Source organism: Pagrus pagrus, assembly GCF_965226575.1.
Source record: "Pagrus pagrus genome assembly, chromosome: 24".
Taxonomy (NCBI): Eukaryota; Metazoa; Chordata; class Actinopteri; order Spariformes; family Sparidae; genus Pagrus; species Pagrus pagrus.
In genome coordinates this window covers 19,766,640-19,910,818 of record NC_140206.1, presented here as the reverse complement: position 1 = coordinate 19,910,818, position 144,179 = coordinate 19,766,640, and the positions used below count along the sequence as shown (strand labels likewise).

At 40.8% G+C, this 144,179-nt stretch overlaps 4 protein-coding genes across 8 annotated transcripts; 3 read left to right on the top strand and 1 right to left on the bottom strand.

The window, feature by feature from the left end:
• Window positions 1–37,568: 37,568 nt before the first annotated feature.
• On the top strand, window positions 37,569–42,073 carry LOC311252987 (sodium/myo-inositol cotransporter-like; the record flags this gene model as incomplete). The annotated part of the gene is made up of 5 exons (XM_084346649.1): window positions 37,569–38,082; window positions 38,205–38,400; window positions 40,612–40,739; window positions 40,830–41,812; window positions 41,915–42,073. The coding sequence occupies exons 1-5, from the start codon at window positions 37,584–37,586 to the stop codon at window positions 42,071–42,073; spliced, it is 1,965 nt and encodes a 654-aa protein (XP_084202775.1). The 5' UTR covers window positions 37,569–37,583.
• A 21,331-nt stretch (window positions 42,074–63,404) lies between these two features.
• Window positions 63,405–91,526, top strand: LOC311253447 (putative ATP-dependent RNA helicase an3). Of its 5 annotated transcripts, none has more exons than XM_084347424.1 (20): window positions 63,405–63,868; window positions 65,434–65,485; window positions 65,812–65,859; window positions 66,300–66,359; window positions 68,030–68,233; window positions 69,864–69,966; window positions 70,185–70,301; window positions 70,766–70,865; window positions 70,966–71,101; window positions 71,214–71,311; window positions 72,933–73,031; window positions 73,139–73,299; window positions 73,434–73,578; window positions 74,192–74,336; window positions 74,593–74,643; window positions 78,786–78,967; window positions 80,422–80,539; window positions 80,689–80,842; window positions 80,986–81,110; window positions 81,863–91,526. In XM_084347424.1, the coding sequence occupies exons 1-20, from the start codon at window positions 63,824–63,826 to the stop codon at window positions 81,940–81,942; spliced, it is 2,223 nt and encodes a 740-aa protein (XP_084203550.1). In that variant the 5' UTR covers window positions 63,405–63,823; the 3' UTR covers window positions 81,943–91,526. The 5 variants fall into 5 exon arrangements, with proteins under 5 accessions (XP_084203550.1, XP_084203551.1, XP_084203554.1 ...); XM_084347425.1 differs by having other exon boundaries at window positions 63,406–63,868; window positions 66,303–66,359; XM_084347428.1 differs by lacking the exon at window positions 65,812–65,859 and having other exon boundaries at window positions 63,505–63,868; window positions 66,303–66,359.
• An 824-nt stretch (window positions 91,527–92,350) lies between these two features.
• Window positions 92,351–113,987, bottom strand: tgds (TDP-glucose 4,6-dehydratase). Its single transcript, XM_084347697.1, has 13 exons — window positions 113,902–113,987; window positions 113,553–113,652; window positions 111,046–111,112; window positions 110,396–110,464; window positions 110,086–110,176; window positions 109,862–110,010; window positions 109,669–109,767; window positions 108,953–109,012; window positions 107,826–107,869; window positions 105,970–106,135; window positions 105,170–105,225; window positions 101,388–101,485; window positions 92,351–93,417 (listed from the first exon to the last, which is right to left on the bottom strand). The coding sequence occupies exons 2-13, from the start codon at window positions 113,597–113,599 to the stop codon at window positions 93,257–93,259; spliced, it is 1,107 nt and encodes a 368-aa protein (XP_084203823.1). The 5' UTR covers window positions 113,600–113,652; window positions 113,902–113,987; the 3' UTR covers window positions 92,351–93,256.
• Window positions 113,988–114,356: 369 nt separating this feature from the next.
• gpr180 (G protein-coupled receptor 180) lies at window positions 114,357–143,058 on the top strand. The gene is made up of 10 exons (XM_084347129.1): window positions 114,357–114,627; window positions 116,766–116,909; window positions 117,049–117,143; window positions 117,549–117,654; window positions 118,000–118,180; window positions 118,716–118,765; window positions 118,922–119,079; window positions 119,596–119,793; window positions 119,899–119,976; window positions 139,700–143,058. The coding sequence occupies exons 1-10, from the start codon at window positions 114,474–114,476 to the stop codon at window positions 139,853–139,855; spliced, it is 1,320 nt and encodes a 439-aa protein (XP_084203255.1). The 5' UTR covers window positions 114,357–114,473; the 3' UTR covers window positions 139,856–143,058.
• Window positions 143,059–144,179: the final 1,121 nt, after the last annotated feature.

The following is a 144,179-nucleotide window of genomic DNA, read 5'->3' as shown; positions in this document are numbered from 1 at the left end:
CCTTCATCTCTCTGTAATAATTAAAATCGATCATTATTCTGGCTTTGACCATCCTCCTGAACAACAGTGTCAGATCAATGTCTGCTGAGTGATCAATCTTCCTCTTCCTGCTCACATAAACAGCCATCTTTACTTGTCCCAACATGAAGTTTGGAAGTTGACATTTGTGTTTGGCTGACTTGCTGTACTTAAAAACAAAAATGAACATTTGTCTGGAGAAAATCCCTCCCACTTTTCTGTACAAGCTCTCCAACAACATGAACAATGGCAGCAGGCGCACACACTCTGAAAAACAGTGGAACACAGTGTCTTTATGAGGACAGAACGGACATGAATCACTTACACCTCTGTTAATAACAGACAGGAAAGCATTGACTGCTACTGCGCCATGTAAGAGCCTCCACTGTAGGTCGAATACCCTCTTTGCTAATGTGGGCTTGTATAAGCCTTTCCAGGCAGGTTTAACATCAGAGTACAACTGCTATCATCCAGAAAAGTACCAGTACAGTTACCAAACCTGGGATGAACACCTAAAGGAGGAAAAGGATTATCAGCATTTGGCACAGTCACACAATTACAGTAGTCTTCTAACAGGACACACTCGTGTGCAGTCAGACACTGTTTCCAGTGTCCAAGGAGCTGCTTGATGACCCTCACAGATCGTATTCCCAGGCTTGCTGCTAGTTCAGCTGCATTGTTCAAATCAGGTCCAGCAATGTCCACCACAGATCCAAGAGTTAAAATCCCTGCTCTGCAGAACAATTCTGTCACTGCTGATCCTGCCCAGCAGGGGGGCGTCCAACCATCCTCCGTGCACCACTGGCTCCCTCAACAACCAGTAAAGGGAGTCACTGTGCTCCGATCTCTCCTTCACCAGTGTTTTCCACACTGTGAAGACTCCACTGTAGAAAGGTGGTAGAGTCTGAAGTTTCAAAGTTTGTACTTTGGCCGCTTAGGGAGAAACAGAGCTCGCCTTTCCCCCAAACTCCCCTAAAAACTTGAATATAAGTTGTTGTTCTGATTGCACTTGGTTTTCAGACATTCTTGGGAGGTGGCATGAGTCAGAAAAGTCACTACTTTACTCGCAATCAGCCTCTTAATTCCAGAGGAAAGCCAGCGCCGGGCCCCAAGGTAACGCCGCAGCCTAAAATGGCGGAGACACCTGTTACATCTAAGAGTCCTCCTGAAGAGAGCGTGGCGGCTGAATTGACCAGCATACGATCTATCCTCGAGATCCTGGCTAAAGACATGAACAGGGTGAAAAACGGAGTCAAGTCTTTGAACGAAACTGTTAACAACCTCGGCGGTAGGATCACGGAAGCTGAAGAGAGAATCTCCCGGTTAAAGGACGAAGAAGCTAAGGCTAACCCAATCATGAAAAACTTGGTGAAACAGAACCAGCAGTTGCAGGAAAAAGTGACGGCACTGGAGGGATTTTCCCGACGCCAGAATATCAGAATCTCTGGTATTAGAGAAGGAATGGAGGGCCAGGATTTGGAAGGATGTTTTAAAACTCTGTTGAATTAGGACATTGAAGCTGATGCTTGGTATGAGATAGACAGAATCCAACGCGCCGGTCCTGCACCTGCTAACGACTTAAGACCGAGGCACATCATCGTGTGCCTCACATCATCGGGATAAAGCCAAGGCCGCGGTTCTCACAGCTGCGAGGAAAAAGAAACAGATCACCTGGAGGGACATGAGGGTCCGCTTTTTCCAAGACTACGCCCAAGAGATACAGGAAAAATGCAAGAAATATGATGAGGTACGGCGTATACTGCAACAACGCAAGATTGATTACTCATTGCGTTACCCTGCTGTTATGACTTTCACATTGGATAACCGGCGACACCGATTCTCAAGCCCTGCGGAGGTGAAGAGTTTTTTCAGCGGCGGGGAAGCAATGGATTGTCCCGCTGAGGATGGCGGGGGACAGGTGCCACTGAACATGGGCGAAAAAGGATTAATCTGTTTGCCGTGGATTAATCTAAATAAATAAACTGACTTATGATCACCGCTTACAATGTGGAGGACAACTGGACTCAGATGTAGGTCTGATTTTGGATGAGCACCCTTTTTTTCTGTCGGGATACACTCACGGCCCGCTGAGATGTTATTGAACATTTAAGACTTAAGTTAATTGTGGACAATGCGCTCGATTTTGTTTGAGGGTTTTTCCTTTTTCTTTGTTTGTTCTTTACTGAACGAGTAAGATATGATTTAATTTACTTTCTACACCCACGTAACTCCAACAATAGTATATTGTATGTGTGAAGGTGTCAACGTATGTTATAGGGGTGGATTGATTTCGGACATAGACCTATAGTTCTCCCGCAATTTGAGAGTGATCTAAGTAAACTCAACGACTTCATAATGGGAGAGTTAGGAGGGGAGCCATAAATGGGATCCTTGAGGACTGCTGACCTGCAGAAATCTTGTTTATTGGGTTATAGTTTAGCCCAACGGTTCATGCTGTTCTTTTCTTTTCTGTTCGTTTTATTGTGCCTACAATGTTGTACAATTATGCTTATTTTGACCAATGATTCTTACCAGGAAACTAGTTATAACTCTACGCGGGTTGGACAGACAGAGCTCTGTGGGCGTTGCTGCCTATTTAGACAAATATAATAAAACACTGCCAGATGACTATGTTCAAAATAGTGTCATGGAATATAGCAGGTTGCCACAATGTTGTGAAAAGGAAAAAGATCCTCACCTATTTGAAACAGAAGAAAACCGACTTCGCTTTTATTCAGGAGACGCATTTAAATGATGATGAATCTGTAAAATTAAAAAGGTATTTAATTAAATTCAATTTAATTTAATTGTACTCTTTTTAATCCCACAAGAGGAAATTATTTTTATTATATATTGGGTGGGTCAAGTTTATTTTAGCACTTATCCCAATGGGAAAAGAGGGGTGATCATATTGGTTAGGAAGAACATAGATTTTCGAGTACTGAAACATTACTCTCATCAGGAAGGTAGATGGGTAATTTTGATGCTGTGTTAGAGGGTCAGAAAATAACTTTTGTAAATGTTTATGCGCCTAACACATCACAATCAGAGTTTTTTCATTAAGTCTGCAATATAGTAAGGAGTATAGGGAATGATAACATCATAATTGGAGGAGACTTTAACCAGGTTAGGGACGTGTATTTGGATAAATCCTCCCAACCTAGGCCAGTTAATGACCCAGCAAGTGCTGCTGTAGATGTGATGATTGAAGACCTGGGATTGGTTGATGTCTGGAGATTACTCTATCCCCAAGAAAAAGATTATACGTTTTTCTCTCACCCACATTCTGCCTATTCTAGAATTGATTACTTCCTGATCTCCCGCTCGCTGGTGAGTCAGACTCTTAGTGCCACAATTGGCAACATAGTTTTAACTGACCATGCTCCAGTGGATATAGCCATATCTATTGCGGTCTACCATCTACCTGTGGTGTCTAAAGTAGCAGAGAAGTGGATAGCTGAACAGCTTATATCTCATTTAAATAACAGCCCATTTTCATTGCATCCAATGCAATTTGGGTTTAGAACTCACTAATCCATCTAATCCAATCTCGAAAAAATAATATCTATGATGGACAAGGGAGGTGCTGTTGGGGCTGTATTCCTCGACCTGAATCATAAGGTGCTCATTTCCAAACTATCTAAATTTAACTTTTCAGATGAAGCCCTTGAGTTAATAAAGTCATATTTGTATAATAGTGTAACCCCAGTCCCATGTAGCTAGTAAATATTGACTGACAAATAATTAGGGTGTTATAGTACAATGGGACGGGGCCTGAGTTCGTCTAAAAATGGCGCTACGTACCTGTAATAACAGTGATAGTGTTGTAAAAATAACTTGGCGGTGCCTCCAATAACTTTTAAGAAGTAAACACAAAATTTGGTACTTCCCCTTTAAAATTAAAAGTTCCTTTTAACCTGTTTATCACTTATTTATCCAAAAAGTATCACCTTTGCAATTACAACACAGGAATTAGTTGAACAACAGGACTTGTTTATTACAAAGTTACAAATTGGTCATTTGGAAATTAGTTAACTGGTTCACTGTTGACCTTTAAGTATGCACTGATAACAGTATTCAAAACTCATACCATGCTCTGGGAGGTTTGACCCACAAATGACTCCTGATGAACCCAAAGAGAAAAGGTAAACTCAAAATGACCAGGAAAAATCACGTGTCCACAGCCCACACTCACACACACATTCACACAGGGCTATTAAATGTAAGTAAAGAAAAACGTGGCAGGCCCTGTCGAGGCTTGTGAACGTGGAGGCCAGAAACAAATGGCCACTTCACTGGGTTTAACCAGCATAAACAAAAAGGCACGTGCAAAGTGTTATAGGTGTACTCACAAGTCCAACAACTGTCAGAGATGAAGATTGGGGGGGGGGGCAAAAGGCAAGGTGCAGTTCCAGTGGCAAGGGAATGGGGCGTGCAGCAACACGGGGCGGTGAACCAACGTTCAAGTACAGCAGCTACAGTCTCTCTCCAATGGTCCAGGGCTCTCCCGGTCCTCACTCCTCTTATGGCAAATGTCCGGTCCTGAATCACATAATTCCTCTTAATAACTAAGCTACAGGCTAATTCATGGCGAAAAACCCACAGTATGTCTTAAACAAATGAGCAATTGCTAGCTGCAATGCGTAATTAACAGTGTGAAAGTCTGTGAGCAGGCTAAGCTAAAGGCTAGCAGCGATTAGCAATTCAGCTCGTCTTTTACACATTACTATCAAACAACAGCACCGAGTACATCAAAACACATGTATTTACCTCTGGCAGCTTCTCAGAGTTCACACACATCGACCACAGGACGACTCTCCGTCAATCTTGGAAGTTAGGAGTGTTGTTACCTTACTTTTACAGTTTACAGCTATCCTGCTCAGACGCCGATCAAGCCACTTCTGCTGTCGCTAACCTTGCTGCTCACGTAGGTGACGCTAAGCACCTCCTCCCTGAACAAGGTGAGGACAAGGACTACAGACATACCAACAGAGATGAGAGAATAAAAGATGCTTCACGCCCCCACAAACAAACGTGGTCTCCTGGTATCTGTGCAGACAACCAACTATGAATGATATTTAGAACACCACTCTCTTTCTTCTCTGACTTTTAACTGTGTATAGAATGAATGTTTTAACATGTTATAATCCAACACATTTACATTACATTTACACTTCATGAACTGTTATTTCTTAACAAAATAAACATTTTAATTTCTGTATATAAATTAATGAAAATAAGGACCACAGGGCTACAATAGAATTCAACATGTGAAGGTCCACAACCACTTATCTGACACTCTAAATTGCCCTACTGGTGTTCCGCAAGGATCCATCTTAGGACCACTCTTGTTCAGTCTATATATCAATGATTTGCCCTCTGTATGCCCTGAAGTTGAGATCCAGCTTTATGCTGACGACACAGTGATATATGCTCATGGCAGCTCAAAACAACAGGCTGCAGAAAAGCTCACTAAGGCACTGAATGGTGTCACAGCATGGCTAAATAAGTCCTGTCTCAAATTAAATATGAGTAAAACAGTTGGACTGTTCTTTTCTAAAAAGTCAACCACAAGCCCAGATCCAGACATAACTTTGTTGGGTGAAAAACTTCAAATTGTAAATAAGCACAAATATCTTGGCATACTGATTGACCAACAGCTGTCCTTTAAATCTCACGTGAAGACAGTTTGTCGTAAGGTTAAACTTAGTTTATCCAACTTCAGATTTATTAGAAACTCCAGGAGCATGGATGCAGCAAAGCTTTACAATAAATGCAATGACTGTTTCACGTTTAACATACTGTTTGACGAGTGTTGCACAAGCAAACAAGACCACTCTTAAACCACTTGAAACATTATATAAACAAAGCCTTATGGTCCTGGATCGAAAACCCAACACCTATCATCACTGCCTTATTTTAAAAAAGCATAATCTTCTGAGTTGGGATAATTTAATTAAGTATGCAAATCTCTGCCTGGTCTTTAACATACTGCACAATACTTCCCCTCCTCTTCAACAAACATTCATAACCCAGAGATCAAACAATAACAGGGCAACCAGAGGATCAGCTCGAGGAAACTGTGTTGTCCCCATGAGAAAAAAGTGCTTTTGGCCAAGCTGCCTTCTCAGTTAAAGCAGCGCAGGACTGGAACTCAATACCAGGGCATATTAGAGAATCAAATACTCAGTATACCTTTAAAAGGCAGTTAGGCAGTGGTTAATCAATAATCAATCATGCACCCACTAATCATGTGAACCACATTATGTTTTGTCATGTCTGTCACTGTCTTATGTACATGTCAATGTCCTGTTTTCCAATGCTTGTTACTGTTTGTGCTGTTTCCCTATGTTTGCCATTGCATGTCGTGCTTTTTAATGTCTGTTACTGTTTGGGCTAATATCATAGCTCTGTGTGCTAGCTACATTTTTTTTCTTCCCTTGTCTGCATGTTATGTCTGCATGCCAGTGTTGCTATGTGTCACCTGCCTTCATGATCTGTTGTTATGTACATGTCTTATTTGTTATTATGAGCTTTTACTAGGTAAATTGATATGTAAGTTCAGTTGTATTTTAATGCATTGCTTAATTGTTACCCTTTTTTGGTTCTTGCCTGTAACATCTGGCCAGGGACAATGGATGAAAATTAGCCTTAATGGCTAACTCTGGCTCACTTGCAGTTTTTTTTTTCTGTTGATCAGTGTTGCACTGTCCCTGTCAAATAAACCAATAAATAAATAAAGAAAACACAAAATCTACGATGAGGTGGCGCTTGAATAATCTTTTACTAAATAGTGAGGAAAATTGTGAGTACATAAGAAATGTAATAAAGGAATTTTTGGAGTTTAATGAGGGTTCAATTGATGATATTGGCATAACTTGGGATGCTTTTAAAGCCTTTGTAAGGGGGCGTCTTATTCAATATAGCTCTCGAATTAAAAAAGCGGAGAGGGATAAATTACAGAAGCTAGAGTAAGACATCAAGGAACTTGAGAAACAACACATGCAGCACCCTGAGAGGGAAATATGGAACAAGTTAATTAAGTTAAAATATGAGCTGAACAATAATCTACGGAAAAAAGTTGAATATGCACTATTCTGTTCCAATCAAAAGTATTTTGAACAAGGTGAGAGAGCAGGTAAGGTATTAGCACATAGAGTAAAACAGATGCAAATCTCTAACTTAATTAGAGAAAAAAAATATATACATCGCAAGGAAACATTGAAGAACAGAAAATGACGGATTTCTTTTCATCCATTTAAATTCCAACTCTAACGGAGGAACAAAGAAACTTATTAGAAGGAGAAATTACATTAGCAGAAGTTATACAGGCATTCACAGTCTCCGGTTAGGCAAAGCTCCTGGCAATGATGGATTTCCGTCTGATTTTATAAGAAAATTGTGGAAGATCTTGCCCCAAGATTGTTAGCTTTCTACCAGGATGTATTGCAGAAGGGTAAACTCCCAGCTAGTATGAGATCAGCGGTTATCACTTTACTCCATAAAAAAGGGAAAGACCCACAATATTGTGGAAACTATCGCCCAATCTCGTTAATTAACGTTGATGAAAAAATAATCTCCAAGGTGCTTGCTGCCAGGCTAGAAAGGGTGCTTCCCAATCTGGTACATGCTGATCAGGTTGGGTTTGTTAAAAAATAGGTGCTCAGCTGACAATCTCCGCAGAATATTACACATAATGTGGAAAAGCAGGAATGATATAGACCCCATAGTTGCCTTCTCCCTAGATGCGGAGAGGTTGAATTTGCTTTCCTCTTTCATCCATTGGAGAAATTCAGGTTCGGTCCATCTGTTATGCAGTGGTTACAGTTAGTTTATACAGAGCCGATGGCTACAGTAATTACAAATGGTGTGATGTCACCTTCATTCAAACTTAGTCGTGGCACTAGACAGGGTTCGCCCCTGTCGCCGCTGATATTTGCCTTATTTCTGGAACCACTGGCAATTGCATTGCGGGAAAGTAAAGACATTAAAGGGGTTCAAATGGGCCATGAAGTACATAAGCTTTTTTTATACGCTGATGACATTCTTTTGATTACAAGTAACCCAAACACAGCAGTATCCATGATCTCTTCCATTATTGACATATTTTCAGAAATCTCTGGCTACACAATTAATTGGACTAAGGCAGAGGCCATGCCTAGCTCTAAAATATGTCCTCCGGCCATTAGGGAATCCTGGCAGTACAAGTGGATGCCAGCAGGCCTGACCTAACTAGGGATCAAGTTGACACCAGGATTGGACAAAATAATGCAATCCAACATTTCTCTGGTTATTCAAGCTATTCAGCCTCTCTTACAAAACTGGGCTTAATTGAATATATCTTTGTTAGGTAGGATTAACTTGGTCAAGGTGATCATCTCCCCTAAAATCCAATATATTCTGTACATGCTACCATTAAGTTTTCCTCCTAGCCTCTTGAAACTATACAATAGTGTCATAGAGAGTTATATATGGGCAGGCAAAAAAACAAGCTTTAACCAATCAAAATTATATGCGGCCAAAGAAAGTGGAGGCTTATCATTGTCTAAAATAGAGTGGTATCATTATGCCTTTTCACTCTCCCAGTTAGCTAAGATAAATAATTTGTGGTAGCAGGTGCCTTCCTGGGTTAAAATACAAGAGGAACTAATGGCTCCAAGAGTTAGGGTTAGTGACAGGGTTAGGGTTAGGGGGGTTAGGGGTTCCTCCTGACAGGGTTAGGGTTCCTGACAGTTCCTCCAGTGTTTTCTTATTTTTAGCACTGCTCTACTCTTAGTCAGCACTGCTTTTTCTTTTTTGAGATTTGGGTTGTTGAGCTTTCCCTTCACACAAGTTTCCAGCCATCAGTTCATTCATCTTGTTGCAGTGTCACAACCTGCTCACTGTCCTGTGTGTCTGCCTCTGACTCCTGCTCCTTCTCTGCAGACTGTTTAGCGCCAAGCTCAGGCTCCAACACAGGCCGCGGCGGTACCGCTGACCCGACCCAACCCGGGCTGCCCGGATTGAGGTCATTTGATGAAATTAAGCAAGAGTATAACCTTACACAAGAGGATTTTTGGAAATTCCTACAAATTGGGCACTGCATTAAAGCTACTCGGGGGAAGAACCCTGACCACGTGACCAGGATTCAGGAGTTAGTCCAGGTAACTAGACATAAAAAATGTGGAGCCTCTAAATTTCATGGGAGAAAGATGTGGGCGAACAGATTTCAGCTGATAGATGGATGAAGTTGGTTGCATCCTGGCATAACTGTTCTCGTGAAGCACAATCTCAGCTTATTCAGTACAAATTGTTTAACAGAAATCACTGGACCCCCAGTAAAATGGCCAAACTAAAGACTGGCACATAAAGAGGAGGACACTAGATTGTTGATGACTAGTGTGCGCCCTCTATAGGACATGCTTGGAAGAAGCCACTTCCATTTTTTAAGCCTGACTTCTATTTTCTCTAAAGCATTCTCCCAGTTGTTTTCTAACATGGATTCCTCACCCAAGAACACCCCCAAGTACCTCAGCCCCACTTTCTTCCATGTGAGACCTCCTGGTAGAGCCAAGGTGTTTAAAGTCTTTTTCCCAATGAGCACAGCTTCACTTTTTTTCCAGTTAAAGGTGGCAGAGGAGATTTTGTTGTTTTGATTTTGATTTTGTTTCTTCTACAATATGAATATCTCTCTGTTTATTGAGGATAATCACAACGTCATCTGCATATGCTGATAACTTTATCAGCATGACTCAATTATTGCATGTCGGCTGTTAAGTAACAGCTGACGTGCAACCTGGAAAACAGACACATGAGAGCTCTTTCCTCAGTTTGTTTAGCAGAGGTTCAATGGCAAGGGAATACAGCATCCCAGAAAGACATCATCCCTGCCGTACCACCCTCTGGACAACAAAAGGTGCAGCCAAGCCACCATTAACTTTGAGTATACTCGCAATATCACAATAAAATACCTGGATCTTAGCAATGAAACCTGGGCTGAACCCAAAAGCTATCTGCCGTAGATACTGATGTTCAACCCGGTCAAATGCCTTTTCCTGATCTATGGAAATAAGACCAGCATCTAAACCCAATGAGCCAGAGACATCCAAAATATGTCTAATGAAAGTGATATTATCACTTATTAACCTGCCAGGCACACAGTAGGTGTGGTCAACATGGATGACCTCACTCATCACCTCTCTGAGTCTTGAAGCCAGAGCTTTAGAGAGGATCTTATAGTCTCCACACAGCAGAGAGACTGGCCTCCAGTTCTTCAGATCCTGTAGATCTCCCTTTTTCGGCAACAAAGTGATGCCTGGCCTCCTACAGCTCAATGGTAGTTGTCCTTTGTACAGACTGTCCTGGAACACCTCCAGCAGATCTCCACCAACCACTGACCAAAATGATTTGTAAAACTCAACAGGCAGTCTGTTGATGCCAGGAGCTTTACCATTTCTGAGTCTCATTACAGCAGCGTAGAGTTCATCGGGAGACAGTTCTGTATCTAACACTGTGTTAGTGTCAGCTTCCACCCGAGGAAGTCCAACATAAAAGATTCAGCCAGCGCCAAATCTTCCACATACTCTTTTTTTAAAAAGCTCTCTTTAGAAGAAGGTGCCATATCTGCGAATCTCAGGCGTTCCTGTTACTGTAGATCTGTCTTCAGAGCGTAGAGAGTGGACGTTCTTTCTCTGACCATTCTTACGCTCTAACCCAAAGAAGAACTGTGAGGGAGCATCCATTTGAGATGCATTCATGAAACGAGAGCGGACCAGAGCCCCCTGTGCTGTAATGCCCAACAGGTTGGCTAGAGCAGCCTTTTTAGATGTAAGGGCTTTAATGTGTCCTTGATTTCTGGTAGAATGTACTAGACTGTAGTTCTACTACTTCTGTCTCTACTTCTTGAAGAGACCTGGTGATGTGCTTGGTGACATTGTGAGTATACTGCTGACAAAACTGTTTGATAAGACTTTTTCCAAAATCCCACCACCGCTGCACTGAAGAAAAGCCAGATTTATTTTTCTGATGTGAAAACCATAACAAATTTAAGCTTCTCTAAAAGATTTGTCGTTTAAAAGACCAGTGTTAAAATGCCAATAAGTGCTATGGAGCTGAACATTTTGAACGTGGAAAGAGCACTGAACAAGACAATGATCAGACGGACCAACAGGAATGATTTGTCATCTTTTAAAAATATTGAAATGATGCTTAAAACAATAAAAGCGATCAAGTCTGGCCAGTGATATCAGATTGTCTCTGGAGTGACTCCAGGTGTACTGCCTGTCAGTCCTGTTAAAACCTCTCCACATGTCCTTTAACTCACATGACTCAATGAGCTGTTTGAGTCTGACAGATGAGGCATGATGAGGCTCCAGGTGATTTCTGTCTAGCTTAGCATTTTCTGTGCAGTTAAAATCACCTCCCAGAAACAAAAAATCATCTGAACACTTTTCAATGGCATCACACAAAACATAAAAAAAAAACAATCTCTCAGTGCTCAAAACTGGATTTTAGACATTCACAAAAATCATTGTTGCATGTTCATATTGCACTTTGACCTTTAAAATATGACCATGCATTATTTCTTCCGCCTCAAAAGAAAAAGGAGTAAAGCTCTCTGAAAAAAGCACAGCCACCCCACTACTGTTCGAAGTTTTATGGCTGAGAATGACTCCTTCTTCCAGTAATGTTCATTCTCACTGTCGCTGTGAGTTTCTTGAGCCAAAATCACATCTAGGTGCTTTAGTTTGAGGGGAGAAGCTCTTTTCATAACAGTTCTTGCTCCATTGATATTTACAGAGCCTATATTTAAATCACTTATCATCATCGATTAACTGAGCTTTGTCACTATTTTCCTGAGACTGTAAATCTCTTAGTTTTAACAGCCCTCTGCCCTGTAGTTTGTGAGAGAAACCTTTTAATTTTCTCAAGAGGATAAAAAGTCATCTCATCCTCTTGTGAAGGTATCCACTCACACTCATCATCTGACAGTTCCTCCAGTGTTTTCTTATTTTAGCACTGCTCTACTCTTTGTCAGCACTGCTTTTCCTTTTTTGAGATTTGGGTTGTTGAGCTTTCCCTTCACACAAGTTTCCAGCCATCAGTTCATTCGTCTTGTTGCAGTGTCACAACCTGCTCACTGTCCTGTGTGTCTGCCTCTGACTCCTGCTCCTTCTCTGCAGACTGTTTAGCGCCAAGCTCAGGCTCCAACACAGGCCGCGGCGGTACCGCTGACCCGACCCGACCCGGGCTGCCCTCTGGCTTCAGGGCAGGAGCGAACCACATGTCAGTCGTCCCCACAGCCAAAACATTTCATGGTTTCAGATGTTACGAACACAATGTAGCTGAAGTTGTCAACTTTAAAATTGGAGGTCAGGTTTGGCGGTCAGGTCCGCCGTATTGTCTTTAGGGATCATAAATACCTGACACACCTCGTTTTAATTTTGGTGACTTGCACCCCAGAAGAACCATTTTAATCGAAGACACCAGCTGCCCATAGCGCGACAGCTCTTTAGCCAACTCCTCATTTTTGATAGACGAAGGTATGTTAGATATCATTATTTTCTTTGCGGGATTCACCAGCGGGAGAACAGGTGTGAATGAATCATTAACCATGACACCACTCTCAACAATCTTCTCAACTTTCAACTTTAATCAAGCGTGCATCCAGAAAGATGACAATCGCGCTGTTCATCCGAGAGGCAGATTTCATACTTTCAAACCTACAACCTCTCACAGTACAGCTCCTCCTCCACTGAACAGCCGACTTTTGGTGAAATCTTCACTGCATGTCAGTGTGTCAGCTCCACCTGACTGCTGACAACGGGCATGATTCCGACTGTCAACAGCTACCGAACCGAACCGAACAAACAAACTACAACAAACAATACAACACAGTCAACACAATCAAAAAAACACTTAACACATAGAATATAACAAAGTTAGAAACTCACTCGCTCCGTAGGTTACTCACTCACACTCATTCACGCATGCGCATAGAGAGAGAGAGACAGAGACACAGACACAGACACAGAGAGAGGTAGAGTTAGAGACAGACAGAGAGAGAGAGAGACACAGAGACAGAGATAGACAGAGAGAGAGAGGGGATGATGGGATTTATTCCCATCTCATTCATCTGTCAAGTTCTCTCTCTTAAAAAAGCTGAGCTAGTGTTTGGTGTCAGCATGTTTGCAAATGTGTGTGTGTGTGTGTGTGTGTGTGTGTGTGTGTGTGAGGATCAGATGTCCCCCAGACAATAAGAGGCCCTGATTTAAAACAACAAGGAGAGAGACGGAGAGAAGGAATAATGTAGGAATGATAGAAGTCAGTATTCCTTTTCTCTATCTGTAACTTTACATTGGACTGAATTCTGGACGAATCTAATCCCACAGAAGAGAAAGTGATTTGAGCATTGGAAAGTGCAAAAAATGAATGAATGAAAACATTTCAGAGTAGATGTAGGCTTATACTGCCATTTTATTCTCTTCTATCCTAACACCCTTCAGTCACACCAGAACATGTCAGGCTACATTCATCCATCCATACTTGCAGGGCTAGCTGGTGATCTACTAGCCAGCCGGGAGCATGCTTTAGTCAGTCAGTGACTCAGTTTGCCTCCCATCACATTTTGTTCTCAGGATTAAACCTTATTTTATGTAATTCAGAGTTTAATTGAGGTTAATTGAGTTTAAAAGAGGGATAATATAGCTCTCCAAGGGGGATGGCCTTCCATTCCGGAACCCCTCCATTCCGAAACACCGCTGTTCCGAACATAGACATATATACGTAGACGCCTCGTTGACTGACGTTGCCTATTGGAGCGGACGTATCAGCGCGGCCGCCATCTTGGCTGGGTCCCCAATGCGACCCCAGTGCATTTACTTCTACTGAGGAAGGTGTAAACCCCGACTGAATTAATCACAACTCCATGATTTTTTACCCAATTTTCACACGGTTTTGTTTGTTACAAACGGCAGAGGTTATGATACAGGACGCTGTCACACATTAAAAATACATGCTTTCGTGCTGAAAGACTTTGTATTATGCTCTTTAACAAAGACATATGGTATGGCATATTGAAAAAATGTATAAATTAATTCATTTTATATTTTAATAAAGAAACAAGTTTGATTGTTCATTTGAGTTTATTTTTCTCTCTGTCTCTCTCTCTCTCTCTCACACACACACACACTCTCTCTCTCTCTCTCTCTCTCTCTCACACACACACACGCACACACACACGTTGATTTCAGAGAGTGAAAAAGAAAGAAAGGTCCACTAGGTCCACTGGTAGAAAGGACAAGATAGGTCCACTGGTAGGCTCTCTTCAGCTTTCCTTGAAGTTTTTGTGCTCCTTGTCACTACAGGCTAAAATATAAGAAACGTAATACTTAAAAACAACTTCATCAAAAACACTTTAAAAGGTTGTAGTATCCCACAGTGTATTGTAATACACAATACATCACTAACTCCTAAACATGCAGAAAGAACTAACGGTAAAAAAAACAAAAAAAAACAAACAAACAACCATGTTTAGCAAAGTGTGATATTAACTTTTGTTTTACATATGATTCATAGACATCTCTGTTAGCATGTAGAGTAAAAATACACCTACTCTGAGAAGATGAGATGGGAAGTTGAAGACAGATGGGGTCGCACCATCTCTAAGCCTGACAATCTGACCCGTCCTGTCAAAATCATCAGGCTTGAAGTGCTCACTACAGAGTTTTGACGACTCGGCCGCAACAAAATCCTCCCAACTTCCCATTGCCTCCTCAAGCCTGTATCACTGGGAAACCTTCAAAATGTGAAGAAAAAACAAAACAAAGCAGCAAGAGACAATGAGAGAGAGTATCAGTTCCTAGTTACGATGACAAAATGTTATAAATGGTAAAATAACCAAAATTATTGTTCAATCTTACTTGTGAAGGTAATCCCACATGATCTGGTGTCAATACTACGCCGGTTATTGCAACCGTAAGCTGCACAAAATACTGGCATAGTTGCTTGCTCTCCGTTGACTCCGATTGACTCTGGTGCTAGCCGAGTGTGAGGAGACCCATCCAATATGGCGGCGACGCTGGGTTACGTTCCAGCATGTCATGCGACGTCTATGTATATATGTCTATGGTTCCGAATCAGACTTTCAAGTTCCAATTACTTCCCAATTGGGTTAGGGTTAGGGTTAGGGTCAGGCGTACCCCAATAGCCTTTTTGGAATAGCGGGGTCTTTAGAAAAAATGGGAAACCACACCATTACGAAGAATGGAAGTCTATTTTCGGAACAGTGGGGTTTCGGAAAGGCGGGGTGTAACCCTCTCCAAGCTAACGAGCTAGCTAAAAAGAAGTGGTTAGGATAATCTGAATGTGTTTCTTGACCCAGAGGAGCTCATTGTAGTAATCTCACTGTTTCCAGACCTCAGCAGTTACTTTGGTGAGCCTAATGTTATCACAGCTGATGCAAATAACAGACAAAAGTATAGAAATAGGAGCCAAGTTGTAATAAACTGGAGTCATCCTTTAAGTGTTCCCCCTTATCATCTTTATTCACAGCGGCTCTCAGATGAGCTTCAGCTGCACTCGGCTAAATATTTGTTCTGGATCAGGGTTGCTATGACCGTAAACATGTGATAATGTTTCTGTGTGAGGCCAGACAGCTGAAGATTACTGCTTTCCTTGTAAGAACCTTCATTTGAAGACTGTTTGCTCCACTTTGTTGGTAAGACCAAAACACTAACAGCTGGATTCACAGCATTCCAGGTATGTTCTGACAGGATTTGTTAGAGCAGGGATAATTTGGGGGCTTTGGGATGTAAACAGTAAGTTTATGTTACCACAGACTCAGTTAAGCTAACAGCTTCAATTTGGGCCCCGATCTTTAGCCCTTTTGTGATTCCATTTTGATAAATTAGTACCATTGAAAGTATGCCAAATTAGCCATTAGCGGTTCCTGATTGCTGCATTGACGCACGCACGCACACGCACACACGCACGCACACACACACACACACACACACACACACACACACACACACACACACACACACACACATCCTTAGACTATCTGGTTCATGCTGACAGAGGTGTGTTTACTGAGGTCACAAAGCCATATTCGATTCACAGTGTTGCTTAGTGGCTAATGTTGGACAATGCTAATGTTAAGAGATACAAGCACCCCAAAATAAATATATTTTCCATTTTTCACCTGTAGTGTTATTTATTTATCCATCTTTGAAATTGTTTGGCTGAAGATGGTTTGAGTTGCAGAGTTTTAGAAATATGGATGTAGAGATGTCTGACATCTCTCAAATATGATGGAACTAGATGGGACCAAAAAAATACATCTGAAAAACTCAACAGCAACGTCTGCTCAGTTAGCTTGCCTCTTGTCCACAAGTGGACCCTCACTTCCTTCTGCACGGTGATACAAAAGGAAAATAGTTCCTACATGTAATTGCTCACAACAAGGTATAGGTTATGGATCATCTTGAATAACTGGCACATGATTTCTGTAAAGAGACATTGCTGTTGAGTTTTTCAAATGTATTTTTTTGCCACTCTGAGCAGCACAACCGAGACTACAGCCTTCAGACTACATTTATTTAAAGTTGAAGATCATTGTTGGCAGGCCCTCATTTAATGATGTTGAGTATGTTTACATAACAGATACAAAATATTAGAAGATCCAATAATTACAACCATCAATTAAAACAAATATGTAAATACAGTTCATAAAAGATAAAAGATATAAAAACAATTAATTAAGTACTGTACAAACAGAAGCTGAATGGTTTATGGTCCTGCATGGATTTTATTATCAAAGGTTCTCTGTAGAGAGTTCCAGGAGGCGGGGCATTAAACATTACAGTAAATGATTTTTGTCAGGTAAATCAGTATTTTATATAGGATCTTTTGCACTTTAATGGTTCTAAATTATTGTATATGCTGTAATATATTGCACCAACACTGAATCAGGAATGCAGAGATTTATTCAAGAACATTTGGGCTTTTGCATAAGTACTTCAGGACCATACAAAAAATAAAGATTACGTAATGCAGAATCTCAGAATTCCAGGGATAGAATACAAATTACAGTAAGAGATAAAACTAAACTCCTTCCTCTCCTGGCTGCTCTTTGATCCATACTTGCACAGGAAAAAGCATCAGAAGCCACTCCTTTTGTATATGCTTTCTAATGAGGCCAAACGCAGATCACCTGAATCAGTTTTCAGCTGAAAACTACCATCAGCTGTTTGGAATTGCATCTTCGTTTTATTTATTTTTATTGTCAATATTTTGATATAATTTTCAATAGATTTCAATGTGGCTGCAGCAGAAATTCCCTGTGTTTTTTCCCCTATCATTCTGTTTTGAGTGTGTTTTTAACTGTTTTGAACAAAGTGTGTTAGCATTTGAAAAATGTGCTGTTAAAGCATAGTGTTTCGCAGGTGTGAACTAGTGAATGAGAAAAGACTTCATCCATTTCGGTGACTGTGGTCACTGAATGCACTTTGTCTGAAAGCAATGAAAAGTGAGACACAGTTTAGCCCACATGCACTTCTGTTTTGCAGACTGTGTTAAGAGTTTTGAACATGTCGCTTCAGTTTCGACCAATGCATCTTAGCAATCGAAAAAAAATGTAATTTTCAATAGGTTTCAATGTGGCTGCAGCAGAAATTCCCCATGTTTTTCCCCCTATCATTCTGTTTTGAGTGTGTTTTTAACTGTTTTGAACAAAGTCTGTTAGCATTTGAAAAATGTGCTGTTAAAGCATAGTGTTCTGCAGGTGTGAACTAGTGAATGAGAAAAGACTTCATCCATTTCGGTGACTGTGGTCACTGAATGCACTTCGTCTGAAAGCAATGAAAAGTGAGACACAGTTTAGCCCACATGCATTTCTGTTTTGCAGACTGTGTTAAGAGTTTTGAACATGTCGCTTCAGTTTCGACCAATGTGTCTTAGCAATTGAAAAAAACTGTAAATCATCTAAGTCAAGTCAATTTTAATGTAGGCGATATGAGCTAAATCAAAATCACATCAGTGGGCTTTACAATCCAACAACATCCTCTTTCATTAGACCCTTGATTTGAAAAAACTTTACAACATTTTATTTGCCACAATTCAATATTATGAAGAAAGACTAATTAAAACATAAAAAAAATACATTTAGTGAAGTGAAACAAAAAACAACAAACAAATGAATTCTTAGTCAAGGTCCACTTACTAGCTTTTAGCAAAGCGTACAACCCCATCTCATGAGCTTCATCAGAGGATGGGGTTAGCTTTTGGGATTTACTTGCAAGTTAGGATGAACCACTATTTCTAAATTCAAGAATGACAACAACATCCAGTTAACATTTTTGCAGACATGTGGAGCAGAATAATTTTCAGATATGCTTAATATGACATTTTCTCAATAGAGTGGTGCAGGGATGACATCTTTTTTGTTACCCAAAAGTTAACATGGCCCTAGTTCCCCCCACACAAAGCCTATGGATTATAGAAGAAAATAATATCTGTGACAAACACAAGTTTATGATACTAACACATTTTGTACAACAAGATAATCTTCACGATGAACACAACAAGATTTAAGGGTGCTTTGTGAATTCAATCCAGTTCAATTCAAAATACTTTATTTGTCCCTGGGGGCAATTAAAGGCATGTGTAGTTGTACACAGACACAAACAAGTCAGATAGAATAAAATAGCCTAAATAAACTAAAAAAGATATTTACAGTATTTACATACAAGAGTTCGAGGCAGTCAGGTCAAAGAACCTGAAAGCAAATCTTCCAAGTTCAGTACTCAGGACTCATCCCTGCAGCACTCTCTCCTCTAAAATGTATTTTGCAAAGGAAAGTTAATAACATAAATCCTACCTACTTCTATACAATATAGAAATACCAATATGTAGCACAGGATGTAGATGAATTGGCCACTGTATAAAAATACAAACATTTCATCGTTGTCCTGTGTTGTGATGTGGAGCAGCAGAACACACAGTCTTCTATCCAGGTAATCCAGGTAGAGATTTACTAAAACACACTACTTCACTACTAGACACACGCACGCACACGCACACGCACACACACACACACACACACACACAGTGCCCAGCGTCTTCCTCACATCAGCATGACTGTTAGTGCTAGTGTTTCTTCAAATTCAATCATATTTGAATATATTTTTTCATTAACCCTGGGGGAATCTTCCCCCCTCACAGACACTTGATGATGATAAACATGTTGGAAGTGATTTTTCCATCTGCCTTTCATTCCTTCCACCATCTGCCATCGCCAGCAACTCTGAAAGCTTCAGCTCTGTGTGTGTTAGAAGAATAGTCCCCTCCTCCTCCTCCTCTGTGCTGCAAATGAATCCTTTTCTCAGTTTCACACCAGGTCTGACACAGTGACACCAGGGCTCCTCACTGACCCCTGTTGACCCTTAATGAACTCACAGCTCTCCTGTTGATTGGACTGCACATTTATCCTGTATACATCATGCTAACAGCAACAATTCTTCCAGTTATTAAAACACAATACTGAGACAAAGACCCCAAGACAGAGCCTTAAAGGAACAGTTTGGCATTTTTGGAATACATTATCCTGGTAATTATAAAGCTTTACACATGTTGCCAAGTGGATTTATTTTTTTACTTTGGACAGAGCCAGGTTAGCTGTTTCCAATCTTTCTGCTAAGCTAACCATCTCTTGACTCCAGCTACATGTTTAGCATGCAGACATGAGAGTGGTATATGTCTTCTATCTCTATTCATTTACTTATGGAGGGGTACAAGGTGTTCAAAACGTTCAAATATTTCTGTTGTAATGTAACTCTTGGCATATATATGAGTAATACAAGACGAGATAAGTTAACCTTAAGTTACATAACTTCATCAGGGAGGAAACTAGCTGAGTCATCCCTGCAGAGTGACAAATAACAGTAGAGACAGATGAATCACAGCAGACAACATATAAAAGACTGTAAACTATACAGTCATTACAATGACAATGACACACAAACTATCTATGCAACTAGTCCAAAGGACATTGGTGCCACTTAGCAGCCCATTGAAGGGAAACACAACACAAACATAACAATACATATGAATTCAGATATTAAACAAACCACAAGCAGGTTATGAAGTTAATCGTTATTTCACTGTTAACAAACAATGAACTTCACAATTGTGTATTGTTGTGTTTTGTTCAAGAGGCCCAGACCAGGATATCCTTGGAGGAGGTCTCTGTTCATTCTGACAAAACAGGCAGGTAACTAAATCAATTATGATCACAAATCATGATCCTACACAAATGATTTAACACAGATATATTTTAATTTATACTATACAATTAGTTTAAGATAAGCAAACTCATAAGAGCAAGGCTAACACATGTCGATTACCTCTCCCAGGGAGTACGATAGCAAAAAAGAGGAGAGATGAAGGTCACAATGGTGTGTATGTGTGTGTGTGTGTGTGTGTGTGTGTGTGTGTGTGTGTGTGTGTGTGTACATAAATATATATATATATATACATATGTATATCGTATCATGTATATTGGGAATCATGAAAAGTGAATGTAGTGCTTCAGAAACTGAGTCTCATACAGGCCTAACATGTCAAGTTATAACTATTGACACTGTGTGTATTTATAATACTACACATTTCAAATGTATATTTGACTGTGTTACATATATTACTGCTGTAGAATAAGCTTGTTTTAAATGATGAATAAATACTTTGTGTTTATTATTTGGATGATCATTGAAATGTTGTAGCTGGTGTTTATAAACCTTTACCCATCTTAATAAATGGTTACTTTCCATTGTTTGCTAACAGTCAAATAACTATTAACTTCAGTTTAATGAACTATTAATTTATCAGTTATTAATGATGGTTATTAGAAAGTGCTGCAGAGTAACCAAATCTGTTGGCTGTAGGCAAAATAGATACATAACCTCATTACCATTTATCCTCCAAACAGATGTGTTTAAAAAAATAAAACTTATTTATAACATGTTGTGTCTTTCTTTCCACCTCCTTCCAAAGCAAATGCAGCCAAATCATGATCTTCACTACAGCAGGAGGTGGAAACACTGCCACTTTTGTCCACAGCAGCCACCAGAATCAATGAATAATGACAAATCCTTGCATGCTTTCAAGAAGATTCATACATAGAATTCATAGATTTCAGATGGTGGAGCATCTGTAACCAGGCCCCAACACACTTTTAAAACACAAAGGCTGACCTTCAAACGGAAACTTCCAGGTTATTTCCTCTAAAACCTTCTCTAATGAATCAGGCTTCAAACTGGTGTTTGGTGAGCCAGCCCTGGATGGCACACAGTGTAAAATGAAGTATATTTCTTTCAGAGATTTAGTGAGTTACTTTAAAAAAAGGAATAAATAAATATGTCATGATTTTGTTTCAGATTTATTCTTTCAGTTTCCTTTCATACCCTGGCAGGAGTATTTGATTTGAGATGGTGATATTATTCTTCACTTTGCCGCAAAATACTGTTTGAAAGCCAACAAGTCGTGTTCAGCTGTTTGTCTGCCGCTCAGGCAGGCAGGGATGATGGGATGAGATTAAATTTAGTGTGTAAAAACTTCTTTTATCTGATGTTTTAGGTTCCCTCAGTAGGGATACCCATCTGTGCGTATTTGATTGACAGTGTGGGAGCTTGAAATTTTAAGCCAGTATTTCACTATAAAAACGGTCTGTTAATATTTGATGAGTAAAGAAAAGAGGCTTGCCTCTCTTTCTTGGTCTTTGTGAAGAGATTTGAAGTTGAAAGAGAAGTGTTAGAGCAGGGATACAGGATTATAGGACTGTAGTAACAGTATTGAATGTGTTCAGTACATGGAGTCATTTGATAAACAAACATTTCAGAGGGTGAAGACGTTTGAGATAAATAAAACTGAATGCAGACTGAAGAGCAAGAGGCGCTGTTTGTTTAGTGGAAATGTGGCGCCATCTTCAGGCACATTGTTCCACAACTGAAGAGTTTCTCTCTGCTGTACAGCTGGGTGACACATTCAACTTAAAGGCAACTTAAAAGTCTCTTAGTGAGATCAGAACTTCAAGTCAAAGCTTAAATCCTCTCTGATGTGAAGTCTCTGGATCCTTTAGTGGAGGGAGGAACGCCTTTGTGTCAAAAAGATTTTCCATCATTTGGTGTTTTGTAGAAGGTGGAGAGCACTACTTAAGAGCCATCCACACCAAGAAGGATCACTATATCAATACTGTCCTGTATACAGTAGCACCAAGCACACACTGCATGATCCAGTTGTGTCAGCAGCTTTCTGATGACCTGTTACTGCTGTATGTTACACACAGACACTAAAAACAAAACAAAACAAACCAGAAGGAGATGGTTTTATGAACTTCTTCACAGATGAGGGGCGTTAGGAAAAAACAACACTCTTTTACAAGAGTTGTCATCTTTTGAAGACCATTTTTTTTCATACTTCTGTATGAGTCAACATCAATTATCCTGATGATGGTAAACCTTTTATTTTGGTGACGTTGACTTGGATTAGTTAATTGACTGAATTGATAAGGACGTTGTTAGAACTCGCAAATCTAAGTTGTTCAACTTTTATTTCAGTTAAGTTGACTTGGATTAGTTAATTGATTCAACTGCTTTGGATAGTTGTTTGAATTTGCAAATCTATTAGTTTAACTAAAAGTGTGTTCTTATGAATGAAAATTTAATAATTTATTGAACGTATCCAAGATTTCTTTTTTTCAAAATAAGTAATGTGGCCTGTTGTAATACCTGTCTTAGTACAAGAGATTAAAATAAAAAAAACTGATTTAACAAAATAACTATTACAGTAACCTTAATCAATGGCTTTAGCAAGTTTATTTCAATGGGAAATATGGCACCACCACTTACAATGCGACCAGTAATACATTTGACATATTTTGTCAGTCAAGACTTCAAACTGCTTGAAAAACAAAGACAGCACTTTGAAATCAAAAACAAATTCTCTTATTGGTAATGACTACAGAAAAAAGATGGACCAAAACTTTACATACAAACGGTCTGCACTTAGTCTGTATCAAAGCTTATTTCTTTAAGTATAAGAAAAAAATTATCCCCATAGTAAGACGTTATCAGCTTCTTAAAAAAAAGTGTCAATATTAGAATAGACATTTGAAATGATGTCATAACCTCAACTTTTTCTCTCATTTAACTTTTTTTAAATCAAATTTTGGACTTTTCCATCTCCTAATTTAGACTTTATCCCACAACTGAATTTCTATCTCATAATTTTGATTTGTTTTTTTTTTAACTCATAATTTCAATCTCATAATTAAGACTTTGCATGGGGAACTTGAAATGGGCTTCCATATCTCCACAAGTGCTTATTTAGTAATGTACAAAACACAAAAATGAGCATTTGAATAAATTGTGCAAAACTTGAACTTCAACAGCAAACTGTATAGATGAAACTTCAATATGTGAAGTTTTAAACACTCCAGGACAAGATGAGACATCTGAACACAACATTTTAAGGTTTTTTCCGCAGGAGTTTATTTCTTAAACCATGCGAAAGTGAGGAACACTGTCCTCCACCAATGTTCATCAGGACCTTCTGAATGACTTCAAATGTGTACTTTTGTTCCTTCGGATAGTCTATGTTGACTGCAAAAAGAAGACCCATCAGCAAGGCAATGGCATGCGGGATGTCCTTCAGATCAGGCAGGATCACTCTTTCTTCAAGGACCACTGACGTGTCAGTGATGTCTTCTCCATCTTTCACCATCACAACACCAACTTTCATCCCCCGAGTGAATGCGTTTTCATCATCTGTGGCCTACACAAGATATCAAAGAAAGCAAAAATATCTTACCATCTTTATTTGTTCTTGCAGTAATGTTTATATGATGGTATCTACAAGGGCCACAGAACAAAGTGAGTTCCATTTGCTGTTTAAACCAGCTGATAGATCAAACATGGTGTCAAATTTGGATCAATTTTATCAAAGATGGACAGAGCTTTTCGAAGTAGCTTTTTGTTATGGAATGGAATGCATATTTGTGTCTAACATCTACAGACAGCACATTTATTAGTTTATTAGGTATGTTTGCGCAGGCATCACTTTGCAGGACCTACAGACCATTTTAAATTAACTTACTTATTCTTGACCACTGTAACAACACACTAAACTATGCTTACCTCAACAATCTTTAAAAAACATGAGGAATCCTCCTTAAGGAAGTGAGGAAGGCCCAGCAGAAGAACTGTCCTCTTCCTTTCTGTGCAGCTCTGATTATAAAGGAAAAAAACATAAAACACCAGTTGTTTGTTGAGCATTATCAGCCTGTAGACAGTTAAAATATTACTAAACTGTGTTTCAGCATTCCATCAAAATATAATCAAAGGAATATCAAAAACCAGAACTAGGCCAGTCTTTTAATATGCTAAATATTACCATTTGGTCACGGGAATTAGAACCTGCAAACAGCAAATGGTATCCATTCTACAACAAATTCTAGAAATGATAAAATACTGTAATCCTTGAAAGCTTAGTGGTAGGCAACTGGACCTGCTTATTTTCTTGAAGAAATTTCAGAACTGACAAAGCTTCTTGGATGAGAGGTGAAGCCGGAGCTAGAGTTTAGTTTCTCTGCCCGAGCCCGAACTTGACCCGAGCCGGCCCGCGGGTCATTACTTTATTCATTTGCGATCCATTCCATTCTGAATAAACAAACAACGCAGTGTACATGCTTCGTCCTTGTTGCATTATTCATTAAGATAATTCTAAACATATTTCTGTTGTTCAAACTCCTCGGAGTTGTAGTTGAGAGCGTCAGTTATAACAGCCCACTGTAACGTGGGCTGGTGAAGGGGAAGGTGATGGTCCACTTTAGTGCGGGTAGCTCCGCACTTTCATTCTTAATACTGACCACACCATGCCAGGTCTCTACAGCACTAGATGTTATAGGCATAGGCCTACATGCAAACGAACACAGGCCGAGGTTCTTGCACCAACACTTTACAAAATAAAGACAAAATAAAAAGGGGAGTCTTCGCTGTGTCGGCAGTATCCTTTCTCACGGGGAGCGGAAGTACACCTGCTCTTCTTCATCGTACAGGTTACATCACCCACTAGACAAAAGGAGGCGCCACCTAACAGCGCTACATTGAATAACTCTGACTGTTACACCACGTATTAAACAATTGTCGGGTTTAAATCGGGGTCGGTCTCATAATTACAGTTAATGTGTCGGGCCGGGTTGATATAAAATCATACGCTGACATAACAAACAGGCAAGATCACATTTTACAGTGTAACGGAGGACATCAGTGAAGACAAAAGGAACTTCAGACACTCCATCAGCACCAGTGACAAACAGTCTTTGGTGCTTTATGTCCTCAGAAGAATTATGTTTTTTATGTGTAATCTGCATCCCAATATAAGTGTTTGGTAAGCTGTATTGAGTTATTACAGTAGACCATCTGGAAAAAGTTTTCTAAATTACATAAAAGAAGTCTACAGTTACAGTTAGAAATCGGCTACAGTTAGAAACCAAATTTATAATCACTCCTCCAACATTAGTTTGCAGGAAAATGTCCCTAAAATCAAGCTAAGTGGTGGTATACATTCAGATGGATTCTGATTGGTTATCCATGTTTCATCAAATAAATATCCACCAAACTTGGATCGAGCCTCGGCAGAGGTATGCATTCTGCTGAGCGCCAATCTAGTTGGTACTTTGATTACTTTTACCTTTCTTGAGGAATTTTATCTGTGAAAAATACATTTTTGTTTATACAGCATCAGACTTGAAGTTCAGCCAAAATGACCTGGAACATGTTGGCACAAAATCCAATACCATTCATTCCTACTAAATACTGATCAGCCTGCAGTTCATTGAATTTTCTTCAAATTAGCTGAGCCATCAGGGAGTCATCCCTATTTTAACAGATTCCTGGTCCCAATTTCAAGGAGTGTAACAACAGTAGACTTCAAGCTGTAGATGTGTGATTTGAACATATTGATCCATGAAACATCTGACCGAGGGAAAAACATTGCTGAGAAGTTTAACCCTGGAAAGGTTTCCTTAAAGGTGCAATCTGTAAGATAACTGATTGTTGAGTATCATTCCCAGGTATTCACATACTCATGTTTTGGGTTGGTGACCAGCCTGAACTACCAGCCCAAAGGGTCGGTATCTGACAACCTAGGAACCAGACCCAAAAATAAAAGTCTTAAAGTGTAATTTTAAGAGCATACTGAACTTGGGATCAATGGACCCTGGGAACATAGACCAACCAGCCACATCACTAAAACCACTGACAGGTGAAGTCAGTAACATTGATCATCTCGTTACAGTGCAATGTTCTGCTGGGAAACCTTGGGTCCATATGAAAGACACTCATCACCCATCTAAACACTGTTGGAGACTAAGTCAACTCCCTCGTGGCAGCATCGGGCCGTGGATTGTGCCCCTCTAATGAATTATTTATCTTTTTGCTTGTAGGGTGGGTTGTTGTTGGGTCAGCAGGCTGCAGAAAAATTAACTGAAGAATAGACCACTGTGGCTTCACAGCAATGAAAACAGAACAAGCTAAAAGTATAATTGAACAGAAGGAATCAGAAGAGTCAGCAAGTTCTCCAGTGTTACGAAAGACATCAGCTACTGTGGTTTTTGTAAGACTATCTATAGCAGCAATTGTGGGTGGGTTTCTGAGTAGCTGCTCAAAATGACTGAAGGAGAATAGAAACTGATGAGATGTTAAGCTTATCCAAAACTGGACCACCTGAGGCCAGAGGACAAAGGACAGAGTCAGAACAACAGGAGAGAATTTAGCCTTAATGAAGTCTGGTGGTATTGAATAGATCCAGACTTTGATCTGTTTTAAAAAAAAGTTTTTAAAAAAAAAAAGAAATAAAATAAATGACATCCATCTTTGCTTCCAGCTCTGTGCTTGCCACCACAGTGGTTGAACCAATTAGTGTCCTTTGAGGAACTACTGGCAGCTATGGGTGTGGTGTAGTATATACATATTCTATATATATATATATATATATATATATATATATATATATATATATATATATATATATATAATCATAATAAAAAATTACTTTTTAGTAAATGAGGCCTATAATGAAACTTCATCCTAATACAGCCGTTGATGTAAGTTTACAGTAAGATAATTCTGTTCAAACCTTTGATTTGACCACACAAACTCATCACTGCTTGTCCATTTACTGCAAAATCAAGCTAGCGAGTTAAAAATGAAATAAGAAACTCAGTTTCTTGTTCTTGCTGCTGCTACAAATTACCATTACAAATGTAACCAAAACACAGCAGCTCTGACTCTGTTTTAACATGTTGTGACTTTCACCACATGCACAGGTCTGTCAGGAGCAAGAACAAAGGGTAAGGACACAATATGCAGTTGTTGCACGCTCTCCAATCCACCACCTCTGCACATAGAATCACTGTACAGATGGGTGGGAGAACAGGGCGGATATGTCCCTCTTTATATTATTGACATTTCTGCATGAAACTCCGATTGCCCTTTGGAAATGTCTTATTGTCTTATCTTCATTGTGCAGCAACAGTCACTGGTCCCCTCTTCTCATTCCTAGGTTAATACATCCTTGATTCCTTTCCTCAGAGAAGAATCAAGGCAGCAGGCGTTTAATTAAATGAGAGATAAACTCCTAACTTATACGGCAAAATGAAACTCTTGAAACAAAACCTAACAATCCCATTTAAAAACTGTTTTTAGCATCAAAACGTTAAACACATGCACCTTTGAATTACTTTTTCCTAGCAGCAACAACACAGAGATGTGCTTTATGCAAAACACAGCTGTATTCAGTACTTTGGATGGTTTGTAACTTTAAAAGACTCATACAGATTTTTTTTTTGTGAAAGATTGATCCACTACTGGCTGATGGTCATAAACTTTCCAGCACCATGCTGAAAAGAACTCCTCAATTGGATTCAAAAATGGGGTGTATGGTGGCAAGTTGAGCGCAATAAATCTATTATGGTTGCTGAACCAGTCCCGGACCAGAGCTGCCCGATAGAAACTGACATTATCCCAGATGACAACAAACTGGGGCTGCTCTGGCCCGTCCTGGACTACTGTGTCATGAAGTGTGTCCAGAAAGCGAATAATGAGGGCTGTGTTGTAGGGACCGAGGATGGAGTGGTGATGCAGGACTCCCTGTACGCTGATGGCGGCACACAAGGTGATTTTTCCCCCGCGCTGACCAGGGACATGTACTATGGCCCTTTGCCCAATAATGTTTCAGCCCCGACGTCTGGTTTTTGCCAGGTTGAACCCAGCCTCATCCACGAAAATGAACTTGTGTTGCAAGTTCCAGGAATCTGTAAAACAGAAAAATGCAGATAATGTACAATGAATATAGTGTAATCGAAAACACAGGACTATCACATATACATTTACACACAATACTGTAGTGAGTATGTGTGTGTGTGTGTGTGGGGGGGGGGGGGGCTCACTTGCACATAGTCATGACGGAGGTCTTTGACTCTAGCACTGTTCCTCTCGAATGGAACTCTAAACAGCTGCTTCAGTGAAATGTTGTGCTTTTTAAGGATGCAGGAGAGTGTAGATATGCTGACAGTGTTGATGTCAGCGAAGGTTATTTGATCTGCGATGATCTGCTCTCCCAATTCACAAAGCCAGATTTCGTTATTTGCCAAAACGATGTTAACTATGGCCACCTCCTGTTCATCACTGGACATAATCTGCCTTCCACCCTGTGTCATCTGGCAGTTCTGTAGAAAATGAAACATCATACATTTTGTACTTTAGACCCATAGACCATACAGCAATGTATTGTACTGTGTGTTTGAACATTGTGCAATACTGTAATTTCTTTGGTACAGTTTAGTGTAGAAACTTCAAAACATACCTGTTTTCCAGTCTGAAAGTTCTAATAATTGAGGTGACTTAGGTTTGGCTGGAGTCTCTGCCCAACCTCCCTCATTGTAAGGCCATGATTTATTACATGGTCCACCAAAGTGGCCCTCATGTCATCAGATATTTGTCTCCTTCTGTTGCCTGCTCCCCTTCTTCGTCCTCTTCCTCATCCTGCTACTGCTCTTGCTCTCCCTCTTCCTCTTTCTGCCTCCATGTTTCCAAAGTTGGCACAACTTGAGCTGAGCTCACATCAGGTGTATTTGTAGTGGCTTAGACTGATTGGTCTACAATTAGATTTTAAATGTCTTCATGTGTGTGAGTCTGTGTGCTTTTCCAATTTTAGTTGTGTTTTGTATTTTAAATAGATGTGTTTTCCCAATGATTGCATGAGATTTCCTTTTTGAACAATGTGTCTTATGTAAAAAACAGTGTGTAGCGTTTTGCAAGAAGTGTGTTGAAGAATTTCAAACACAGTGCAAAGCATGTATTGTGTTTGCAGGGTTGGTGCTTTTGTTTAGGGCATGGTCACCAAAGTTAGAGGTTGTGATGCTTTGGGCATAGCTGTTTGTGTTTGTGTTACATCTGTAACACAAACACAGCTCTTCCTGCACATTAAATCATTCAAACATTTAGAAGAAATCCACACTGAAATGTCAGTCATCATTGTATTTTCTTATCTCTGGACAAGAAGTGAATTATCAGATGAAGAGGTGACTTAAAGCCCAATGAAAACTGTATTCCTGTTCACCAATGCACAGTTCATAGTAGCAATATTTAGAACTGACAAAAGCAAACGTGAGCATGACACCCCAGTAGTCCTCCACCTCAATATCACACAGTTTATGTCTAATAGTTTATGAAAAGTGCAAAATCATGGTGTGTGTGCAGAAAGCAGCACTTTGCTGTCATGGTAAGGTCACCACTGTCATGGTAATGGGTAATAAGGTCTTCATGGTCAATACACACAAACAGTGTGTGTGTGTGTGTGTGTGTGTGTGTGGGTGTGTGTGTGTGTGTGTGTGTGTGTGTGTGTGTGTGTGTGCGTGTGTGTGCGTGCGCATGCGTGCGTGTGTGTGTGTGCATGTGTGCGTCCGTGTGGTTGTGTGTGTGTGTGAGAGAGAGGGAGAGAGAGTGACACTAGCAAATGAAACACTTTGCATACACCCGTGCAGCAGCCCAGGAACATAAAGTCACACAGGCTTGACTACACAGTTAGATACAAACATGCAAACCAACAACACACATGCAGATATGCACACACATTGCCAAGTCAGCCCGTGTCCACGTTCTCATGACTCACACAGCGGATTTATAAGTAACAGTGTGTGTGTTTTAGTGTGTGTTTGTCAGCGTTTCTCTCTCATATATCAGGGTGTACCCTTGTGTGTGTGTGTAAATCCATGTCTGTGTACCGCAGCATGTGATCTCCAACAAACTGCAGTGTGTTGTTTGTCCTAATTGGAAAATTTCCAACTTGTAGTTTTGAAAAACAAATGTCAGGATCTTTGGTTCACTGATCAAAGCACAACATCATGGGTCAGGACATGATACATCACAAGACACCATGACGATGATGGACAAGATGCAAAGTAAAAATGAACCGGAGGACCTCTGACTGAAAACACTATGACAAACAACAGAAAACTTTGGGACTTGGTTGTGATAATACGGCTTTTCATAGTGCACTTAGCCAGGGCCTAATTCAATCATTCTTAGAACCTATGGGAGCTGTTAGCCCAAAGCTAAAAAAGCTTTCACACTGGCATGTTCTAGGTGTTGAGGCCCAGGTCTGTCCTTAGCCTGAGAATATGCTGTGGGAAAAGACCTACACTGGCACAATCTTGGCACACTCCAAAGTGTCCAGTGTGAATCATATAGCCCTGCACTTAGGTTAACCCTGGGTTAACAATGTGTGTGTGAAAAGAGGCTAAATTATCCCAGGGTCAGCTGTTAGCCTAGGCCTAAGGATGACCCTGGTCTAAGAATATGCAGTTTGAAAAGCCCTAGAGGGCTGTTAGCCCCAGCGTGGGCCAAGCTGGCTAACGCATGGTTTTACCTTTGGTTTGCTGGCCCTGTTCCAGCAGCCGTGAGTTTGTAAGGTTTCACCTTGAAAATCAAACAAAGACATGGCTAAAAGGTGTCAGCGTGAAATGGTACTAAACAGATTAGTCACGGGTCATTTTAAAATGTAAACATTGGTTTCAACAGACTTTTAACCCAGGGCTGGTAAAGATGCAGTGTGAATCATAAAGCCGCTGGGCCTAGGTTAAACCTGGGTAACAATGCTTGTGTGAAAAAGGGCTACCTTAGCCCTGGGTTAGGGTTAGGACACCCATCAAAACCTATGCATCTTTTATGGATTAAAATCCTTAAAGTATACAGCTATTAAAAATAAGTACATTTTCAAAAATATCAGATCTTTTAGCAGCTGTCAGAAATAAATAAACCTGTTTTACAAAGCAGGATGATTAAGTTAATTTTAGTTTGCATTTTATTTGAATTTAAATTTAATGCAGGAATCAAAAATGCAAATTTAATAGAAGTTAACTTACAGTCAAGACCGTGTCCATTGTCTATTATCACACAGAGAGGTACATGTCTGTGAGTAGCAGGAAGATGTGAGCAATGCTACAAAGGTCTAGCATAAACATAATTTATGGATGCAAGACATGCACTTTAGAAGAGTGTGCTGATAGGGATTTGATGACTAGATAGAAAACAAGAGAGAGAGAGAGAGAGAGAGAGAGAGAGTTTAGTCTGTGATGCCTTTGATATGTTTTGGAGGTATTTTGATGCTTGAATTTAGATTGAAAGGTTGCTGCCATTGCGTAATTTTCTGAGGAAGGACCCCAGGAGGAGCTGAGCTGAGACTATTAATTTAATAGAACAAGTATTTAAACACATTTTTAACATGGCAGCCAATATCAGGATTCTTTTTTAAAACTAGCTGATGTAGCTATGTGGGGTGGCTAGCACAGCACACATTAGACAGCACAACTGCTGTGCTCATGAATCATGTTGATCATCAGTGCTAATGCCAAACATGATTGGCTGGAAAGAGGTCACATGACACAAAGGATCCATGTTTTTCTATTCTGATCATGTCAGCAAAGAAAGTGAAATGAGACAGTGTATGTAAGCGTCACAAAACAGTCAAATTATCGTACATTATGGCAATTAGCTTAATTTACAGCATAAAGACTGTAAACAACTGGCATGGCTCCGTCTGAATGTAGCAAAATCCTCCTACCAACACCACTAATGCCTGGATTACACGAATACGATATATTCCTAAACGCACATTTTTCTGTCCAGTTGGGCCTCTATACAGAGATATTTTTAAACGGAAAAAAAGCGGAGGAATAAAAAAATATCCGATTGAGTGGATCTGTGTAGCGATGCTAAACGGAGCTGGTGTTGACGCGATGACGTCAAGCACCTAGCAACAAGCCGTTCGCACATGCGCATTGAAGCAAAACAGTTGTCAACAACAATGGCCGACATGTACCGGGCTATCTATGTGTGCTTTGCACTTTTAGGTCTCATCTCAGCTCTACACATGAACGTAATGTTGTTGCAACAACTCCACTTCATCGTCGGTCCACACAAAAGATTCTATTTTCGTTTTCTTCGCCATAACTTCTTACCCTAACTGCCGCCGTTTGACTGCTTCTTCTGGACCCTTTGACTGCGCATGCTCATAACGTTCTTCTTCTGTGGTATTTTACATTTGCATTGCAGCCTTCAGAGGCGATCGTTTTCGTTTTGCCTCTTCGTATGGACAGAGATACTTCTGTGGTGTTTTTTTTTAAAACGAGGACAAAATTATCAGCTTAAAAAAATATCCATATACGTGTAGTCCAGGCCTAAAACTGTCCTGTAGTCACCTCATGTGAACTGTTGGCTACACTGCCCCCACGACTTCTGGTGCTACTGCTGCGGTGCGACCGCCTCCGAAGCTTTCAGAAAACATGCACAAATATGAATGAAATGAACGCAGAGTACGGTCAGAGGGCTATGTCTGTATCCACATATGTATCAAATGTTAAGCATACATGAGCCCTTACTAGTCAATTTTCTTTCGATCAGCCTCGTACAGCCATCAGAAGAACTGCAGCTAAAAACATACATTTCTGATTTCTGATCACCATTTGACACCTGCTGTACTGAGAACCCAACAGCATAACTACTAATGGAGTTCTTTTTAAATGATGATGTGTTTACATGGTAATTCCTCAGGAAAAAAGGGCTTTATCAAACTTCCTCCTATGGTGAGGGAGGGCTGCCACTCTTTCTCAAGACGAGTTTGTTCTGCAGGTCATGAAGAGGTTGGTTTCATAGGGAAAAGACACATCAGTGCATATCTTCTATAGGCAGTTCAACACATGTCATCATCTGGAAGAGATGATGAGTGGATTTTATTCTATCCATGCTGATGAAAGTCAGATGAAGTCGTGTAGTCCACAAAACATTTCTGGAGCTTCACAGTTAAACAGAGTTGCAGCATTCTGCTGAACAACTGAAGTAGCTGGAGACTTGATTTAAAATGTAAAAAACCACCAGCTGGCACTTCACTCAATGCTGGCAAGTTCAGTTAGCCCACAAGGAGTGGTGGAATAGCTGAGATTTGACAATGTCAATTTTATTGAGACTAATCTTCTATCTTTTCTTCATCATATCAGTTGAAAGGTAATATTACTATTAACACCAGCCAAGAGGGTGAAAAGGCAGGGGCCCAAGACCCTTTTGGGGTCTGTTTGTGGATGTGCCTGGCTACAATCATTTTTTGTGCGTTAAAGTTGTGTTGAAATATTTCAGTTAAGTCTACAAGTCTAGAAAATAACCTATATTATCAAAATGGAATGATAATATAATACCATATTAATAATCAGTTACCAGTTTGGTTATTGCATTGTATTACATTAAGTATGCATAAAAAGACAATTTCTTAATTCAAAATATATGATATCCATTAAGTGAGATTTATGGCCCTGTTATTCTCTATATTTTGCTTAATATACTCATTTGAATGGATGCAGTCTGCAGCTGTATCCTCTGCACAGGAAGACAGCTCGTTAGACTGAGGACACAGCAGCACGTTCACCTGCACACCATCCTCATCATCCTCATCATCCTCACCATCAGAGCGCGAGCGGCGCGTCTCCCCTCCAGCAGGTGACGGTGCAGCCGGTGTGGGCGGAGGCTCGCGCTGCCGTGAATAGGCTGAGGATCGTGCACACATCACCAGTGTGCAGGTCTGAAGCTTGAAGCGTCAGACAGACAACTTTCCTCTGCAGGGACAGAGACTCGGCGGGACAGAGCCGCTCCGCAGGTAAGAAGCTGTCATTGACTGCATGTGTGACGAGCTACAGGGAGAGAGAGGAGACACTCTGGTTCAGTCATTCTCCAGTGCGGGCGACAGGTCTGCACTCAGAGTGTTACTAAGGGTCGGAGAAACTGTTGAGATGTATGTAAGTGTGTGGTTCTACAGAACATTCGACCTCCTGAACGTTATTTGGAAATTGTAGCAATATAGAAAAGAAAATGAAGGTCAGCGGACAGCACACTGCTTCACAGTAACTGACAGCAACATCTGAGGAGGCGCTGTGGAAACTGGTCCCTGCTTAACAGCACAACATACAGCCATCCCTGGAAGAATATTTACGATTATTATGGGGAGATACAAGAAGGCGGTTCATTTGAAACCAATACTGAAATGAAGAAGTGAAATTAAACCAAGTAGAGTGTGGCCTCCTGTGATTCCAACACACCTCCTCAAACTTCAACCTGAGCAGAGCGCTCACCAGCTAGAAAAGATGGGAACGCCTGCGTAGAGTGCAGGAGCTGTATGGAGGCAATAATAATCATATTTTGAGCTTGTGAAGTTGTCACAATAATTTCACAGGCTGCAGTTGTTATCATCTTTTGTGTGTATTTGAAGAAAATAGTATTAAGTGAGTAATTAAAGTAGCACTCTGTAGTTCAAGCGCTTGCTCATGGAGGAAATGTTGGGTGTCTGTTAATAAATTTATCAAGGAGTATGGTCTAGACCTGCTCAGTACCTTAAAAATGCCCACTTAAGCTATAGAGCTCAAGCATATACACTGTAAAATCTGACAGTGTGATCTTGAAAATTTAAAACTTGAGGAAAGCTATTACCTCAAAATAACAAAGTAAAGTAGACTGATAATTTCAAGTTGTTAAAACTTTTAATAGTCAACCTTACTTGGCAATTCTGAGGTAATCAGTTTCCTGACTATTTTAACGTAAAGTCAACTTTTAAAATGTACAATGTAGGTGACACGTGCTTCGACAAAAACTCCACAGCCCATGCTTCCTCTTTTCAACCGCTTCCTGTGAAACTTTCTTTAAATATAAGATAAAAATGGTGACAAAATACTTTGAATGTCCTACTGGTTATGGCCCAATAGTACGACCTACACAATGTGAAGAGTAAAAGGAACTAAATAAATCCATTCTCTCTAGCGCCTGCAAAACTGCAAAAAAATTGACCAATAGCAGCCACTCTCTCTCTCGGACCCTCCATCCAATCCCCTCGCTCACTCCCCTGCTCCTGGTCACGCCTCGTCTTGTCCCTTGTTATCCCAGTACCAGAGCTAACTTAGCTGTTGATAAATAGTAACTTATTACGTAGCTTTAACGTAACGTAGCTGTAACATGCTAATGACGTTACGCTAGCTTGGCTGTGGAGCTTAGCTGTGGACATTGTAATGACTTACAAGATTTACGTTAGTTTCAACGTGCATTGAAATAACTTTACTTGTGAATCCGACATTGTTAGTCCGCATTCAAAGCTGGCTCCGTATTTGGTTTCTGCCGGCTTGTTGCTCTTGTTGCTTGTTGCGGGAGGGGGTGTGTCGCGGGAGGCTCCGAAAGGGAGAGTGATACGAGCTCGGAGGGGAGGGATTAAGGAGCACAGAGGGGAGGGGTGTGTGTGTGGGGGGGATGCTTTTTTCAAATCTTTATTAGAACGTAGACCATAGCTTTAACTTTTCCTATCACTCAACACTCTGATAAACAGTAAATCCATCAGTTTCAGTTCCCCATGTCGCTATTTTCCAGGCTACTGTAGCAGTCATATTTCCTTTATGGACCTTTAGTGCCCTTATTGGACTGTTTGACTTTGCAGTGGCACTGTGCTGATTTGCTAGTCAGCTAATGCATAAAAGTTTTACAAATTCACAACTTCAGATACCTGCATGCATTTTTTTCACATGCACACAAAAAGTGATGTGTTAGGGCTAACTCTTAAGTGTGCCTTCTGTAAATTGCCCGGATGCTGCCCTACCCTTGCAGTTTATCACATTATTAATTACCATTTAGAAAATCATTTTTTAACATTTATGAATTGATTCTGAATCATAGGAGATAGGAATCAAATTCTTATATGAGTCATTTTTTTTAACCAACCGCTTACACTGCCATTAGAGTGAAAAGAGTCATTATTGAGTGGAGTAGCCCTTTTATTTTGTAATACCCTGATATAATAGTCACTGCAAAAAAAAAAAAAAGCCCTCAAGAAGTTGGTGGGCCTTGAACTTACTATTTTTAAATCAATATTGACTGTGATGCAAGTAGTATCACAAAACCGGGAATCACAGACCAATGTATGCTGGTGTGGATATGTCACTGATGCTGTCCCCAAGTGCAAAACTGCTAAAACAGACTGAATGAAGCTGTGTGGAGAGATTCAGATTTTCCAAAGACAGTCAACCTCAGGTGTCCTCCACAGACCAGAGCACTCTGCTGGTCAACACACATGAGCAACACAAACAGCAGCCCTGATGCAGGGCCCTCATACTACAGTCCAGTATCAAGGCTACTCATAGGATTGCTGACAGAGAAGATAAAGAAGATGAAGAATCTATTAACGTCATCTTAATGTTTTAAATTGCTTGCCAAAGAAGCAGTGACCCTGCTCTATAGTTTATAGAGGCTTTGGAAATTGTAGGCTAATGTCTTAAACTTTATTACACAATGTTTTGCATTGCTTTCAAAAGATTAACTTTGTTTGTTTCTTGCAGGATCCTGATGACCTTTGTCTTTTCTGGCTCCCTCATTCAAAATGTAGAGACAATGCACAGCTTTTTACTAAGCAAGGATCTGCATTGATTCCTTAAGCTGAGTTTACCAACAAAGGATGCAAAACTTGAATGTCTACTGAGAATATTTTCTTAGAATCAGATGCCACAGAACAAAGAACTTTTACCTCAGATTTACCCTTATATCGTCTTTTTACTTTCTTTTTAACATTGCATAGATGACTGTATATTATGATTTTTGTTTTTGAATAGCACTAACAGGTCAGTCACCCTCAGATCAGATTAAAACTGGAATCTGTGGACTTGAATTAGTGTAAAATTTCAGTGTTGCAGTGTCTTACCATTTTACACACATTTTACGTCGAGGCTAATAACTACATATAAAGTGTAAGGACATAGCACCTGGACACTGCAGTACCTGTCTTAAGAAAAAGAGTTACAAAAGTCCTCAAACATGGCCACCACCGCCACCATGGAAGTGGCAGACATCACCATTGTGGCAATTTACTTCATCCTGGTGCTAGTGATCGGCTTCCTTGCCATGTGGAAAGCCAATCGGAGCACAGTGAGCGGCTACTTTCTTGCTGGTCGCTCCATGAACTGGGCGGCTGTAGGAGCCTCTCTGTTCGTCAGCAACATAGGAAGTGAACATTTCATTGGATTAGCTGGATCAGGTGCTGCTAGTGGCTTAAGTGTGGCTGCATGGGAATTAAATGCATTATTGTTGCTCCAGTTGTTAGGCTGGATTTTTATTCCTGTGTATATTCAGTCTGGTGTCTACACCATGCCAGAGTACCTGTCCAAGCGGTACGGTGGGAGGCGACTGAAGGTGTATTTTGCTGCGTTGTCTCTCGTCCTGTATATTTTCACCAAGTTGTCCGTGGACCTCTATGCTGGAGCCTTGTTCATTCAGGAGTCCCTTGGTTGGAACCTCTATCTGTCAGTCATCCTCCTCATTGCCATGACGGCTTTGCTGACAGTTACTGGAGGTCTGGTCGCAGTCATCTACACTGATACGGTCCAGGCATTTCTCATGATTACCGGAGCCCTCTGCCTTACAGGCATCAGCCTCTTTAAAGTGGGAGGACTTGAAGGTCTTTATCTATGTCCTTTGTGTTTTGAAGTTGAACCATTTATACCATGTGATTAATGAACCTGGAATTGGATCTACATATTATACCATATGCTAAACCATGTCTTGCCATGTCATTTTAAGGTGTTTGGACCAAGTACATGCAGGCTACTCCAAACATCACTGCCATCTTGCTGTCGTCGCCCAACCTGACATATTCTGAATCCTGCCACCACCACCTAAACCCAAAGCCAGATTCTCTGAAGATACTTCGAGGTCCAAGGGATCCAGACCTGCCTTGGCCCGGTTTCTTACTGGGCCAGACTCCTGCCTCTATCTGGTACTTTTCAAAGTCTTTCATGGAGACTGACCTACTGACTGGTTCAGTTCCATGTAAGCATTCTTCTTGAGCCAGTGCCAGACAGGTACAAACGAATGGTGAAAATACATTGATTAGATTGCCGTTTTCTGAGGACATCCATGCTCCCTTGAAGAGCATGGGCACTTGGTTTTGGATATTTCATAAGTTTTCTTGTAGGTATACCCTTGAGACAAACACTGCAACTTGTAGAGGCCATTAGCAAGGACTTTCAGTTGTGGTTATTATGTTTGAGATGGTGAAAGAGCTATCACCCATGTAATATCCTGTGTAAATGTATATAATCCATCTGAGACTGTTTCATTTAACAGGAATTGAGCCTTGATTTGTGCAGCTAAGCCACTAGCCTGTTTAAAGCTATGGTCTACGATTTGAAAGATTTGTTATTATTAATAACATCATTTAGATGGTGGTTATGACCCAATAGTACCACCCACACAATGTGAAGAGTAAAAGGAACCAAAAAAATCCATTCTCTCTAGTGTCTGTAAAACTGAAAAGAAATTGACCAATAGGAACCATCCGGCCCGGATGGCTCCTATTGGATCAATTTTCCGATCCAATCCTCGCTCACTCTCCTGCTCCTGCTCACGTCTGGTCCCGACCCACTTCCGCATTTGAAACTACAAGCGGACAAGAGGTTTGTTTTGCCCTGAGCAGTTCAGCTGCCTCTGCTCGCCCCACCGACAAAGAGTCAAAGAAAGAGTCTGTCACTGAAAACACACAAACCGGAGATGTGACACAGAGGGCTCAAACCGAGTAAACATCGGGTCATCGTTTGAACGGTGGCGAAAGGTCCGTGAAGATATGGACCCGGTGCTGATACAGCGGAGTTTCTGTTGAGCAGGTAACCTTCGTCTCTATTGTGGATGTTGTGACACAGATAAGTTTCATGCCGATGCTGCTTATGACTGTGAAAGCTGCCGTTAGTTTGTTTCTGTTATTAGACGGTGTCTGTCTCTGCAGTGTTGTCAACACTTGTTTACTTGTTCGACGGAGACGTTAGCCTCTATGCTAGCATTGTAAGCTAACAACAAGCTAACATTGCTGACATATTTACACCAAATCAGCCTATTTATTTGCTCGTGGCAGCAAGTAAGATGAATGAAGGGATGGATGAAATCCCATCGCGAAGCGGAGGGGTTTCGGATTTATTTCCGGATTTTTATCTTATTTGTCCGGATTTATTTCTCCATAACAACCTCTCGCCCGGTCACTGCTCAGCTGTTTTGCTAACCCTCCTCCCGGTCTTGTCCGTTTGTTTTCAATGAAGCCTTTGCTAAATCAATATGATGGATTATCATAAACGCGTTACGATGTGTGTATTTGTGTGTCTTATCTGTCATAAACAAGAGATTACGGTTTACGGACACGTTTGTGTCGCAGTCTGTGTGAGTCTCGGAGCAGCTGTGTGTGTCCTAGCTGCTGTCTGGTGCTACTCAGACAGCAGCTGGGACACACACAGCTGCTCCGAAACTCAAACAGGTTTGTTTTTCAGCCACAATGTGGAAGCGATCGTTGTGATGAAAGCTGACGGCAGCATCTGTTAGTCTCTTGGCCCTCAGTAACTTTTAGAAGTGGCTAACTTAGCTGTTGTAGCTGATTACGTAGCTGTAAGGTAACGTAGCTGTAGCATACTAATGACGTTACGCTAGCTTGGCTGTGGAGCTTAGCTGTGGACATTGTAATGACTTACAAGATTTACGTTAGTTTCAACGTGCATTGTAATAACTTTATCTGTGAATCCGACATCGTTACTCCGCATTCAAAGCTGGGCTGTATTTGGTTTCTGCCGGCTTGTTGTTCTTGGTGCTTGTTGTGGGACGTACAAAGTTCGTTGAAGAGAAAAAAAAAAAAAGCTTGTAGCCGGAGGGGGTGTGTCGCGGGACTCCGAGGGGAGAGCGATACAAGCTCGGAGGGGAGGGGTTAAGGAGCACAGAGGGGAGGGGTGTGTGTGTGGGGGGGGATGCTTTTTTCAAACCTTTCTCAGATCGTAGACCAGAGCTTTAATTATATCCCTAATGTAATGATATACCTGATGCCTGCCCAAAAAACTAGTCTTTGGACTCATTACAAACAGCACATGTAATTGGGAAAGAACCACGGTCCTTACTATATTGCTACAGTATAAAACTAATTGTTTACTTTAAGTGTCCCCACTGTGTGTTCCAGGTACTGGTGTGCAGATCAAGTGATTGTACAGCGGGTTCTGGCAGCGAAGAATATTGCCCATGCCAAAGGTTCTACTCTCATGGCTGGCATTTTGAAAATCCTCCCCATGTTCATCATTGTCATCCCAGGTAGAGCCAACATTTGCTGTTTGATTGACTGATTGTTTGAAAATCCTAACTTTGGCATCATAACATGACTTGTTATCATCATGATTCTAGGGATGATTTCCAGGATCCTCTTTGCTGATGAGTTGGCGTGTATCAGCCCAGAACACTGCATGGAGGTGTGCGGTTCTGCAGCTGGCTGTAGCAACGTGGCTTACCCACGGCTCGTCATGTCAGTGATGCCCATTGGTCTTCGTGGTCTTATGATGGCTGTTATGATCGCAGCTCTAATGAGTGACTTGGACTCCATCTTCAACTCAGCAAGCACCATATTCACTTTGGATATTTACAAGATGATTCGAAAGCAGGTGTCGTCCAGGGAGCTGGTGATTGTCGGCAGGTTGTTTGTGGTTTTCATGGTTATCATCAGCATTGCCTGGGTGCCAGTCATCATCGAGATGCAGGGAGGCCAGATGTTTTATTACATCCAAGAAGTATCAGATTACCTGACTCCCCCCATAGCTGCTCTCTTCTTGCTTGGCGTCCTGTGGCATCGCTGCAATGAGACAGGTGCCTTTTGGGCTGGGATGGTAGGGTTTACCCTTGGAACATTGCGTCTTGTTTTGGCATTTGTTTACCGAGAGCCTCACTGCAACCAGCCTGATGAGAGGCCATCTTTCATCAAAGATGTTCATTTCATGTATGTTGCTGTTGTCTTGTTTTGGGTGACAGCTTTGGTGGCAGTAGTTGTGAGTCTCTGCACTCCTCCACCCACAAGAGAACAAATCCGATCCACTACTCTGTGGGGGTTAAACAAGAGAAAGAGGCTAGAACACCAAGAAAAAGAGAAAACTGGAGGAGATGAAAAAGCGTTGAAGCCTCTCCATTCAAACCATTCAATCCTAAACAGTTTGCTTGGTAGAGATGAGTGTCTAGACCACCCAGACAAGCATAATGACATTGAAGCTAATCATGAAAATGCTCAACCAAGCAATGGTCATGCTATCGCCACCAGTGGCATAAAAACCCATGGTCCAAACCAGAATGGTTGCCATTCACCAATTACTGACCTTAAAATAGTACAAGAGGGAGAAGGAGTGAGGGATGGAGAGGAGGAAGAGGAGGGCTGCTTTGGAGGAGGAGGAGGAGTGGACAGTGGGTGGTGTATGAAAGCTTTACTGTGGTTGTGTGGCTTCCAGAATAAGCCATCCAAAGCTCAGGTCATCACAGTCCAGGAACAGGAGAAGGTTATGGATGAGCTTCTCCATGAACCTCAACAAACCAGAATCATCCTGAACATAGGATTGGTGGTTATTAGCTCTGTCTCCATCTTCATCTTTATCTATTTCTCCTTATAGGCAGAGATTTCCTTCAGTTTTCTCTAAAAGTTTTCTCTTTTTCTGTAAAAAGTGTATGCTGAAAAGGAAAACAGCTGTTTTGTACTTTTTTCTCCCATTGTTGTTCCAAAATTGGATCCAGAACCCTAAATAGGTTTTGGAGAACAGCTGCTGTATGCTCAGGGTAAGGCTTAGGAACCGGCCCATAAAGATATAATTTTTTTAATAGAACAAAAAAGTACTTTTTGTATATTCTGAAATATATTTTCTATACTGTGTGGTGATAACCTGGAGGTGATTTGTTATTTTTTAAGAGGGGTGATGGCAGGTGACTCTACCGGCTACAATATGGTATAGAATTGAGCATTTATGGTACAGTTTAGAGGGGGAACGGCAAGGCATCCCCCCTCGCCCAATAACCCTACAAGCAACCTCACTCTTTGAGAAGAGACCTGTAGTGAAGATAGTCTTGAACTACCTTAGGCAGTCTTCTGATAAGTTTCACTGAATCATACGTTCTGAAGAATTAAATTAAGTATTCCTTTTTTATAGGGGAAACGTCTCAACAGTCCACAGAACCCTGCAGCGATATGGCACCCAAAACTGGCTTTATGGTGTTGATTAATTACATACATGTTCACCCCACAACGCCCTTTCTGCTGTGGTTAAACAACTCCTTGATCTATATTAATAATCAGTACAGAAGCTCAGGAGGTAGACTGGGTCGTCCATTAATTAGAGCATCGTGGTTTGATCCCCAGCTGCAGCTTCAAAGTGTCCTTGGGCAAGATACTGAACCCCAAGTTGCTCCTTATGGCTGCTCAATCGATGTGTGTGTGAGTGTTTGAATGGCTGAGCATTGAAATATCATGGGGTGCTTTAGTTTGTGCTGTAATGCTCCTGATGAGCAGGACGGCACCTTGCATGGAAGCCTCTACCATCAGTGTTTGAATGTGTGTGTGAAAGGGTGAATGTGACAAGTGTTGTTAAGCACTTTGAGTGGTCTGTAGACCCTGGATTACAGCTTCAGATTGACTAGCAATGGATCCACTCAAGTACTACTCAAGTAGTAGCTCCTAGGTAAGTACCCAGGAGCTCTGGTACTGGTCCAGTACTTTGCATACTGGAAACTGGCAGCCTGTGATGCTTTATACCAACTAACAACTGGTATGGTTTAAGTCTACATTACTTCTTCATGTCGTCCAGGATTTGTTTTGTTTTTCTTTTACATTTTAGACACCACATTTGAATTTAAGCAATATTTTTACTCAAGATACAATAAGTGCAACTTTTTTACTACTGTGTGTACATGCTCATAGTGCTATACATCTATACAACACCATTGTGCCAACAGAATACTGTGGCTTTACAACACTGTTTGGGTGGAGTTTTCAGGAGAATGGACCATTACTTCATTTTAGCTATTTTTTGTGAAAAAACATAGTATTTTGCCTTTAGCCTACACAACAAAAACATGATGTTGCCTAGTCCTTCATGCTGACTCCTTAGCATACAGTTTCAGTATGATTTTCTCATTGATAAATGTCAGTTGTAAACTTATGAGCTGGATAATACTCTTCACATCAACATCCAAGTGGTAATTATGAACAAGAATTTAGTATTTTCCAAAATCTGATATACTTGGATGAATATACAGTATAAATAATATCCAAGGACATTGATTTACTTCTGTTTTGATAATGCACACCCAGGTGTCGGCATCAGGTGTTAGCACCACAGATCTATCAGGTGTTGGCATCAGGTGTTAGCACCATGGATCTATCAGGTGTTAGCATTAGTGTTAGCACCAAGGATCTATGAAGTGTTAGTACCATGGATCTATCAGGTGTTAGCACCACAGATCTATCAGGTGTTAGCAATGTGGATCGAAATAGTGTTAGCAACATGGATCTAATAAATGTTAGCACTGTGGATCTAATTAGTGTTAGCAACATGGATCTAATAAATGTAAGCACTGTGGATCTAAATAGTTTTAGCAACATGGATCTATTAGTAGACCTGGATGATGGCGTATGCGCCATGTAAGCAATTCTCATTTGACTGAATCTGTGCCATCTTTGGATCTGGTATCTAGTTATATTATTTCAAACCCTCTATTTAAACCATTGAGGTTGCCCTCATTTACAATGATGTGGAGTTACAGATCTATGGTTAGCACAGATAGTGTACAGATATTTTTTGTTTAAATCATAATGCTCATTCAGCTGTGACATATGTTATCCTTTTTTGTACAGCTATGAAAATTTATTCTTGCCCTGATAGGGTTTTCATTGTATTGATTAATTAAATTTTACCGTGACTGTGCCTTATTGTTTTGCGGAGTGTGATACCTTGTTCTTATAACACATGCACATTAAACATATGTGCTAATGCCTAAACAAACATATGTTCTAAGATACACACAAGAGCATGTTGGACAAACAAGCTTTTGTCACGTTTCTTTTTCTACACTTAACAAACTCAAGGTTGTCTTTGACTCAGATGGTGTTCAGTTGTATTAATGCAATAGTGAATTATGGTGTGAATTTGTACAGACTGACATTAAGCCTGATATCAGATGTAAAAGGGAGGAGGGGATCTTTCTTTGTCTCTAGATTGATCCAGTAAAATATAATGACACTATTGTGATGTTTTAACACTGTGTAAAAAAATTTAAGCTTAGAACCCATTCCATGCAAGAGGAACTGATGTAGTCAAGCCAAATACAGTAACTTGGTATATCCCTGATATGTCTAAATGTGGCTATTGTGATTATTTTCTCAGGAGTAAAGAGAGGTGCTGGTTCTGAGTTGTCTTCACACATCTAACACCGTTGTTTTACACAATAAAAATAAGAATGAAAATACCATGATCAGTGTCTCTTCATTTGATGTCCATCCAACCTGATATCTTGCTCACTGCTGAGCACTCTAAGAGGTTTTATAATTTCACTGGAACAATACAGATTACCTGAATTAAAGTTTGATTGGCTGTAAAGTGCTTGTACATTTTCATTGCTTGTTACAAAAAGAAATGGTTTAAGAAGTATTTAGATCTTTTGCTTAAGTAAAGGTAGTGATGCCACATGAAAAAAACGTAATCTTTCTCCCTCTGACTGCAGCACAGCCGTTATCAGAGCCAAACTTGACACCAGGCGACACTTACAAGTCATCTCTTCAGGGTAATGAAAATAACAAACCAAACTGGTTGGTCTGGTCCACTGAAAGGCCTCCAACAAGATATGTACATAAGGGCTATTGAATGTTAACAGTGCAGTCTTCAAAAAACAAACGTTATACATCGTAGGCTTTCTCTGAACTGATGTGCCTGACAGAGAAGGAACAAAAGTACACTGAGTTCTTGTTTATTACCTTGTTATGTTTTTTGTTGGTTGGTTTGTCAGCAGGATTACACAAAAACGGATTTCCACAAAACTTGTATGGAGGATGGGTCTCGACCCAGAATAGACACCATCAACTTTTGGTGCAGATCAGAATTTTTTCTCACTGTCCTCATTTAAAGTCCCTGTGAAACCACAACATAAAAAGGCATATATGTTTCCTGTAAAAACAGTCTGGTAGGGAGGGACTTGTCAAGGATATTCATTTATAGTAGCCAAAAGCGTTAGTGCTGATTATGAATTACACCTCCTACCATTTAGCCACATACCAAAGTAGCCAGGTTTGACTCCTGGCAATCTGGGCCTAATGTAGCTAATAGAACCACTTACGCTAGCTGCCATACAATGTGACCACAGATGTGATCTAAAATGGTTAAAAAATATTTTTTTATTTCAGCTCAACTTTTAATCAACCTGTTATTCTTCCTTAACACAGTGGAGATTATGATTCCATCTGTATTGTTTTGTGGTCCTAGTGGTTGGTTGTTGCAGATCTGGTGAGCTTAAATTATGGTTACGATTGAGTGCCAATCTAGTTTATTATAATGACAGCTAGTATTAGTAAGAAGGCCATCCATTAGGTGGTCTATCCCTTCCCAACAAGAGTACCACTGACATAATTCCTTCTATTAAACCTATACTAAATAACACACTCTTTGTTCCCAACTGAAATATCTCAACAGCAATTGGATTGATGCCACAAACTTCTGTGCAAACATTCATGTTCTCCAGAGGATGAATCCACATCTTTTTCTCCAGCACCTCCAGAAAGATAACCTTTTCACTTATTTCACTTCATTGGTGTATCTTTAATATTGTAGAACTGATAGTTCCTAATACGATTGACTGTTACTAATTTAGATGGAGTGCACACTTTTTAAGAGGTGATCAAATCAAGAAAATTGGTCAGATCATTGTTTGCCTCGTTAAGCCCCAGTCATTCATCTTGTTTGTGCTTGTCTGAGTGGACAACTGCCTGACCGTTCTCCTGCAGGGTGTCACTGTAGCCTCTGACAGTGCTTGGGAATGAAGACCCTGCTGTGGTGGGACTGTTCAAGAGGAGCTCGCTGACTGCTGTGTGAAAAGCTGGTGGAATACCATAGAGAATTTTTCATCTCTCAACACCAAAACCAGCGATACTGGATTTTGGATGTCCATGAGCAGCAGCCATGGCAGCCTGCAGAGGAATGTAAACAGCTATTGAGATAAAAGATGCAAATTTTCTGAGAACACGTACACACCCACTTTCTTGACTGCAGCTGTGACAGTTATCCAGAGCTTCTCTAACACCACTTTCACACTGGAAAAAACCCCACAAACATTAACATCTGGCTTTGATCTTTAATGTGAAGGTGTATAATCAGCATTCACTCGTCTGTGATGAAAACAAACACGCTAACATATGAACATCCTAACATACGCCCCTTATCAGGCACGATGCTATTACATGAATCGAAGTAAAGGCTGTTGTCTTGATTATATTTTTCCATTCATTTCCTCTTTGAGTTAGAAAAGCTTTAGTAAAATTCAGTAAGTAAAGTAAAAGTCCTGATTTAGAGCAGGTGACCTGAAGCAAAGACATAGCCTGAACTAGCAGGTCATGGCATGTGAAAAGATTTCACTCACACTGAGGTATGTGACTCATACTTAATTGAAAGGCACCACATCAAGGAAGTGTTCCCGTTCTCGTACTCGTTCAGTTATGATGACATTAACAACGTCCCCTGCTGCAGTGGAAAGTTACAGACTGAAAGTGGAAAATTACTCGGTAGACTCATCTCAACAAGCTCCCTGACATGAATAACAAGAATTTGTTTTTTTTCTTTGGTGTCTTCAAGATCATAATCCTTCAATAAAGGCTGGTACACAGTTAAACTAATATCAGGAAATGTCACTTTGATTCATAGTATACTGATAATGATCAAACAAGGCTGGAAACTATCAGAATGAATACAGGTGCAAAGGCCGTCAAAGCAGTTTTTGCGTGTGCTGAAATGAGTAATAGTCTAATAATAGTAACCAAATGAGAAATAAGTTAATAAAGGTCAAATACTGTGGTTGGGTGATGTGTGGAGATATGTACATTGTAGCTTAAATGTCTGTTGGAAGTATGTACTATTATTTGAATCTAAAACACACTCAAAAAAGGTTTGATAACCACTCTTCGTGCAGACTGGCTATAGTTCTAAGTACAGATTTAAACAATATGCCGACATCATTAATAACATTAATAAGATGAATTCAATAATTCAAACGTGGTATTTACTGACGTATTTAATGTTGTAGAACAAAACATGAAAATATCTTCAGCCTGTGGTAACCACAGACCTTATTTCAGGCATTTAACCCTAAACCCATTCAACAAACCAAGAGACTTTGAGACGAGAGAACCTGGTGTGAAACAGTACTAACTTAATTCCAGGTTTCACAACTCATTATTACTGCACTCCATTACCTATTAACTAAAGCTTAATACAAGGACCTCAATATAAAACGTTTTATTCTAGAGTTTAACTGTGACAATCCACAATGGAGAATGCTATCGTATTAGCTGTGATGCACTATTCCATCATCTGTAAGCTGCACTGCTCAGTGAGAATCAATTATCATGAGCATTTTTTTATTAATATCCATTTTAAATTTCTGGTGTGACCAGGCACCTAGACTTTCTGTATAAGACATGATGCATAAAATGCTTTTTGATTGATTTATTGTAGAATTTGTGAATATTGTACTGGTTGTCTACAAACAGTATGAAGCTACTTAACCTTAACAGCTATTCAACTATCTCGTATTGTTAGTTTTTCCAAAACCAGTGGCCCATATGTTCATCAGCAAAGAGCAGTGTGACAGGTGAGCTGAATATTAAACTGCTCCTCAACAGCAGTTTATATTCAGTTTGACCAGGCCACTGAATACACATCCTTTGTGTTTGTGTGGGGGTTTGAGGGAGAGAGGGTAAAATTAGCGACCCAGTGTGAACTGACCATTAACCACAGAAATCACAGTGTGTGTGTGTATGTGTGTGTACGCATCTGTGTGTGTTTATGTGGATCAGTTTAAAACCTATGTATGTGCTCCCTGGTAGGTGTGTGGTGTATGACTTTGTGGGTCAAAGTTTAAAACCTCCAACATGTTTGGAATTTGGAATTTTGGTAGATTCTCACCCCCAGCCAACATGGCATGCCAGTTGTTGACACCAAACCTCAACTATAAATGTTGCTTGTGTTGTATTGCATCAAGGAAAACTGTGTGAATGCAAGAGTCAGAGTGAGAGCAATGAGTTCCACGTCAGTGCAGCTATTTAACAGATTAAAAAAGAGATCGAAGTAGCAGAGGCTGAGACACTAGCCGTTTTTATACTGGACAGCAAGCCGCCAATGGTTGTCCTTTTTGCGGCTAGGTCTGCGCATTTAGACAGGCTGCGACATATTGGGGGTCTGTTTTGGTCTGCCAGTATGACGCCTCGGAAGGTACACTTTTTGTCTTTCCTCCGTTTCACAAAGACAAGGCGGCAAATTGCAGCCTTTACCTGGCCACAAATGTGGCACATTTTCTAACTAAAAGGGGCTACTCTGACTTTTACTATTCCCATAATGCATCCAGAAGAATTGAATGCCAGCCTCATTGAAGCCAAGATGTTTCAGAAATTCACATTCCCAGTTTGTAACACAGGCTTTCTAGTATAAATTCAGAGTTGCTATGTCTAAGCTGAGATAACCCTAAACATATTGCCCATTATCAATAGTGTTATAATGCAGGAGATGGGTGGTGACATCTGAAACCAGTGCACACATCTTTGGTTTATGTCACATTCGATTTTTCACCAATTTAAAAAAATACTTAAAAACAGCACCATAAGACATTTAGCATTAGAGGAGAAAGGACTTGTCATGTCAGAAACCCAGCTGTGTCCTAGTTTGACATAGGTATGCACACATCATAAGACAGCCTTTAAACATGTATACACCTGCTGTCGAACACTGCAAGGTACAAGGTAATTTTTTCATCATTATATAACACAGGGTTGCATAACAAAATGCAAATGCTTAAAATCCTCATCTTTTGAATCTGCATCAGGGTGTATGTAAATAGCATCGGTATGACGGTGATAATGGGGTCAGCATATTCATATTAAAAGTTAGACATCAGGTAAACACTGTCCATCAACTTTGACCGTTGGTGAGCAGCGAGCATGAATGTTATACACACAGCGTCCACCTCTCCTCGTCCAGCTGTAGATCTGCTAATCACTGGCTCTCTTAACCGATAATTCCGAAAGAATTCTGACCACACCTCTCTAGGTCCAGAGGCAGCACAGGCTTTGATGGATCTTCACCAGGGCACTTGCAAGTATCTGATTGTGCCACTGAGTTCTGTACCTTGGCAGCTGACAGCGGCTGGAACATGGTGGTTATCTGCTCGACTCCTTCTACCATGGACTCTCTGATCCATAAAAGACCATCTGGTTTCCACTGAACATCCCTCTGACCATGATGCCTTTACTGCCCTCGCCATAAAGATTGATAATCAACTGAGAGAACAGAAGAAGGGGAGATGAGCAGTGGTGCCTCCCAACCAGAGGGGGCACTCCACCATGCAGCCATCCCCCTGCTTCTTCCTCAGAGGCCTCCTCCAACCCAGAGGAGCTAATTTATGGATTCCTGTCCAGTAAAAGACTGGGCTCACCAAGAAAGAGGAGGGCACTGGTGAGCTGTACTTTGTCCTCTGTTTGTTTTCCTCACCCACTAACTGATATTGAGGTAATCACTTCCTCTCAATATCACTAAGGTTTTGGTGGACTCCGGAGCAGATGAGGGGTTCTGTTACACAGTATGCAATTTACAGAGGAACCACTCTGTCATGATCTGATGGCTAAAATTAACCCTTTCCCTGCTTGCAGCAGCGGTGCCCCTAGCCCCATTCACACTGCCCTTTGAGTCAGGAATCATCGTCCTCTGTGCGAAAGTTTCAGATGCGGCAAGGGGTGAAATTTCGCTGCGGCTCTGATGCGCCTCCGGAGGTAGTATCAGAGGCACAGCAGAGGCGAGCCAGCAGCGGTGCGGAGCGGGGGCGTGTCGGTCTGATGGTGTTCACAGCTAAACAGATCCTTCACTCATCAAAATAAAGAGAAATGGCCCACAAAGCAACGTTACAGGACCAAACATCAAGGTGTTGTTTCTCTGTTTGTGCCTGTAACATTACAGTTCATATATGAAGTAGCTGATGTCCATTGCTGTTCCGTTGAATTCTATACTGCAGTCTTTAAAAACAAGTATGATTTCAGAAACTACTTGTGTTCTATGTTCTGGTTGCTGAGAATTTGGTCAGTACATTAAAATATATATGAAATACTCGAAGTAAAGCAACCAGAGTGGAAACTGTCATTACTTATTCCCATCACTAGGGGGGAGCCTTACTCCAAACCTCCTCACAGCCACTGACAGCCTGAGGCCCTCACATGAACAGGGAGTTCCTGTTCACAAACTGCACTATGCTGGGCTGTAGATAGCTGTGAACAGTGGTGGTATTATAGTGTTATCAGCAACATTTACTCAAAGTATTAAAAGTAAAAGTACTCATTGTGCAGTAAAATGTTCCCTGTCAGTGTTATCTCATCTCATCTCATTATCTACCGCTTTTTCCGTGAGGGTCGCGGGGATGTTACCGCTTTATCCCCTTTTTCAGGGGGTTGCGGGGGTTACTGGAGCCAATCCCAGTTTCTCTATGGGCGAAGGCCAGGGTACACCCCTGGATGAGTCGCCAGCTCATCGCAGGGCCCTTTCTGATGGCAGAGGCCTGATCTGCACATCAGGAGCAATTTTGGGGTTCAGTATCTTGCTCAAGGATACTTTGACATGTAGCTCAGTTCCACCCAGGGGAGCCGGGATTTGAACCAGTGACCTTCTGATCACTAGTCACCTGCTCTACCCACTGTGTGTGTGTGTGTGTGTGTGTGTGTGTGTGTGTGTGTGTGTGTATATATATATATACACACACACACACACATATATATATATATATATATATACACACATATATACATACACATATATACACACACATATACACATATACACATATATGTATATATATGTATATATATATACATATATATACACACATATATATACACAGACACACATATACATATACATATATATATATATATACATATATATATATATATATATATATATATATATATATATATATATATATATATATATACATACACACATATTGTACATGAATAGATTATATATCAAGTTAGCTTTAGAGGAATTTAAAGGAACAACTCATCTGTCAGTTTATCAGAAATCAAATTCAGGTTTTTAATGGACAAAAAAGATATGAAAAAATTTAAATTTGAAAAGTAGCTAGTTACTACACCTGTCAGACAAATGTAGTCGAGTAAAAGAATAATATTTGCCTCTGAGCTGTAGTGAAGTAGAAGCATAAAGTTAGATTTGTACTTGTAAAATTGGCATTTTGTGTGATTTGGTGCCCCCCACAGTTTTTGAGTGGAACACCACTGTGGTAAATACAAATCCCAGGTGTGTTAGTTTGTCAGACATAGGTGCTAACTACAAACAAAACTTGTGACATCATAACAATGTGATGTGTTGAAAACAGCATACCGTTCAATTTAACAATTTGTTTTTGCTTGTTTATTTGTCTAGTCTTATCTTGTCTTGCTATCCACATTGTTTACACTCTTTTTTGCCTTTTTTTGTTAGTGTTGTTCGTATCGTGTCTCTCACTTGTCTTGTGTTGCATCACTTAATACAAAAAAGAAAACTTGTATGTTGAAGTGTTGGGAATGGATGGTAGGGCAGGTGTGGTTATTAGAAATTAATAATTATTGAAAATAACTATTATAATTAAATAAAATAAAAATTAATCAAATTAATTTTCCGTTAAAAACGGGGCACCACCCTGAAATCAGGGACCAATAACCAGACCAAAATTAGTCTCATGAAATGGGTTCACTTTAAATGTAAATATTAATATTAAATATTAAATTATAAATATTTACAATTAAAGGAACAGTGAAGGAAATGAATCCGAGCACTGACCATCACAACCAGTAAATGCTACAAAACATATGCACAAAATAATCACAGAAAACTGCTATGTACATTATAATAGACTTTATTATTGTTAGCAAATTAATTAAATCAATAATACTTTCAACAAAAAACAATTACTCAACCAAAGCAGCTAAACTATGAAACTAAACTAAGACAAACTCAAGCACAAATAACAAGCAAGCATGGGTGTGTGTGTGTGTGTGTGTGTGTGTGTGTGTGTGTGTGTGCGTGTGTGTGTGTGTGTGTCAGAGACAAAGAAAGAGGAGCCAAGATGGCGGTTGTTGACAAAGAAACAAGATGGCGGAGAGCCAAAATGGCGGTCACGCTCCCTTTGAGGGTGACGTCACGGAGTGTTTCGTTGAAAGGACTACAAAAATGGCCAAACCAGAAATGGGGAACTTACGTTTGTTCGACTACAAAAATGGCCGAAACGTGACTTGGAGAAGTCACGCGTGGATACGAATTCAAAAAGGACAATCCACCTTATTCCTCGGGTCGTTGTTGAGAAACGATTATGGGTGCAACTTCTGGTTCTCACCGGAAGTAGCAGTGAGCCATTGTTTGCTAGCGGTTTTCGTTTCCCGTAGCGGTTTATTTAAAAGTTGCCTCTTACTGTTTTCTTTTCTAAACGATGATCAGCTCCGGTGGCATTTAAAAATGTCCTTGTGCAGCTCGGGAACATGTTGCGCTGTTCGCGGTTGTACTAATAACCACACAAAGTTAAATCTGTGGCTACAAGAGCAATGTTTTGAACATGCACCCCGGACTAAGAGAGAATGTTGTTGTGAGAATCGGTACAGTTTCCACTGCCTACCGAAGGATGAGGAACCCAGAAGGATGTGGCTGAAAAAACTTAACTTGAAAAGACCACCTAAAACGTTATACATGTGCTCTTTTCACTTTGTTGACAAAAAATATTACTACTTACTTATAAAATTATCATAATATATATTATATAATAATATTATAGTATATATTATATTATATTTAATATTATAGTATATATTATATTATATAATATATAATATTATATAATATTATTATGAATTATTAATACTTACTTATTACTGTGCAGGCACTGATATGCCTCAGAGCTTTTCAGATTATTCATTGCCTCCCCGTCCGAAGCGACAGAGTTAAGAAAGTAGCTAAAAATGCAACTGTATGTTATGTTAGGCCACTTCTTCATGTCATCCTCCCACCCCTCTATATGAGTAGGCAACGGAATTGTAATGTTGTCTCGTTTAAGCTCTGACAGCTGATGTTCCCAGGTTTACCTCTCTAACCCTCATAAAAACCGCATTAGCGTCTACCGTTACCATGTAAACAAACGCGACTGGAAGTCGCACCCATAATTCACGCAAGGCATCATGGGGGCTAGGAATAAGGTGGATAGATTCTGCTGAATCATATGTCTAGCATTCCAAAAATGGTGGACGTGAATACGTCACCTAAAGCTAGTCAAATGAACGAACGCGCGAGATTTGAACAACGGCAATGGTTATACCGCCGATATGCCTGCACTAGTGATTTGAAACTTTGAAACTCACAGCTGGATGTAAATACCGGTGTGTATCTATCGCGAGTTCTGTTGATCTTGTCTGCCGCAGCTTCCGTAGTGCAAACGGTTGTGAGGGAGACTCGCATGCACACGGGAGTGTGCCTCCAGGCAAATATAGTATAGTGACTGTCTAGGCTCTAAAAATTTACTAAATGACGTCGTTTCGAGTAAACTCTGGATGTCGCCACTTCAGGACACTTGGATTGCAGCGGACGAGCAGTATGGAGGAATATTACAACATTTTTGTGTAGTTTTATGGACCGTTTTGTCTCGGGCACAATTGACGCCCGTTATATGGATTTTTGCTGCAGGAGGGTACCCCCGCGAGTCTCCAGCTGCACTTTGAGGAATAAGAAACTACACCAGACTTCTCTTCAGAATGAGGATGAGTCGATAATGACTGAATTTCGTTCTAGAGTGAAGAGTAGAGTATTCCTTTAAGTAATGCATGCGCAACCTTCTCTCAGCTCCTCTAACTATTCTCTGCAGGGCTTTTTTGTCTGACATACTGCAGCTGGAGTACCATGTTGAGATACAATATGTCAGAATGCTCTCCACCACACAACTATAGAATGTCCTGAGGATGCTGATGGGGAGAGAGGCTTGTTTCAGCTCCCTCAGGAAGTACAGTCTCTGCTGGGCCCGTTTCGTGATCCCTGAAGTGTTCTTATTCCAGCTTAGGTCCTGCAAGATCTGCACTCCGAGGAACTTGATGTTCTCGACTCTCTCCACTGTGCGGCCACTGATGCTGAGAGGAGCGTGCTCAGGCTGAGACCTCCGGAAGTTGATAATCATCTCCTTCGTTTGTCCGCATTGAGCACCAGATTATTTTCTCTGCACCAACCCTCTAGGTGTTTAACTTCTCTGTACATTGATTCCTCATTTCTATGAATGAGTCCCACCACTGTGGTGTCATCCGCAAACTTGATGATCTGGTTCCCCTCGTGTCTGGATGCGCAGTCTTGTGTTAGCAGTGTAAACAACAATGGACTGAGTACACAGCCTTGAGGAGATCCAGTGCTCAGCGTGATGGAGTTGGAGGTGTTATTTCCGACACAGACAGACTGAGGTCTCTCCGTCAGAAAGTCCCGGATCCAGAGACATGTGGCGGTGTTCAGGCTGAGTAGGAGGAGCTTCTCCATTAGTCTCTGGGGGATGATGGTATTAAATGCTGAGCTGAAATCAGTGTACAGGATTCTGGTGTAGGTGTCTTTCTGGTCCAGATGGGTGATGACTAAGTGCAAAGTGGTGGATATTGCATCACCTGTTGAAGATGTCCGTCACCAGCGCAGGTTCTGTGCACAGGTTCTTATCCAGGCCTCCTGCTTTCCGTGGGTTGACCCTGGTCAGGGCCCTGTGTGTGGCTGCCATGTTGATGGTGAGGGCTGGCCTGATAGATGGTAGAGAAGGACCAGCAAGTTTGTGACGGGCTAAAGTAATCCCCGTTCACGTGAAAAAAAGGATACGTCACCAGTGTCATGGCGTCGCCGGTAGGAGAGGCAATAGAGACGTCATAAGTGTCATGGCGGCGCCGGTAGCAGTGGGAATGGCGGCAGCAGGAGCAGGAGAGGAAGCAGAGCTGCATATCTCCAGTTAGAGTGGCCCAGTCGAGTCGCAGAAGCGACGTAGTGGAGAATAGCAAAGGAAAGGGTAGTTAAGCCCATTCGTCCGCCACGTTTGGCCACCTGAAACTCGGTTACCGTCTCCTTGCTGTGAACGTCTTGCTTCTTGCTTCTCCGGAATCCCTCTGACTATTAGACTGACTGACGTGACTGGTACGTTTGAACGGCTCACCCCAGTGGTGTGTGTGAGTACTACCGATCAAGTTTTGTTGGATTACTTTTGTTTTTTCCTTTTTTTCTGGATACTTTGGGGTTTTTCTGGTTACCCTCTTTTTGTTTTTACAAGGTCGGATTTTGTTGAAAAGAACTGAGATAAGAACTCATCCAAGAACATTGTTTATTGTTTGTGGACAATTTAAATACATTTTTGAAAAGAACAAAAAAAGCTTTTGTGGTGTCTTGTTTCATTGCCTTTTGTGCTGGGTACAGTGTGCTTACATGTGTTTTAAAATATGGTTATGTGCTTAGCTTGAATTATTAAGAAGTTACATATCCCATAAGTGTGACACAGACAGACTCTTTGTCAGGACACAGACACCTGACTGGCACCCCAGTATAAACCAAAAGTCACTCTTTAAAAACCGTCACAAGTTCAAGCATTGCCTTGTATGCATCTGGGGAGTTTGTATACACCAGGTCCAGCATGTCCTCTTCTCTGGTTTTAAAGTCCACAACTTGCTTGAACTTGGGGAAAACAGCCTTTAAACTGGTGTGGTTGAAATCCCCTGCCACCACTACAAAGCTGATGGCATCATGTAGCCCTCCAAGTGCCTCAATAGCATTAGCTTTAGCATTTGCGCTAGGAGCTATGTAAACAACGGCTACAATCACTATGGTGAAATCCCTCCCTTTCCCATCATGCCCTGAGGTCTTGCAGTCGGTGGAGAGCAACTGCGGCGCCTGGCTCTAAAAACTGCAGCCGCCTTGATCTTGTGAGGTTATCGTTGCCGGCACGTGCATGACGTCAGAGCAAGTTGGGATCAAGTCGGACACAAATCTAACGGTTGTTGTGCGGTGGTTGCCGGTGATCAATTCTGCGCAGGCCTGGCTCATCTCGAACGAGCCTATTGTATCACTGCGCCTAATGCGCCACCTGGTGGAACACCAGGCATTACAGGACAAGGTCAAATGAATGCAGTCATAATTATGATATGATTTGATTGGGCAATTCTGTACCAATCTTCGATGGGCCAGATTAAAAGGACCAACAGGCCGGATGTGGCCCGCGGGCCGTAGTTTGCCCACCCCTGATATAGATGCACAGACCCCCTCCTCGACTTTTACCAGAGGTAGCTGCATCTCTGTCCGCCCGGAAAGCCATCATCCCCTCCAGCTGTATGGCCACGTCTGGGATATTGTGCTTGAGCCATGTTTCCGTGAAAGCAAACGCACAGCAGTCTTTCCACTCTCTGTGGGTTTCTCTCAACAGACGTAGCTCATCCAGCTTGTTGTCGAGGGAGAGGACGTTGGAGAGTAGGAGCGACGGTACTGCTGGTCTGGAGGGGTTAGCCTTTAGCCTAGCATGGATCCCGGCTCTCTTCCCCCTCTTTTGTTTACGTTCACTTCACTTCCGCCTTCTCTTCTTACAGTTGGCTGGCTCCAATAAGATCCCGTGCTGGCGTAATATGTCCAAATCACAACCAAGCGTCATAGTTTTAGCAGCCTGCGTTACCCTGATTTTCAGTGAAGTCTCTCAGCTGTAAATTTTGCAGACTGAACATCTGGGATAGGTAGGACACCCAAAACTTTCACTATGGCTGATCGACATAGCAACCAGGTCAGGTATGATGTGAACCAGGTTAGAGCAGAGTCAGCAATGCCAAGTTCGGCGAGAATGGAGAGGAGGATTTGGTGATTGACTGTGTCAAATGCAGAGGATAAGTCGAGGAGAATGAGGACTGATGAGTGGTACGAGGCTCTGGCGGCACGGAGGGACTCAGTCACTGTGAGGAGGGCCATCTCAGTGGGCAGTCCTGAACTGACTGATTAGGGTCAAGGAGGTTGTTTTGTGAAAGGTAGGAGGACAGTTGGTTGTAGACAGCACGTTCCATGGTTTTAGAGACGAATGAAAGAAGAGATACAGGTCTGTAGTTGTGGATGTCAGCTGAGTCTAGGGTGGGTTTCTTTAGGAGTGGCTTTGCTGTAGCTGTCTTGAAAGGAGCTGGAATATGGCCTGAAGTGAGGGAGGAGTTGATCAGGGTGTTGAGGAAAGGCAAGATGTTGTGTGAGATGTTATGGAGAAGAGAGGAGGGAATCAGGTCGAGGGAACAGGTGGCGGCATGGTTAGACGTCACTAGTGTGTGAATATCTTCAGAGGAGAGAGGACTGAAGCAGGCTGTCATAGGTGAGGGTTGGGGTAGGTAATTTCTGGAAGGGCATAGCAGTAAATGAGGAGCTGATGTCTTTTACTTTCTAGGCAAAGTAAGTTGCAAAGTCATCAGCAGTGAGGGAGGAAGGAGGAGGAGGGGTGAGGAGGAAAGAGAACATGGAGAATAGTTTCCTGGGGTTGGAGGCAGAGGAGTTGATCTTTGACAGGTAGAAGGCAGATGTGGCTGCTGAAACAATTGTTGTGAAGTCAGAGAGTAGGTGGTGGTAGTGAGCAAGGTCATCAGGATGATGTGATTTTTTCCATTTTCTCTCTGCTGCTCGTAACACCGATCTATTGGTTCGCAGTGTATTGTTCTGTTGTTCTGTTCCATCTCATCAAAGAAGTCGCAGAGAGGACTGGGAGGGCGATAGATCACCACAATGTTGAGCTTGAAAGGAATGGTGACAGAGACAGCGTGGAATTCAAATGCAGATCTGGGAAGGTGGTCGAGGGTAAGGACCTGGTAGGACCACGTGGGTGAGATGAGGAGTCCAGTTCCTCCTCTTTGACCTGTTTGTCTCGGGGAGTGTGAGAATGAGTAGGCAGTTGAAAGGGGAGCTGGAGTGGCAGTGTTTTCTAGAGTGATCCAGGTCTCCGTAAGGGCCAGGAAGTGGAGAGTCTGCAGGGAGACATAGGATGAAATGGTGTCCACCTTCTTGACTGCAGACTGGCATTTCCATAGCCCCCCTAGTACTTCAAATTCAGTACCGGTGGAGAATGTTGGGTAACAGAGATTGGCTGGGTTACACCCTCGAGCAATGGGTCTCCGGTGAAATCTTCTCCAGTTTGATGTCCTGACTGGGATTGGGTGGGACTCATGGCTGCGATCTGTGGTGGACAGTGAGTTACTTGGACTCCCTCAATGGACTCCTGCAAAGAGACTCCCTAAGTCTTTCTTCGACTGCCCTTACGCTGCAGCTGATGCTGTAGTGACCAGCCCATATGTGCTAGATTTACCTCATGCAGGCTTCGCTCCGCCCTGCAATCAAGCCTATTCAACACACCTGACTTGACCGAAACTCACTGATAGCTACTCAGCTTCAAAAGTTTCAAGAATTGACACAAAAAGTATTGAGACAAGATTAAATACTTCAACTAACTTTCCTCACAGAATGCCTAAACACTGAATCTACAATTTCTCCTTACTCACCAGCAGTAGTTCACAGCTTCCTTCACCTGGACAAAAGGTAAGGAAAGCAGTCCACTGGTCTATCATTGCACTCCCATAACACTGTTGGACTCATTATGGACTGTTTTAAAAACAAATGATAGAAAATCGATACAGCAGATCCAGAGATATTACCTTTTAATTCCACACATTCCTCTTCCTTTTCAAAACATTACCTAGCCACAGAGGCAACATTTACTTATGAAAGTTACATTTCAACATGTCAAAATGTAATTCTGACTCGTCAAAATGTCAATTTTAAGACATCTGTAAAGCCAATTCGAGATGTTACAAATATGTTTTCACATGTAGAAATGACATTTCAACTAGTCAAAACTGATCTATACATTTAATTATATCTTAAGCACTAATGATTCCAGATATCTACAACTGAATTTCCACAGGACGAAAGAAGAATTGTGACAAGTGGATGTGGAATTTCAAATTTCAGATATCAACAATTGTATTTCTTGTATTTTCAAAACATATCAAATCATTCTGAATATTTCTCTGTTTGGATGAGTAAAAATTCCTCTTTTTAAATTTCAAATTCAATTCTGATTTTTAAGAATAATAATTGTATTTCAGATATCTCAAATGCTATTCTACATATTTGAAATTATACTCTCACTATATTATCAATTCTGTATTGACACAATAATTTAATTTTACTGGCCAGTACCAAATTTTAGATCATTAGAATTCCACTATGATGTCTGTAATGTAAGAGCAATTGTAAATGTCTACAATAAGCATTGCCACTAGTAAGAAGTGTATTGTTGATATCAACAATTAACATTCTGACTACTGAGAACTGAGTTGTAGGTATAATTAATTACAAACGCAACCAGGGACGTGCACATGATTATAGAGGGGCAGGGGCTCAACGTCAGAAAAGGGCACTATGTGCACAGGCATAGCACATGCCAAATTTTTTTTCCAGGCCTTAATAACACAATATGTAGATTTATGTAAAATTAATAGACAAAGTACTTATAGAAAGCTAACTACTTAGCGGTGTATCCTTTGTAGCTGTGAGTAGTATGCAATTGCCATTTCTTTTGTGTCAACAAATTGTTGTCAACATGAGTTTATTCACATTAGCATAATACTGAGGTTTGGAAGACATGCAATTCAGCTGCAATTCTAAAAAGCAATAAAACTGGTTTATTAAGCATTTATTTCATTATTATTATTATTATTATTATTATTATTATTATTATTATTTTTATTATTTTATTAGCCTACAGTAGTAGTAGCAGTAGTAGTTGTATTTGCATGAATGCAGAAGCATTCATGCAACTACAACTTCTACTAGTACTACTACTACTACTACTAAAGCAACCCTACAGTAAGACAGCATATACAATGGTACAGCATCATTACTGCTTGGTCACACACACACACACACACACACACACACACACACACACACACACACACACGATCGCACGCACGCACACATGCACAGACACACACACATAGCTAACGTAGCCTGAGACCTGGCAAGTGCAAACTAGAAATACAGGCTACACATCTAAAACTGTGACAAAACCAAGACATTACTACTGTGACTGCTACTGTGAATGTTTGCAGGAACAGCAATATTTACAACAGCAAAGTCACAATAAACTCAATATCTGGAAGAAGTTTAAGATTTGTGGCGAGTTAAACAGCTTACACAGACAGCTGACATATAAATCAAATCAAATCAAATCAAATCAAATTTTATTTGTATAGCCCAAATTCACAAATCACAGTTTGCCTCAGAGGGCTTTACAATCTGTACAGAGACGACACCCTCTGTCCTTCGACCCTCGATTCGAGTGAGGAAAAACTTGCCCCAAAAAAAAGGCCCTTTTAACAGGGAAAAAAAAATGCAGAAGAAACCTCAGGGAGAGCCACAGAGGAGGGATCCCTCTCCCAGGACGGACAGACGTGCAATAGATGTCGCATGTACAGAGCAGATCAACGAGATCACAATGTATTCAATTATAAGCGATGGTTGACAGGAGTGAAAGTACACAAAGATGTATTACAGCAATAATGATGAAATGCACATGGAAATGTGATTACTAGTGATAACAGTAGTAGTGATCAATGGCAAGGATGGTATGTAGCAATGCAGTACGATAATAGTAGTGGAACGTATGTAACAGAGATGTGACTAATATTAGCGACAGTAGTGGTGGGTGTCAGGCAGGGTCATGGCAGTAGGTGCATCCACGATCAGGCAGGGCCATAGCAGTAGGCGCATCCACGATCAGGCAGGGCCATAGCAGTGGGCGCATCCACGATCAGGCAGGGCCATAGCAGTGGGCGCATCCATGATCCACGACCCGGGCGCGGCCAGGATCCAAGGGAGCCTGTAGGACTAGAAAGCACAAGGACTCCGGGGAAGAAGTAAGTCAGTGACATGCAGAGATGGGGCATGTATACCGGCATAATGTATACAGATGGAGAGGAGAGGAGAGGGGGAGGAGAGAGAAGCTCAGTGTGTCATTGTCCCCCGGACTAGGCCTATAGCAGCATAACTAAGAGCCTGTCCTGGACCAGCCCTAACTATAAGCTCTATCGAAGAGGAAGGTCTTAAGTCTACTCTTAAAGGTAGAGAGGGTGTCCGCCTCCCGGACCAAAACAGGAAGATGGTTCCACAGAAGAGGAGCTTGATAACTGAAGGCTCTGGCTCCCATTCCCATATAAGGAAGTTATGTTAATGGAATTATAACTCACAAAGGTTCAAGTCGCTCCACTATCACGTCTCATCTATGTGCGTGGTGGAGTTATCTCTCTCTCTCTCTCTCTCTCTCTCTCTCTCTCTCTCGCCCCTCTGTGAGAGACGGAGCTGAGCCGCAGCGGACAGAGAAGCGGCTTACAAGGAAATGCGTGCGGTAGATAAACGTGGCGTCTTTGTACCGCCGTTTTTTTTACGTCCCTATGCACAACACACAAAAAGGGCACTTTTTAATACGAGGCAAAAAGGGCAGGGGCTCAAGCACCCCTTGGGCCCTATGTGTGCACGTGCCTGAACGCAACCATATAACATATATAACATTAAGGATATTTCATCTTGGAATACTAGCATGTCAAAATTGAATTATAGATATCTGTAGCTGAGGTATTTTTAAGTAGAAGTCAATGGTACACGTTGACTGGTTTTGATTAAGTTACAGACATGTACATGTACAATGAACATTTTGACCAGTAAGAAATAGGCTAAATCGTAGATACACAAAATTACATTATGGATATGTTGGCTTGGAATTCTACCTAGTCAAAAAACTGTTCTTTGTTGATTGTTGATATCTACAATTGCCATTACCGCTACTGATCAAATGTCAAGAGGGCTTGCCATACACTTCATCACTGGGCAGAAGAACCATGTAGCTCACATTTTTCCCAAAAGACTGTCATTTTTAGTTTGTTAGAGTATACCTTACGGGGCTGGGAATATGTCAGGGGATCAAGTAGACATGTTTTTGCTCAGCTCATCTTCACCACTGTATGCCATATCCAAACAGATTCACTCAACTCTTATGAAATGTTATCAATGGATGTCTTCTATTTTTAGCTTAATTTCATTTTGTGACTTTCTGTTTGTTTTAATTTCAGTTCTCCAGTAACTATTCTCAAAGGCATCGGCACAAAACCGATGTAGGATGGCTTGAATAGAACTGAATCGATTACATCGATTAAGTAGGCCTACAAATATAAGAAGTCTCTTTGAATAGGGTTTGAAATACAATGGTCAGACTGATATGTAACAGTAGGGGGACACAGTAGGAATGCTCTTCTCAGTTTTATATCAGTAGATAAAAAAGTGAAACTTGTTTGTTTTTGTTTTTAAATGCAAGCTGGGTAAAAAAGATGGAAATACTATACACTGTGCTCCATGGCACGCATTTTAGCTGATATCGCGAGAAACTGCCATTTAAGACTCGCGATGTCTGGATTGATAACGTTTTAGACGTGTCCGTCAAGCTAGCTAGTATTAGCCAGCGCTTGTCCGGAAGTAAGGAAAGCTAGCTGCAATTAAAATGAAAGGTTGATATATTTCTGCTTTATGTGAATGAATTATTATACCTGATTATAGCTCACAGAAACCATGTATGAAATGTGCAACATATGGTTAAGACACAATGCACTAGCGCTTCGTATGGATATCTCCTTGAAGCTCACTCCTCTTTTCGAGTTGTGTAAGCTCCTGTTTGTTAACTTTTATTTTGGCGTCGCCGGATGTTTTTTTTCAGTGTTATTCAGGCGTACTTGACTAATGCATGACGGCTTCATCTCAGCTTCAGCTGAAGAGCAAGCCGACATCAGCTGAGTTTACACGAAGTGCCATCCTTGTAGCTAAAAAACTGGAATTTATCATCACGCAAAATTCAGCAATAGCATTTTACAAGTTACGTTTAACTGTTAGGCCAATGAAATAACTGCCATCTCTCGTAACCACCGAGACAAGCTAGAGGGAAAGGAGGAATAACATTACACCAAACCCGGCAAACAAAGAGGTCCTTTTTTCAACGACATCATTTTTCCTCCATATTCAATAGTTATGAGTCATGTGGCCGTCGAAAATGTCCACGGTCTAGAGCAGCAGGTAAGCCACGACAGATTAACGTGTGTTGCAGTGTTTGTTGTTGAAACGTGTTAAAACGTCAGGGAGAAATGTTAGCTTGCCGGCTAGCCTGAAAACACCGCTAACGAGATGCTATCGTGCTAGCTACTGTTGGGTGCGCTTCAATTCCACATTCACGTGACCAAGAGCGGCTGCGGAGCGGAGAACCGAGTATACGACGTGGAAAACATTTTGGGATTTTCTGCCCCTTTACTGATGGATTTTAGTTATGGGTGTTACACCTACTCTAGTCCAAAATGATTTAAGAAAGCTGTTGTGTCTTATTGTGATATATCGCAGCGAACGTTGACTGCGGAAAAAGCGTTCATTATGACAGTCAGATCACAAATTACGCCCGGGCGGTTCCGTCGGTCTTCCAGTGTGAGCATATGAAGCGCACCCTACAACTATTATCTTCACTGCGTTTGTCTTGCAGCTTGATACAATAATAAAATGGAGGTATGCGGAGATGGAGCTAGCGGGACGGACACACAAACAATGCGGTGTTAGACAGATAAGCCCTCTGGCTTTCATTTAATGCGCAGTATTGCACAGTTTTCATGCTTCTCTTGACTGGGTCCCGCTTTAAAAAAAAAAGCTCATTTTTTCTGCGTCACCAGCAACGTAGTCTAGCTGTGTCTGACTGGTCACACAGTTTCCAGTAGAAAAGAACTGTATGTTCTCAATTGATATTTTGGAAGTGTTTAATTGGTATAATGTTTCCGATAGAGTTGGATGTACAACACTGACCTTATTTAAACAAATTATACACACTCCTTTAACGGTAGAATGCAAAAAGACACTGGGAATGTTTTTATATTTAAATCAATCCCTCGTATTAGCCTAGTTCGCAACGTATTGCAGCAGTTTAAAAGAGCATCCGACCCCCTAGAGACCGAAATTTAGTTTCTGATGAAAAAAAAAAAAAAATCAGACATCCAAAATTGTTTCCTGAGCTGCAGTTGGATCCATGCACAGAGAAAGCACCAACATGAAATCTTTTGCCTCATCACTTTGTTGTAAAGCCTCTCAGACCAGCTGTGTGCAGTTTGCTGCTGAGTGTTGAGGTTGAAACATTTTTCAAACTAATACTTTTGAGTTGTCTGGTTTTGGACTTGTCTTAAAATAAAAAAAAAGAAAAGAAAAAAGCCTTAAAGGAAAAGTCCATCCAAAAGTGAAAATCCAGTCATTATCTCCTCACCCCGAGCTTTGCACAAAGAATTTTGTATGGTTCATATATCTGTTGATTTTATTCGATTAGTTGTTTGGTCTATAAAATGTCAGAAAATGGTGAAAAATGTCAATCAGTGTTTCCCAAAACCCAAGGTGATGTCTTCAAAGGTTGGGTTTTATCCGCAACAAATAGTTGACAATTAATTATAAGTTGACAACTTATCGATTAATCGTTGCAGCTCTACTATCCAGTGTCTGTAAGCAAGGCTTTTACATTGTTTATTAATTATGGTGGATAAAGAAAAATGCATGTTTTCTTTATAGGCCGCAGGTTTTGGTGTCACCCTCTGACTATTTTGTCTCTGTTTATCTAGCTCGCTGTACTAGACTTGAGTGCAGCAGACGGACAAGGTGGAGGCCCAAACAGTAAGCAGCCAACGTGTTTTGTTAGAAAGTTTTGGTACTTGGATTTTCTGTTTGTAGTGAGTGTGCAAAGAAACTCACAAAACTGAACATATTACCTCCACAAGTAGTAAACCATGTTAATGGTACTATATGTCAGAAGGACAGCAAACAAGGAAGTGCTCCATAAAGACATACATTTGGAAGAATAGGAAAATTGACAACAAGGCAACCAAGGGAATATCTTGGTTTTATATATATCTTTATATATAGCCTTTTTCTATATTAAATTAAAAATCAAGTTTTTAAGTCCTGAAATGATGTTGGACACTGTCTCTCTCTGTCTGCAGGGCGATACATTCCTCCACATTTACGGAACAAAGACGCTTCCAAAAATGGTGTGTAGCATCAAGTTAAAGCTGTCCTGTGGAGTTTTCTTGTAGACAAGCAACACAAACCAACGTTGTGTTTACATTCAGCGTTACTCACCAATGTGCATTGTGTGAATCCTTGAATGTATCTCCGTCCTCATAAAACTGTTGCAACGCGGATATTTCCTAAATATTCTGCATTGTTTACATCCATGTTAGCTAGCTAGCAGTTCTCACTACTTGTCTTTGCACCTTACATTACTGTGGAACAGTAAAGTGGAATACTGTGAACCTGGTGGCATGCATGTATGTCTAAGTATGCATGCACAATTCGAACCAAATTGAGCTCCACTCGTAAAACCATCTCTCTATGATGCCACCAGAGGTCCAAAACTCCACAGGGTATCTTTATTAATTGCATTTGTGACTGATAAAAACCACAACTGAATCTGTGTCTTCTTGTCCAGCAGGAAATGCCTTCGCTGCTGGTCGACAGGGTGGCTACACCATTGCACCTGCAGCCAACTGTAAGTTCATTTCTAAACTTAAACTACACTCATTTTGTTCTTTCTACATACATACCTCAAGGTCCCCCAAAAATGAGACTTCAGTCATTATCTCTCTCCCCCCCCCCCCCCCCCCCATGCTGATGGAAAGTCAGTTAAAATGTTAAAAACAACCAACAGAAATCAAATGGCTCCATACAGCTCGTCCTTCCATCAGAAAAGACGTAATGTACTCGCTTTTTTAATCTGAAATCTTCACTCTACCTGCTAAGTTAAAAGCGTTAGTCCACACCAGTGGTGTGGAAATTTCTCGATGATAAGATGCATCGTGAAGTGGATGTGGAAGATTCTGCATTGATGCAGAGACAGAGCATAATCAACAGTGTGCAGCTCATGCTGACCGTTGATTGTCCGGCCTCAGCTGGACAGTCAAGTTACGTCCCGACGTTGCTCCCATGCTTTAAATCGTGGACGGACATTAGGCTAACATTACTTATGTAGGAGGCATGTCAGAGGGAGACAGAGATCATCTGCGAGTGATAATAAAAACTCACCTAATATTTTTTTAAACTTGTCGGATTTTATGACCTTGCTGGGAAATACAAACGGGACGAGACCCAGGCTGAGCGTGACTTGTGCCTCACAACAATTACTAATCATGTTAGCCATTTTCACCTGAAGCTAACATCTGCAGCCATAAATAATAACTGTTACAGCAAGCCCAGCTACTCAGCCAAGATCTGAGGAGGCGCTGTCAACTTCTGACCAACTCTGAGAGAGGTGTGAGCAGCAGAGTCAATAAATGCCTTATCTTAAAGCTGCCATGTGAAAACAATATTATTGTAGATTACAACAAATGTGTAAGGCACTGCAGATGGATAAATGTTTTGTTTTTGTAGTGTTTATGTATTGAAAAGATGCAGCCTTTATTATGTAGACTGCTGAAGTTAGACTGTTGTGATTATTGGAAGCACTTTCTGAATAAAAGGGCAATTTAAATGATGAAATAGTAGCTATGTGCAGTAATATAGGTCATTGAGGATGCCATACACTGAGATGCATCGAGATACATCGGGATCGTTTTGCATTCAAATTGTTGAAAGCTGAATCTTAATGTAATCAAATCGTGAGGCCAATGAAGATTCACACCCCTAGCTTACACCCCTAGCTTACACCCTGTCTGAAATGGGTGCTTGAGCTCGACCTCACGTCAAGGGTGTAAATAACATAATTTCAAATCAATTTGTGATCTCGGGGCTTCTGGAGACTTACAGGATTACAGCAGACAGGCTATATGGAGCCATTTGATGATTTTTTGGTTGTTTCTTACATTTTAAAACAAGTCCCCAGCTACTTCAGTTGTTTGGGAGAATGCTGCAACACTGTTTTGTTGTGAAGCTCCATGAATGTTTTGTTGATTATGAGACTTATGAACGTTTCCTTTAACATAGCATCAAGTCATCATCAGTTTGTTTTCTGATGTTATCCTGTTCTCTCATTGAGTTGAAGAAAGGGATGTTAAGTATCTGTGTTCTCGATCCATCACTGAACGGGCTACAATAAGAAGTGAAACAGTAATGTCAGCACTTCACACAGCAGTGATGAGTGATTCTTCTGCACAGTTTATGGGTACGAGCATCCTTTAAATGTCATCGTTGTGGTTTAATTATTGTCTTTTTCTCCCGCTGCAGATGGTTGGGATGGCGGGCGCAACAACTTTGTTAATGGCTACCATGACAACCGCATGACTGGTGGCAACTCGTTTAGCCGTGGACCACCTCGCATGGAGCGAGGCCGGGGTGGTGTCGGAGGAGGTTACCGTGGCAACAGAGGCGGGGGCTTCAACCCCATGAACCAAGCACAGCCAATGGCGTTTGCTGCCTATGATAATAAAGGTGGGATTTGGTTTAACTGCATGAAACATAATTGACTGGCGTCCTGCCTAACCCATCTGCTTTCACGTCTCCATCAGGGCTGGGAGATAGGCCTTCACATAATAGTGCCATATTTTTAGCCTATATTGCGATACACAACATAAATCTGCTTTTTTTCCCCTCTAAAGCACATCATTAATGCTAGAATGGTCCTTATTATAATTACACTGTTTATATTTGTAAATATAATGTAACGAAATGAATATTCGTTACATATATTCTAAATTCGAATATATATTTGAATATTTAAAAAAAAACAGTTTCGATTGTGAAAATGAATATTCGACTGTGGAAAAAAAACACATCAGCGGCTGCTTTGCGAGTGGGCGCACTGCATGACGGGTCAGGGACAGGTCACTTGCACAGCGTCACTCACTGCTGAAAGTGAGACGCGACAAAAAACGAGGCCGATGCAGATGGCAGAGAGAAAAACGAATCGGCAGAAAGTTCAGAGCCCAATTCAGCAGAGGAGAGAGTGGTTTGGACTCCAAGCAACCTAAAAAGCCCCGTTTGGAAATACTTCGTATTTTGGTCAGTAGATGGCAAAAATGCGGAGCCTCGAGATAAAGTTGTATGCTAGCTGTGTAAGCTACAGTTAGCTTACCATTCCACCTCTAGCAACATGAGGGGAGTTTGCGCATAGAGAGAGAGGGGGGCGAGCGAGAGAGAGGTCTACGGTCCTAAAAGTTTTACGGTATAGGCCATCAGTTCATTTACTTATTTTGTAATGTGTAGGTATGTTTTCAAAGACATGTTAAAACTAAAAAAAAAAAACCTATACAAGTAGTTATGTCTTGTTGTATTAGTTTGTCCTCCTGTTATTGACATAATGCACAAATCTAGATATTCGAATGGTTCGAACCTATGTGGTTTTTTTAGATCGAATATTCAAACGTCATTTTGGAGCAATTTTGACAGCCCTAATGTATATGCAAGTATCTGTTTCTTACCTTTTTATTATGTTGTTTATTTTTTAGTATTATTATTGTTTATTGTTATATTGAACTGTCCTTTGGCTGCTGTGACCCACAAATTTCCCCATTTGGAGGACTAATAAAGGAATTCTGATTCTGAAAATCAGATGTCACATTATTTTTGACCAAATACCTTACCGATATTTTGACAATATTGTCAGGATGACTTGTTAGTTTGACAAAATATAAACACAATGAGATTTTTGATCAGTAATCATCAGTATTGTGGATGTAATGACTAAGTGGGTAAAGGCAAGTATTGGAACAAGTAGATGGTGCCAAGATATAAATTATTCATCCAAAACTAGAACTGAAGTGAGGCTGAAACACGGCTGCTGGCACTTTGTAGAGCTGCTCCAGTGAAAAGTGAATGGGACACTTCAGGGATACAAGTCAAAAATTAAAAACCCTGTTTGTGTTGTGTTTTTTCTCACAAGCCCTGGTTCAGAGGCACCCTAAATACGGACATCAAATAACAAATCTCTCACATTAAACACCTCCCATACTTCATTCCAAACACCAGCTGTAGTTGCCTCCAAACATGGTTAAATAATGTAAGAATAATACCACATGTATGAAACTTTCCTCTTAATAGTTTTGTGTTCCTTCCCTGTCAGACGCTGGCGGCTGGAACACTGCCAAGGATGCCTACAGCAGTTTTGGTAACAACCGAGGGAAGTCTGCATTCTTCAATGACAGGGGCAACGCTAACAGAGGGAGGTAAGGAGATGAGACACAGAGACGGACTGAATAACTGCTGCCACAGGACTCCCTTGTTTTTCTGTTGTTACTGTACTGAAGCAACTTCAGGCTAAGTCACCATTCAACATGAAAGCAAGAAGTCTACTTCTTGTGACTTCTTTTATCTACAAGTTTATATCGTAGCATCATTATATATAGCACTTATTGTATCCTCATCGTCTTTGTGTTGTTTTCAGGTTTGAGCATGGTGGATTTGGTGGTGGAGGAGGTGGAGGAGGCAGCCGCTGGGTGGAGGAGTCCAGAGATGAGGGAGACTGGTCTAAACCAACACCACGTAACGAACGCCTTGAACAGTGAGTATGTGCCTTTACTGGTCCTTGGAGGTCGTCTCCAGACAAGGAGAGTTGGCAAATTTAGGAACTGAAACAATCCATTGATTAGTTGATCCACAGAAAATTAATTTGCTGCTATTATACTTTTTGATTAATTGTTAAAGGTCCCATATTATGCTAATTTTTCGGTTCATACTTTTATTTGGGTGTCTACTCGAAGAGGGCTGTATGCTATGCTGTTCAAAAACACATTATTTTTCTCATACTGTCCACTGCTGCAGCACCTCTATTCACCCTCTGTTGGTTTTTACTGTTTTATTGACCAGAAAATGATTAATTAATAATAAAATTTACATATAGTTATTTAGCTTAAAAATCAGCAGTGGCTGAGAAGATCAAATTGATTATAACAAAGAAACACAAGATGTATTTTCCTGAACATTAGACTAACGTGCACATGTTTCTCCTCCTCCCCTCCTCTGAAGTGAGTTGTTCTCCGGCAGTAACACTGGGATTAACTTTGAGAAATATGATGACATTCCCGTTGAGGCTACAGGACAGAACTGCCCTCACCACATCGAGAGTGTAAGCTACTGTTGTCAACTATGGATCCACCAGTGTTACATTATATATTAGCTGCATGGTTACTTTCCCTGCTCTGTTCGTATATGTGTTTGCTGAGCAGTTCCAAGATGTGGACATGGGTGAGATCATCATGGGTAACATTGCTCTGAGTCGCTACACCAGACCGACCCCTGTCCAGAAATATGCCATCCCTATTGTCAAGTCAAAGCGAGACCTCATGGCCTGCGCACAGACAGGTAGGATACACAAAACAAAGTCATATAATGGAGAATACTATACTATTAAGATTAAAATGATGACTCTGCTGAATGCCCCAGGAGATGAATGAGGTTGACTTTGTGTCTGTAGGTTCTGGGAAGACTGCAGCCTTCCTGCTGCCGATCCTCAGCCAGATCTACTGTGAAGGACCAGGAGAAGCTCTGAACGCAGCTAAAGCGTCTGGACAGGTGAGCAGAAAGTCAAAACATGTCATTACTTCCGCCATCAGGTCTGTTTGTCAGCAGGTTTACAGACAAACTACTGGCCTGATGTTATTGAATTTGGAGGAAGAGTGTAGCATAGGTCAAGAAGGGGATAAAAATCATGGAAAATCCTAATGTATTTTTCACTTTTGTTAACTTTGTAAGATTTAGCCTTGGCAAAATAAAAGCCATACATCTTAAAATCCAGTAGATGGTAGCAAAGTTCAATAGTGACAAAGCTAAGCCAAATATAGAAGTATGACAACTCCACATTACAATCTGTATTCTTGGCCTTTGTGGAGGTCTGTGCTCTCTATCTGCACCTCTACTTTCCTCAAGGTTCAAAAATGAACCAAATGTTGAATCAATTGCTGGGGTAAATTTAAAAAAATGGTCAAACATTTTCATTTAACTATTATGTTCTATAAAGAAAGTCTTTCAGATTAGATTAAAAAAAATGTTAATAACATATTCACCTGACAATAACCTAATTAACAGGGACTTTTATTGTGAAGAATTTATAGGAAAGGAAAAATGTTTACAGCCAAATTAGTGGAACTTTGTCAGTAGCAATGCTTCGATAATACTGCAAGGTGGAAGAGTATTTACAGCCACTTCTTTGACCACTGCACAAGACGAGCACATTACCAGTTAAAGACACACCTTCAAGCAGGTAGCCATGTTGTCATGGAAATTGGAGGTCGACCAATAGTGGATTTTTAAAGGCTGATATAATAACGATAGATTGGAGAAGGAAAAAGCAGATGGTCAATTAATCGGTTGATTAATATATATATATGTGTGTGTGTGTGTGTGTGTGTGTGTGTGTATATATATATATATATATATATATATATATATACACACATATCTCACAACTGTCAAGTCAGCAGTCTTCCTCATGATTGTGAAGCCTACTGCACCAGACTGAGAAACCATTTAAAGGCTCAGGAAAGCTTTGCAGGTGTTTTGAGTTAATTAGCTGATTAGAGTGTGACACCTTGAGTCTACAATATTGACCTTTTTCACAATATTCTAATTTTCTGGGATACTGAATTTTGTGTTTTCATTAGCTGTAAGCCATAATCATCAAGATTAAAACAAATAAAGGCTGAAATATTTGTCTATATAATGAGTCTATATAATACGAGTTTCACTTTTTAAATTGAATTACTAAAATAAATTAACTTTACCAGGATATTCTAATTTATTGAGATGCACCTGTAGATACTTAACTGGGGACATCCATATGTCCAAATGATGTCTGGCCAGGTGTATTTCACAAGAGCAAGAAACATTGAAGAAAAGTCATCAAAAAGCCCTTTGTGTTGCAGGGTATGTTTTGTCATCTTTCCTATTCTGCACTCCTATAGATTTATATTGTGAGCCCATCAAGGGGTCCCGACCTCCAGGCAGGGAAACACTGGCCTAGTAGGCCCACTGATGAGTTGTGATCTGTACTGTGAAGATGGGTGCTCACATTTAAGTTAAACATGCCCCCAACCAGCTGAAACCATGCACTCCCTTCCTGAACTCTGAACTTCATTTGACTGCAAAAACATCAACTGTAGTTGGACTGAAGTGTTGTGTTGTCATTGCATTGCAGGAGAATGGAAAGTATGGGCGTCGTAAGCAGTACCCCATCTCACTGGTGTTGGCTCCAACAAGAGAACTGGCATTGCAGATATATGATGAAGCCAGGAAGGTACACACACACACACACGCACACACATGGACATACACATGAAATCATGATAAAATGGAAAAAAGTTTATCCATGTATTTCTTCAACCATTTTGTTTTTCTTTGTAGTTTTCCAATCGTTCCAGAGTGCGTCCCTGTGTTGTGTATGGAGGAGCAGACATTGGCCAGCAGATTAGAGATCTGGAAAGAGGCTGCCACCTGCTGGTGGCCACACCAGGGAGACTGGTGGACATGATAGAGAGGGGAAAGATTGGACTGGACTACTGCAAGTAAGACATTTCCAATTGAACAGTATCATTGGTCTTTGGAATGAGATGTGTTTTACATACTTAGTTTTCTAAATGTTAGAGTTTTTTATTTATTTCAAAGTCTACAACCTCTTCCTCTGTCTTCTTCTCTGCAGCTATCTGGTCCTGGATGAGGCAGATCGTATGTTGGACATGGGATTTGAACCACAGATACGACGTATCGTGGAACAGGACACCATGCCACACAAAGGCATCCGGCAAACCATGATGTTCAGTGCAACCTTTCCTAAAGAGATCCAGGTACATTTGCAGAGGAACATCTGATGTGCGTTTTCCCGTTACAGATGCTTTGGATAAGACTAGTGCAGTTTATGTAACATTCTTTGATATATACCGCAACAGTGATTATTCACAAAGCAGATTTGTGGGTATCACAAGTCTTTATGATGCCCTTTTACCTGAAATCTTGTGTTGACAAACTTGCTATATCAGGACCAAATACCAGGTCCATAGTTGTAGTGATGCTTGTGAAAGCTATAGTAGGTTAATTGTTTTCAGTCGCACAGAAAAATATTGTTAAAAGAATTGTTGAAAAAGTATAAAATGAAATTACGTTAAAATGAAAGCAACAATATGAGAGCTTTGATGCATCACAGATGGTATTATACTCCTCTAAAGGTACATGGACAGGATTGAAATACACTGGTCTAGTCATTCCGGTGGTAAATTTGTATTTTAGCTGGAAATGGCTAATTTTTTCTACGTATGTACGCAGAGGACAAATTTATTCTGCCATATTCTTCAACAAACCTGTTGAGTTTTAAAAAGGAATGTCTTTGTAAATACCTTATGAGCACATCAGTTTGAAATACCTAATATCTATCAATAAGCACGTTCTCTGCTCCCACTCCAGATCCTGGCCAGGGATTTCCTGGAGGAGTACATCTTCCTGGCGGTCGGAAGAGTTGGTTCCACCTCAGAGAACATCACTCAGAAAGTGGTGTGGGTGGAGGAGAGCGATAAAAGGTCTTTCCTCCTGGACCTGCTCAGTGCTACAGGTGAGACAGTCACATAGCAGTAACAACTCATGACCATCATCTGTGTCCCAACACTGCAGCTCCACGACACATACAACTACTGCTAACACACACATTTGTACACACAAAACAGTTTGATTTACCATTTCGTCCTCCCATCCCAGCCAACACATTACTGTGTGTCTCTGTGGCACATCAGAAACATGAAACATCCACAGTTCTGCTGGTGATTGAGAAAAGTTTACATGTTGGTGGTTTGGTGTGGTTTTATCCCAAGTCATCCCCAGTGAGGTTCAGGACAATACTGGAGACAACATAGAGAAACCTGGTAAGATCCTCAATGGTGAACTTTGTATCTGTCATCTCATATTTTAAATCATTTTGCCTGCCCTTTATTGTTCTTCTCCATGGATGGAGAGTCTTTTGTTTATTCAGTTCTTTTTGCTTCTGTGTACCATCTCATGGGTCAGGTTTGCTAAGCTTACATCAAACATGCCTGTTGTATTTCTTTTTCCTTTTTTCAAGACCTCTTTTTTTATGTACAGTCTGTTGCTGTGGTATCTTTATGTCAGACCAAAAGCCTTGATAGAGAGAGTCTGGTTATGCTGTAGTCTCAATAGCTAACAAGTGGATATAAATGTTGGTCAATGTCCTTCACTTCATCATCCGGTAGTTATGTTCATGGATCCGGAGCATTGAGGAAGAACTATGACCAAACTCTTTCCATCAGTGGCTCCAGTCACAGTGCCTGCACAACAACACAGTGCTGCTCAGTTTGTTAACCATTATTTCTTGTGATTATTTCTTGTTTTTATCCACACTGCACTCCCTGCTGCCTGTTGCATTATTCTGTTCATATAAAAACATCTATTGTAATGTGGTGTGAATAATTGAAACTAATTAAGGTGCATGTTATCAACATGTTATCAACATGTGTATCACAACACCGTGGACTGAAACAGCCTTCTCAGTAGACGTATAAACGTGCTGGTAGGGCTGAAAGAGTTGCTGACATGACTTGATTATATATGGTAGAGTTTAAGTCTCAAGATTGTCAGCATGCAAATAGTTTTGTTCGTGTGTACAACTGCAAATAAATGAATACGATACGGAGCCCCTAAAGGGACATGGCGGGGAAAAAAGAGATACTATCCTCACAATGAGGATATGGAGTGTAGAGCTGAAACGATTACTCGAGTAACTCGAATGATTCGATTACAAAGATTGATCGAAGCAAATTCTCTGACTCAAGGCTTCGTTTAATTCCTATCACCCGCGTTATGTGGCCTGCTTAGCTCAGGGATCATTTTTCCACACAGACTGTTATTGCGGACACACACCACTACGTTCAGAATTGAGTGGGCGCGATGGCGGAGAGCCAAGAAACCGTCCGTAAAAGACAGAGAAGGTCCAAAGTTTGGGGATCATTTCACACTTAAAAAAGAAGATAACAAAGTGCAATGTGTCTACTGCAATGCATAACTGGCGTACCACAATAGCACGTCAACAATGATTCAACATCTGAACCGAAAGCATCCAGTTGTTAACACCAGCTCACCAAGCGTTGCCGACACAAGCTAGCGTAAACATTGATGTTAGCTAATTCAACGTAGCCTACCATCGCTAGTTAGAGCGTATGGTATTTGTAGAGGCTGTAGCCTGATGTCGCTATGACTAGATATCATGTTAAGATGTGGAAACTAATTTGTGTTAAATTGAAAGAGAGTAATAGCCTACACCAAATAACTCCTTTCCACACACACTTGGCTCGTCTCCCTCACTCTCCCTCACGCACGCGTGCACACACAAGCAAACACACACCCTTACTCCCGGTGTTAGGAATAGTTGGAATAAATACCGGTATGTTTTTTCCGGAATAAAAGCCAATTGCTTGGTCTATTTAACAGGCCTGTCATTTTCGTTATGTATTATTTGGTATTGTTGTTTTATAATGCAAAATTATTTTTTATTAGATTACTCGATTAATCGATGGGATAATCGGTAGAATACTCTATTCTAAAAATATTCGATAGCTGCAGCCCTAATGGAGTGTAACGATTCTGTTAGAGCTGTCACTGACTTTATTTACAGGCTTTCATAAATCATACAATCCATATTCGCAGGTGGTGAGGATGATCCAGATGAGCTGACTGGAGAAGGCAGAGTGTGTGTTCAGAGACTGCGCTGTCTCTAGTGCGCTCTGTGCGCTGTCACCAGTGCGCTCTGTGCGCTGTCACCAGTGCGCTCTGTGCGCTGTCTCCAGTGCGCTCTGTGCGCTGTCTCCAGTGCGCTGTCTCCAGTGCGCTCCAGTTAGTCACCAAAGAGTCCGGCCCTTTCCGCTGCGCTCCAGGACAGGGAATGATGGCACAGCGCTCAATGGGGAAATATTGATTTAACATTTCTGTTGGCTGATATTTTCACTATAAGTACAAATACGAGGCAATTACAAATACAAGGTTTATGAAAACGCTCACGAGAAAAGTTTTGTGTGCATGTTTTCATAAACATTCAAACCAGCAGTTTTACTCGGTTATTTGCACTTCCGTATTTGAGCTTATAGTGAAGTGTAATAATTATTCCATAAACACCTTTCAGTTGTAAAAATATCAGCCAAATCAATATTTCCCCATTGAGCGTTGTGCCATCATTCCCTGTCCTGGAGCGCAGCGATCCAGTGATCATAATCGATTGTAGAAACCCAAGATTAAATCAAAAAACATTAAAGAATGAATAGCCTACTGTGCATGTTTCACCAAATACAATTTTAGTTTTCATGTAGTTTGTGTGTGAAATTGCTGCAGTGTACACAACTGTCAGGTGCACTTGGTGCGCTCAGCCGCACAGGGCGCACTGGTGACAGCGCACAGAGCGCACTGGAGACTGCGCAGTCTCCGCACACACTCTGCTTTCTCCAGTCAGCTCATCTGGATCATCCTCACCACCTGGGAATATGGATTGTATGATTTATGAATGCCTGTTAATAAAGTCAGTGACAGCTCTCACACAATTGTTACACCCCATATCCTCATTGTGAGTCCTGATCATGATGCAGGCCGAGTTCACCGTAACTACACTTCAATGAATAAATAGTGTTCAAGTATCAAACTTCCATTTTCAAACGATATCCCAGGCTGAGGGATACCACTGATTGTCGCACATAATTTGGGCACGTGAAGAAAAAAAACTTAAACGTTTCTGGTGAGCACCAGACACTTTCTCGTGCGCACCAGATACTTTCTCATGCTCACGAGAACCTTTTCTCTCGAGCACGAGAAAGTATCTCGAGCACAAGAAACTTTCTTGTGAGGACGAGAAACTTGTTTTTTTCCCCCCCCATGTCCCTTTAAGGGCTCCGTAATAAGATAAAGTAAGATGGTGAATTCCTAGTTTGAATTTTGACATAAATGGTTTCTGTTTGCCAGCTGTAATAATAATAATAATAGTGATCATTATGATAACCATCATTAATGTTCAATTTATAGTCAATTAAACTTAAATTAATAATTATAAAAAGCATTTATTAATCATTTGTTTATTATGAAGTTGCATCTGACGTTTATAAACCTTGACAATGTCTTAAAAAGGTTTATAAAGCATTTCATTGTTAACAGTGAATTAACAACTAAAGTTTAATTATTAATTGTCAATAGTTATTATAAAGTGTTACCACTTCACTATACAGCACCTCTCTTAACAGGGTTACACATTTCTTAACAAGAAGAAGTTAAACTAGACAAGGCAGATCAAATGAGAATAAAATGAAAAATACAAACTATATAAAACCATTATACCTGTAGTAATCAAGATGTCATTATGTCGCCTGATGGTAGTTTGCATTTCCTGGAAAATGTTTTTGTGTGACTTTTATGTCAAAAACTTATGATGTTGTGTCACATCAAAATGTGACAAAGTGACTTGGTAGCTGACAATGTTTTGTTGACTATAAAATTTGGTTAGTCATTCTCTCAGATGTGGTTTATTTACACATACAGAGTTTGACATTGCAGTCCATTGTATCCATGACCATAAGTCACTACTTCCAAGTCAGATCTCCATTATGTGGTGAAATGGGAAGTCAGAAACGTCTTATTGCCACATCATCATCAAACCCCAAGAACTGTATCTGGTGTGTTTTTCTCTTAGATTCAGAGCAAGATACCTCGCTACCAAAAGAGCCGTGGGAAGCTTCATATGCATTTAATTTTATGTGCATGCTAGTCTTCTCCATAAAGTGACTTCTCATGATTTGGGCGACGCCCTGACTTTTGTACTAGTTTGGATTAAAAGGGAAAGGAAGAAAAAACAACTTGCCCTCCTCCATAAAACACTTTAGCTACAGTTTTGCAGTATGAGGTTTGAAAACAGAAAGCACAGCTAACACCCAGCTGTTTGTGTTAAAAATGTAGCCGACACCAAGATTGTCTGTTCACCTTATAGTAACGTCAGCTGCCTTTTCTCTGGGTTCATCAGGTAAGGACTCATTGACCCTGGTTTTTGTGGAGACAAAGAAAGGTGCTGATGCCTTGGAGGACTTCCTGTATCGGGAGGGCTACGCCTGTACCAGTATCCATGGTGACCGCTCCCAGAGAGACCGAGAGGAGGCCCTCAGCCAGTTCAGATCAGGAAAATGCCCCATTCTGGTGGCCACAGCGGTCAGTTCAAATAAAATCCTGCTAGATACACTGGTAACATTTCTTCATGAAAACGGTTACACTTGACATAATATTGATGAAGGTTCTCAGTCATCCAGGTCGTGGTAAATATAAGTGCTATATCGTAGGCAACTGGACGGTTTCAGTTTCACCTCTCATCCAAGAGGCTTCTTCAATTCTAACTAACTGAAGGGGAGTTGCAGGCTTTTAAACCCTGTGTGGGAATTTCCTTACAGAGTCGTTAAGGACACGTGTGAGCTCTGAGTTTCAGAGTCGTTAGGGCCACTTGTGGGTCGTCGGTCAAAGCAGCCTTCATGTCGGTTGCTAAGGCTAGGTGAGCCCAGGTGTGAATGGTTGTTAAGCTGTCTGGGGAGAGAACTCAGTACTGCATTGTAGGTAGGTGATAAGTCATGTCTTTGGCCACCTCCTCTGTTCAAAGACCGCTGTTCCAGTTTGACATGGATGAATTCTTTTACTCCTCTGTCAACCATCTGTCTTCTCTAGACAAGATGTTTACATTGTTGTCCTCAAAGGAATGATTTTCCTCCTTCAGATGTAAGTGGACAGCAGAGTCTTGACCTGAGGAGTTGGCCCTCCTGTGTTGTGCCATTCTTTTATGGAGAGGTTGTTTTGTCGCCCCAATGTACAAATCTGTGCAGTCCTGGCTGCATTGTTCCTTCTCCTTCCCCTCTGACTTAGTGGGCATGGTCTCAGCCTGATGGTTTGAGGCTCTGATCCCCAGCCAGTGCTCCAGTGGATGATGAGAGTCAAACAGCAAGTATTGTTCTGTGTGTAGGTTTTCTGTACACCTCAATGTTGAGGCTTCTGTCTTCTTCAATGTGTACTGCACAGTCCAAGGAGGGCAGACTGTCTCCTCTGACATCTTCCCGTGTGAACTTGATGTTATTGTCCGAAGCATTTATATGTTCTGTGAAGGCTTCCACTTCCCTTGCTCTGATTTTGACCCAGGTTTCAGAAAACCTACACACAGATCAATACTTGCTGTTTGACTCTCATCATCCACTGGAGCACAAGCTGGGGGTCATCAGAGCCTCAAACCATCAGGCTGAGACCATGCCCACTAAGTCAGAGGGGAAGGAGAAGGAACAGAAGCACATCATGGGAGCACTTAAAACCTGTGGTTACCCAAACTGGACCTTTTGTCAAAACCAAAAGATACAGAGCAGACGGAGAGGAGGAGACGAGAAAACAAAACAACAACATCATTCCCGAATTTAAAAGCCTGCAACTCCCCTCCAGTTAGTTAGAACGGAAGAAGCCTCCTGGATGAGGGGTCAAACATCTTCAAGAAAATGAAACGCGTCCAGTTGCCTATGATACAGCACCTAAAACTTGACATAATAATACTATATCAAGCACACTTATTAGCCCCGGCTAATAGTATGACAGCATTTTAATGTGTGTGTGAGTGACCTGCTTTTTTACCTCCTCAGGTAGCAGCTCGTGGACTGGACATCTCCAACGTGAAACATGTTATTAATTTTGACCTGCCCAGTGACATTGAGGAATATGTCCACCGTATTGGACGTACAGGACGAGTCGGAAACCTTGGTTAGAGTACAACTAATGTCATTTAGGGATATTAACCCCATGTCATGTGTTACATAATCTAAAATGATGATACACTCGAAACGTTATGAGCCACAGCACACAAAAAGCTGCTTTATTGCTACTATTACTGACTGCTTTTTTACCTGAAGGACTGGCCACATCGTTCTTCAATGACAAAAATGGGAACATCACTAAGGACCTGCTGGACATCCTGGTGGAGGCAAAACAGGAAGTTCCCTCATGGCTTGAGAGCCTGGCCTATGAACACCAGCATAAGAGCAGCAACAGAGGACGCTCTAAGAGGTATACATCTACACTGTTTATCCTTAATCTGTAAATGTGTGTTTTTCTTATGTTACTGCCATTTATGGGTCCAATCAAATGTTTGGCTCAATGCAGTCAAGTTCACTGTTTGATTTGAATAATGTATATGATTTTACCTCTAGGTTCTCCGGTGGTTTTGGAGCACGTGATTATCGCCAGACGGCTGCAGGAGGCAATGCTGGAGGGTTTGGTGGACGTGGAGGTCGCAACCAGGCAGGACATGGAGGAAACAGAGGCTTTGGAGGAGGTGAGGATCTGGTCTTCTGATATACAGTGCCTATGAAAAGTACTCACCCTCTTAATTGTTTTCCCCTTTTATTGCTTTTATAAATTAAATCATGATCAACATACAAAAAATATACAAACCAAAAATTCTAATGTGAAAGTGAAAACAGAATTCTAATAAGTAGTAATGTCAATCAATTAAAAATATATCATTTTAAATTAATTGACATCCCCCCCAACCTCCACCTCCTGCTGGAAAATAAATCTTCTCGTAGTTGTCTTGCAGACTGAATCAGGTTGTCCTCCAGGATTTCCCTATATTCTGCTGCATTAATTTTACCCTCATTTTACCCCTATGTCTATACTGATATTGGGGAGTAAAAAATTCTGATAACCGATAAATAAGTAAACTTTTCGTAATTGTTATAATAATAATAATTATATTAGTTAATTAATGAATATATATATATATATATATATATATATATATATATATATATATATATATAACTATAATTATACTAATTATTATTATTATTATTATTCCAAGTATGTCTAAAGTTACGCAGGGCACTTGGCAACTTGGACAAAAACATTTGAAATGCACCTCTCTGATGCCCTCTAAACGTTATTTCATATGATCCTCTTAGTATCCGGTACTTGTGGAATGAACTGCACAACTTGAAGTTAAAGATGAACTAACTTGTTACTTTTGGTTCCTGGCTGAGGCTTTTACTTTGTTTGAGTTTTCTCCTCTGTTTCCTTCCCCCTCAGGTGGCTTTGGCAACTTCTACACCAGCGATGGCTATGGAGGCAACTACTCGCACTCTCAAGTTGACTGGTGGGGCAACTAGGTTCCTCCATCCTACCTTTACTCATCCCTCTTTCTTCTTTTCACTCATCCTCCTTCCTTTCTTCACATTTGTCTGCACCCCATCTGTCTCCTCCCTTCCATTAACCCCTAGAGTCCACATGCATGTTATTAAACTATTTATACTCATTTATATAGCCCTCGTTCAGTCCCTCTGCACCCAGATCTTTGAATTCCTCCTTTCCATCTCTACGTCTGTCTTTACAGTCCCCCATCCATTTTCCTTTTGAGTTCTTAAGTCCTGGTTTATCTCACCTCTTAGGCCACGTTATAAAGGGATTCTCCAATTTGAGATGGTTTTTTTAACACTTGCCACAGATTTGTTACAGTTCCTATGTGGCACAAGCTTGAAGAAAAATAACCAATATAATTCCTTTAAGATTCTTTAACCCCCTAAGAATAGATGGACACTTGAGATTTACTGTGAGTGAAGTCTACAAAACAACTGTAGAGGACCAGGGGGAAATGCAGTTTTTTCACTTTAGATTTGAGTTTTGGCTTCATTGTGTTTTTGTCTGCATTCACCCAAAGCCAGCCAGGCGTCCTGTGTACCTACACATGTCATCTTTGTATGTAATGCATGGCCATGTTGTAAATCACCGGCCAAAAACTTTTCTAAAATATAGCGCAGAGATGGGCAAGATGTCAAATCTGAACAAAATGTGTCTGCATATAGAAATGGGGACTGGCTGAAGCTTCTTCACTTAATGACATGAAAGGTACTTAAAAGCGGCCACAGAAACAGAATTGTTTTTGTTTTGTTTTTTTCACCTTTCTAAAACATATTGAAGTATTGATTTACTCAGATCTGAGAAAGATGTTGAACAGACTGAAGGGACAAGGGGCTGGATCGACTCCAGTCAGTGGGACACCAGCAGATGTTGTCGCCCAGCGATGATGCTAGCAAACAGAGTGGTTGTTATTATCACAACTACAAGCAGCATTTTCTTTGTTTGAAAAAAGTGGAGGACCATTTGTTTCTGTACCGTGCCTTTAAGAATTTGAACTTTGTCCCTTATTTCCGTTGTTTTTATTGCCATAATACGTAACTGGCTACAAGTACTGGCCAACTGTGACTAAAAAGAATGAGTATTTAATGTCATGTATGGGTTTAAACATGTTTTTCTTTATTTCTATTTGGAAGGAAACAAACTAGGCTTGAACTAAATCAAACCTTGGCAGAAAAAACTAAACAAAAACTGTGATGAGGAAACTCAAAGCAATTCCTTATCTGTCTATTGGAGTACAAATTGGTCAGGTCCCTGATGAGCTGATTCCAAAAAGCATATTACCACTGCAACCATATTTCTCTATTTTTTTTGATACACTCTCATCCAGAGTGACCAAAATAGACATTACATTTGTCTTGTTAAAAAATAGTCCTTGCTGATGAGTAGGGATGACGGCTGTGGTTTTATGCTTTGGGGAAAGCGAGTCCTACTAATAGACCTTTATGTCACATCTACAGCTCTGGTTTGAGCTTGAGTTTGGGTTTCTCAATGCCATTTTGTCACTAATTGTTGGATCACATTATGTCAGTTACAGAGTCACTTGGAAATAATTTGGTGTAGCTGGGCAGCAGCAGTCATGTTTTGTGACTTCTCCCTGTCTTCTCTTTCAGATATGTGTTTGTAAATGTATGTTCCTCAAAACTTACTGTAGTGTGAACTCGAGCCATTTTAGATTTACAAAAATTGGTCTCAAGTATCTCCCAGTGAGCATTGTGAATCACTAAAATGGTCTCCGAGACAATATTAGGCTTAATGAAAAATATTTAGTCTGACCATAATCTTTGTTGTGAAATAGCAGCGAGTTGATCTCTCTATGTCTATACAGATTAGTTGTGACCACACTCAGTAGTGAAAGCAATGTAAAATGAAAACCACTACTGTACATGGCTGCTGCTGCTGCAGACAACAGTCTCCAACTTGTGGCTGTGGCTGTTCAACCGACTATTGGTGCCACCATGTTCTTGGGAAACTGGCTCCGCTTCGACCACAAACATTAAAACCCTTGTTTGCCAAAAGCTTCTTTCAAGGGGAAACACAACTAAAAAGCTAAGAGTTCAGAAATTTCTCGCTCACTCTATCCTGGAGAGTTAAATGAAGAGTCTTCTCTAAAATAAGTCATTCCAGTTTATTCGTTGGGTCTTTAAGATCTGTTGAGGTCAGGGATAAAAGTAAAGAATTGGATAATTTAGCCTAACTCATTTGACAGCAGGGGCAGCTCAGGCTTTCCAGAGGATCCAATACCACACCTCCATAGCACATTTCAACCATGTCCTGTCTAACTGTACTACAAGCAGATGTAATCAGGCACAGTTCCAGCTCTGTCCATAGGACTGAACCAGTCGGAAAAGGCATTTCTTACTTGGATCATATGTTGGAGGTTTGATCTTACCCTAATTGATGCCATCTTATGCAGTCTAATTTTTAGCATTTCTCTCACACACCAAATGGAACTACTTAACCCCTGTTTCAGTGTGCAGGTGCATACAGTACATACTGTACATTCTTACTATTGATTCATTCAACAGATATGAGCTGTCTGTTCCTCTGTGGACTTGTAATGAAGTCTCAGTCCAACTTAAAGGCAACTTGTTTCAGTGCAAGCCTGCACACACCAGGCATGTGCCATTACAAACGGATGCTGTTATCCTCTTTCCCATGATCAACATGTGGCAGCTGTTAACGACTACTACTTCAGTTTGTATTTATGTGTTGTCAGATGATGCAAATCAGCTGGTGTGTGCTGCACCTTGGCTAGCATTGTTCCAGTTTAGCCCTGCGAGGAATGTTAAAAAGTCACCTGCCTAGGCAAAGCACAGTAAGATACAGGACAGACGAAATGTGCTTGTCGAAAAAGTCACCTGCCTGGGCAAAGCACAGTAAGATACAGGACAGACGAAATGTGCTTGTCGAAAAGTGACATAACACTATAGAACATTTTTGGCTCCAACTTGTAAGAAGATCGCATGATTTTTTCATGATGTAATTGATGCTCGATCCTTGGTTAGCCCTACTTTGCCCTGCTGTTGAACCAGGCTACACGAGGCAGTTGACCTGCCCCCAGAATGTCCATTTTTCATCCCTGATTGAACTTCCAGAAGAAACTCCGCTGTACATTTGGATGTTTCAGTGGTAGAGGTCCAATGCCCCACTGTGTTCATTAGTAGCAGGATAAGACGAAAAATGCTCTGTTGCTACCTGGTGGGGAAGATAATATTTCATCAGGGGCTTAATTTGTTTTGTTTACTTGAACAACTTAAATGAAATGAAGATTAAATGTAAATACTGTTTACTCAATACTCAACTGTTCAAAAAGAGAAGAATCTCCACTGAAAAATGTTAATTCTAATAAATGTGAATTGTAAGTGAAACAACACTTGATGTGTAAAACATTACGTTTGATCACTCGACGTTGGACCAGGCAGTGTCTGGTTGGCTTAGTTCAGTGGGCAATTTGAACACAGTCGGCAAATTTATTCTTTGAAGATATCTTTTAAGTACAAAACGTGTTCACACACACAAACCAGATAAGGGACATTTATACACCAGGTAATGCTCACAAGGCAGATTCCCTCAAATTGCCCACTGGCTTTGACAAATGACAAGGCTGGACCAAGACAATAAAACATATGCAAGTGTTGTTGTTTTTTGGTCAAGGAGTTAAAAATGCCAAGCAAATAAATCAAACTCTACAGCAGGCTTCAGTTACGTTAGACCTCTCTGATATTTCCCGTCTTCTATGATTTTTAGTCCACTTTAATCACAGGCCGTATTTGGGTCAATCTTTAAATCTGTTTACCTCAAGTAGAGTTGGTAGGGAGAGTTTGGAAACCTGAAGGCTTCAGAATCCTTTTTGAAGAGTTTCAGGCTGAGGAATGCTGTAGGACTCATGATTCAAGCAGATAGCATCTTGGTGAAAAGACACCAACTTCCTGTCTTGGGTCACCTGGTTCCCCATGTAGTGATTAAAAAGAGGAGCTAGTAAAAGGGATCTAAAGGGATCATGCTGTGCTCAAGGACAGTAGTTGTAGGATGCAACATTAGGAAAAAACTCAATAGAGGGTTAACATGACACACTGCACCATGTCCAACTGCTCCCAATGGCCACTTCAAAACGTATCAAAGACAGAAAATGAGTTTGAATTTTCTTTTCACCAACTGCTAAAGTGTGGTTCAACACTGTATTGTTGCTTTGGTTCAACTTACAGTTTAATTTTGGTAAAATTTCTATGAACACCAGTTAAAGCATTAAGTTGTTGACCAGAACTATGTTTTAGGTGTCCCAATAGATGATTGTAGCACCGGTTAACCAATCAAATAGTTGCTCTCTGGCCATGATATGAATAACACTTTATTTCTACTGCAGCAATGGTGGATAGTCTCCATCTTAGATTTCTTACAAGAGCTGCTGCTGGTCAGTATGAAGGGATGACCAGCAGGAAGCTAAAGTCGGTAACAATAAGTTGAAGCTAACAGTGCAAATGACAATCAATTATGAAGGATTTGCTTCCTCACTTTACTCTTTTAAGTTGCACCTTTTAATAGTCTTGAGAACACCTTTACATGCCAATCTTTTTTCAACCAGCTGTTATTTGAAACATGCACATGCAACTTGCAACATCTTCCCACATGGAGGAGAAGGCTCTGCAAAGGCAGATGAAGGCCAAACTGAAGCTTATCACATCACAGTTGAAGAGCCACTATCTGAGTGTGTTACAGCATCCTTCAATCCCAAAGTTTCCATGCAGATGATTTTTGATTTTTTTGGCGCTCAACACAGATGAGGCACTGTTAGAGTCCACCTTTAAATATTGACTGACACAGTTTTAATACCTGAATTGTCATATATTCCCTGTGAGAGGGGATGTTTCAGCATTTGTTACATGAATCAATGACCACAAACTTGGTATGCAGCTAGTGCAGTCTCATTAATACAGTTCTTGCAGCCCAAATTCAAACACTAAGTGAAGGATGCACAGTGAGAGACGAAGCCACTTTGTGCGTAGACATTGCTGTGCCTTCTAATAGCTACTAGGGGGCAGATAGACTAATGGTGAATAAACAAGTGTTTCTTGTGCAGTCATACAAGACGACAATTGTTAATTGGCTGATAGTGCAGATAGGAAGTGGTGCACTATGCAGCAGGAAATCATGGAGGGTAAAACTTCAGTTTACCTCACATTTCATCTTGTTTCTAGAAAAATCTTGTCCAGTAGTGTTGTTCAGAGTACACAGAGATATATATATATATATATGCAATGTATTGAGGTCTTTTTCTAGGGCATACAGATGATGTCTGTCGGCTCTAATTACTATTGAACTGTGTTGGAACAACACTTAACTAGCACTGTGCCCCAAACTCCCACCACACCTTATCAAACAGCCCCCTGGGCTCTCAACTTCTGCAGTAAGTGCAATAGAGATCAGTTACTTGTGACTCGCTTTCACTTTACTGTCACCAAGATAGTCCGCATGAGTTTTGTTTGGGCCATTTTCTGTCTGTGCTCCGTTTGGATCAGAGCACAAACTGGCACAAGTGAAATCAGGCTAAATTCTGACATGTGCATGGTGCCTTGGAATGACTGCATCGTATTGGTTAGGGCTGGGTATTTTTCAATACAGATGAAAGATCCAAACTATATTACGAATGGTTTATTTTATAATATAAAGATAGTTGCAGATGAAAGTAAATGTGACATTGTACGTGGAAGTCACCACAGTCATTAATAACGGGGTGTGTTCACAATGAAAAACAGAATTACAGCATTGTTTCGAACATTGTGTCAAGGTTTAAGAGCTGTTGTGCAATCGATGGCACAAACTGATTCAGGAACAAGCTGACTGACAGTTGTATTCCTATTGCTGAAACTTAGACATGTAGTTGTCATTAATGTCACATTCTGTCAAATGGATTCCTGTCAATTCCCATTAGCCATTGCTTTTTAGCGACGTAGCGGCAGAGCTCTGTGGATGAGAGTGTAGGTCAGTCACTTGGTCTAATACGGACTAAAGTTGGTACGAGGATCCCCTAATGTTTCCTCTAGCGCCATCATGAGGTTTAATTGAAATTTGTCCAACACTGGTTTGTGTTCAAATATCTGCACACTTGCAGAACATTGTCTTTACTTGTTGTTAGCAAATGCTAGCATGTTAAAATACTGAACTGAAATAGTAACCATTATTTGTTAACATTGTTATTGTGAGCATGTCATCATGCTAATGTTAGCCTCAAAGAGCTGCTAGCATGGCTGTAGATGCTCCTGGTGTTATGGGTTATTTTCTCACGGTACAGCAGCCCTTCTTGTTCATTGAGACCATAACGGGCCTGTTTTTGCCTCTCAGTAGTGGGGGTGAGGTACCATGTGATTAAATACCCTCTATAGTAAATGAGTCTAAATGTACCAGTAGTTTGGACCAACAGCTGTTCTTTAGAAGAAGACCATGCTCACTTTATTTCATCTGAAAGAAAATCTAATTTAAAATCCAGCACTTTAGTTTTTGGTTTTGATTATTTACAAAACCTTTTGATGCCTTAAATTCAAGGGTGATACCCAGCCCTAATGGAGCAGATAGTGAAGTTGGTTACACTGTATACAGCATTACCGTGGTGACAGTCACATCGACAGTGTCACCAGGGAAAATGATTCTGCATCACTGTGGTAACTAACTTACCAGCAGGATTGCTTTGATTGTCAGTGAACAATAAATGGTGCTATGCTCCCATTGCTGCGGCCTGCAGGCCCCTCTGTTGTAGAAAGACTTGAGTTCCCACAGAGTTCTACAGAAAACACTTCAGTTATTTAGTTTGATGTTCAACTAAAGTCTTCTATAATACATGTCCTTTAAAACCTCTGAGAGGTATGAAGGAGTGACTGAGACTGTGTGAAGTGTAGCCAGGTGTCAAAAAGAGGTTTCTCCACTGTGTGTGTGTGTGTGTGTGTGTGTGTGTGTGTGTGTGTGTGTGTGTGTGTGTGTGTGTGTGTGTGTGTGTGTGTGTGTGTGTGTGTGTGTGTGTGTGTGTGTGTGTGTGTGTGTGTGTGTGTGTTGAATGGAAAGGTTCTTCCAGATATGAAACCGTTTTTTTTTTTTTTTTTCGTTGGGACCAGGTGGAGTTCTAGTCAACAGCAACCATAAAATTCAGCTGTTTGCACACAGAGTTCTCGAGCCTAGTTTTGCTGCTAGTTTGTGTAATTTATCAAGCCTTTTTGGGAAATATTTATTTTTATAAGCTTAATACGAAAGTTGATATTTTACAAAGTGACTTGACCAAAAGACAGTAAACAAAAACACTGGCACTTGAATGTTGAATGTCATTGGTATGAGTGAAAATTTCTATTTTTCTGGGGTAGTGTGAGCTTTTTAATGTTAAAGTTTCAATGTGTAGGGATTTCTTTTTAAATATGTCACTGTTACCAGCTGTGATCATAGAAGAATGCAAAAAGGTTCAAAAGATCTACAAATTACGAAACTGTCACTGGTGCCAAAACCACTTCAACTCATCTGTTTGTCAGAAACCCAACTACACCACATCTCTATATAGCATCCCATGCTGCATGCACATCTTTTTGTGTTAGACCCATTGCCGTAGGGGTGGAAGGGGCAGTTAATGTTCCCCTCAGTAAATTTAACAACTTATGATTCCCCAACTTTTCATCTAGCACATCATCAGGGCAGTAGTGCACTTCATGCAATACTTTGCATGTTAGCACTCTGAACTACAATGGTGACCATGGTAAACACCTTTTATACAGCATATTGTGATACCATTGTAGTTCCTGGAAATTCAATTAAGAAACCATTCATAGACAAAATAACCAGTTAGGAATGTCAGTTTTTTGGCTAATCCAGTGAATTAAATTGTTAAAGTCAATGTATTTTATTGTATAAAGGTGTAATATGTGAGAACTGACCATCTGGCGATTCAAACTGCAAACAAACAGAGATAAAGCATGTCACAAGAGTAACCACTGGAGTAACTTTATCTAGTTAGCTCAGTTAACTGTGCAGCTAGTGGTCCCGGAGAGTGTTGGTCCTGTTTACACTGCTAGCTCAGGACCCTTGGTAGGGACTAGCTGGTTAGCATGCTGTCTTCTCTGCAACACAATCCATAGATATCTTTGACACAATGTCAACACAGATTTTGTAATTCTGTTGATAATTTGTTATTTTGAAACGTTTTGAACTAATATTCTTACATATTGCACCTTTAATGCAACAATTATGTAAATCCAATATTGTGATTCATCACATTTAGAGGGGAGGAACCACAAAATAAACTGTATGATTGACACATTCTCATTGACTCAGTATCCAGTGCCATTGTAAAAGTTGCTTAGTTTTTCTTTGAACCGCTGGTCATAACGGAGCTCTCCCCTTTTCTGTCCATTACTACAATACATTAAGATGTACACGTGGTGTCACATGAGGTGCACGACAGTTGCATCACAGCTGATGTGACCGTGACATATTAAGAGAAACATCCTACACGGGTTACCTTTAAAGTCACTTTGGACTCCGTATCAGATCCATAAACCTGTTTGTGCAACAGGTTCCATTGCCAATAATGATAATCAACCATAAACAGCCATTTTGAATTGGCAAACAAAATTTGAGATGATACCACCATATATGCCAAGGTTTGGATTAAGAGATAATAAATAAAACGTTACGATCAAAGACCATTTTGTAAAAAGAAAAAACATGCAGTACAAAAAAAAAAAAACAAGTGTCCGGATTCTCTCCAAGTCAGTTTTTTATTTTCATTTTTTCATTTGAGTCTTTACACTTTTCCTTCCCGTTAATACCCTTGTTGTGAATGTCTGGCAAGTGGTGATCTTTAAAGTCTTCATAACACAGGATTAACTGTGGTTCTATTGCTATGTTGTTGTGGTTTGCATATTTTCAGGTGTCATTGTGTTGATGTTCATATGGGAAGCTTCTGGCCAATCAGAAATGGGGAAGACAAGTTTTTTACATGAGTTATGAGTTTTTAAGTGCAACTTACAGCTGATACAAGTCTCCATCTGCCTCTTCTTGCATCAGAATATGATATAATCGCTGTTTGTAATGTTATCTGTATTTTAAATGGAAATCCATGCAGCACAGACATTGTGCAGTTATACAGGACAATCCATGTGTCTGACAATGGCCTCAATGGACCAGAATGCAATGTGGCCACAGCAAAGTCAAATATGTTACATGGGTGAAGGATCACACTTTACTGCCTTTTGTCTGCAGAAACACAAACGGATACACTGCAGCTTAATTTTACTTGGACTCAATAAACTTAAGAGGGTTATTACAAAAAAAATGTGTAGTCGTATTTAGGAATAATTACTGTTTGGAGACTGAACTGAAGTGAAACAAAGCCCAATGTTGTCTCCATTACTGACTGGCCAGACCTCTCAATGTGGGCACACAGCACCTCCGGCCTGGTAGTTAGTATTTGCTTTATGTATTAGTTTAGCAGTTGTGCACGAAGAGGAGCACTGCACGAAGAAAAAAAAAGTGCATCTATTCTGATTTTACCACAAATAAAGGTTTGGATTTGCAAAAGTAACCACTGTGTCGTGTTCCCCTTTGTATGTTTCTTTAAAACCGATTTTATTCAATGCAAAGATGCGAACTGACATACGTTTGCATCTGTTCAAGCCAGGCAGCACAAATATCCAGTTAAACTTAAAAATACTGAACTTTGAGCAAAATAAATTGTGTGTCGCTGTGCTGAATGTTGTGTGGGCAGGCCGGGCAGAGCATGGAGGAAGAGCTGCATCAGAGCCTCTAGTTCTGGAGAAGAGTCGGTGCAGAGCCAGACCTTCTGGAGGAAGAAACACCTGGCGTCACATCAGATTCTGCTCTGATCCGCAGCTGTTGAACGATGGGAGGAGAGCTCAGAGATGACTTTTGGATTCAAAGTTTAATTTATTTTCATTCCTGTTCATCAACCTGACTGCAGCAGTAATCGGCGGAGGAGACCGCCAATGTCAGATGTTTAAGTACTATGACTGCCACCTTGAGCTGGAGGGGAAATGTACTTCATTTTATAACAATATAGAGGAGAGGGGGAAAGAAGAGAGGGAACTGGAGTCTCTGGTGAGTGCCGAGTTCATTCAGAGGCTTGACTGAATATAATCACACAGACCCTCAGTGTGTGCAGTTGCTGGCTGGCTAACAGACTTATTGTTTATAAACAGAAACGTGTTCTGGGCTGTTTGGGGCGAATAAATACCCGGGTGTTGCGCAAATAAAAAAACAAATGCAAAAAGCATAAACTAAAATATGTTGAAGTTTTGGTTACCAATTGAAATGCACCGTTACCTTGAATAAAATTGCAGACCATTACAGAAAAATGGAAGTATACAACTCAAGAAAATACCAAAGGTCTATTTGTTTTTAGACATTTTAATGCAGAAATGTTACATATGACATCTTTAAATGTGTTTATTTGCAGTTAAATACATTCTACAGGATTATATGAAAAATATTTCTCTCTAGATTGTGTGTGAAACATCTGACCCTAACCTTAATGAATGGACTTTGAGCTTGCTGCTGTTCCCTTCTCATCTTTTTATTATAAACTAATCCCACAATAAAATCCAACTATCTTAACTCATTTAAAAGCTTTTGCTGTGAAAAGTTTAATTTAAATTTGAAACATCAAGTTTCACCTACAGTTGCTAAAACTTCTACCTAACCTTGCTGAATGTTAGCAGTAGCTGAAGTAACCTTGTTACTTGAGCGTATGTCATGTAATACATGAGTCTTCCTTGTTTTGATCTGACGACCACCAGAATATCAGGTGATTGAATTCACAAGTTACCTGCAGAATTTGATCTCTGAAGGAAACACTCACAGGGAAATGAGAGATTTTTAAGAAAGATCAGTCACAACTCTCTCAGAGAAGTACCAACACAGCCTAGCTGCGTCACACTAAACCTTTCAGCCAAATTTCCACAGTTAACTGTATATTGTCTTTTTGCATGTTGGTCAATTGTTTAATGGAGCTTTCAGGTTTCTACATACTTGCATAGAGTATGTGCCAGCCTTAAACAAAAAAGCCACTGATCAACATCAGCTGAATTAATAATTAATGTCACGATAAAGTGCATTGATTTCCAGGTGAAACTTTGCTTTGGTTGAAAGAAGGGGCTGCCTTCCTGTTGTCTGGCACTTCAGGGCCTGTTGGTCCAACAATCACTCAGACAGTTGAGAATAAAACTGTGCTCATGTGTTCAGTATTCATGAGTTGAGCTGTAAAGCAGCCGTAATAGCCTCTCAGTTACCCAAATATCATGTAAAGTTATTCAAATCACTGCTCCAACTGTCAGTCAAGCAGCAGGGCACAGCTGAACCAACTTCTTTGTTGGTAGCTTTTTCAAGCTCGTCTCTGATTGGTCCTTGGTCCTCGCTTGTGTCTGACCAGAAGTTTGGGTTGTCTCGATACCAATTGACTAAAACACAAAACACAAAACACAGGAATCAAGGATCACATCATGTACAGGAAACCAAGGTGTCCATTTCTCTTCTTCTGCACATCCACGAGTTTCCTGGGGAGGTTGAAGTAGTTGGCTGAAGTAGTGTAATTAACAAAATACCACAATAACTGAGGCACTGGTGGCACTCAAGGCTTTGGAAGCGTTAGCTTAGTTTTAGTTTAGTTTAGTTTATTTGTTTATTATGACGTGGACAATCTCCTTTAATAAACTTTACAGTAAAAGGAGCAGCTTTAGCCTTCACAGCTAATTTCCGGCTGTAGTCCCCGGTCGATTGACAGAAAAGACAATCTTGACTAGCTAATATTACAAGGGGATGCAAGGGATAAAAAGAACGAATGTGGAAAATAAATACAAAAAAGTTAAATAAAATCAAATTAAAAAATGGTACATACAAGGCATGGAGCGGCAACAGATAATAACTACGTCACATATCACGTTTGACGGGGGTTAATGTTTGCAGTTATAGTTGTCTGATAGCCATGTTTTGAGGTGTTTGGTGAAGGTGGAGTGTGTAATTACGTCTTTGATGATGGTGGGCAGTGAATTCCAGTTTTGTATGGCTTTGACTGAGAATGAAGATTGACCAAATGTGCTTTTCCTGAATGGGGTTACAAGGTCACCTCTTGTGGTGCTTCTAGTGTTATGACTGCTGTTATGTTGGATTATAAATGAGTTGAGAGGGGGAGGGGCGATGTTATGGAGGATTTTGAAGACCAGGCAGATGTTTTTGTATTTGATTATGTCTTCCCAGCTCAGTAGTTTGTGTTTTTTTAAAATGATGCAGTGATGTGAACTGTTAGGCTTTTGATCCAGTACTTTGATGGTTTTTTTGTAAAGGGTTGCTAATGGTTGTAATGTTGAGCTGTTAGTTTGTCCCCAGCTTGTCAAACAGTATGTGAGATGTGACGTGATCATGGCATCCATAAACAGTTTTGCAGCATTAAATGAACTTGGGGCAGGATTTGTGAAAAAATAAATATGAATTTTAAGTTTTTTAATGCTAATGGGTGATGAAGCGTTCAAAACCAAAAATAAGGAGCCCACCCACGTATCTCTCCATTGCCTTGAACAGGCTGTGTGCTGCATAATGTACTGCAATTCGGGCCCGAATTTCCCGCGGACGTGACGTCAGATGACGCTGAATGCGCGTCCTTGGATACGGGAAAAAGACAAGCGCGGTGGACCCAAACTAGTGTTTGGGTAGTAATGGATTCTGCTACGGCCAGCAAACAACCCACCACCACACAAAGTCCACTAAAAAGTCATACTAAGAAGAAAACAAAGGTTTTATCAGCGGCATGTCGTGAGTCGAAACGAAATTACGACCAAAGTCGGGCTGGCACCCGAATAAACATCGGATACGCGTTCGACTCATGGAGGCAGCTTCAACTTTATTCGGGACTGAAAACAGATGCTGACATGGCTCATTTCCTAGTAACCAGGTAAGAAAACATTACAGGTCATGTTTAGAGCTTGAGATGACGAGGACTCGGAGTGACCTAACATGCAAAGTAGCGTTAGCTGCAAACATGTAAGTCCACCACCGCTTAACAATAGTTACAGACTGCGCATTTTCCATGGTCCTTTAGTCTGAAACTGAATAGTTATAAATATGTCCCTTTATATATGGGATCGAAAGCCCAACCTGTTATCCGGGAGGTGACGTTAGCAGCTGGCTGTAGCCACAGGCTAATGGTTTGTTTGTGTCTTACACACAGCAATCCCGTATCAGAGACGATATTTTTGTCCCCCAATATGCCGTCTTTGCTTTTGCCTGTGCCTTTCAGACTGCATCAACCCTTACAGTAAATCGCTGCGCTTGTGTGTCACTACACACAGCAAGCCGGCTTCCCGGCTGCATCATGTGTGTAGGGGATAAGGCATCAGCTGCACTGCTTTGAAGAGTTCATGCGCGCTCCTGCACCAGCTCGGCTGATGGCTGCAGTTACCCTAATGGCCGCAACGGCCGTCATGTCACTACAGTTTGGCAGGTCCTGTGGGTTTGCCCCTGAAGTCATGTAAAAAAAGACCTCGGATTTTGCCATCTATTGTCTTTGTAACTTTATATCTTCTTCTGAGTTTGACCTGTCCAAGAAAAAGGGATGATTTGACCCTGTGTCCAGCCAAGTGGAGCCAACATGTTTTGCACGCAAGAGTACTGGATTGTGGCCATGCCAGGCCACCCCCAGGTAAAGACGAACAATCAGTTACAACTAGTCCCTTCATGGGAATTGTTCATCTCTTGATGATACTGCTCCTGGCTGGTGATGTCGAAGTAAATCCTGGGCCTCAGTTTCTTTGTCCAAATTTTTTGGATGGGCTACAACCACAGCTAATTAGGCTACCACCACAGCTACCCAGGCTACAACCAGAGCCAGCTGGGCTACTACCACAGCTAGCCCTGATATCACCATACCAGGTTGGGCTTACACCACCGCTAGTTGGGATCCTATGATGGCTAGCTGGGCCTCCTTCACCACTGGCCTGGATACCACCATGCCAGGCCAGGCCTCAACCCACACTAGCTGGGATTCCACCACGGCTAGTTAGGCTTCCACCACCACACCTGGCCGGACTTTTACCACAGTTAGCTGGGTCCCCACCACAGCTAGCTGGGCTTCCACCACTGCTAGCTGGGCTACCACCACTGCCAGTTGGGCTTCCACCACAGCTAGCTGGGCTTCCATCACTGCTAGCTGGGCTACCACCACACCAGGCCAGATCTCCACCACTGCCAGCTGGCCTACCATCACACAAGGCCAGGCTTCCACCACCACTAGCTGGGCTACCACCTCACCAGGCCAGGCTCTCACCACAGCTAGCCAGGCTTCCACCATACCAGGCCAGGCCTCCTCCACCTCTAGCTGGGCTACCACCGCATCAGACTGAGCAATTACCTCAGTTAAGCTACCAAACAGAGCAGCAACCATTGCAACATGGGCCATGTTCACAACATGTGCTACAACCTCAGGTAACTGGGACTCATTCAACAAAGAAAAAAGTAAATGTGCCAAATCCGGGAATTAAGAAGCAACACAAAATGCAATTTTTTCAAACTCTTAATAATGCTAAAACCATTTGGGACTCACGATCTAAACCGAGGGGAAATTTACTGGGCCATGTCAACATCCGCAGCATTGTCAACAAAACGGAGCAAATGGAACATTTATTAAGTGACTCTAATATTGATATACTTGGAATATCTGAAAGTTGGTTGACATGTTCATCATCTGCAGCAGCCATCAGTATTCCAGGATATAATGTATTTAGAAAAGACAGAGAAGCAGGGCGAGGTGGGGGAGTATTAATCTATGTCAGAGAAAAGTTTAAATGTGAACTAATAAGGTGGCCTGAAGAAGTTAATGCTGAGTGTATTGGTCTAAATATATCACTTTGCCCTGCAATGTCTTTTACTGTGATTTGTGTGTATCGACCTCCCTCAGCAAAGGATGTATTTTATGATCATCTTCAGACAATTTTAAATGATTGCAACTCTAAAAAGGAAATCATTCTTCTTGGTGACTTCAATATCAACTGGGACATTAAGTCAGATAGGAAAAAAATGAAACAGCTTACGGATAAGTACAATTTGACACAAATTATAAAAGGACCAACAAGAATAACAAACACGTCAAATACAACAATTGATCTAATATTTACTAATAATCCTGAAAGAATCTCCAAGTCCTTTAATCTATTATCTGGCTTGTCAGATCACAATTTTATCTTGTGCTCAAGGAAAATTGAGAGGAAGCACTTAATGGCATCCACCAGAGGTCACCATTACTATTTCATACCCAAAAGCCAGCAACAACTCCTGAGTGAGGAAATCCAAACGGTAGATTGGTCTTACTAGTGAATTTTTAAAGACCAATAAAGAGGCTCTTGCTGACCCAATTGCACATCTTGTAAATCTATCCATAAAACAAGGAATGGTACCATCTACATGGAAGATTGCTAGGGTCTCCCCAGTCTTTAAGGCCGGGGACAAGACAAAATCTGAGAACTATCGACCAATAAGTATTTTACCTATAATCTCCAAAGTAGCGGAGAAATGGGTTATCACAAAACTGACAGAACACTTAAATAATGGCCATGCCACTCGTCATCAAATGCAGTTTGGATTTAAGAAATTTCATTCAACAGAGACGGCTACCTGTTATTTCCTAGAAAACCTAAAGAGCTTGTTGGATCAGGGCGGCTTTGTAGCTGCTGTATTTCTTGATTTAAAGTGTGCTTTTGACACCATTAATCATGATGTGCTTATTGCTAAATTAACTCATTTCAACTTCTCAAATAGTGCCCTCTGCTGGATGAAATCATATCTGTCAGACAGAAAACCGGCAGTTCAAATTGGTGATTCGCTGTCTTCATATCTCACTTGTTCTGCTGGAGTACCACAGGGGTCAATACTGGGTCCTGTCTTATTCAGCCTATATGTCAATAACTTGATAAATGTCTGTAGAAATATAAAAATGCAACTATATGCTGACGACACTGTATTATACTGTCATGCCAACTCAATTCAAGAAGCTGCTGCAATACTCTCAGGAGCCATGGTGCCAGTGTCCCATTGGCTCCAAAACTGTTGTTTACATTTGAATACAAAAAAAACAGTCAGTATGTTTTTCTCCCGACAGACAACAGAGGGACAGCAACCATCAGTCATGGTGGGTGGAGAGAGACTTGATGTGGTTGAATACTTTAAGTACCTTGGGGTAATCTTCGATTCCAATCTTAATTTTACGCAACATGTTAAAAAAGTCACAAATACAATTAAATTTAACTTACCAAATTTCTAACATATAAGACCTTTCCTGACTATGGAGTCAGGGAAGACCTATATGCATGCAATGATACTTACTCACATTTCCTACTGTTATACAACATGGTCACATACATCAGAGAGTACTTTAAAACCAATCAAGTCTCTCTTCAAGAGAACACTTAAAACTTTTGACAAAAAACCTATACACTACCATTATTGTAAAATTATTGACAAGTACAAAATCTTGGACTTCAACAGCTATGAGTTGTTTTTGGATGTTTGTCTCATCTTTAAGGTTTTGAATGGACTAGCCCCTCCACCATTACAGGACTTCATAAAGAAAAAATCCTCTAGAGTAAACACCAGAGCACTGACTAGGGGAGACTGTGATGTACAACGGCACAGGACTCAATTTGGCGAAATGGTGGTGTCCATCAGAGGAACACAGTCTTGGAACACACTGCCAGCTCATGTTAGAAACTGTGACAATTACACCACCTTTAAAAAGACCCTTAAACAGTGGTTGAAAACAACTCAGACCTGCTCTCATGGGTAACCTCTTTGTCTTCTCTACTTTGTGTATGGACTTTTAACTTTGATGTGAAGCAGGACTTATTTTTTGGTAAGATTTCTACATGTTTTATGTAATTGTGTAATGTTTGTATGTTTTTTTCTATGATACCTGCCTTAGGACAGCGGATGAAATTTAGCAACTGTGCTAACTCCGGCATATTAACATTGATGCTTTTCACTGATATGTTGATTAATGTGCATTGTCCTAATCAAATAAACAAATAAATAAATAAATAAATAAACTGAGTCTTATTTCTTGATCCTGCCCCATGTCCCTTTAAAAGTTAGTGTATTTCTGATGTATTTAAAATTGGCCAGGTTAAACTTAGCCCTATTGCACACTTTTGTAATGTGTGTTTTAAAGGAAAGATTGGAGTCGACGGTGATGCCCAGATACTTGAAATGTGGAACAGTACAAATTTTTTTACCGGAGATTGTAATATTTGGGATGATGTTACATTGAGTTTTAGTGAAGAACATTCCTACAGTTTTATTGAGGTTGAGTTGGAGGCAGGAGCACTTTAGCCAGTTGGTAATTTGATCCATCGCTGTGGTGAGTTTGGCAGCAGTCAGTTGTTTCGTGCTGGCATGCACATATATTACTGTCGTTCGCATACATTAGAGTGTTGATTTCCGGGCAAACCGATGGTAGATCATTGATATATAGACTAAATAGAAGTGGGCCGAGTATTGATCCTTGTGGTACTCCAGTGTGGAGGTTGAGAAATGATGATTGTTCACGGAGACGTGTTAATTTCTACCATATAGGTATGACTCAATCAATTTGAGTGTCAGTTGGGCGAAGTTAAAAGCAGACAGTTTGGCTATTAGGATGTGGTGATTGACAGTGTCAAAGGCCTTACAAAGGTCTAAAAATACAGCCAACCACACCCCCCTTGTCGGCCATAGCTCTGACCTTTTCTAAAAAGAGGCAACTAGCCGTTTCAGCAGAGTGATGGGCCCTGAAGCCGAACTGCATGGGGTGGAGAGTGAATGGGCCAATATTGAGGAAGGAGACAAGCTGCTCTGACACATTTCTCGGCAACCTTGGAGATCACAGGTAGGATACTGATTGGGCGGTAGTGGTCAGTGGGTCGTCTGACTTAAATATCAGAGTTACAATTGCAGTTTTCCAGGTAGTTGGGAAAATCCCCTGTAGTATTGACTGGTTGATAGTTAGTGTTTTGGGGTAGGCTAAGTATTCTTTAAGGGATTTAAGCATTTTACAATCCATACCATAGATATCCTTTGCCGTAGAAGTTTTTTTTTGCTTTGAGAGTATTTTTGCTTAATTTCAAAATCCCTCTGGACTGATTGCAGTGGATTCAGATGACCTGAGTGCAGAGTGTGGAGACTGGCTCCTAATTAATGACTGCATTCCCCTCCTAGCCAATCAGGGTGTGATGATGCCCTATTTGTGAAGGCTTAAGAGAGGAGGGGAATGGCACACAGGTGGCTCTCACCCTCATTCTGAACGTCTCTCTCCCATTCTGAATCTGTCCCTGACTCACTGAGAACCTCATTCCCCTTAGATTGCCAGCCAGAACCTCTGGTCTGTTTAGGCCCTATACTGTTTTCTTGGCAGTCCCACGTCATTCTAGTGAGGAAACTGTTTATTCTTGATCCCCTTGAAACCCAAGCCCCTATACAACTTCAGTTTGACATACATATACACACACATGCATGCATGCATGCATGTGTGTGCATGCTGCCTTCTTGATATAGATATTTTGTTTAAATCACTAGAGACCTGTGTGTGTGTGTGTGTGTGTGTGTATTTGATACAAAGTGGGGAAGTTTTTAACCACAGAGTGAGGACATTTTGAAAAGTGAGTCCTCACAACATCAAAGGGCTGTTTGAATTTAGTAGGGTTAGGGCAAGGGTCTGCAACCTGCAGCTCTTTTGCCCCTCTGCAGTGGCTCCCTGTGGCTTTGACATTTTACATGAAAATGGATAATATATTTTTTTTATCATCACTTTTTTAGGCCTACAGTGATTCTTACATTCTCCGACAGTAAAAATGTGGAGCCAACACACAATTGCATCTAGTCCATCAAGTTGTGATCAATTGAATGATCCTGAGTTAATATCATTGTGTTTTATGCTCAAGCCCGAGGGTTGATCGCTGTATGTGGCCGAGGATAAAAAGAAGGACTAACTTTTATTTTTTGTATTTATTTTTTTTTAAAAAAGGCTGCTGCTATGCGTATTATTTATTATCAAATGAGGCTACTTTTTATTTTGTACATTTTCACAAACACAAGGAGGACTTAAGTAGGTCTGCATATATAGTTCTGTCTTGCTACTCTATTTCTATTTATTGTTGGCTATTTCTTTTGTTTCCAATGCTCATTTAGGCCTATTAATAATCTTGATAGGCTAATTTAGACCTTTTAGGCTTTGTTACCTTTATTATAAAGACACAACTATGTTTTGGGGCTCCAGACAGATTTTTTTTGGCGAGGGGAAAAATGGCACTTTTGATAGTTACGGTTGCCGACCCCTGGGTTAGGGGCTAGAGAAATGCATTAATTTCAATGAGGGCCCTTAAATCCATAGAGGTATGTGTGTGTGTTACTGTACCAGTCTGTCTGATGCCTTCAGCCCAGGACATATGAGCTCTCCAGCCCAGATGCTGCAATTTCTCACATTTGATGGGGTAGCGCAGGTCAACATGCGGCCTACAGAGCAGAGGTCAAAGGTCGGTGTCAGTGTCAATTAAGATGTCTCATATTGTTGTGGGAACAATCAGCTCACTGTCCTGACAGACTCATGCAACAAATGTACAACTTGTCAAACTGGCCTTGGTAAGGACACGTGAGGCTGCTTTTCTCATCAATTGAAAAAAAAAAAACCTATAGCAAACATAGCACAGTAACACAGATCACAAGCACAAAATACACACACACATACACACACACTCAAGGCAAGGCAAGGCAAGGCAAGTTTATTTGTATAGCACAATTCAGACACAGGGCAACTCAAAGTGCTTTACAGGCGCATACAATTACAGTAAAACATTTAAGATACATTAAAACAAAACATTAAAACAAGTTGAGAAATAGACATTTAAACAAAACATTAAAACAAGTTAAGAAATAGACATTAAAACAAAACATTAAAACAAGTTAAGAAATAGGAAAACAAAAGTCACAGAGAAAAAATAAAAGTCACAGTGCAGTTCAAAGACTTAAAATTGCTTCAGTGAAAGGCTGTGGCAAACAGAAAGGTCTTCAGCCTTGATTTAAAAGAGGTGAGAGTTGGAGCAGACCTGCAGTTTTCTGGGAGTTTGTTCCAGATGTGTGGCGCATAGTAACTGAACGCTGCTTCTCCATGTCTAGTTTTGACTCTAGGGACTGAAAGCAGACCTGAGCCTGATGACCTCAGAGGTCTGGATGGTTCATAACGTGGCAGCAGATCAGAAATGTATTTTGGCCCGAAACCATTCAGTGCTTTATAAACCAACAACAGGATTTTGAAATCTATTCTTTGACTGACAGGAAGCCAGTGTAAAGATCTGAGAACTGGAGTGATGTGATCTACTTTTTTGGTTCTTGTTAGGACTCGAGCAGCAGCGTTCTGAATCAGCTGCAGCTGTCTGATGGATTTTTTAGAGAGTCCTGTAAAGACACCGTTACAGTAGTCGAGTCTGCTGAAGATAAATGCATGGATAAGTTTTTCTAAATCCTGCTGAGACATAAGTCCTTTTATCCTGGATATATTTTTAAGATGATAGTAGGCCGACTTTGTAATTGACTTAATGTGGTTGCTGAAGTTCAGGTCTGAGTCCATTATTACACCAAGGTTTCTGGCTTGGTTTGCAGTTTTCAACATTATAGATTGAAGCTGAGCAGAGACTGTGAGTCGTTCTTCCTTGGCTCCAAAAACAATTATTTCAGTCTTATCTTTGTTTAACTGAAGAAAACTCTGACACATCCAATCATTGATTTGTTCAATGCATCTACTTAGCGTTTGTATGGGATTGTAGTCCCCTGGTGAGATGGTTATGTAAATTTGTGTGTCATCTGCATAACTATGGTAACATATTTTATTGTTTTCCATTATCTGAGCTAGAGGAAGCATGTAAATGTTGAATAGTAGAGGCCCCAGAATGGAGCCCTGGGGTACTCCGCTTGTCATTTTCATCCTTTCAGATGTGTAATTACCAATAGACACAAAGTAGTCTCTATCATTTAGATAGGATTTAAACCAGTTTAGTGCTGTACCAGAGAGTCCCACCCAGTTTTCCAGTCGGTCCAGTAGTATGTTGTGGTCGACTGTGTCAAACGCAGCACTGAGATCCAGTAATACTAAGACTGAAATTTTGCCATTTTCTGTGTTTAAATGAATGTCATTGAGGACCTTGACTAGAGCAGTCTCAGTGCTATGATGTGGTCGAAATCCTGATTGGAAGACATCAAAACAGCCATTTACTATTAAGTAATTGTTCAGCTGTTGAAAAACAGCTTTTTCAATTATTTTACTTAAAATTGGGAGGTTCGATATGGGCCTGTAATTATTCATTACTGATGTGTCTAGATTGTTCTTCTTCAGGAGTGGTTTAATAACTGCAGTTTTCATGGCTTGGGGGAAGACGCCTGAAAGTAGAGACATGTTGACAATCTGTAGCAGATCTGGAGTCATGCAGTCTGAAACTTTTTTGAAGAACCCTGCTGGTAAAATATCAAGGCAGCATGAGGAAGATTTCAAATGTTGTATTATCTCTTGCAGGTTTTTGTCATTGATTTGGTCAAATTGTGTCATGGTGTTAGAGTTGGTTTTCGGTGGACACATGGATAACACGCCTCCTGTACTAGGTACGGTGGCACAGACCGCTTGTCTAATTTTCTGAATTTTGTCAGTGAAGAAGGATGCAAATTCATTACAGGCCCTGGTAGATAGATGTTCAGAGGCTACTGGCACAGGAGGGTTTGTTAGCCTGTCGACAGTAGCAAACAGGGCACGTGCATTATTATTGTTTTTGGTGATAATGTCTGAAAAGAATGACTGCCTCGACTTTTTCAGTTCTAAATTAAAAATGTAAAGTCTCTCTTTATAAATGTCAAAATGAACTTGGAGCTTAGTTTTGCGCCACCTGCGCTCTGCCTTTCGGCATTCCTTTTTTTCCATTTTGACAAGCGTGGCATTTCTCCAAGGAGATTTTTTCTTACCAGAGACCACCTTCACTTTAGTGGGTGCAATGGCATCAATAACATTTGTAACTTTAGAACTGAAGTGATCTACAAGGTCATTGACGGAGAACCTGGAGAGGGGAGGTGTGGAGGAGAAAGCCTCAATGAATATGTCACTGGTGTTTTCAGTGATGTAACGCTTTGAGACGACCTCAGTTTGAACATTTGTGTACACACATATATCACTCTCAAAGAGAACACAGTAATGATCGGAGAGAGCAACATCAGATACCAGAACCTTAGGAATGTTCAGACCCTTGGAGATAACCAAGTCTAGGATGTGGCCCCTGTTGTGTGTGGGCTGCATCACATGCTGAGTGAGTCCAAAGTTATCAAGGACACGACACAGTTCTTTAGTCCATCTGTCCTCAGGTTTGTCGACATGGATGTTAAAGTCACCAACAATTAACACACAATCAAAGTCAGTGCAGATAAGAGACAGTAACTCAACAAGGTCATCAAAAAAATCTGTACAGTATTTAGGTGGCCTGTAGATGTTTAGAAATATAGCCCGAGAAGATGAGTTTAACTGAAGAGCCACATATTCAAAAGAAGTAAAATTTCCATAAAACATTTGCTTGCATTTGAGTAACTCATTGAACAGAATACTAACACCTCCTCCTTTTTTATGCTTTCTAGTCTCACTTATGAAAGAGAAGTTTGGAGGGCTTGATTCAATGTGAACAGCTGCACTGTTGTCTTGGTCTAACCAGGTTTCAGTTAAAAACATAAAATTAGCGCAGGTGGTTCCTGTAATCAGCCAGCTTCCTTGATGTTCTTTCATACTCCTTTAACAACCATCCACACCTGGGCTCACCTAGCATTAGCAACCCCCATGAAGGCCTGTTGGACCAACGCCCCACAAGTTGCCCTAACAACTCTGAAAGTCAGAGCTCACGTGTCCTTAACGACTCTGTAAAGACACTCCCACACAGAGTTTAAAAGCCTGCAACTCCCCTCCAGTTAGTTAGAACTGAAGAAGCCAAACTGAAACAAGTCCAGTTGCCTACGATACAGCACCTAGAACTTACATCAAGGAAGCTGGCTGATTACAGGAACCACCTGCGCTTCAACTTGAGTGTGTGTGTATGTGTGTGTGTATTTTGTGCTTGTGATGTACTGATCTGTGTTACTGTGCTACGTTTGCTGCATTTCCTGCATTAGATTACTCACCTGTCAGGCACAAACTCCAGCCAGTCATTCACCTCAGAGTCTGGAACATTCTTGACCTAAAATAAAACAGTTTTAAGAATCATAACCTTGTTTAATAACCTTTCTTCTTTACAGGAAGGATATCTGATCTTATGTATTTCTGTGTATTTTCCTATCAGTTGACACACAGCTCATTCCATACCAACCCAATTAATTCAGGAGATAAAGCTATAACTTCTTAATATCCTCTATGCAATGAAAAACAGGCAGGCAATGAGTATCACACAGATAGAAAACCTTAAAATCAACACGACTGAATAATAATACATCCAGTTAAAAATATGAGAAAATAGCTATTTTGTTAGCTGAGTGGAAAGCTATATTTAGCAAGATCTGTGGTACTCAATTTGATTACTGTAAAGAACTGTGCAACAACTATTTACATGAACACATGCTGCAAATCCTTCTGAAGGTTTCTTGGATGTCTAGTACAACATTTCAGCTCAATCCGGTGAATACTAAATGATAACTGAGGCTTAGAATACTCCTAAAAAGATGGAATTTAGCTCTGAGGGCCAAACTTCATATATTCATAACTAAAAAAAAGTATTTGGAGTATAGCTGTAGGAATTTGCAAGGCACTATGAATTTCATTTATTTTGTTAGTGTGTTTTTTTTTTTGGTTCCAAGAAAATCATGACATGACAACTGTGAAAAGTTCTGAATTCTGTGTCAGCATGGAGCGACCCAAATCTGGATTTTCTGAACATTTGCTTCCTCCTGCTACATGTTTAAATTACAACAACAGTTCCTAAACACACCATTGTAACAAGTTCCCTGGCCAGTTGTATGATGGGTATCTCACAGCTGGTTCCCACATTGTAGATTTCTCCCACAACCCCTTTCTCCAGAACCAGCAGGAAGGCACTGATGGCATCATCGACAAACAGGAAATGGCGGGATTTAGGAAGGGTTCCCTGGATAGTGCTGCAGCACAGAGAAGGAAAAGAAACCCAAGTCAAAATGAACTACAACCCTGATTCCTATAATGCTGGGACATATACTCAATTGAAAGCAGAACAGGCAACTTACATTTACATTTAGGGTATTTAGCAGACGCTTTTGTCCAAAGTGACTTACAATTAGTACATTTGTCACAAAAAAGAAACCACAGCATATCACCGTCAATAAAGTAGAAAACTTAGCCTGAGCCAAATGCAACGAAATTTCGTTCTGATCTGCATTGTGAGGTGTACTTTTGAATGACAATAAAGAAAAGTCTAAGTCTAAAAGAAAAAATAGAAAGGAGTCATGCTATGCAGGGTCGAGGTGAAGTCCTGAACAAGTGAGTCTTTTGCGGAAGACTCTGCTGTCCTGACATTGGGCGGGAGTTCGTACCACCAATGGGGTGCCAGAGCAGAGAAGAGTGGCGACTTCGCTGAGTGGCCTTTGTTTGCTGTTAGCCATGGCAGGACCAGCCGGCCAGCTGATGTAGTACAGTGAAGTGCTCAGTCTCAGCCAGTGGAGGTCACGGAGGAGGGGGTCACATGGGAGAATTTGGGTAGATTCAAAACTAGGCGCGCTGCAGCATTCTGGATACGTTGCAACGGTTTAGTCACAGAGGCTGGGAGTCTAGCCAAGATTAAGTTGCAGTAGTCCAGGCGGGAGATGACCAGTGTTTGGACCAGGAGTTGCGTTGTGTCCTTTGTGAGGAAAGACCGGATCCTGCAGATGTTGTAGAGGGCAAATCTGCAGGATCGGGCCACCGCGGTGATGATGGGGGTGCAGGATAGTCCGTCGTCGAGGATTACGCCCAGGTTCCTTGCAGTTGATGAAGGCGATACCGTGACATCCTCGACACTGACTGACAGGTCCATGTGAGGGCAGTCTTTCCCTGGGATGAAGAGGAGTTCAGTTTTACTAAGGTTGAGCTTGAGATGATGCGCAGTTGTCCAAGCGGAGATGTCTGCCAGACATTCGGAGATGCGCGTGGCAACATGGATATTGGAGGATGGGGGGAAAGGAGAGGAACAGTTGGGTGTCGTCAGCATAACAGTGGTAAGAGAATCCATGTGATGTGATTGCAGAGCCTAGTGATCTAGTGTATAGTGAAAACAGAAGAGGTCCTAGTCTTGAGCTTTGAGGGACACCAGGGAAGAGAACATGGAGAATAGTTTCCTGGGGTTGGAGGCAGAGGAGTTGATCTTTGACAGGTAGAAGGCAGATTTGGCTGCTGAAACAGTTGATGTGAAGTCAGAGAGGATGTGGTGGTAGTGAGCAAGGTCATCAGGGTGATGTGATTTTTTCCATTTTCTCTCTGCTGCTCGTAACACCGATCTATTGGTTCGCAGAGATTCAGACAGCCAGGGAGGGGGGGGGTGATCGTGCTGGTCGGGAGGTGAAGGGACAGAGAGTGTTTAAAGAGGAGGAGAGGGAGGATAACAGAGTGGAGGAGGCTTCCTCAGGCAATATATTTAATGTTTTACCTCATCAACTTCATTGTTTTTTGTAAATATCTGCTTATTTTGAACACAATTTGCAATTGATTACATTCTGTTCAGTTTCCCATTTTTTTTGGAATTGTGGTTGTATTTCAGACAAATACTGTAGCTGGATTATAGTGTATATATAGTGTATATATTAAGTGTAAACTTAAATAAAGTTCAAACACACCTACCATTTCTTGTTCATCTGCAAGAGGGTGAGAAACCTTGGAATGACCTGAAAGATCAACAAGATGATTGGTGGTTTTCAGTCAGAGAACACAGCAGCATTATCACTGTAAGATGATGTTGTGTTGAGTTTATAAAGTCAAGGATGACTCTTGTTTACCTGGTGGGTTTAAAACCTGCAAAACTTTTTCCAACTGAAGATTAACTGGTTCATACCAAGTACAAAACACTGCATCGTTATTCTTTTGTAAGAGGTCATCTAACCTCTTTAAAGCAGCTAAATGAGGTCAAATGGAGTACAATAGAGTAAACGTAAGTGTTATAACGGAAAAGAAACACAGCAGATAAAATGTTGTTAGATAACACTGCAAAGATCTTGTACAGGTCCAGCTGTGGCTTCAAAGTGTTAAATTGCACAAACGGACCAATCAGAGATTAAACCCTTATAGGAAAAGAACCATGCACCAGTGGTGATGCTTGGGGGCGGCTGTAGCTCAGGAGGTAGAGCAGATCTTGTAGTAATCAGAAGGTCTGGTTCGAATCCCCTGGCTCCCCCAGCTAGATACTACATTACCCCAAATTGCTCCTGATGAGAAGTTGGCACCTTGCATGGCAGCCTGTGTTGTAAGTGTTGTAAAGTGCTTTGAGCGGTCTGTATACTGGAAAAGTGCAATAGAAATGCAAGTCCGTTTACCATTTGGTGAGAGGATTTATAAGCAAAGTGAGCCAGGCAACAATCAAATCTATCTAGGACTAGAATTACCGCTTTGTGGTCGTATTCTGCCACGCACCAATCAAGTTGCAGTTCCTGAGCTGTAGCGTTGAATAATGGCCAGAATATTGTGATGTCAGAGTGAAGTCAGACTGTTAGACAAGTAACAGGAGAGGTTTTGCGATAGTTATGACCAAAAAATGTGTTGTGTCAGATAAAAGTGAGCTTTGACCACCAAATTCTCATCAGTTCAGCCTTGAGTCCAAGTGGACGTTTGTGCAGTAGTTGAAGAAATTCCCTGAAGGCATTCTTGAGATATGTTATTCACGAGAATGGGACACACAACCCGAAAACATGTTGCCGCTGTCACTGACATGGAGGCATATAAATGACCAACTGTTATCGGTTGGGGTTCTGTACCTTCTCAGTGTACTGCCTGGGCCCGTAGATGTTGTTGCTCCTGGTGATGATGATGGGAAACTTGAGAAAGATCAACAGAGCAGTATTTAACATGGACTAAACCTGGATTACTGGATCAGCAGACTGTAAAATCGAATCAGACCTGAGACCAGTTTAAAGATCAACACTAACAAAACAGGCAATTACACAGATACATAACCTCTTTTCAACCTCCTGCTCCTGTGAATTGCAATTTCTTCAAATTTTTATCAACTAATTTTTGCTTTATAATTATTTTAACATTTTTCAGGATGTCTTATTCTTTATTTCTATGCCCCTGTAATGCTCTTTGAATTCCCTTGTTTCTGAATGGTCATCCTCATCTAATCTGATACACTATAGGTAATCATGGTCCTGAAACTGAAACATCCAGCTGCATCTACTAAAGCAAATCAAAGCTGAACTTTTCTGTTACATTATTTCTACCCGTGGGAACAGCTGAAAAAGCTAAATATGCTCCAGCAACAAAAAAAACTAACATGGCCGCTGCTCATATTCACACATTTTTAATGGCAACATTAGTCCATCACAACTTCTGAAAGCCCAAGGTGATGTCATGATATTGCTCACTTTGTCCGACCAAGTTCTCACAATTTAGCTGCTGAAACTGGAGAAAGTTTGTGATTAATCATTGGAAAACATGCTAAAACCAGTACAACCTTAATAGCCATGTGTACCTTATATTTGTCCCAGTAGGATCTGACCAGATACTCTGCAGCTGCTTTTGTAGCAGAGTATGGGTTGGAGGGCCTCACTGGACTGCTCTCATCAAACACCTGCACAGAACAAACACACAATATCCCAGTTCATGAAAATAAATCACTAAATGACTCAAAACTCCAACAGTCCATCAGTTGAAAATCCACTGACCGCATCCAGACTCGCTCCGTACACTTCATCAGTGCTGACATAGATTAAACGTTGTGGCTGGTGTTGGGCCTGATGAGCAGCTGCAAGTAAAACTCTGGTTCCATCGATGTTAACACGTTGGAAGCTAGACGGAGTTTCAAACGACGACTCTGAGCCAAAGAAAAAAAAATTACTTAAAAGATTACTAAATCAGTACAGTAAATTCTGCATGTAAGAAAACTCACCGACGTGCGTTTTGGCCGCCAGGTGGAAGATCACATCAATGTTTTCTGTGTTGAAGATGTGCTTTACCAACCGAAAGTTACACACATCTCCCTGTTGAAGAAAGGAGGAGATTTAGAGGAACATTTAAGAGATTTTCAACCAGCTTTGTATCACCACAATATTGGAAGTTTAATATTTATAACGAAGGACAGAAGTGTATCTTTATGATTTATTTATTGGTATTTAACAAAGCAGGTTTATCTGAGATCACTACATCAGAGAGTGTACTCAGAGTATCTCTAGTTTTTAATACACGTCAGCAGCACTCACTCTGATAAAGGTGTAGTTCGCTCTGTCTTGAACACTCTCCAGACTCCTGGGGCTGCAGCAATAATCCAGCTGAAGAGATCACAGATCAATGACACATGTTTATGCTACAGTACATACAGCACACAGGAGGTCAGAGGCAAGTATTCACTGCCTTCTCAGAGTGTTATATTAAGCTCTAAATGGGACAGTAGCTCAACACCGAATAATGTACCTCTATATATTCATGGACAAGGACAGTCAGCTGACTCTAGCCCCTTTTAGTTAGAAAATGCGCCACATTTGCAGCCAGGTAAAGGCTGCAATCTGCCGTCTTGTCTATGTGAAACTGAGGTGTAATATTCCTCCTTTGCAAAAAAGCCACCACTGGGGTAGGCGTAATCATGTGACGTGAAGCACGAAGTTGGGCGTGAACAGTGACGAGTGATCTGGTTATTGACGATTCTCTCGGCTGTGATGGCTAGCATCTCCTGGATGTCAGTGGCTTTCCAGTTGCTCATCTTGAAATCTGGCAGACCAAAACAGACCTCCAATATGCCACGGTCTGTCTAAATTCGTGGACCTAGCCGCAAAAAGGACAGCTAAATTGGCGGGTTGCTGTCCAGTATAAAACGGCTACTGTCAGCTGTAACACACACAGAGTGTTCACTTACATTATCCAGGTTAATGATTCTCCAGTCAGGGTGGCTGTAGACCAGTGAACATACAAGATGGGAGCCACTGGAGAGAGAGACGGGGAGGTGGAAAGACATATGAGACATATGAGACAGAGCTAAACATTGTCGTTGACCCAACCGGCCTTCTTGTGGGTTGCTAAGGCTAGGTGAGCCCAGGTGTGACTGGTTGTTAAGCTGTCTGGGGAGGGAACTCAGTACTGCATTGTAGGTGGGTGATAAGTCATGTCTTAGGCCACCTTGTTTGCTCAAAGACAGCTGTTCCAGTTGGACGTTGATGGATTCTTTCACTCTTTCAAACCATCTGTCTTCTCTAGACAAGATGTTTACATTGTTGTCCTCAAAGGAATGATTTTCCTCCTTCAGATGTAAGTGGACAGCAGAGTCTTGATCGGAGGAGTTGGCCCTCCTGTGTTGTGCCATTCGTTTATGGAGAGGTTGTTTTGTCTCCCCAATGTACAAATCTGTGCAGTCCTGGCTGCATTGAACAGCATAAACTACATTACTCTGTTTATGCCTGGGTGTTTTGTCCTTAGGATGGACAAGTTTCTGCCTCAGTGTGTTGGTAGGTTTAAAGTGAACAGGGATATGATGTTTATTGAAGATCGTCTGAGTTTCTCAGATGTTCCTGCGACATAAGGAATGACCATATTGTTACGTTTTCTCGTCTCCTCCTCTCTGTCTGCTCTGGATCTTTTGGTTTTGACAAAGGTCCAGTTTGGGTAACCACAGGTTTCAAGTGCTCCCCTGATGTGCTTCATGCATTCCCACTCAAGAAGCTGTTACGATGGTGAAGAAATGCCTGCTACAGGACAGCACTCTGTCCAGCAGAACCAACTTCACCACAGACCACATTTGTGCCTTACTGGACCTCTGTCTGATGACCACCTACTTCCAGTACAGTGAAGGTTTCTACAGACAGAAGCACGGCTGTACCATGGACTCACAGTGTCCCCTACAGTGGCCACCCTCTACATGGAAGAAGTGGAGAGCAGAACCTTGATTACCTTCACAGGAACTGCTCCTAGCCACTGGTTCAGGTATGTGGACAACACCTTGGTCATTATCAGAACAAGGGAAGTAGAAGCCTTCACAGAACATATAAATGCTGTGGACAAGAACATCAAGTTCGCATGGGAAGATGTCAGAGGAGACAGTCTGCCCTCCTTGGACTGTGCAGTACACATTGAAGAAGACAGAAGCCTCAACATTGAGGTGTACAGAAAACCTACACACAGATCAATACTTGCTGTTTGACTCTCATCATCCACTGGAGCACAAGCTGGGGGTCATCAGAGCCTCAAACCATCAGGCTGAGACCATGCCCACTAAGTCAGAGGGGAAGGAGAAGGAACAGAAGCACATCAGGGGACCACTTAAAACATGTTGCTACCCAAACTGGACCTTTGTCAAAACCCTTCTAAAAGATCCAGAGCAGACAGAGAGGAGGAGACAAGAAAACGTAACAACATGGTCATTCCTTATGTCGCAGGAACATCTGAGAAACTCGGAGGATCGTCAATAAACATCATATCCCTGTTCACTTTAAACCTACCAACACACTGAGGCAGAAACTTGTCCATCCTAAGGACAAAACACCCAGGCATAAACAGAGTAATGTAGTTTATGCTGTTCAATGCAGCCAGGACTGCACAGATTTGTACATTGGGGAGACAAAACAACCTCTCCATTAAAGAATGGCACAACACAGGAGGGCCAACTCTACAGGTCAAGACTCTGCTGTCCACTTACATCTGAAGGGGGAAAACCATTCCTTTGAGGACAACAAAGTAAACATCTTGGCTAGAGAAGACAGATGGTTTGAAAGAGGAGTGAAACAATCAGTCTACATCAAACTGGAAGGACCGTCTTTGAACAGAGGAGGTGGCCTAAGACATGACTTATCACCCACCTACAATGCTGTACTGAGTTCCCTCCCCAGACAGCTTAACAGCCATTCACACCTGGGCTCACCTAGCCTTAGCAACCCACATGAAGGCCGGTCAAGTAAGTCAACGACCCACAAGTGGCCCCATCAACTCTGAAACTCAGAGCTCACATGTGTCCTTAACAACTCTGTAAGGACACTCCCACACAGGGTTTAAAAGCCTGCAACTCCCCTCCAGTTAGTTAGAAGCCTCTTGAATAAGAGGTGAAGCATCTTCAAGAAACTGAAACACGTCCAGTTGCCTACGATACCAGTAATATGAATCCATTATTTATATATTCCGTATTCATTTTCGAGCTTGGCTGACATCAGTGTAACCCACTGTAGTGTAGTATTTGAGAAAGAGAAATTACAGCTCACCAGTCAGCTAAGTCTGACATAATGTGACTGGACACATTTCAGTCTAAGCTTGAACTGTAATAGAGAAAAACTGTAATAGTTTGGTTTCAGGTGTCGAGCGAGCTCAGTGTGCCGGTAATGACTAACATTAAGTCACATCCTGTTTATCCATATGACTTCATTAGCAAGGTGAACTCACATGAATCCTGAGCCTCCTGTCACCAGCACGGTCCTGTTCGAATCCATCCTCTGGTCCTCAACACTGAGCACAGGCGGCTGTCACTGCACATTCAGCTCTCCTACAAACATAGTTACGACATCTTCATCGTTTTCATACTCCGTTATCGAGCCTCTAGCTAACTGTGAATACAGGCAGGTTAGCACAGAACTTCTCTATTTCCTGAACACAGTAGAAGCATTGTTTGATGGGCGACAGTCGCCGGGCGTTTTACGGCAGTGTTGACACGTTGAAAATGGGCGGAACATTTATCACATGTAGATTGGTTTCTACTCTCTCACTGGTTGATTCATATGACGGAGTGTACTACCTGCTGTTCGATTGGATGAATCCAACATCCATCAAACTGTCAACGCTGCCCACTGTGCAAGGCAGTAGTGTCAAGGGAGCTACAATAGATTTGTAACGTCCGGAAGTCATTTTCAAAATAATTCAAAAATAAAATAGAAATAATTCCTTTAATTAAAAAAACTGTGTTTTTCGGAAGTTTGAGTAGTTTTATTTGGTCAAGTGTCGAATTACTGTTTAAATCTGAATATATATGGAAAATAAAGCGTATTTTAAGAGAATATACTGCTTTTACGCAGTTCAATGTTGCAGGCTATACAATGCACTATATCTTTAGCTTAAACATGAACTTAACACAAACAAATGCAATGATTGAGACTAGGTGTTTTGCGATGACTCTGTTCATCAGAAATGTCAGTTGTTCTTCTAGCTTTCCTAAAAAATCAGACAGATGGAGCTTTCATTTGAGGCTAGAAACATATAACTTCCGGTCTCATCCCGAGTCACTGTGGATGACTTGACGCAGCTGGTTCACTTCTGGCTTCGTGGCTCATTGAATTGGTTTGCTAACGTTTATTTGTCGATAACGGTAAAATGCACCAGGGCAAGATGTCGTATTTATTAGCCACGTTTATAGCTGCAGTGCTGCTCAGTTCGGGGGTTTTTGGAAAAACTGTGACGGGAATGTTTAAGAGCGAAGTAGCGAGGCAGCAGAATGGCCAGTTCATCACAAAATTCATGTACCAAGGTAATGTTGACGGTGCTGATGTGTCATCTCCTCACTGACAGGGTTAGCTTCTGTTCAGGCTCAATATTAGCATGGCGTGATGACGGTGTGTTGGTTCAGTTCACTGTATGTATCTCATTATTTTTACATTGACTCATCCGTTGGGTGTAACTAACATGTCATCACCACTTAATCTGATCATGTCTGCACTGATTAACACCACTTTTGTCTTTGCCACTTCATATCAAAAGGCTATATTCATCATTATCAGAGTTTCTCTTTTATTTTAAATCATTTATAATTATTATTACTGTTATTTTCCTTTTTTTGTTGTTGTTTAGTTTCAGTTGGTCCTGAACCAGTTAACTGCACTAATGTCAATATTGTAACGAGATTTGTTACATAACTTCAGGAGATGATCCTGAAACACAAAGGATTATGGGTTAAAGCAGGGTTGGATTACCAATTAGGTGAAGCAGACAACTACCATGGGGCCCCAGCCCTCCAGGGGCCCCAGAAAGCTCCAGGCCCTCTACTTCTCACCTAGTGTTTTTCATTAAAAAACATGTTTGGGAATAAAGGTGAAAGGTTAACTGTTCATTTATTAGTCATTTCACAACACCAGGTTTGTAGAACCAAATTGGGTTTAAGTCCTATTTATGTGCTAGGACTACAGCTAACGATGTTTACATTAATGATTCATGTGTAGAGTATACTTTGAATGAATCTATTAATTGTTATATAAATTGTCACAAAATGTTGAAAAAATCTCCCGTGCAATATCTGAGCCCTGCATAAATATTGAACTTAACAATTACAACCAGTTGTCACGAGTGTTACTGTGGCCAAAAGTATTCATGATAAAAATACGGTCACGATATTTATGGATAATTTTAAAAAAAAAGTCAAATTCATCTTTAACTTTGTCTGCGTCTGTAACCGTTACTGTTACAAAGTATATAAATAGAACAGCTAGACTTAATGCTTATGCCTAAACATGTAAGAATTTTAGCTTTAAGCTTTCAAAATGTAGCTACAAATATCAGCAGAATATGAAGAGATAACAGTGTTGACAGTTTGACGTCTATGTATTGTTTTGTAGAGATGTCTAGTAGTATGTCTGAAGTTAGCATGCTAACCAGCTAGCCCCGGGCCTGAATACCTTTCTCCCAGCTGTCCAAAGGTCCTGTGCTAGCGGTGCAAACACTAACTCCCTGGCTAACTGTACAGCTAACTGAGTAAACTAACAGTAGCTACAGTCATCAACAGTTACATACAGAATGCAGTTAGCTAATCTGTTGATTTGCTGCCCCTTTTTGTTCAACAGGTGGCCAATTCTAACATATTGCACCTTAACGCTTAAACTTATGATTACCACCAATTTTCATACTGCGGAATACATTGAATATACTGCAGTACCTTAGTCGTCTCATTTGAGAAGCTGGAACCAGATAATGTTGCCACTTGTGCCTTAGAAATAATGTAAACAATTAATTGATTAGCCTACCATGATTTGCAGCATTAAAGATGCTTAAGATTAAAGATAGCGACCTTAAGGCGGCATGTGCAATAGTCACATCACAGGATATGCAAAGTCAAGTAAGGCAAATTGACTCAAACACGCTATGCTGCTTGATACAAAAGGAAAACTCACACAGGTGTCATTTTCTTCCAGAGAAGTGTGTCTGATATCACAAAATGTAGTTTGATTTAAAGGTTCTGGGATACATGGGAGTGCTTATGCATGCACATTGAACTACAAGTCACATTCATGATCAATTTATCAAACAATGCAGGGCCAACTACTGTTTTTCGTTCTTTTTCTTGATAAAACATACTTTACTACAAAATCACCCTGATCATTGGGATGAATAATTATTTCCAAATAAAGCTATTCAAGTTTCCTGGTGAAAATTTCCAATATATATCACAGAAAAACCAAAATATCGCATCAGTTTTTCCAATATTGTGCAGCCCTGGTGTCTAATTAAGAAATCTGCAAGACACAAGATGGAGGAACCTGGGGCTAAGCGGGAGATATAGATCATGTATCAAGCCTAAAAATATCAGGATATTATTTATAGGATATTACACCCACTCATCAGTTTGGAAAAGACTCATTAAAATTAACAATCACCCATCTATCTGTCTGTCTGCAGGTGACAGTGGTCTGTTGGTGTGCAGGCTGGACAACTCTGCTCTGGCTACAGAGAAGGAGTCCAGGTTGCTGCTGTATCAGGACATGGACTCAGACCTGGACAACCTGAGCTGCTCTGAGAGGCTCGCTAGAGCTCAGTTCACCAGTAAGGACCAGCGAGTGCTGATGTCTAATGTGATGGATGTGATGCATCTGTATTGATTTCCTCTTCTTATGTCTCTGCTCTCTTTCCTCAATGCTGTCCCCTCCTCTCACTGCGGACGCCAATTTTCCTTCTGCTTCAGTTTCTCTGAGTCAAGAAGAACACAACCAGACAATCCCTCGCCAGTCCTCGCCTACAGCCTGGCAGGCCCTGTATGCTGACAGATACACATGTCAGGTAACGTTATGGACTGATAGGAAACACACACATGGAAATTCAATCTGTGTTTAGCTTAGTAGACAGGAAGGATGCTGGTGGAGGGAGCTGTTTAAAGGAAAAGTTACCCCAAAAATAACTACTCACCCCCACCCCCTGGTCCACAAAACATTTCTGGAGCTTCACAGTAAAACAGATTGCAGCATTCTCCTAAACAACTGAAGTAGCTGGAGACTAGAACAAAAAACAAACCAAAAAAAGATCGCAAACTGGTCTGAAGAGATGTTATTTACACAAGATGACATCTTCACTGTAACTGCAAGCAGCAAAGGCTTCTTTTGAATCCCATGGGTTCTAGTAATTTATCACATTAAGTTTCCCCCATTTTATTCCTCTTCTCTGTCTGTTTCCTGTCCATCTCTCCAGGAAGGTGCAGTGATTCCTTCTCATGCTGATCTGAGTTTTACTGTCCTGCTGTTGAACGCTGACTCAGCTGGGAATCCTCTGGAACACTTCAGTGCAGAGGAGGCAGGTAAGACGTCCTCAAAACTCCCATCAGCACAGTTCATAGGCTGTCAGGTATCAGGGCATTGGCTATGTCTGTTGTGACAACATGAAGAAAATGTACACAGCTTCTTAATGAGATCAGTGATTTTCCCGTCTGTTGTATTCAGTTATTAATAGATGAGAGAAGACCTTGAAACTGCAGCATTCTATCAACCTATTTTCTGTCTAAACTGAGTTATCTACATCCTCTGCTTTATGCTCGTGTGGAGCTCTTTAAAAGAGGTTTGTGTTAAATATTTAAAAGATATAAAGTTCTGCATCATTCATGTGGGACAAAATGTTTCCTGTCTTTATTCCCCCTCCCACCCAGGTCTCCAAAGTTTTTACTTCCTCTTGCTGCTGGCGTACTTCATAGCCTGCTGCATCTACATCCAGCCTCTGTACCAGGCTCTGAGGAAAGGAGGACCCATGCACACGGTCCTCAAAGTGCTTACCACAGCAATGGCATTACAGGGCTGCTCAGCTCTCTGCAACTACATCCACTTGGCCAGGTAGATCCAGTAGAATCTGGTTGAAGCCGCTGTGAAGTGGGATCATCGATTTAAATATTAGCACACCGGTTTCCAACTGTTTTAGTTTGTGACTGTGAGCTGAGAGCAGTACAAAGAGTAGCGTTTCCTCCTCAGATTTATCTCAGTTTAATTAAGAGCCCCAAAGCGGAATATCACAGTATTTCACAAGAAAAAGCAATGATTTGAGAAATTCAGAGAAAGTGAACATAGCTTTGTGTAGCAAAAGTTTAAAGTTGTCCTCAAAGTACTATGCTTTCCTTTCTTGTTAATCATCTTGCACATGATCTGAGCAGTAACACCACTCAAAGAGTAAATAAACGATGAACATGACTGGATGTTTTGATGTAATATAGGATGAGATTTACTTTAATTATGGCTTTTTTTTCTTATTGAGTGTGTATTTGTCTACCTGGGTGGTGACTGACTGCATACAGTTGGCAGCATATGGATAAATATGTGATAGTGAGGAGAATATGAAGTAATGTGCTCGTGTGTGTCCCCTTGTGTTCTGCAGGTATTCCAGAGATGGTGTTGGTATTCCACTGATGGGCAGCCTGGCAGAGTGTATGTTCCTCTTTCTTTCCATCTGTATTTAGATCCATTGTGGGCTGGATTTAGTTATGAGAGGAACTTAACGGTCTGCTCATTTCAGATTAATTTATAAACGGACAATAATAGTCACAAAAGCCGCTTCTTTTCCACTTCCTGTTCCCTGTGCAGTCTGGGATATGGTGTCCCAGGTGTCCATGCTGTACATGTTACTGAGTCTGTGTATGGGCTGGACTCTGAGCCGAGGCAGGAAGCCTCAGTCCAGACCTCTGCAGTGGGAGCAGTCTCCAGCCTCCACGGCTGTCGCTGTTGGTGGAGTCGTTACACAGGTACGCAGGATCTCTCTGAGATGTTATTACACAACAGTTCATTATGTCATTTAGCGTAAACTAAATGTTGTCCAGGGAATGCAATATTTCGGTGGCCAAAATGCAAAAACACTTCATAAAGCAAGAGATTTCAGATAAAACAACTTTACAGTAAAACACGACAACATTTTACAAAACACATTTCACCAAACATTCTGGACACACATTTCAGAAAATACAGAAAGACATTTCACCCAACAAAACAACATTTCACAAAACCCAACAAATTGTTTTGTGAATTGTTGTTGTGTTATCTGACATGTAGTGTTTGACCCTCAGGGCCACCGGACAGTCCTCTCCTGATTTGGATGATATGGTTCAGGTTGTTCATGTTGAAGATAAAGACCAAAGACTTTAAGAATTAAGAGAAAAAAAAGTACATTTGTTAGAAATATGGTCAAACCTACCTGCCATTTTGATAGAATTACACCGAGAGGCATTCTAGAGCTGTGTAGAGTGAAACAGTGTCATTTTCAGGGAGTGTTGTTGCTGTGGGAGCAGTATTCAGAATCAGAGAGTGAGCATCACAGCTACCACGCCCAGCAGAGTCTGGCGGGGCTCCTCCTCATGGCTCTGAGGGTGGTCCTGGCCCTCCTGCTGGCCTCTATCCTCTACCAGATCATCTCCACCGAGAGGAGCACCCTGAAGAGAGACTTCTACCTGTGCTTCGCCAAGGTAAACGACACAGTGCACTGACTGTACCCTCCAGACAAACAAACACTTACCTGCAGTTCGTCAGGTGGTCATGTGGTCATGTGGTCTTCCTTGTGTATTCTACAGGGATGCTTCCTGTGGTTCCTCTGCCACCCGATCCTCTTTCTCATGTCTGTTATCTTCAACGAGCACCAGAGAGAGAAGGTTTGAGCACACAAACAAATACTGGGGAGATGTGACCTTTGATTGAGGTTTGATAACAAAAGATGTTTTACATTTTACACAAGTTCAGATATTCAACTTGAAGGTCAGTGAAGTTTGTTGATGAAGGTTCTCAGTCATCCATGTCATGGTAAATCTAGTTGCTGAAACGTAGGCAACTGATTTGTTTCAGTTTCTAGTGAAGTTTGTAGTGAGTTTTAAACAGGTTGTGAACTAGTCCCATTTTAAAGCAACACTAGGTAGTTTTTCGACCTTAAAATAATATTTCTAAACTCAGTTAAGTGGTAGACAAACGGTTAATAGGATGAACGGTGACGCCTCTGCAGCCTGAGGGGGGCCGCGCCGGCAGAAACCGCACTGCGTAACTTCCCTGAGCGGGTAGGTACATACCTGACGTAAAGAAGTCTAGTGCGACCTGCTTTATGACACGTTTATCGGTGGATTTAGCCAGCAGCTACTTGGATTTTTTGTAAACCAACGCCATGGCCAAGCCAGCTAAAAAAGCCAAGAAGATATTGTCTGAGGAGGCGAAGAAAAGAAAAAGAGAAAGTGATATAACATGAGCCGGACATGGATAAATATTAGACCAGCTTTCCCCCTGGTGGAGCGAGCTGAAAGAACTGATGGCGACCTAGCCTTGATGCTACTGGATTTGTAAGTCATATATTACATATATACATAATAATTATCTTACCGACTTTTACTTCGAGTTGATTTGTTATGTGGTGTTCATTTGGGCTCTATTTGTCCACAGTTTATAACCGCAATAAAGCCGGGGGATAAGCTAATGCTGTCTGTTTCGATAGCTTGCACGTTTTCATGTAGTGACTGTAAACAATGACTGACTAACTTACTAAAACACTATGAACGTCTTGTCTTGTAAAGTTGCGGATTTCTTAGTTCATGCAGATAATCAACGTAATAGTTGAACAGTGTGGTCGGGAGGTAACGTAATGCTATTGTTGTTATCGGTAACGTTAGTATTAGGGCCCGACCGGGCTATCCACTATCCACTAACCACCTCACAGCACAGCAGAGTGACTGATCTGGAGCAGGCAGCGGCAGGGACGCACGGAGGAGAGTTGTCCGCCTCAACGGTAAATAAACAAGTTTGTGAACTAAACAATAAGTCAACAAGTTTCAATTCAACCCACTTCACGATGTTCCCCGCTGTGTTGGTCTCGATCACGCCAAGTTAACGTTTAAGCACTACGTAATATGCAAGCTAAAGTTAGAATTAGCCATCTGCTATTAGCCTTGCTACACATAGTAGCCGTGCCAGTAACGGTAGAATAAACATAACAGTACACATTACGTAATCGACTAGCTACTTCTCTCACTGAGGCAGCTGCATGTCTCCAGATAAGACTGGAGCAAAATGAGTAACGTGAGTTAAGACGGGGAGGCACCGACCGGCGGAGGGAGGGGGGGAGGGGGCGAGTAGTTGAAAACGCTTTTCTGGTCCGAGTCTGATTCATGATAAATCCGTGGTATATTACTGAGATGATCAGTCGGTCTTCCTGTCGGCATGAAGAGCAGTAGCTAATGGTGCCTTGTTGTAGGTCTAATGTTGGATGGTTGTCATGTTAATATGCTGCTTGACTCAGCAATAAAAAGGATTTGAAATTATTTTTCTGCCTTTAATTCTTTGTAGAAGTGTCTGAAAGGCTCAAAAGCAGCCATTTGTTAAAAAAAATGAGTAAATATGTAGATATATGACTTAAATTAATAAAATTTTAAAACTTTATATAAAAAAAAAAAAATCGGCCGATTAATCGGTTATCGGATTTTTCCCCCCCTAATAATCGGTATCAGCATCGGCCCCAAAAAATCCATATCGGTCGGGCCCTAGTTAGCATGCTACTTAGCTACTGTTGTCGTACCAAGTTGGTTGTAGTTATTGCACCAAACACAACGTCAGCTTGCACGTTTTCACGTAGTGACTGTAAACGATGACTAACTTACTAAAACACTATGAACGTCTTGTCTTAAAAGTTGCAGATACCTTAGTTCATGCAGATAATCAACGTAATTGTTGAACAGTGTGATCGGGAGGTAACGTTAGCATGCTACTTAGCTACTGTTGTCATACCGAGTTGGTTGTAGTTATTGCATCAAACACAACGTCAGCTTGCACGTTTTCATGTAGTGACTGTAAACGATGTCTAACTTACTAAAACACTATGAACGTCTTGTCTTGAAAAGTTGCAGATTCCTTAGTTCATGCAGATAATCAACGTAATTGTTGAACAGTGTGATCGGGAGGTAACGTTAGCATGCTACTTACTGTTGTCATACCGAGTTGGTTGTAGTTATTACGCCGAACACAACGTCAACTTGCGATTGTATTCAGTAACTCCCGAAAACAGAGTTACATTTTCAGACGTTACTAGGCACATTCACGCCCAAGCGTCGTGTTTTGGAAGTAGCTTAGTTGGTGCAATCACTATAACCAACTCGGTATGAGAATAATTCTAGCATGCTAATGTGCTGTGCAGCCTATATGCTAACAAACTACCAGCTGCTATCTCTGAATCTAGCTTGTTGTTGGCACTCGATCGGGGTTTCATGTTTTTGATGTTTCCAAACGAGGCTTCGTGATTCGCTGGCTCCGTCAACAAATTCACGTGTATTCATTTTCCCCAGAGATGCTCATACAGCGACAGTATTTACGACACTAGTAACAGATAATTGCGCTTCTCAACCAGCCGGGGGTAGTAATGAGTCCAAACTACCTAGTGTTGCTTTAATACTGATGCCTATTACATACGCAAATGAGACCATCAGCAAGAAGATTGGCTACGTCCTTATAGTTATTTGTAATTTTTGGGTTGAGTAAGTCATAAAAGGAAAAGGAGTCTCACAGCCTGAGGAAAGAAGCTGTTAAAGAAGGACTTTTCCAAATGTAAACAGGTGTCAGGGCAAATAAACAATCATCTGTTAATCTTTACAAATCCTAACGTGACTCTAACAATAGCATAGCCGTCATTGCTGAATAAAAGTTTACATGGATAATGAATTGAGATTGAGATTAAATTGAGAATTAGATCAAATCATGGACTTGGAATATCATGACACCCCTATGGCCAGTAAAGTAATGTTTAATAATAATAAGCCAACAGCATGAAATAGCTCGATAACAACGCAAAAAAAATGTTACCCCAAAAGCTAGTTGTTCTGCTGTCGCCCGACAAGAGATACAGAAGTCTTCGCTGACGTACCACCAGACTACAGAGCAGCTTCTTTCCTCAGGCTGTGGGACTCCTGAACTCATCCTCAACACTCCATCATAAAAGATTGTTTTAAGAATTTTAAATTTTTAAAAAACACAGATGGTAGGCATTCTTGTTTGCTTGTCATGGAGAGGCATCAGTATTAAAATGAGACTGTTTAATAACCAGTTAAAAGTTACTTGTAGTACGTTAAGGTGATAATACTTGACTTTCAGGTATGGCGTCGAGACAAACGTCAGCATAATCAGAGTGCTCTCAGATGGTCAGGCCTTCTCCCCAGCTATAACCAGTTGTTTGCTTTTCAACTAACCGAAAAATAATATAGAGGGGGATAAACAAAGGGGGACTATGGGTAAAGCAATTCAAAAACAAGACAAAGACAAGAGACTAAAGACCGAAACTGAAGATACTGACATGGATGATGATGGCGAACATGCAGGTTTGGACTCACTGCAAGCTAGCATAATTGCTATACATGCTGAAATTAAGGCTGTTTGCTCCGACGTAAGGATGGCGTTAAACAACTTCTGTGATACGTTTAAAAGAGAGATGAAGCAAGAGCTGGGGAACTTCAGGGAAGAAGTTAATAAGAACCTAAGTGAAATTGTCACAGAGCTGTAAGACACAGCGGGCCGAGTGGAGGAGGTTGAACAACGTGTGTGTGACTTTGAGGAATGGAGCGCCGAAGCAAAGGAGGTGCTTCTCCAAACTGTACAAATTCAAGATGATATGCAGGCCAAACTGACTGATTTAGAAGCTTGTTCAAGGAGAAATAATGTACGCATACACGGGATCCCCGAGGGAGCCCAGGGAGAAAATTTGCAGGAGTTCCTCAAGAAATGTATTAAAACAGAGGGAAAAGAGTCTTCTTTGATCAAGATTATCCTGCAGAAATCCTAAAGAAGAGAAAGAAATATAACCCTAACCCTAACCCTAACCCCATCAGAAAAATGCTAAAAGTTCCGGTAACAGACACCCCTGCCTGCAAAGCTTTGGATCTTCTTTGGATCTTCTTTAATGGCACTTATAATAATGCAGGAGAGGCGATGGACAACCTGGTGAAGAAAGGGTTACTCACAAACACCAACAAGAGTGCTGGCCACACCGGACCCACACCTATTGAGCATCTACTGTGAATGTGCTCGGGAAAAGCTCCAGAGATTCAGCCGAGCCCCAGTGGACCCCACAAATGACAATTGAGCTCCTCGTGTGTAAAAGGGTGACTATAGCCCTATTCGCACGGGATTAGTATTACCTGGGGACCTCTAGTAATTTGTAATATTTGCGAAGGTCGTCTGTGATCTTAATCCTGTGCAAATCTGCCATGTCCATAATTTGTAAAGTAAAAATTCCACCGCAAATTACCTACCATATTTCGCCAAACACAGAGCTCATGTGATAATATTAGTCCCGTGCGAATCGGCATCTCTGTGATTTGGGGTCGTTTTTTTTTTTCCCCGGTCGAAAATTATGGAGGCTGCGTTGGAAATTATACATGACAGTTTTGACAGCATTTTGGCTGCAAATTCAGGAGGCTCATATAGGTACACAGCATGGAGACCCATTCGCAGAAAGAGCAAGCTCAAATCCATCAGAAGAGCAAAATCTCGAAAGATGATTAGATGGATTACATGCATGGCAGCATGCGGTAAGGAACATTTTTCTATCTTTCAACAGGCTCACCAGTTATTATTATATTAAAAATATCCACATCTAACCGCTGTGCTGCTCCAACGAGGGCTCAGGTGCGATCGTTACGCATAAGTTACGCAGAGCCTTGACATCATATCCGTGGAATAATGTCAGTAAATTCGAGTTAAAACACAGACTTCGCTTATCCTGTGCGAATGCGCCGCACGAAACACAGACGTGGTGGGGTAATTTCTAAATCACATGAGGTCCCCAGGTAATACTAGTCCCGTGCGAATAGGGCTTAAAGCTATGGTCTACGATTTGAAAGATTTGTCATTATTATTAACATTATTTAGATGGTGGTTATGGTCCAATAGTACTACCTACACAATGTGAAGAGTAAAAGGAACCAAAGAAATCCATTCTCTCTAGCGCCTGTAAAACTGAAAAGAAATTGACCAATAGGAGTATCTGGTCCGAGCGCTCGTATTGGGTCAATTTTCCGATCCAATCACCTCGCTCACTCTCCTGCTCCTGCTCACGTCTGGTCCTGACCCACTTCCGCATTTGAAACTACAAGCGGACAAGAGGTTTGTTTTGCCCTGAGCAGTTCAGCTGCCTCTGCTCGCCCCACCAACAAAGAGTCAAAGAAAGAAAGTCTGTCACTGAAAAGACACAAAGCGGAGATGTGAAACAAAGAGGGCTCAAACCGAATAAACATCGGGTCATCGTTCGAACGGTGGCGAAAGGTCCGTGAAGATATGGACCCGGTGCTGATACAGCGGCGTTTCTGTTGAGCAGGTAATCTTTCGTCTTTATTGTGGATGTTGTGACACAGATAACTTTCATGCTGATGCTGGCTTATGACTGTGAAAGCTGCCGTTAGTTTGTTTCTGTGTTATTAGACGGTGTCGAGACAATTTCTGTCTCTGCAGTATTGTCAGCACTTGTTTACTTGGTCGACGGAGACATTAGCCTCTATGCTAGCATTGTAAGCTAACAACAAGCTAACATTGCTATCATGTTTACACCAAATCAGCCTATTTATTTGCTTGTGGCAGCTAAATGAAGCAGCAAGTAAGATGAATGAATGGATGAATGAAACCCAAACGCGAAGCGGAGGGGTTTCGGATTTATTTCCGGATTTGTATTTTATTTGTCCGGATTTATTTCTCCATAACAACCTCTCGCCTGGTCACTACTCAACTGTTTTGCTAACCCTCCTCCCGGTCTTTGCTAAATCAATATGATGGATTATCATAAACGCGTTACGATGTGTGTATTTGTGTGTCTTATCTGTCATAAACAAGAGATTAAGGTTTACGGGCATGGTTGTGTCGCGGTCTGGTGCTACTCAGACAACAGCTGGGACACACACAGCTGGTCCGAGGCTCATGAAGGTTTATTTTTCAGCCACAATGTGGAAGCGATCGTTGTGATGAAAGCTGACGGCAGCATCTGTTAGTCTCTTGGCCTTCAATAACCTTTAGAAGTGTCTAACTTAGCTGTTGATAAATAGTAACTTATTACCTAGCTGTAACGTAACGTAGCTGTAACATGCTAATGACGTTACGCTAGCTTGGCTGTGGAGCTTAGCTGTGGACATTGTAATGACTTACAAGATTTACGTGCATTGTAATAACTTTACCTGTGAATCTGACATCTTACTCCGCATTCAAAGCTGGGCTGTATTTGGTTTCTGCCGGCCGGCTTGTTGCTCTTCTTGCTTGTTGTGGAGGGGGTGTGTCGCGGGAGGCTTCAAGGGGAGAGCGATACGAGCTCGGAGGGGAGGGATTAAGGAGCACAGAGGGGAGGGGTGTGTTTGTGTGTGTGTGTGGGGGGGGGGGGGGTGCTTTTTTCAAACCTTTCTCAGATCGTAGACGAGAGCTTTTAGTGACAATAATAATCCTGATAAGCTCGACCTGATCAGTCAGTTTACTTGGAACTGCCGACCCACACTGCTGGACTATTTCTGATGGACATAAAAACTGTTAACAGCACTAACATTCCAAAGTGAATTACTTTTCCTGACAGATCATTCACAAATTACTATGAAGGTGTTCAGGGTTTGTGTATTGTTACTGCTCTTATAAATGAATCCTTTTAAATGGTTCAGCTGCTAATGTGCTGTCTTAAAATGAGAAACTATAGTACCAAGAAAGTTAGGTTTAATCTACGACCAACAAGTCTGGGAGTTAAATAGGGGGGGGGAAAAACACTGTGTGTACTGAAAATATTCACGAGAGTATGATATCTGTTGTAGGAGATACACTACTAATAAATGTAATTTATTAATCACTTGAGATTAATAAAGCAATAAATAAATAGGGGCACCACCTCTGTTTCTTTTATCTCTTTGACTAATCCGGAAGACAAGGTTAACTTGAATCAATTCTAATCAATTTCAGATCAGTTTATTCAATCTCATAACTGAAGCAGTGACTTCTACAGTTACCATTGGTTCTCCACATTAAAACAATCCTGCACAGACAACGACATACGGTTAAATATATCTATTGACTAAATAATTCAGAGTAAATAAATGAAATGGCAAATTAAACAAATGATAAGATTAACAGGTAACAGAAAGATGCTGAGCCTGTAATGACTAAAGTAATGAGTTTATGAGTTAAATATGTGCGGATGGTGAAATTAAGCATTAAGCATTTCAATATTACGAGAATAATTTAACGCTAACGGAGCCCTGACAAAATTTCTCTTAAGCTCAAAAGATCTGAATCAAAGCCAAAGACACCAACTCATATTTCATGTGTGAATCCAGCAGGATGAGTGATGGTTAGCCTACTTTATTTGAAGAGTTGCCTTGTGGAGTCAGCAGGCTGCGGCTTTGTCTCCAGCGGCCTTACTGTCGCTCAACTGCAGGCTGGCAGTCTCGGTCCAATAGCTGGCGGGATGGCACAGCTCGTCTGGTACCCAGCGGGTGACGACCTCGGTCCGATAGCCGGCGGGGTGGCACAGCTCGTCCGGTACCCAGCGGGTGACGGTCTCGGTCCAATACCCAGCGGGATGGCACCACTCGTGAGCGTTGGGGGCAGAGCCGGTTTGGCTTGGCAAGAGTCTTTCTTTCGTTGGAAAACGCTTGCACGGTCTCTAAAACAGCCGGTTATTGTAATGTCTTCACTTATGATAATGGTCTTCTTCTGTTGCTTTGAGTGGTGGTTCTTAGGCTCTGACTTATAAACTAATTTAACTTCTTTGCTTAAATAACTAAAGGATGCTCCGTTGGCCGACCGAATTTTCCTTTGTTACTTAACGCAAGGAATTTCAAATTAAAGTTCACCTCCTCTATGTCAGGTTATGATACTTAACTGTATATAAAAAAAAATTAAAACAGAACTTCTTTCTCGTAGAAACTTAACAAAAGTTGAAGTACTTACTTAGTTGAAGAAATTAATCAATACAACGAAAAATATAAAAGTGAGAAAAACTTAATGCATGAGCAATTCTCCTGAGAAATGAAACGAGCGTAAAACAAAAGAAGGTAACGAGAGAGTGTAAAAAGAAAAGGAGTAACAAGAGCAAAAAGAATAAGAGTAAGAGAGTGGAGTTGCAAGAAGAGAGTAAGAGAGGGGAGTGCCTCGCTGTTTTATCCATTCTGATAACAGGCATGCCTGGGGGCAGGGCTGCCAGCTTTGTCTCAGAGTAGATAACAAGTGTGAAAACTATACTAACTTTTTTAATGTTTCAAGATCGTGTTTCACCTTTCCCAGAATGTCCCCATGGCTTAATATGTGGACTTCTTATTAACACAAATCGCATGGCATCACTAAATCATTAACATTCAAAAGAAAATTAAAACTTGGTCAACACATCTAAACACACTTGATTATATTGTAGAACTAATCACTTATACACATTTCTTTTAGTTCTAGCCTTATACTTATTATGACAGTGAATATTTTAAACATTGACTTGTAACACACCAAAATGTGTTAGACGAAGTCCTTTGAAACGTTGTCCAAATCATACCAGGACTCACCTTTAGAGGGCACTGTAGCTCTACCGAACACAGGACATTTTCACACATTAAATTTACATCTTAATTTTCATCGCAGAGAAATGCAGGTAGAGTCAGTTTTATGAACTTTTCTTCCTGGTTAATAATATGTTAAAATCCAGAAGATTAGGTTCTGGCTTAGTACTTATGTTAACTTTGTTAAAATCTGGTAGAGTGTAGAAGCCTTTACGACATAGGAATTTAAAGATAAGGGAGTCAACATCGTAAATTTCTGAGCTGTCAGCAAAGGATTAGGTAAAAAGAAGGGGAGTGAATTCACTCTGGAAATGTGTGTGTGTGTGTGTTTGTGTGTTTGTGTGTGTGTTAATTAGATAGGAGAGAACAAAATGTTAGCAGTTTTTAGTCTCATTTACAAATACAAAGACATTCAATTCTAACATATAATTGTCACAAGGATGTCCTCCGGTCCTCTGATGTTTGGCAAGCGTGGATTCAATTATGATCAACTGAATCTCGCTTGACCCTGAAAGGAAAGATGTGACCGTCTCCGGGAGGGAAGCAGTGGTGTTTTACAACTTTTACAACTTATGCTCTGATGAGCGCGATAGAGGAACTAGCATGTCTGTCAAGCATCCAAAGTGATGTCTGTATTCTTAAGAAAATAAAGTTCCTCTGTCCAGATAGAGGAAATCGGAGACTGGATGGAGGGACGGAGCCTCATGGTACAAGGGGTCACAGGGTCAGTTAAGCTATAAAAGATGTTTACCTCCCAGAGAAACAAGGCCTCAATTAATAGTTCAGACGAGAGGCATGTGTCCCTACACTGTTCACACATGGAGGGGCCCTCCAGTAAGTGCAGGTTTCCCCTCCCTATTTAGAAGTTATTTTCAAAACTTCCAAAAATCGAAGTCTTTTTATATATGTTCTGAGTTCTGTTGCACAGACAGAAATTCATAGGTTAAGGTTGATAAGGGAGCATAAAGTGGATACACAATAGGTCACCAAAAACAAATTTCACATCAGGAATATAGAGTAGTCACTGTACACGTTAATGGGTTGCATAATCCAATTAAGAGAAATAAATTAATAGCTAAAATGAATAGGGAAAAACAACATGTGATTTTCTGGCAGGAGACCCATCCCTCTCAACACAAGAAATAAAAAAAAATAGGATTTAAAAACATTTTATTATCTTATAGAAATGGGCATGCAAGAGGGGACGCAACATTGATTTCAAATAAAGTGACTTTCCAGCTCTCTGTGCAGATTGTTGATACGGAGGGGCGTTACATCCCGGTTAAAGGATTCCTTGATCATAAACAAGTAACATTGATTAATGTTTACAGATCACCAGGTAATGATAAAACGTTTATTAAAAAAATATTCAACATAATAGCTGCAGAATCCTCCGGTGTCCTGATTTGTGGCGGGGACTAGGATGTCCAGTTACAAACTGGTGTTGACTCTACCAATTTAACAAAGAGAATAAATTCTGAGACATTAACAGTTAAAAAAATGACTGAATGAGGTCGGTTTGATAGACATACGGCGAGAACTTCACCCAGTACAAAAACAGTTCACTTTCTTCTCACACTCTCATAATGTCCATTCCAGGATTGATCATTTTTTCATGTTCAACACAGAGAGACATAGAATGATAAATTGTAACATAGGGGTCAAAGATATATCTGATCATGCAGGTGTATATTTGTCACTTCATCTAGATAAAAAAACTAAAGACACCGCATGGAGATACCAGCCTTCTAAATGCCCCCCAGTGTAAGACATATATCGAACAGGAATTTAAAGACTACTTGGAGTATAATGACAATGAGGAAATATCTCCAAGTACTTTATGGGATGCTGCCAAGACTGTAATTACAGGGAAGCTCATAATGTGGTCTTCAATAAGGAAAAAGGAAAAACAGAAACGGTTAAAGGATTTACTGGACAAATTCAAATATTTAGAAACAAAACATATGGAATGCAACAACCCCAACTTGTTAAATCAAATAAACACAATAAAACAATAAGTAAATAAAATTAATGACAGCCAAATGGAGATGAAGGCAAAATTCATTTTAAAAAAAAGGTATTATGAGAATGGAATCGAAAGCCAAAAAGTTACTGGCATGGAGAACACGCAAGCAACAAGCCGAAAGGTCCATTCATAAAATTAAAGATCCCCATACCAGCAGGATATGTCATAGATTAGAGGAAATACAATACTCTATTGAAAAATAAGGATTTATACACACAGCCCAGGGGTGCTGAACCTTTAGCCATAACTAGCTTTTTAGAATTATTAGACCTGCCTTCAATTGGAATCGAACAAAATCAATATGTACCTCATCAATATGTATGTATATGTAATTTCAAATGGGAAAATAACAACATTAAATACTAACATTAAGAGGTCCAAATACCAAAATGTAAATGTAAAAGACACAAGTCTATAAATCTCTGTTCTCTACGTTTAAATTTATGTCCCTTTGGATAGATGCCAAGAATGAAGAATCTAGGATCTACTGCTAAATGAATTAAAAGTATCTCCTGAATTATACGACTCACGTCTGACCAAAACTCCTTAATCCTCGGGCACTTCCAAATGCAATGAAAGAGTGTTCCTTTCTCTTTACCGCATTTGATACATATATCTGGATTATTACAGTTAAATTTGTTCAGTTTTTCTGGTGTGCAATACACTCTCATCACCCAGTTGTATTGCAGGAGTACCATTCTTATATTGGTAGTTTGAGTTTGAGCCCTTTACATGCCTTGTACCATTCTTCAATTGTCAGTTCGCCCTGTAAATCATTTTTCCATGCTATAAACTTAAATTCTGTGGATTCCAGTGAGTTAGTCAACAACAAATTGTACACCTCTGATATGATTCCCCTATCTAGAGGGTTCTTAATTAAAACTTTCTCTAGTAAAGATAAAGAAGGAATGTTGATGACTTGCTTTTAAATAGAACCTATAAAGCTTCTAAGCTGTAGGTATTTAAAGTGCTTACGAGGAATATTATAAATATCAACCAGCTCTCCAAAAGATTTGATATTTCCATCCTCTGAATCAAATATGTCGCCAATTAAACTTAATCCTCTATCAGCCCACAATTTAAAGCCACCATCATCCCTTCCTGGTATGAAATAATTATTTCCCCATATTGGACTGTATTGAAAAAGAGTTTGCGTTTCCTTTAAGTATTTTTGCACATCATACCATACAGCGATCATATTTTTAACGATGGGGTTCTGTGTTTTTTTAATTCGTTTTTTAGGATTATCTGAGTATATGTATGCTGGTAGCTGAGGCTTGAAAGAAAACAATTCAATATCTTTCCATGCTGGTGAGTTGTCTGATTAATAATAAAACCTCATAGACCTTATTTGAGTTGCCCAGTAATACCATAACAGGTTTGGGCATTTCAGCCCTCCCCTGTCAAAAGGTAAGTAACGAAGGGATAAGCGAAGCCTGGGACGTCTATTTTTCCAAATAAAACAGTTGAACACTTTTTGAAGACTAGAAAAAAAGTTTGAAGGAGGCAGCAAGGGGATATTCTGAAAAAGGTACACTAATTTTGGCAGGATGTTCATTTTTAAAATATTAATTCTACCTATTAGAGAGATCGAAAGAGATGACCATTTATCAACTGATTCAAAGATGGACTTCACCACTGGTGTATAATTAGTTTGTACAATTTCCTCTAGCTTGCTGGTAATTTGAATACCCAAATAAGTAAAGCTGTTAACAATCTTAAATTGTTTAGCATGAATAGGGGGGTTTTCTCTTTCAAATGAGTTGAGCAACAAAATGGAGGATTTGAGGGTGTTAATTTTGTGACTGGAGATACTACTGAATCTTTTCGTAAGTTCCATAAGAGCCGGAATAGAAACACTTAAATTGCTGAGGAAAAGAATTACATCGTCCGCAAAAAGAGCTATACGGTGTTCTAGTTGATCAATACATATTCCGGAAATCAGTGTGTGGTTTCTTATTGCCATTGCTAGAGGCTCTATTGCTATTATAAATAAAAGGGGTGAGAGGGGACACCCCTGTCGGCATCCTCTCCTGATTTTAATTGGATTGGAAATATTATTATTAGTGATTATCTCTGCATAGGGTTCTTTATATAAAAGTTTCACCCAATTGCAAAAGGTATTGCCCAATCCAAACCGGTCTAATAATTCAAACAGGTATGCCCATTCTACCCTGTCGAACGCTTTCTCTGCATCTAGAGACAGGAAAGCTGTATCTGATTTTTCTTTATGGACATGTAGAATGTTTAGCACCCTTCGTACATTATGAAAGCCCTGACGTCCCACAATGAATCCATTTTGATCTGCTTTTATGATCCCTGGGAGGAAAGTTTCTAATCTTTTGGCTAAAATTTTACACAAAATTTTTAAGTCTGAGTTTAAGAGGCTAATTGATCTCAAATTTTCACATTTATCATTTGACTTGCCTGGTTTAGGAAGCAAAATAATTAATGCACCTCTTAACGAGGGTGGTAAAATTCCTTTTTGGAAAGATTCCCTAAACATTTCTTAAAGAGGGGTTAGTAATTTAGATTCAAATTTTTTATAAAAGTCTGAAGATAGACTGTCAGGGCCTGCGGCTTTGCCAGATTTCATGCATTTTATTGCGCTTGAGATGTCCTCTAGAGATATATCGTCCTCCAACAGTGATCTATCCTCTGTTGAGATTTTTGGGAAATTAATATTATCAAGAAATATCTTTTGGTCTGGAAGTTCTGAATCTCTTTCAGAGGTATACAGATTTTCATAAAACCTTTTAAATGCGTCGTTAATTTTGATGGGATCTACGATACTCTCCCCTTCTTGGTTTATGAGACTAGTGATGGCCCTTTCAGTCTGAAGCTTTTTTATGTGCCACGCCAAAATTTTTCCAGATTTTTCCCCTTGGTCAAAAAAGGTTTGTTTAAGTTTTAAAAGATTATCCATAGCTTTTAAGGAGGAAATTTCGTTGTATTGCGCCCTTAAAACACTATTTCCTGATGTAATTTAGAACAAGGATTCCGATAATATTTTGTTTCTAAAAGCTTAATTTTTGATTCCAGCAAGGTTAATTTTTGTTTAGCATTTTTGGACTTAGAACTCGTAAAATTAATGATTTGGCCCCTAATAAAAGCTTTGAAAGCCTCCCACCTAATACTTGCTGATGTTTCTGATTTATTGAATGAAAAGTATATATCAATTTGTTCCTCAATAAAAGAGATTAATTCTGGGTCTCGCAGCCATTTTTGTTGTAATCTCCATTTGGGCGGGTCCCTACTCAGACCTGGATCTATATACCATAGATTATTTGGGGCATCAAGATGCCATCATAATTACAATCTCTGATTTTAGACATCAGTCCTGCAGAGACTAAAAAGTAATCAATTCTAGAATACGACTTATGAGTATTAGAAAAACATGAATAAAGTGATGCGTCAGGATTTCTCTCTCTCCATACATCACATAGATTTAGTGACTTAATAAATTGATGTAGAATTTCTCTGCTTTTGTTATGGGATTTATCCACCTTTGATGACCTGTCCTTATTGGGGTTAAGAGTACAATTGAAATCTCCTGCTATTATATATTGACCTGTAAGGGCTGACAAATTAAGAAGTAAGTTGTTAAAGAATTCTGGGTCATCCTGATTTGGCGCATATATGTTGACCAAATTAAGAAATTCTGATAAAAGCACACCCTGAACTATGAGATATCTGCCTGCTTTATCAGCAATCACATTGGTGATATTCAAAGGAATGGATTTGTGAATGAGAGTCGCAACCCCTCTTGCTTGGGTATTAAAAGGAGCAGACAAAACCTTACCTTGCCACCTCCTCCTTAATCTAATGTCTTCATTAGTAGAGAGATGGGTTTCTTGAAGAAAAATTATTTGACATTTAATGTTTTTCAACCTCCCCATTACCTGTTTTAACTTTCTATAATTTTGTAGACCTCTACAATTCCAAGAAGTAAATTTAATCTCTAATTCTTTGGTCATTGCTAAAGTTTGTCATCACTTTTGGTACCAGTAGGATAAAATGCAAATTCTGCCTCCAAATGCAAACAATTGAACAAATAAACCAAGAAAAGTAACAAACCAGACGAAATTCGTCAACATTTTCCCGTGAACAAACCACACAAACCCTGTTGCTCTGGAACTGAGCTTACCCCCTCCCCCCAAAATCAGCAACGTCGAAGACCACACCACACTTGAGACAAAAAGAGACAAAACAAAACAGAGATATCCTCCTTCCACAATTTCTGACCAAGAAAGACCTAAAGCACAGCAAAAAGGGTCAGTAAAGTATAGCAAATAAACCAACACAAAGTCTCAGGTGTTTACATTTCAAGTATCTGGTAAGGTACTGTCTTCTCCAAGGCCTCACTCAAATTATAAGTGTGCGTTTTCTTATATATAGAAGATAAGGAGAAAAAAAACAAAAAAAAACAAAAAAGTATAAAAATCCAAAACGCATACACTACACACTACACTTTTTCTTTCCCTCTTTCCCTTTTAGAACTAAAAACTTTAAGGCTTGAATTTACCTTGCCCTGGTATTGATAATCAGAAGATTAGAGATGTGCACACCTATTAGCAGTAGACTTAGTCACTGTCATTAATGTATGCTGTCCCGGATCATAGTAATATAATAGTAACATGAGCTTTACGAGCTACATACTTTCCATGGCAAAGTGTTCATTCATTACCATTTTCCTCTTGGATTTGCCTGATAAAAGCCTCTGCTTCGGTGGGTGTTTTAAAAGTTTGTGTGCTGCCCTTGTATGTAACCACCAGTCGAGCAGGAACAAGGATGCCGTGTCTTAATCCCATATTGCGCAGCTTCTGTCTGACACCATCAAATTCTCTCTGTTTTTGGTGGACTCCCGCTGCCAGGTCTGGGTAGAAACGTATTGGATGACCCTTGTAGAGAGTTTCTTTTTTGGTTCTGGTCGCTCTCAGCACAGCCACCTTATCCCTGTCGTTCAGAAACTTCATAATCATCGTCCGAGGGGGGGCACCGTCCTCTCGCCTCTGGCCAACACAATGAGCTCTCTCCAAGGTGAAGTTTTTTGGAGCTGTGGGTCCCAGCACCTCCGGTATCCACTTCTCGAGAAACATGCAAGCGTCTTCCCCTTCCTCTTTCTCCGGAAGGTTAACCAGTCTTAGATTTGAGCGTCTGGACCGTGCTTCTAAGTCTATCACTTTATCTTCAAGCTCCCTTTTCTTCTCTTCTAGTAGACAAACTTTAGCCTGAAGGTTAGCCATGTCATCCTCAGCATTAGAGATGCGGACCTTGGCGTTAGCAATACGTTCAATGCACTCACTTATTTCCTTTCTCACTCCATCAATTGCAATCACTATTCCGTCCAGTCTGTTTGAGAAGTCATCCTTCAGATCTTTGATGGCATCTAGAATCTCCTTGTTCATGTTTTCACTGGTGTTTCCAGCAGCCTCGCTCTGCGTGTCGCTAGCTTTAGGGCTAACCTCACTGCTAATCTTAGCCGAGCCGAAGTCAGAAATCCTTGGTTGTAAACTTTTTGTGCGGTGCCTGCTCGATTTTCCAGCTGCAGACGACATCAGCGACTTTGTAAAATACAGCAACTAGGTTAATATCTGTGCTAGATTAGGTCATTTGCAGGAATTTTCCGATTTTTAGTGGAGAGGAGGGATATCACGTCTGTCTAGCACGCCGCCATTACTGGAAGCCCACAAAGGAAATTATAGCTGATCTGAAAAGATGGACATGCACAATCGAATAGATATCGTTAAGATGAATATCTTACCACGGTTACCTTATCTTTTTCAATCCTTGTCCATAGAAATACCACCTAAACAGTTTAATGAGTGGAAAAGAATGATTTCTAATCTAGCTTAAATTTAGCACATTATAGTCACCCAAAGAAAAAGGGGGGACATCTCTTCCATGTCGGGAGAATTACTACGAGGCTGCACAGCTCAGATATCTAGTAAACTGGTGCAACCCACTCTACGTTGCTAAATGGAAAGATTTGGATCAAAGCCAAATAGACTTACCCCTTCAATTGCTAATAGGGGATAGATCTCTTTACACCATACATTCAGAGAAATTAAACTGTTGGACAAAGGTCCCCATGAATATTTGGTTCAGACAATGCAAAAAGTTAAAATTGGAAAAAAATGCAAGAGTACTAAGATGGGTGGCACATGACAGTGACTTCAAACCCGCACAGATGGATGAAAGATATAAGCAATGGACCTTCAAAGGAGTAACAGCATACTGCCTGATCTGCGCAACAGAGGAATAGACAGCGTCCAGCAGCTTACACACTCCTACTATCTAGAAAGACAGGACTTCTTCCGATATCTTCAGGTTAGGCACTATTTCAACAAAAATATCAGAATCTCTCAGGAAAGCGAAGCAAATCTGATTAATGTATTTATTGATGGATACAAATCCAATCAGCACAGAAAATTGGTTTCTAGAATTTATTCATGTCACTCCACAACGTATGTTAAATCTAAATGGGAAAAGGAAGCCAATATAGCTCTCACAGAGGAGGACTGGCTTAACATTTGTAATACACACGTAACTACTTCAAGTTCAGGTCAATGGAGAGAATTTGTGTGGAAGAACATTATTAGGTTTTTCATCACCCCAAACCAGAACATGGTCACTGCTGGAGGAGGTGCGGGAACAGCTTGGCTGATCACATATTTTGGGACTGTGCTGTAATTCTGCCTTACTGAATTACTGCTACAGTAGTAGCAGTGATAAAATCAATATTTGGCTCAGAGATCAATCATGACTTCAGTACAATATATTTAGGTAAGAGTCCATCCAAACTTAACCAACGTGACAAATACCTTCTTCAAATACTGCTAGCAGCCAGTAAAAAAGCCATTACCAACATGGATGATTAAAGAACCACAACAAAATCAGAGTGGATCAGGATAGTAAATGAAATATACAGTGATGCTTGAAAGTTTGTGAACCCTTGAGAATTTTCTATATTTCTGCATAAATATGACCTAAAACATCATCAGATTCCTAAGTCCTAAAAGTAGATAAAGAGAACCCAATTAAACATATGAGACAAAAATATAATACTTGGTCATTTATGTATTGAGGAAAATGATCCAATATTACATATCTGTGAGTGGCAAAAGTATGTGAACCTCTAGGATTGGCAGTTAATTTGAAGGTGAAATTAGAGTCAGGTGTTTTCAATCAAGGGGACAACAATCAGATAATCAGTGGGCACCCTGTTCTATTTAAAGAACAGGGATCTATCAAAGTCTGATCTTCACAACACGTTTGTGAAAGTGTATCATGGCACGAACAAAGGAGATTTCTGAGGACCTCAGAAAAAGAGTTGTTGATGCTCATCAGGCTGGAAAGGGTTACAAAACCATCTCTGAAGAGTTTGGACTCCACCAATCCACAGTCAGACAGATTGTGTACAAATGGAGGAAATTCAAGACCATTGTTACCCTCCCCAGGAGTGGTCGACCAACAAAGATCACTCCAGGAGCAAGACAATAATCGTCAGGGAGGTCACAAAGGACCCCAGGGTAACTTCTAAGCAACTAAAGGTCTCTCACATTGGCTAATATTAATGTTCATGAGTCCACTGTCAGGAGAACACTGAACAACAATGGTGTGCATGGCAGGGTTGCAAGGAGAAAGCCACTGCCATCCAAAAAGAACATTGCTGCCCATCTGCAGTTTGCCAAAGATCACATGGACAAGCCAGAAGACTACTGGAAAAATGTTTTGAGGACGGATGAGCCCAAAATAGAACTTTTTGGTTTAAATGAGAAGCGTTATGTTTGGAGGAAGGAAAACACTGCATTCCAGCATAATAAACTTATCCCATCTGTGAAACATGGTGGTGGTAGTGTCATGGTTTGGGCCTGTTTTGCTGCATCTGGGCCAGGACGGCTTGCCATCATTGATGGAACAATGAATTCTGAATTATACCAGCAAATTCTAAAGGAAAATGCACTGAATTTCAAGAGAATGTGGGTCATGCAGCAAGACAACGAGCCTAAGCACACAAGTCATTCTACCAAAGAATGGTTAAAGAAGAATAAAGTTAATGTTTTGGAATGGCCAAGTCAAAGTGCTGACCTTAATCCAATCAAAATGTTGTGGAAGGACCTGAAGCGTGCAGTTCATGTGAGGAAACCCACCAACATCCCAGAGTTGAAGCTTTTCTGTACGGAGGAATGGGCTTAAATTCCTCCAAGCCGATGTGCAGGACTAATCAACAGTTACCGGAAACGTTTAGTTGCAGTTATTGCTGCACAAGGTCACACCAGATACTGAAAGCAAAGGTTCACATACTTTTACCAATCCCAGATATGGAATATTGGATCATTTTCCTCAATACATATAAGTATAATATTTTTGTCTCATTTGTTTAATTGGATTCTCTTTATCTCTTTATAGGACTTGTGTGAAAATCTGATGTTGTTTTAGGTCATGTTTATGCAGATATATAGAAAATTCTAAAGAGTTCACAAACTTTAGGGTTGACCTTCTCCCTGAATCTTTGTATAGATAAATTTAACATTATTGGCAGAAATGGTTACTATATTTTAATACAGCAGGGAATTAACAAAAACTTTGTTGTGTGATCTTGGACCCTGTACATACGTATTTAATTACTTATTTTTATGTATAGGATACGTTGACTCATTTATATCATCACTGCTGAACAGATGCTTTAATTTGGAGATACACTGGAAAGTTATAACTTGGAACTTGCCGGCTATGTAAACCATCACCCCCCCCCCCCCCCGCCAAAAATTCCACATGCTGTCTCTAACCCTCCCCCTTTGTGTTCCCTCTCTGTAGGTGGTGACTATCGGTGTGATCCTCTGCCAGTCCATCTCCATGGTGATCCTCTACCAACTCTTCCTGTCTCGCTCTCTGTACTGGGAGGTCTCCTCTCTCTCCTCTGTGTCTCTACCGCTCACCATGTCCAGGACGAACAACAGGGGGCGCTACTGAGCACATCCACTGTCATGCCTTATCAGCATGACTAAGGGAGCACCTCCTTTCACCTCCCACTTAGTCAGCGGGAGACCTCCTGAGCATGAAGAAGAAGCACAGAAGCTAAGAAGTGCTGTGACTTTACAGAGACCGCTCTCCTCTGCTGGGACTGTGTCTGGGGGGGATAGTTATAGCCACCAGTAAGCAGGGAACTATAGCAGGGGTCACAGAATGACCAGAGGAGGATATTTAAAGCAACACCCTACCTCTAGTTACAGACGGAACCAACATAACTTAGCAGGAGGAGCGATATAAAATGCAGGACAACTGGGAGGAGGGACACAAGGTATTCACATGGTTTCTTCCTGACATGCTGGACTAACAGCCAAAACAGACCAACACAAACATGATGAAGACAGAACATCAACATTTAAGGATGCATCTGCTGGTGAGCTACATGTAAGGAGTGAATATGAAGAAAGGATTGACTCATGATGGAAACTTAACACTGCAGCAGGCCAGAGGTACACATGGTTGTTTGGACCTCAAGGTCACAACCCAAGATCAGCATACTTAGAGGTTTGTGGTGTCCGTGGAAACTTCTCTGCAAGGACAGAAATGCGGTGTTTGTGCTCTTGGCTTTTATAACCACTCACACAATGGAATCATAGATTTACTACAAAGGAAAATACAAAGCACGGGAAGCGTTACGCCACTGCTCAGCTATGGTGTTAGATTTATGCAGGGAGTTAATGTGAGGTACAGGATGGAAAGAATCGTATTCCTCTCATTAAACTAGAGTTGGATCAAACTGCCAAAGAGAAGAAGAAAGTTATTTCTGTCAGAATGATAAGGCTGGTGTTTTTCAATATTTTCTTATTTTCAAGAAATCCCATGAAAAGACTTAACTATCAGTGAAGGAATGAAGGAACATGTCACCCAGTGCAACAGTGAACATGTTCTTACTCTCATCTCGTCAAATACAGCAGCTTGCTCAGCGGCCTTAAGATTCACACTATGATGCTCTACCTACCTCATGTCACATAACATAGGTTAACTTACTTACGTTACATAAAAAAATCACCCGAGTAATAGAGGTGGGTGCAATTCATCGATGTGGCGATGCATCACGGTTGCGTCACGTGACGATTCGGCATCGATTAATTAACGTCGATGCTTTGCTAGGTCCACGCATTTAGACAGAAGGCGGCAAATTGGCGGTCTGTTTTGGTCCGCCAATTTGACGCCTCTGAGGGTACACTTACTGCCGCCTCCATTGCTATCTCAATCCGAGGCGTCAATGTGCCGGCAATTGCGGGACATGGACGGAGGTGTCGATAATGACCCGCAGCCGGGAGTTTTAAAACCAGGAAACAGCTGATCACAGCAGTCAGTTCATCACTTCATCCGCGGATGTAAAGATGAGCAACTGGAAAGCCGCTGAGATCCGGGAGATGCTACAGTCTCCTCGGTCTCTGTAGCTGACAGCTAGCGGACACAACCAAACAGCTAGTAGCTGCTGACTGTCAGCTGTTGTGTAGCGGCAAGCTACGAACGGTCGCTACTTTCAAAATAAAAGCCCCCTGCTAAGAACCCAGTTCTAAAATACAATGGGGTGCAATGTAAAGCTCTTATTTTGAAGACAACTTTGTTGTCACTGATCACTGCCCAACTTCGTGCTTCACGCCACGTCACGTCACATGTTTACGCCTCATTAAATCCAGGGCTTGACTGTTTTCAGTGTTTTCCGCCAATAGAGGGGGCTCTCCTGCAAGTGGAGCTTTCCCTGGTCAAAGTTAAGTAGGTCAAAGTGCAAATGTTTACATAGTCATAAAATAAAATATTTTGTGTCTTTGAAAAATACAAGTCAAATGTTCAAAAAACCTTGTTATTTACTTTATGAGTGTAGTTTTAGAGGAACTGAGTTAATTGATAGGCTATTTATTTACAAATATAGCCACAGATGCAGACAAAAGCAATCTTATATGGAAAAAAGCATTAAAAATTGCAATAACCGAAGAATCGTGGCCAATAATCGAATCAAAGCTCCCATAATCGAATCGAATCGTGAGGTACCCTTGTTGGAACACCCCTACTGAGTAACCCCCCGGGTTAGGTTAGGGTTAGGGTTAAAATATTGTAGAATGTCTTTAATTAATTGAATACAGTAAACCACAAGAATTCAACTATGTTTACCATTAAGCATGAACAGCATATTTATATATACTTGTATGTACTTGTGTGTTTATATTTCATGTTTTGCTTTAGATGGGTCACTGGATAACCTTGACTTAGCCTCCTCCCCCTCAATTTTAGGAAGGATTCAGTCTGTTCATGGGAATTATGTTCAATAAGAAAATGGAATAAAACATGGGTATATCAATTGATCAGTATGTAGTCAGATGGATATATTACTCTGCATAAACAGATGGAGGGGCAGAGGAAGTTGGATGGATTTCAGTGACTTATGGACAAATACAAGTGAAGATGGATATACTGAAAAATGGACATGTGGAAGGATGGATAAAATCTGGACAGATGGTTAAAGCATGTGGTCAACCAGACAGGTAACAAAGTGGACAGCTAAATAAGAAGGACTGGCGGACTTTGTCTTTGCATATCCAAAATGATGAATGTGAGCCAAAGGTGTGTGCTCCCTGTACATCACAGATCAGGCTTTTTTTAGACCTTTTTCTTCCCTGTCACCATGAACCAAGAGCTGACAGCATGTATGTACATAGCTGGAGACACACTGCATGACTCGTCCTCTCTTTTTTCCAACGTTCATTTTCCATGCATTGCACTATGAACTGAAGCACCTGTGTGAACGGGAGTAAAACATGGACGCCATTGTCACAGTGTGTTATAAAGCAGATCAGGAGAAACCAAAGTCTATTAACAGGCCACAGTCACGGACACTTCAGATGACCTCCACTGTGTAAATACAACATAATGAAATTCCACACTTACTCTCCAGTGAATCAGGACTGGTCTGAGGCTACAGTGACTTCCTATGAGTGCGGCTCATTAAAACACACACTTCATTAGTATCCTTTGGCATCCCAGTGGGAACAGGCCTGCAGTTTTATTTAGGACTTTAACACATTTCACATGGTGGAAGATAAAAATCTACTCAACTGACAGCTGACATGGAGAATTCACATATTTGTTCATTGTGTATTTATGTATTTAAGCAGCATATTATAAAGAATCTAAATCAGTTACTGCACAGTTTCATGTTTGATTTCAGTGTTTTATTGAACTACATCTATCCCTTTAAGTAGCAAAGATTTAAATGTAGGGTCAGCAACTGAATCCAATCATTGACTGCATATAATAGAGGACAGAGCCACAGTGACGTCACCCACAGGTCTCTGAAGAGCCAGAATGAAGCGCCTTAACCATACCTGACTCCACCAGTTTTGATTAGCCAGGAGTTCCTGGCTAATCAAAACTGGCCAAAGAGGTGGCGCGTGGGTGGAGCTGAAGCGAGCCTACTTAGTTAAAACAAGCCCATCTGTCTGGAAGCTACCAAGCTAGCTAAGGCTGACAAGCTATTAGTGTTCACACATAAACAGAAGTGAATTTCACCTCATGTTCTTCAAGTGAGTCTGATCGTAGGTCTATTCGCCCCAAACAGACAGATAATTTCACTTTTTAGTTCCAAGAGCAAACTGTGGGCTCTCCTCAACTGTGTGTGTTTATTCCTTCAGAGCTGGCACTCAAAGCGAAAGAGGAGGTCAGAGGAACAAAAACTGAAAAGAAAGGGGTTATGATCAGGTGAGGGTGAAGACCATGTGAAACTCATTGAGGCTTTCTGATGGTCGACTGACTTCTCAAAGTTCAAAGTAATGATGACATATGTGGAGATTGCTCTGTTTCTGCTTGACAGGTGTGTGCTGGCTCTGGGACAGCACATCGTACTCTCTGGATCTTAGCTTCACATCTATGAATTTGGGAGGTGTAGTTTCTGAGGGAGTGCTGGAGGATGGGAGTATTTATTTGGGTGTTGAGTTCATATATAATACAAACAGTCTTTGTAACCTGCTACTTAAAGGGGATGGCTCACCCCACCTTTTATTATGTTAGTCAAACTTGATGATCGGCTAAAACCTAAAAAAACAACATAGAAGGTACATTTAGTTACTCTGAGCTGAACCCATAAAAAACAAGGTGACCGGCCTGGATGAGTGCTAAAACCTGGAATTAAGTTAGCAGTCAATGGTGTTTACATGTCTGTGATATAGGCAGTTGCTAACAAGTGGCTTAATGAGACATTAAATGTCATCAAGCCAAACATGAGTCTCATTTACTCACTAGTCTGCCTCAACAGGTGGACATT

Excerpts from the sequence above, each read along its gene's own strand:
- LOC311253447 (XM_084347424.1), top strand. The coding sequence starts at position 63,824 with ATGAGTCATGTGGCCGTCGAAAATGTCCACGGTCTAGAGCAGCAG. Across the intron at positions 65,486-65,811 it reads ACAAGGTGGAGGCCCAAACA|GGCGATACATTCCTCCACAT; the intron begins GTAAGCAGCCAA and ends CTCTGTCTGCAG. Across the intron at positions 68,234-69,863 it reads TGCTGCCTATGATAATAAAG|ACGCTGGCGGCTGGAACACT; the intron begins GTGGGATTTGGT and ends CTTCCCTGTCAG.
- tgds (XM_084347697.1), bottom strand. The coding sequence starts at position 113,599 with ATGGATTCGAACAGGACCGTGCTGGTGACAGGAGGCTCAGGATTCAT. Across the intron at positions 111,113-113,552 it reads ACAGGAGGCTCAGGATTCAT|TGGCTCCCATCTTGTATGTT; the intron begins GTGAGTTCACCT and ends CTCTCTCTCCAG. Across the intron at positions 110,011-110,085 it reads GGCGGCCAAAACGCACGTCG|AGTCGTCGTTTGAAACTCCG; the intron begins GTGAGTTTTCTT and ends TCTTTGGCTCAG.
- gpr180 (XM_084347129.1), top strand. The coding sequence starts at position 114,474 with ATGCACCAGGGCAAGATGTCGTATTTATTAGCCACGTTTATAGCTGCA. Across the intron at positions 116,910-117,048 it reads CGCTAGAGCTCAGTTCACCA|TTTCTCTGAGTCAAGAAGAA; the intron begins GTAAGGACCAGC and ends CTTCTGCTTCAG. Across the intron at positions 117,655-117,999 it reads CTTCAGTGCAGAGGAGGCAG|GTCTCCAAAGTTTTTACTTC; the intron begins GTAAGACGTCCT and ends CCTCCCACCCAG.